The 144,179-nt window shown below is 35.5% G+C and overlaps 8 protein-coding genes and 1 long non-coding RNA gene across 10 annotated transcripts; 3 read left to right on the top strand and 6 right to left on the bottom strand.

Moving 5' to 3' along the window:
- Nucleotides 1-2,612: 2,612 nt before the first annotated feature.
- On the bottom strand, nt 2,613-12,576 carry LOC128993115 (probable proline--tRNA ligase, mitochondrial). 2 transcript variants are annotated; one of them, XM_054416882.1, is made up of 9 exons: nt 12,515-12,576; nt 11,565-11,679; nt 8,221-8,398; nt 7,299-7,372; nt 6,134-6,395; nt 5,178-5,359; nt 4,148-4,366; nt 3,132-3,334; nt 2,613-2,734 (listed from the first exon to the last, which is right to left on the bottom strand). In XM_054416882.1, the coding sequence occupies exons 2-9, from the start codon at nt 11,676-11,678 to the stop codon at nt 2,623-2,625; spliced, it is 1,344 nt and encodes a 447-aa protein (XP_054272857.1). In that variant the 5' UTR covers nt 11,679; nt 12,515-12,576; the 3' UTR covers nt 2,613-2,622. The 2 variants fall into 2 exon arrangements, with proteins under 2 accessions (XP_054272857.1, XP_054272850.1); XM_054416875.1 differs by lacking the exon at nt 12,515-12,576 and adding an exon at nt 12,338-12,395.
- A 199-nt stretch (nt 12,577-12,775) lies between these two features.
- On the top strand, nt 12,776-26,245 carry LOC128993088 (NHL repeat-containing protein 2). The gene is made up of 11 exons (XM_054416848.1): nt 12,776-13,019; nt 14,032-14,198; nt 14,871-15,030; nt 15,944-16,224; nt 16,828-16,965; nt 22,309-22,517; nt 23,353-23,578; nt 24,067-24,249; nt 24,739-24,846; nt 25,330-25,507; nt 25,701-26,245. Exons 1-11 carry the CDS (start codon nt 12,866-12,868, stop codon nt 25,937-25,939), a joined length of 2,043 nt encoding a protein of 680 aa, XP_054272823.1. The 5' UTR covers nt 12,776-12,865; the 3' UTR covers nt 25,940-26,245.
- A 4,775-nt stretch (nt 26,246-31,020) lies between these two features.
- Nucleotides 31,021-36,691, bottom strand: LOC128993107 (tubulin alpha-1 chain). The gene is made up of 4 exons (XM_054416865.1): nt 36,537-36,691; nt 33,443-33,665; nt 32,514-32,815; nt 31,021-31,988 (listed from the first exon to the last, which is right to left on the bottom strand). Exons 1-4 carry the CDS (start codon nt 36,537-36,539, stop codon nt 31,164-31,166), a joined length of 1,353 nt encoding a protein of 450 aa, XP_054272840.1. The 5' UTR covers nt 36,540-36,691; the 3' UTR covers nt 31,021-31,163.
- Nucleotides 36,692-47,986: 11,295 nt separating this feature from the next.
- On the bottom strand, nt 47,987-49,327 carry LOC129003637 (sulfide:quinone oxidoreductase, mitochondrial-like). The gene has a single exon (XM_054431937.1). It carries the CDS (start codon nt 49,325-49,327, stop codon nt 47,987-47,989), a length of 1,341 nt encoding a protein of 446 aa, XP_054287912.1.
- A 930-nt stretch (nt 49,328-50,257) lies between these two features.
- Nucleotides 50,258-61,785, bottom strand: LOC128993128 (sulfide:quinone oxidoreductase, mitochondrial-like). The gene is made up of 2 exons (XM_054416889.1): nt 61,719-61,785; nt 50,258-51,731 (listed from the first exon to the last, which is right to left on the bottom strand). Exon 2 carries the CDS (start codon nt 51,688-51,690, stop codon nt 50,386-50,388), a length of 1,305 nt encoding a protein of 434 aa, XP_054272864.1. The 5' UTR covers nt 51,691-51,731; nt 61,719-61,785; the 3' UTR covers nt 50,258-50,385.
- A 13,317-nt stretch (nt 61,786-75,102) lies between these two features.
- LOC128993189 (ATP synthase subunit e, mitochondrial) lies at nt 75,103-79,432 on the bottom strand. Its single transcript, XM_054416953.1, has 3 exons — nt 79,264-79,432; nt 76,988-77,144; nt 75,103-75,221 (listed from the first exon to the last, which is right to left on the bottom strand). The coding sequence occupies exons 1-3, from the start codon at nt 79,309-79,311 to the stop codon at nt 75,178-75,180; spliced, it is 249 nt and encodes an 82-aa protein (XP_054272928.1). The 5' UTR covers nt 79,312-79,432; the 3' UTR covers nt 75,103-75,177.
- Nucleotides 79,433-80,915: 1,483 nt separating this feature from the next.
- On the top strand, nt 80,916-111,028 carry LOC128993097 (glycerol-3-phosphate acyltransferase 3). Its single transcript, XM_054416857.1, has 9 exons — nt 80,916-81,368; nt 94,382-94,639; nt 97,802-97,945; nt 99,935-100,069; nt 101,420-101,653; nt 102,280-102,395; nt 102,988-103,129; nt 104,630-104,838; nt 108,279-111,028. Exons 1-9 carry the CDS (start codon nt 81,216-81,218, stop codon nt 108,364-108,366), a joined length of 1,479 nt encoding a protein of 492 aa, XP_054272832.1. The 5' UTR covers nt 80,916-81,215; the 3' UTR covers nt 108,367-111,028.
- Nucleotides 111,029-121,775: 10,747 nt separating this feature from the next.
- On the bottom strand, nt 121,776-136,004 carry LOC128993172 (chromobox protein homolog 1-like). The gene is made up of 5 exons (XM_054416934.1): nt 135,731-136,004; nt 131,581-131,696; nt 130,903-131,104; nt 127,208-127,305; nt 121,776-122,796 (listed from the first exon to the last, which is right to left on the bottom strand). The coding sequence occupies exons 2-5, from the start codon at nt 131,670-131,672 to the stop codon at nt 122,670-122,672; spliced, it is 519 nt and encodes a 172-aa protein (XP_054272909.1). The 5' UTR covers nt 131,673-131,696; nt 135,731-136,004; the 3' UTR covers nt 121,776-122,669.
- Nucleotides 136,005-136,989: 985 nt separating this feature from the next.
- Nucleotides 136,990-140,511, top strand: LOC128993209 (uncharacterized). Its single transcript, XR_008490742.1, has 3 exons — nt 136,990-137,093; nt 139,612-139,758; nt 140,297-140,511. It is a non-coding gene; the product is annotated as an uncharacterized LOC128993209 (long non-coding RNA).
- The last annotated feature ends 3,668 nt before the right edge of the window (nt 140,512-144,179 follow it).

Below are 144,179 nucleotides of genomic sequence, written 5' to 3'. Positions count from 1 at the left end.
AACTTTTGCCCTTCAGTTGGCTGGTGCTCCAATGTCAGTTATATTTATTTACACAACTGTACAAATAATTATTCATCTCCAATAAAAAAAAATAAATAAATAAACAGTATCAGCAATCTGACACACACTTTTTCCCATTTTCTTGGTGGGAGTAATTATGACATATAGGGAAAATCACAACAATTGCAATAACTTTTGAACAGTATTTGTTACAGCAATTTTTCTTTGGAATTATAAGGACACATTAAATTGAATAACATATTAATCTTAATCAAAACCGGGTTTTTCTAAAATCTGACTTTTTGTTATTTTATGTTTTTTTTATGGGGAAATAACATAAGTTACAATAACTTTTGAACCGTAATTTTTACAGGAATGGGATTTGTACAATTTTGTTCAAAATTTAAGGGACTATAACATACTAAACTTTTATCATAATCGCTCAGGCCATTTAAAAAAAATCCGATTTTTACGTTATTTTCTGGTTTTTATGGCAAAATTACCAATAATGGCCTAGAGATACACTATGGATTAGTGCCTACATACCAAACATCATCAAAATCAGACAACAGGTGTGGTCTGTAGCTCTGTACACATCCACACAGACATCACTTTTCGGGTCGAGGGGGACCCTAAATAAATATATATCAACTTAAAACTAAAACTCTAAAATTTGGACGAAAACAATACTTTCTCCACATACTATGGGATAGGGGTAGAAAGTAAAAATGATACTAGCTATTTCAAATCAGGCAATCCAGGTTAAAATTAAAATCTATTTAAGATTCATCCATTGCAGAGTATCTTGTATATGGATAAAGAATTATTTATATTGTAAATTCATTTCATACAGTATGTATATGGATTCATGGCATTGCCAAACCAATTAATGTTTGAATTAAAAAATGTATATATATTATCACACTGATTAAAAATCAGGTAATATTAATTTGAAATCTAAAAAATAATTCATGTAACCCCACCTGTTTTTTTTCTGAGTATCTGTTATCATTACATACAGCATTTAGTTTCAAATACAAAAAGATTATCCTTATCGGCCCCTTGAAATACAGGGTGTTTTTAAAAGAATGCCGGGATTTCAAACTGTCGTTGCTCAGGGACTATTCAAGATAATTAAACGATTCAAACGTCAAATTGAAGGGGAAAGAATAAAGTTTTTTTCTCATTCATTCATACAATTCGGAACGATTTAATAACATTCAGATTTTCATCAATCTTATATGAGCGTAAAACTGTCAAAGTGTGTACGCTTAGGGCGATCGGCAACTTTATCTGATGTCTTAACTAAATCTTTTTCGGCACAAAGACTCTATCTTTTATAGATAACAACATAAAGTGACCAATTTAGGTCTTTAAAACTGAATACTTCGTCGGGCAATCGATTTTTTGGGCTTATGATGCAGAAATGTCGGATTTCTTCGACTATGTCATCGTTTGTTTTTAGCCGGCCAGGTGAATGTCTTTTCAAAACACTTCGGTGCCACAAAACTCATTAAACCAGCTTCAAGTTTCTTTATCATCAAGTAGATTTAAATTTACTTTAATTTTGCAATGGATATAACCTCTGCGAACTACAGATTATAATCTGTGCCTTCTTTTGCGCCGTAAACGTCGCACTGGCGACTCCCGTCAGGCATATGAGTCACAATAGCGGCCTATCACGCCAAAACTGTTTTACGCATACCAAGGTCAAAGTTTCCTCCCTTGCTGCATGGGAAACAAAACTTAGTTATTTTAGCTTCAATTTGACGTATAAAACGTTTAGTTACCTTGAATAGTATCCAAGCAATTACCATTTAAAATCCCGGCATTCTTTTAAAAACACCCTGTATATTGATTCTTCTCAGAACCAGGTTATGTGCTCAATGCTCGGGTGTCCACTCTTCTCTTTGTTGTGAACATAGTTCAGCAATTTTAAACTGAACATATTGTTTCCAGACAGAACTTTCATCCATTATGTTTCCATTACGTTGTGCTTACACTTCTCACAATTGACAAATTTCTATGGGTTTTAAGTTTAGGATCAAAAAACTGCTGGTACCTCGCAACTACAAATGTTTTCATGGCAGCACACATTTTATAATTTTATAACATAAATATGAAAATAATTATTGGCAGCACAACGACACTTCCATGGTGACGGCTCAACGGTCGTTGAGTAAGCAAACAGGTCTTTACTTGAAAGTGTTCAATGGTTGCGAAACCAAAGGGGTCAGACGGATACATTCCTAACTTTCTGAATATTCCTTGTATTACCAAACTGTTAAGAAACTAGAAAATAATAGCATTAAGCTGGGGTTCTAGGCTCGGAAGTGTAGAGCGGAGTCTGCTCTCCTCTTGTCTTAATGAAATTTAATTTAATTTAAAATTGTTTTATTTTAGAAGGGAAGTTAGGACAAGTCCTCTACCACTAGGAGAGGAGGAGTCCTCTCTACCGAGTATTCCCTTAGGAAAAGTACTGTTTTCCTAAAAGGGGAGCAGAATGAGACCGGACGAGTGGAAAATCGCTTCTCTGTACTCCACTTCTGCGCCTAGGAAAACCTTGCTATAAAGGGATGGAAAGAGAATCAAGATAAGTATAAATGACTATCACAGAAATATTTATTGGTAAACACAGGCTCTGGCTTTTTGACACGAGTCTACGATGACAGGAATAAGATCAGATGGTGCGTGTAGACTGGACTGTCCACTGTACGTGTTTATTAACTCCACACTGCAACAAATGCAATCATCAGTCAATGTAAATAGTAGATAAATTGCGAACACTGCCTATTCAATGGTTAAATTTATAATAACTTGACTAAAATTAATGTCTCAGTGAATTTGAGAGATAACAACGATTTTTTTGTTATAAGAAATGTTTTTTTATTTCTCAAGCTCAGCTCGAATCGGCCTATTTTCTGTGAAATACCCCAAATTTCTGTAAAAATCCAAATTTTTATATTTTTAATCATCCAAATGTGGTATAGTTGAAAAATTGATTCTGATAATTGGAGTTCTACTCGATTATTAATTGAACAAGTAGGCAGACGAGCCACTCACAGAATATGCTACGGTATAAAATTATACTTTTCTAAACAATTTGATCAAAGATATACTTAAGTGAGTACCGTGGGTCTGATTGAGCAGCTGCTTTCCCAACCACCAGCACTTGAGGGTAGCCTGTCCGTCGGGCGTCTTCCACTCTCCGACCGATCGTCATGTGACAACGATCGTCAATGACAACATTGTCCTTCAACTCTGCAACTTCCTGTAGAATCCAGTAGATCTCTTCTGCTAATCTTCCTGTAGCCATGCTCTCTTTACTTCCATCCTAAAAAGTTGATAAAAAAGGATTAACAACAGCAATCGAATTTAAAATTAGTTGATTGACAACTTAAATGTGAACGTCTGATGTGAAACCTAAAACGTGAAAAATTAATACAAAGTAGACTCCCACCTATACGAACAACTTTTAACCGGACTACACTCGGTAGGAGTGTCATCTCTTTAACTAGATAATTTTTATCAGAACAACTGTTTAACCGAACTGTATCGGAAGGAAGTATGCGGTACTGAAAGGACTTTTCTCATGAGAAAAATTTGAAACCAGTGATCACGTGTATAAATACAGTGCTCTGAAAAATCTAAGTAAAATATTTATGTTGGATTAAGTGATGCAGGAAATGCAATAAATAATATATTGCAGCTGTAAAAAATTTTAATAGTTGTTTCTTACATATAAAAGCTAAAGGACATCTGATGTTTTGTGTTTACAAGTAACTGTCCCAAAGTGTCTATTTTTACTATTTGTACGTAATAATCCTCATTGGCTTCTATAGTATGGATTAGAGGTTACTGATTTAACAAGTTATAGGGGACGTCGGTTAATAAGGTAGTGTTCTGTAATTATTGTTGGGGGATTTGTCTTAGCTTATGCGTCCAGTTACAGTGGAAAGGAGGGTTTAAAATCACAGATTGTTGCGTACGTAATTAAGGGAGGCTCTCTCGTACCCTACACCATGCACTACTACATGTTCCACTCAAATGTTTCTAATTAATAAGCAGTATTCAAATTGATATCCCCAGATTTTACAGTTAAAATGCCTTTCAATCAATTGATTACTAAGTTAAAAACTTGTTGGACCTTTGGAGGTACGATGCAAAGAGTGTACGGTGCGAGGACAGCAGGCCATCTCAGGTGATCCTCGCCACTCATCACCTCCAAAGCAGCAGCCACCAGGCGAGAGAGACCGAGGCCGTAACTCCCCATGACCAGCGGGGCAGAGTCCCCAGCCGTACCAGTCACGTACTTGGCTTGTAGGGCAGCCGAGTACTTGGTGCCCAGTAGGAATGTGTGGCCAACCTACAACAACAAATACACAAGTTGTACTCAATAACTCGTTTATTCAAAAGTGATATCAAACATTGCATGAGCCAAGTCAACCTAGTAAATTTAACTATTGACACAGAGAAATAAGATACAGAGGTCTCGGTCAATGGTCAACTTAAGTGGTGTCTAGCACCAGTCGCTGCTGTCTAGAGCGAATTCTATTCGTCATCCCCTCCCGCTCTCCTTTCCCCCATTGCTGTCACGTACTACAGCGCTCACGCTGTAGGAAGACCCTGTGAGCTACAACTTCTGTACAAAAATAAAAACGCTATGTGGCCATCCCCGTTGGAGCTCTTCCTTGCTCGTTACAAGTACATTTCTAACCCAACCTACCAGAGCTAAAAGCGCATAGATGTCCCAAAAGCTTGTATCCTCTGTATCTTGAATCTTTATGCTATTGACTTACTCATTCATTAAATATAAAATCAAAAGACACTGTCTATCAGTGACAAATGATCAGACACTGTAATACCATTTATCCATCAAAAAAACTATAAGTAACTTTTGAAGAATCCCAAATCTGAGGACTTTTTTAATGGGGAAGAGCATTGAAAAATTGAATGGCACTAAGAGTGAGACGTCTAAGGGGTTTGAATGTGCTGATATTCTTAGGTTAGAGTTATGAAGAAGCAAATATGATTGGGTGGTTATGGTATATAACCGAGTTCCTCTGGAATATAAGTACAGGGAAATGTTAGAACTTTGCAAGCACTATTACCACTCGGCTACCCTGACAATCTATTGTATGTTCTTTTTTAACAAAAATAGGCTACGGCCCACACACCTCAATGCCCTTGGTTTGTGTAACATTATGGCTGCCACATTTGTCACAGTTTGTTTTGCCACTCTCACAGTTCCAGCTGTGACTACATTCGCCACACACTGCGAGTTCATCGTCACCAATGTCTGCTGGGTAATGAAACTCGTGGGACGTCTCTCCGCCCATGATACCACTCACTCCGACCACTGAAACCAACATTTTTAAATTGAAACTGGGATTGTTGGGGGAAAACAATTAGAAGAACAGTATGATGCTTTAATGTAGATCTTTGTTAGCTTGCTGGTCTGGTGTTAGAACAAAGGGGCTTCGTTCCCATGTTCAAATCCTACCAATTACCAATGTATTTTATCCAATTGATGATGATGCTATTTACACCTTTTGAATTATAAATGTTTTTCTGTAAGGTATTGGTTCCAAGTTCATCCATTTGTTAGATGGCATCGATAATTAACAATTATCAGTTAATTTATATGGGCGCCACCTATGTGCGCATTTCAACCCAAATACAAGTTAAGGATGAGTGTAGAATGGTGTGAGATGATCTGTGTAGCTTTGATACTGGCTCAGATCAGCTGTTTCATTAGCCAGGATCATTTATTTAAAGCCCAATGATCAAGAACATCTGGGTCCAGTTTAGAATCGTCAAAACAAAAAGCTACTGTAGACTTTTCTCCAGGTCATTGATAGCCCTATGACAAATGACATCGGTGTCTGGAAACGATCTCGCTTGGAATTAAACCAATGACTCCCAGATTTGAAGGTGAGCTCTTTAACCATTCGGATACCCAGAAAATTGTTCTACGTGTAAAATTGTACTCAATAATATTTACCTGAAATATTTAACCTAAGTTTCCTTGATAATTAACCTGAAACACCGGTATCTTAAAACTAGGTAGCCTACGATCCAAAAGATACAGCATAATATATTTACATTAAAGATTTTTCAATAAAACATTTACCTTTCAAATATTGCACTCCAATAGTCTCGAGTATCTGCTCATAAGCCTGGGAAACCAGCTGATATGAGGCTTTGGCGGTTTCTTCGCTAGTGTCAAAGCTGTAGAGGTCATTCATAACAAACTCTCGCGCACGAATGAGACCGTATCGTGGCCTCATCTCGTCTCGGAACTTTGCAGTCGTTTGGTAGACAAGCAGCGGAAGACGTTTGTGAGAAAAGCCGGGAGCCGAAGCTAGTAGAGCTGCTACGCTCTCTTCATGAGTCTGTGTGTAAAAAAGGGGTCAAACAGCTGAACATATCTTGTCAGACAATCCTTAACATACGAGTAGGGACGTAATAAATTTGCTATAGGCCTATGTTTCAGCAGTTTCGAGTCGCTTATGCGAATTGATCAATGATCAGTGATGTAGGCTAAATAAACCTTACCGTAGTGCTTCACATACACTGTAGTTCATAGAAACGGTTCGTTTCTAATACTTAGGCCCGGTTCACACAAGCGAATTATCTAGCTGACTAGGCTGTGACTAGGTAAGCCCGGCTGGGTAGCGGACCACAGGATACACCGGTTCACCTGAGCGACATGTCCACGAACTAGATGAAAATATTGATATCAAAACCACTCGGATCCATCACTGGTGCACAATGAGAACAAAGGGATGAATACGAGCTGCAACGCGACTACCCGATCGCTCGTGTGAATGCTCCCATAAGGCCAATACTGCTGTGCTAAGGTGTACTGCTACGCCGCTAGAGCGAGTGACTGGGTAGCTGCCATGAGTGACTGGGAAATGGGGCCCGACTATGTTTTGGGACACCAAACTTGAACGCGGCTAGCTAGTCGTCGCCCTACGCTCGTGTGAACAGCTCCATTTGATCCTGTGGTCCGCTACCCAGTCGGGCTTACATAGTCACAGCCTAGTCGGCTAGATAAGTCACTTGTGTGAACCGGGCCATACTTTACTTTGAAATGGTGACCATACGAAAGTAGGTATTTCAAGAATATTTGTGTATATTCTCTAGACTGACTAAGTTAGACTCTCGTGACTAAAAGACTAGATCAAGAACAAAAGACAACAGACAAAAAGTAACTTAAGTATAACAAGATTTAGTTGAAACTGTGGTAACACTATAAACTAAGAACTTGAAAAGTTTTATCTTTTACCTACAGGACTGAGAATAAAGTTTCTCCCATGTCGATCCTTAACATGAAGTATTTCAGGTCCCACAGCTGCCAGTCTATCTAGAACAATACAAGATAATAAATTCGCTTATTTACAACTAATCCAACCCCTTACTTCATAATTGTGTGACAGTTGACCTAATCCATTATATCTATCATCAACATATGCATGACAAGAGGCCTAACAGCATTTCAAGGATTGTATTGAAATAAATATTAATGTTACCTTCTGGCAATTTAAGTTTTTTGTAGATTACTTTGCGTTTTAACAAACAGTGTTATCATCAGGTAGGCCTAACCCACTTTTTCTTCGACTTCAAGGCTTTAAATCTGGTTCTCAGTTCATTATATCTTGGTTTTGTAGTATCCAGAATTAATCATGTGTGTACACGAGATGAATCCACCCCGACAACATTACCGATCGGTTGTTAAATGTAATTTTATGTGTTGTGTAATGACTGTTTTATGATGTTTTATTCAGGACGAAGTGATAGCGGATTACCTAATGATGTTAGGCCTACTGTGTTGCCAAAACGTGTATTAATCTACAACAAACTTGGAACGCCAAAAGGTAACATTAATATTTATTAATATTTGACGTTTCAGTAGTAAATGTAATGAAATCTAGTGTAGGAAATTAATTGTAATTGGTTTGAAAATCCAAACAAATGGATAGTCCAAACTACGTCTGGTCCAGTTTGTTTTGAACTTTGGTTCACTAACTTAACTTACTTTTAAACACTAAAAGTGAATTAGGTACAGTCTAATTTATTCAAATGGCAACAATGTGTAATAAACATTTTTTGGCTGATCAAAATGTCCCAAATTCACAATCTTATTGTCAATAGAATTTTTTGAAATTTTACACTTTTGATGTTTAATGGATAAATTACAACTACAGTGTTTACCTGTCTTTTGCCAAAGTTCCGAAGGCGTCAACGTTGGACAGATAATCTTCTGGGCTCCAATGTTATTCAAACTGTTTTCCACCAGTCTCGTTAGTTTGTCTAAAGCCTTGACTCCCAGAGGCAGCATGTAGAAAAGTCCCGTGTGACTGTGAGCTATGATGCCTCGGTCCATCATCAACTACGGACATCATAACGATTACCACAAGAATCTTTAGGACAAAGTATATTGACATGACCATTAATTCCTCACGTGGAAACTTTATCTAAGTACTTTGCCATGTTATGAGGAGGATAAAACAAAATGGAAAGATGAAGCGAAGGACGCCTATTTCTCCCTTTTTGGATCCCATTAGAGTACAGAGGTCTCGGGAAACCATTGCATTCAACTCAGAACTTGTTCTCATTCAAAAAAGAGGGCATTTAATCAGGGGCGGACTGGCCCGCCGGCCCACCGGCCAGTGGGCCGATACGCCTTCTCAAAATTCCAATATTTGCGCCCTCGTTAAAGGAAAAATTCATAACAATTTTTAAAAAATGAGACGAGACGTATTTTTAGAAAGCAAGAGGAGAAACTTAGAGTAAAAGTTTCAGCAGTGAATAGCAAAACATAAAGTCGGGTGTGATACCTGAATAGACACTATCGACAAGCGAGAGCAAAGCAGCTCTTCTCTCTCGTACGTGTAGGCCTACTCCGAGTGGAAGGCACTTTACTCTGTGGTCTGAGCTACAGCTGTCCTCTTCCCGCGTTATTTTACGCCGAACCCAAAAAAAAACTGCACTGTGACTGCAAAAAACTGCATCCGACCCGACATCGGTCGGTGTCACGATGTCATGTCGTCTGTGGTAAACAACTAGTGAAGATAATTTAATATTATTTCATATTTGTTATAATATTTAATTATTGCTCACACTATAACTATTTCACTTTAAGTCACATTTAATTTTTATCAATGTCAACTCAACTCTCTTGTAAAATGGCGTTTGCCGTGCATGTAATAAATAAATAAAGAGTGTGAGCTGCCAATTAAAATGTGTCTCTCTTTAGTGAGTGTCTGATTTGTGTCTCTCTGTCGTAAGCTTCAATTTATTTTTATATTCTTTACCTACACAGGAAACATGAACGAAAGTAGTATTGTAGTATCAATACTTTTACAAAATTTAAATTAGATTTAGTGACAGTGTATATTTGTTAAATTAACCATTACACAGTAAAGGTTAAACAGTAAACAGTATTTTAATATGTGGCTATCGCCTATTAACTAATTACTAGAGGTCGTCCAGTGGTCGAAACTCGACCAAAAATATGTAATGTACGGACTTCTCTATTTTCACCCCATACTGTAAATAAAACATGTGATTGGAGTTTCTTACATTTGTTTTGATTTTCTGTTTATATTTCGTTGTTATTTCGTCACCAGCATGGCAACTCATAAATATCCATGTTAATTTTTTCAAAATTTTAAACTCATTTTTGTTCTTATTTTGGGCCTATTTTAATTTATAAAGGGATTCTGCACATCTACAGGAAAATATCTTTCCAACAGTATGCGTAGATTTTCCTTGTGATGTACACAAGCTGAGAAAAAAGGTTTTAAAGAAACATGCTTACCTATTAATATATAGATAGATTTCAATATGCACTATGGCACTAATTTGGTCAACTTTCCTATTTTACTTACACATAGACAGCACAAAATACCTTTCTTAGTTTTCTCTAGGCTATGGCTTCCATTTTGTTTGTAGAAATTGGTTAGGTAGGCCTACTTTAGGGTTACAGTTTTGACTTAATGTAATGCTAAAACAGTTTAAGTCAATAAATTGGTTTGTTCACAGTGAAACCGTATTGTTTGTGTTAAAATAATTTCATAGAAATCTAAAATATATAACTTCTGTTAATTACAGTGCCAACAAATACAGCAGTTGCAGGTTCAGGTTGTAAACAGGAAGCACATGATTTATATTGTATGCATGCAGCCAAGTCATGCAAGGGAAAATAGTGAAAATACACAAATATAATACGAAAGAACCTAAGAAATTCATTTGTATTTTTAGTTTTGTTAGGATATTTACTGTCAGAATAGCGCCAAGTCGTGTGGGTAAATAGTCTAAATTTTGTAAACCAAACATTGACCAATAGTGTCAATTATCAGATTTCTGATTTTCCACTGTTAATGCCTCTAGATTGCCTAAAAATGCGAGTTTACAGGTATCATTTTTAAAAAATTTCCCCCGGACCCCCCTCTATACAGGGGGGTATTCCATACCCCCCAGACCCCCCGGTGTGCGCCTTCGGGCTGGTCAAGGTTTACGCCCTAACAGTGTACCCAGTCCGCCCCTGCATTTAATTTGTCACTAGCTCATTTAGGTGCCTATTTGGCAAAAAAGCAGTGGACCTTTCGATGAACTAAAAGTACTGACTCCACATATATCAAAGCCTAGGGCAGATTAACTGTAGATATATCAGATCAACAAACATACCTAGGCTTTCAATGATCTCATTCATTAGTATAGAAAAGTATCATGTTAGCCTCAATGGAATTTTGTTTAAGCCATTGTATCATATTTAAAAGTATTTTGACAGCACAAATAGGGTTTCATTTGCTATCATAACCACCATAAAATAAAATTTGCGCAAATAGGTTACATATTGTTCTCACTTCTTTTATTGAAGTTGAATTGAGAAGAAAATGTAACCTAAACCACTGCTGCTTTTGCTTGATACTATCTAATAAAAGGCCTTTTTGTTTTGTTTAGATATCTCATTATTTTATTGTTTGGTCTCTTAACATGTTGGCTACCACAACAGTACTAACAGTACATGCAACGGCCAGTTTCTATCCATAGACTTCCGTCGCACGTATGCAACGGCTGGTCACATTGAAATAGACTAACGTTGCATATTTGCGTCGGTGTCCCAATATTATTAAAAAGCTTTGTAACTGTCTATTTGAAGGCCCTGAATTCTCCTGCAGTAGTCTAAAGGGATGTCTGTCGCATATGTGCGTCACTTGGTCTGTGGATATAATGCTTAGTAACATCATATTGTACCTAGTTGGCAAAACAGTTTTTTACTTTGCTGCATCACTGGCCCGTGGTCTGCGTGTACTGTTAAACAAGTGACTCCCGTTCTATGTGTAATTGAAATGATACCTCGGTCCGTGGCAATGACTGCAGCGTCACCAATACGTAGCGATCGGTAGCGAAAGTGTTAAACTCCACGCTTCCAAACAAACTAATCTAAGTATAAATGAGAACACAAAAATGACAAAAAATTCAAAATTTAACTTTAACTTTACTAATCTGATTGCAATCAGGTTCATCACTTAATAAACCGTTAAACCTACTTTTAGGCTTTTAGGAAGCAAATCATTCTTCTTCACTTCAGCTCCTCTTGGTACAACAGTTGTTGGTTGAAATAACTTTGAGAGTTTGTGACAAAACGGCATCCGGTTGACCATCCTGAAACACAATTTAAATCTGTTGTACTTAAAATGCCTTCACTGACATAATGTTCAATGGCATGCATCATTAACAAAACTAATTAGGTAAAACTAAACAACAGTTTAACGTTCACTTGTATGATGGTGGCAGATAAAAAGCACTGACCTAGTACAAACGTGTCAAATTGTATCTTAGGATTAAAAACTTGTTAAAAATCCTACTGTAAACCGATAATCACAGCTTCTTGAGGAAAAGAAAATCTCTGGCATAAGTTAAGCATAATATTAGTACAGCTCCGGTGTACCGAAATGCTAAATGCTTGAACGAAATAATATGGAAGTTTTTTTTACAAAAGGGCTGCACTTTACGTCCTACACTCATTCGAATGAAAATATAGATCGATATATCGATTGTTTGATATATATTATTTGATTAGTTAGGTAACTTAAGGTTAACCTAACTAACCAACCGATATATCGAATGAAACAATCGATAAATCGATATTTTCATTCGGTTGAATGAGTGTAGGATATAAAGTAAAGTGTAGCCCAACTTATTAGTAGCCTAGTTTAGACAGTAAACAGCTAAATGCATTATTTTTATCTTTATTTATAAGTATAATGCTTAGTTTGTTTTTTTGTTATTTCTAATTTCTTGTAAGTTACCGTAGCCTTACTTATTTTTGACAAAGCCAAAGTCCCTCCAATTTAAGGTTAACTTAAATTAATCTATTGTCTAATAACATATAAAATTAAGAACTTAGAATTCTTAATTGAGCTATGAAAGTGTAGTGTAATAATAAACGCAACTAAATGAAAGTATTCCTTATTATCTTTTATCGTACTTAGGCGACTTAGGTTATAATCCAGTAAATATACAAGACAAAGACATCAGACTAGGCAGACGACACACGACCACACGACACAACCAAACCAACAACCAACAAACAACAAGCAATGTTACCAATGCAATGAAATGAAAACTAAAAAACCCTGCATAACTTCCAGGCTTTCTTTTCTTCTTCTTCGCGTCATCGTCGTCGCTAAAAGAAATCGTCTGTACGTCTGTTTGTTTTCTGTTTTGTTTTGGTTTGGAGGTTAGGTAGGAGTGTTCTATTAATCTGTAATATTATTATTATTAGTTATTTATTATAAAAAGAACGGCGATACATCCGTTTTCATTTTATTAGGTAAAATATTTTAATATGGAGTTCATTACTGACATATATGAATGCAGTTCTACATTGATAGAAGATTTTAACTCTGTTGAAAAGAAAATTGATGGAGACTTAATAAAAAACTATATTAGAGAAAGAACAAACTCAAATGGGAACAAATTACCAAAGGATTTCCACATAGGTAGGTATATAACGTTTTATAGCTTTCTCTGTAGTATTAGTCGTGCCTTAATTTTCTCACAGATGAAATTGATCATCTCAACCTATCGAAGGTGCTTTATTCAGATTTTTCGGATTTATGCACGCCTTAGTCAGTTATTGTAGACCTATCTAGAGACCTTCAATGAGAGCGTTCTGGGAACACTGACCGGTGCACCGTTACATGTTCCCAGAACGCGCCCAATGTCAATGTTGATCAATACTGATCCGTGTCATTTAAGATTGGCCCATCATTACCATTAACAATTGAGATTAGAACGCCACCTAAGTGCGTGTCAACTTCAGTATCCAATAGGTGTGTATATGTCAAAGTTTGATACATTTTGTTTCAACACTTTTATAGTAGGTAATACAGTAGAGTCTCGCAAACTAGGTGTAATGTGGACTGGAAGGGTGCCGAGTTTGTGAAAAGCCGGGTTATCGGGAACTAGGGTTAAAAATAAGAACAGTAACATTTTTCAGCTTTTAATCCACCTTTTTTATTTGTATTTATATTACAACTCAGTATAAAGTCGTCAGATATAGGCCTAGTACAACAAATCCTTGGTACCTACCTTACAAATCAAAAAAATGTATAGCCTACTGCACATACATATTTAACCCAAAAAATCAATAATTTTCTGAGCGAGGTGATAGCCTAGTTATTCAGACTGCCGGATTATCGAGTGCCGAGTTTGCGGGACTCTACTGTTACTGTTATAGATGAATATTGTTCCGTTAAATTTTGTTTCTTTAGTTGAAATTTTTTTATGAAAACAAACTGCTGTTTAAGTAGGCCTAGATTAACTTATATCCCTAGGCTGAAAGTGATATAGGCCTACTGTAATGTTAGACCCAAGCTATTTTGATCTGTGATTTGTATCTTTTATCTCACTATGAATTCAGATTGTACCACTTTTGCTAGGGATCTATTTTCCAACGAATGATTTTGTTACCGGTAGAAAATCTGTTTAACAAAACTGTTTTTATTTTAGGACTGGATTGGATAAATACCAGCAAAGCTCTATCATTTGAAAAGGAACTGAAAGGAAAGGTCGTCGTTTTAGATTTCTTCACTTATTGTTGCATTAACTGCATGCACGTTTTACCTCAGTTAAAAGAACTGGAACATCAGTTCAAAGTTGAAGATGGTTTAGTAGTGGTAAGTGCATTGGCAAACTTTTGGTACCGGTAGGTGTAAGTTTATATTTGAGTTTTCCTAGGCGGATAGCGGAGTTGGCTCCCTGCTCGTGAGTTGTCAGCTAGCTGAGTTTTGTCTTAAGACGCAGATTTGTCATCTGGCGAAGAGCGGAACGATTATTTGAATACTAGGAGTAGGTAATGAGGTGAAGTCAATATAGACACAGAATATAGACCTTCTTGGAAGATATTTTATTGCACTTGGAAGAGGAGGAGAAGGAAGAAATGGAGTGAATAACAATCACAGCTGCATTTAGTTATGGAGAAAATATACAAAGTGACACACTGAAAACACATGCAAAATTTGGAAATGAGTCTGTGTTTAAAGTTTTAATCAAAAACACTAAATTTTATTTTATGACAAACTTTAATTCTAACAGGTTTCTTTGATTGGCCAAAAACAATAATTTCTTTTAATGTAACTTAGGGTTTTTCAGAAATTTTGACCATTTTATAATGTGACATTCGCTCATAGTTGAAAATAATAAACAAGTTGTTAAAGTGCAAGTTGAGAATAAAAACTGTTTAACATAATGTCAGCAATGTACTAGAGAACAAAGGTTCTTTTTTTCTGGTACGAGTTTTAGATTAGCATTAAGTTAAATTACAAGGTAACTGATTTGATTTTTGACAGATAGGTGTTCACAGTCCCAAGTTTGCCAACGAACACTCGACTGCCAATGTGAGAGCTGCGGTGGAAAGATACGAGATAACTCATCCAGTTGTGAACGACCACAAGGAACACCTTTGGGACAGTTTGGGCATCTGTTGCTGGCCTACGTTGGTCGTGGTCGGTAGGTAGATAATCTGTACAGTACTTATAACTTATGTAGTTCATTTTGTTAGGAACTCATCCCTCAGTTTCCAGCATTTTTGAAACTATTTAGCATCTTTACAGCCATTGACTTTTTAGACATTCTGTATATATGGACTAGCTGTAGCCTAATTTTCATTCAAAACAAACATAGCTGAATAAGTCACTTACAGAATGAGCTACAGTCTAAAATTGATTTTTTTTTCACCTTTTTTGTTACTGAGATAGTTGGGACATAACAATTACTATATATGATGTCAATAGTGTTATGAAAGTAGAATATTGCTTGTTTGAATATTTTAATGATAGCATTGGGCATTGATTATTGATTTGATACTGAAGTAGAAAGATCTATTTGGACCAGCTGTAGCTGATTGTCAGTGGCGATCCCAGGGGGGGTGGGAGGGATATCCCCCCCCCTAAATATTTATTTTTGATTAGCTAACATAAATACTATAAGCGTGAGCATGTTTTAGAGTTCAAATACGTTTTTAGGCTTAAAATTCCAATTTTTTTCTGGAACCCCCTTTTCTCTGGGGGATACATATTCAATACCCCCCAGACCCCCGGTGGTCATCCCCCCCTCCCCCCGAAATGAAATCCTGGGACCGCCACTGCCGATTTTTTATTCAGAAAGAATTTAAATGAGCCCCTCACAGAGCAGGCAATCATATTAACATTTTGTCTTAATTTAAAGTTAGCGTATTCAACCGAAATCAGAAATTGACTCTAGTACACTCTATCTCTATCTTAAATCAATGTCCATTTTGATTTAAAAAACTAGCAACAACTTTAACATGGGATGGAACATCTATCAAAATTCAAAGTTACAGCTCTACAATTTTCACTAACAATTTGTTTGACTTGACATTTCAGCTAACTGTATGTTATAGGTCCCAGAGGTGAACTTCTTCTGTACTTGATGGGCGAGAGTCATGAGAACTTATTGAAAGCTTTTGTACTAGAGGCTATCACACTGTTCAAGGACCAACAGCGTATCTCGGACCATTCAATCAATGAGATTGGAGCGAGCAAAGAATACAAGAAGAATGAAGAAGTTCTCAACTATCCGGGCAAAGTTTGTGTGATCGAGAATGGCTCAGGTAAACTGTTGGCCGTAGCAGACACAGGAAACCACAAGGTGTTGGTCCTGGACCAGTGTGGGAACATACAGGTAAGCCTCCATCACTGTTTATGTTCAGATTAGATATGTATCGTAGCGTCACAAAAATTATTGAAAATGTAAATAAAACTAGACCCTAAACGTAATTAAATTACAAGTATTATTCTGCCAATCACTGCCTTTACTGTCAATCAATAATAAGTCAGAGTCTTCTATATTGCTATATGCTCTTTTCTCCATATTGCCTTTGATTAGGCCTATTGTTTTATTAATGGGAAAGGATATGTCAAAAAAATAGTTAACGGTGGAATCTCATTGAATTTGAGATCAGCATTCTGCTAACCTAGTTTGCCAGTCCTCCAAATTTAATTCATGTGATTGAATCAACCTAGGGCCTGCTGGTAGAGGTTTCGTTTGTAGAGAATGGGCAAGACGATTACACCTAAGATTTGTTAACGATCCAAGGTGGTTTATGAATCCTACAACTTATTAGTTTGGAGACAATTGTGAAAATGTTGGGCTTTTTTCATCCTAGGGGTTTTAACTGTTAGCATCTTTCTTTTTAGAAAAAAGTTCAAGAAAACCAACATACGAGAAATCAAACTTTTCACGTTTCACTAAAGTAAAGATAACGCAATCTGTGTTCTGTTTCAGTACATTATTGGATGTGGAGTTAGTGGTTTGAGAGATGGAAGTTTTGAGGAAACTCAGTTCCATGCACCCCAAGGACTTGTTTCCATCGATGAAAACACTGTATTTGTTGCTGACACAGAAAATCATGCTATAAGGAAGGTGGGTTGCTTATACGTCTTTACTGCACAAATATGTTACAATTTGATTAATTAGAACTAGAAGTTAGGCAGAAATTAGCAGATTAAAAAGTATATGCAAATATGAAGTTGCAGACTTGATTTATAGATGTTAATTATTATCTTTGTACCGTATTGATCAAGGCACATGTAATATTAGATTTAAATTTTAATTAATTTGAGTAATAAATTATTTTCATAATTTTATTACCCACTCAAATGTTTGAGTGTTGTGTTTAATTGTTCATGGTTGATCAATATATTGATATCAACATCAATGTGCGTTTTCGTATGTTCGTGTTCTATGTACTTATTTATTAAATGAGGACCTTCATATACGAAGGTGAATAACGAAGCCTTGTACGGCCTGAAGATGGTTCCCTGTGAATTGAAACTATATTTGCCACAAGCAGCATTTTGGATAACTGAATGCAGGTATTTGAACCATTATAAATATTCAGACGTAATCAGGAGGCTGACAACTATTGAAAATACAATCAGATAACCTAAATATATGTTTATATTTTATCTCCTGCTATTGTGGTGAGATTGTGAATGTCTTCTGCGGTTGTGGTGAAACGTGAACCTGTGATTACGGTGAAATTGTGAACATCTCCTACCATCCTGGCGACATTGTATTTGCTTAGTAATAATAATAATATATCTTTATTGTCGTTTGGTAATATAAACATTACAATAGACAAGGTCAACATGTTTTGTTATGTTACATAAAATACTAAATATTCTACAGAAAATGTTAAAATAAAGTTAAAAGAATCTTAAAAGGATAAAGCATCAGTAATAATAAAAACTTTGAAATTAACAGGGAAAAGACCATAACACGAACAAAGAATCATCAAGACTGCTTGGCCTCACATGTAAGCGTTGAAAAATCTTCATTCTGCAAAAACTCCTCAACTGAATAAAAAGCACGACTTGTAAGCCAATCTGATAATTTTGACCTATACAAATGAATACTTTCCTGATTTCTAAAATATATTGGAAGTTTATTAAATAGTTTTATTTGCAAATATTTATAACTTTTGATAACCTGGCTTGAGGAATATATAAATCTTTTGATTGTCTGGTGATATACCCATGGATTGAGTTGCAAGGAACAAATTTATTCAGATTCTCTTTAACGGAAACTAAATTGTAAAAAATGAAAATATTAGAGTGTCATGATTTTATTTTCAGCAAAAAATGCTTTGCAACTAACCCTATCTGGAATTTCAAACATAATTCTGAGAGCCTTCTTTTGCCATGTAAAGACCCGGTGAGCTCCTGAGCTATTACCCCACAGTATATTGCCATACAGCAAGTGTGAGTGAAATAAACTGTGGTAAACAATTAGAAGTGTTGGTTTAGAAACACAATTTTTAAGTTTTCTTATCAAACAACATACTCTTGACAATTTTGAAATGATATTATTGGTATGTATTTCCCAAGTGAGTTTAGAGTCTATGGATATTCCGAGTAGTTTGACAGAAACTGCATTGTCTGCTTCAAGATTACGCAAAGTAAAACAAATTTTTTCTGTTTTATCATGATTTATTTCCAGAAAATTACTTTCAAACCATAGCTTACCCAATTCAATGGCGTTTTCTATACTTTGGTTTGCAGAGTAAAAGTTGTCAGCTGATGAGATGAAGGTTGTGTCGTCAGCATATAAAATTGTTTTGCAAGGTATGGAGTTTGGCAAATCATTAATATAGAGAATAAACAAAACCGGACCCAGTACCGACCCTTGAGGAACCCCAGCAAGGACCTCCTTAAAATTTGACCTATCTTTTCCTAAATTAACAAATTGTAGTCTTCCACAGAGGTATGATTTAAAAAAATTTAGTTCGTGCTCCATTATTCCATAAAATTCTAATTTCTGCAAAAGAATTGTATGTAAGACCGAATCGAAGGCCTTACTGAGGTCTAAAAGTGCCACACTAAGATAACCACCAGATTCAAAACTATCCAAAATATCAGACACCACCGATTCTATAGCCAAAGTAGTTGAACGACCCGGTCTGAAACCAAATTGGTTATTGTTTAAAATATTATTTAAGTTAAGAAAATCAAAGATCTGGGCTTTAGCACAGGATTCAACTATTTTTGATAACACTGGAACCATTGAAATTGGTCTATAATTTGAATTAAGAAATTTATCTCCCTTCTTATAAAGAGGGATTGTTTTACTGATTTTTAAGCAATTTGGAAAGGTTGAAGTAGAAAACACCAAATTAACAAGATGAATCAGTGGTTCCATAATGTAAGGAGCTATGAATTTTACAATTTTGTTTGAAAAACCGTAAGTATCTTCACTGTTTGATGGATTAAGAGATCTTATTATTTTTTTCATATCATTCTCTGTTACCAATTTCCACGAAAATTTATTTCTAGAACGATTAGCGTTATTTAGAAAATTAGAGAAATCCAAACTCCTACCTTGCTCAACATGAGCCTTCTCTACCACCTTTTTTCCAACATCTATGTAATGGTTATTAAAATCATCTGCTGAAAAAGGTGGAACGGTATTATTATGTTTGAAAAAATCCCCACTTTCTGATTTTACTATTTGCCAAGCAGCCTTACATGTATTCCTTGAACTGCTAACAAATTTCTCATTATAATTAATCTTAGCCGCTTTAATCATAGTCCTATATTTTTTCCTATAAACTGACAGAGTTCTCTTTAAATCATCATGGCTTGCTAAATTAGGCATTTTTGTTAAATCTGCAAGAAAAATAACAGTATCTTGCATTTTCCTTAGAGATTCATCAAACCATTTATTCTTTAATTTACTCTTATAATCATGCCTGATTTTCTTAGATATTCTAGGACAGTTCAAATTGAAATAATAAACAATAGTATTTAAGAAATATTCAAAAGCAGTGTTTACATCTAGAGTATGAAAAATAGGCTCCCAATTCGCATTACACAAGCTCAATGCTAACATGCCAAGGTTCTCCTCATTAAGTTTACGAAAAGAAATTTCTTTGAGTACATTTGGTGCTATATTTTTAATTATAAGTTTAAAAAACAAAATGGGATGATCAGATATTTTATAATCCCACACCTTATGAGTGAATTGATGTTGATCAATATTTGTTGCGATATTATCAATACATTTATCCCCTTTGGTCGGGTATTTAAAAACATGATATAAGTTGAAAGATTTTAAAATACTTTTAAGCGATTCAGTACAATTGTCAGTTTTTAAAAAGTCAATATTAAAATCAGCTCCTAGTACAATTTTGCTAGAAGGTTTTTTTGACAGAACGAATGATAAAAGTTTTTCTAGATGATGAAAAAAAACATTACAATCTGAAACAGGCGTTCTGTATAGAGAAATGAAAACAATATCAAATTCATCAACATAAATACATGCAGCTTCAAAAAGGCTTGTGTACACAAAATGAGAAATATCAATCACATCATACATAAGTCCCTCACTAACCAATATAGACGCACCTCCATGGGGGTCATCCTGCCTGCAAAAAGATGCTGCAAGGGAAAAGCTTTTTGGTATATACAAATCTATTTCTTTTTTAACCAACCAATGTTCGTTTATGAGTACAATATTGCATTTTGATTCCTCCAAAACTATTGCCAATTCAGGTAACTTATTTCTTAAAGACCGAACGTTAATATGAATTACATTTAAATTAATATCTTTTAAATTATTTAAAGCTGCTCCCTTTGCAGAAGAGGATGCCCCATTGGAGTTGCCTCTAAAAAAGAGGTGCTACAGATATTCACATTAGAAGCACTCACACTGGCACTCACACTAATTTTGGCCTTTTCACTATTCTTCCCACACTGTGACACTGCTGCTGGAGGTGGTAGGGGGGCAGATGAAGTTGACAGACTAGTAGTTACATGAGGTACAGGCGAGCTGGACGCCTGTAGTTGGCATACTAGAGCAGGTCCGACTGGAGAGGGAGCGTCTTGTTCGTTGAGAGTAGGAGATTTTGTGCTACTTGGAGCAGTTGAGTGGTGCAGTGGTAGAGGTGGGTATTCTTTTACTGACTGAATATTCGGTGTAGCCAGCTTAGTTGCGAGGTTGTTGGAAGCAAGAGAATGTGATGAGGAAATCAGTTTCTTAATGCAGTCCACAAATCCTTTAAAAGACATTCCATTTCTGAGCGTTTCTGTGGTAATTTCATCGAGGGTAACAATTATGATTGAAGCTGAAGTGTTCTTTTGGAAATTAAGTAAATTTTTCATAAAATGGTGAGGTGAAACTCGGTCTCTAATACATCCCATGGGGGAGCAGATTAGTGTTTCCAGATTGTTTTTCTTAAAATGGTTTGTTAGTTGTTCGAAAGCCGAGTCATAGTAGAGTGTATAGTTCTGTAGGTTTGTAGACTTCTGGTAAAACTTTTCCTTAGTTACCAAGCTGTATATTGTTGCACCTTGTTTGGATTTCTGGAATGTCAAGTTTCCTCCACAATAATCTGATTGGCAGGGTCTACCAAATTTCTCCCTGAATACTGTAGCTACTCCTTTGCTCATATGTTTGGGACAGTTAAAATCAGCAGAAATGCAGTGAGCAAAAGCACAGCTGGCATTACTCGCAAACAAATCAATAACTTCTTTCATATCTGCCTCTATTAGCTGTATGTTGGATTGCTGCTGATTATGTTTAATATCATCGATGGATGTCTTGTTGACTATTTGTTTAGTGTTATCTTTAATACACTGTAACAACAAACGAGCAACCTCCCTTTTACCTCTGTAACTCAAATGCAACCCATGAGCTGTATGGTGAGTTCTTTTTAGTAAATGTGTGTCAAATATGTAGATGTTATTCATACGGGCCGCCAATTCCTGAATGTAGTTATTGAGAATTTTAACCTCTGTATGCACTAGGTCATTAGGTCCAGCATCATGTCTCTGGGGGACTGTGCAAAACAAAATGGTTTTGTTTTTATCAAACTTTTTTAATTTGTCCTCAAGGCTCTTAAATATTTCTTTAGTTGAACCATCAAAAGTGTTGTTTGTTCCTCCCATAATAGCAACAAATTTACTTTTCTGTTTCAATGCCACATCAACAACATGCAAGAGGCCTGTATTTGGCATTACGATTCCTGTTGAACCAATCTAACAGGAATCATACCTTGCTTCCCAAGGTAATGGTAACATTATCATCGTCTAAGACAATTGCAGCAAAATCGGGAATGTTTTTGCACAATTTACACAGACGCTTTCTGCAATTGAAAACCAAGCCTTTCGCACACCAAAATAAATAACCATGCAAAAAACGACCGGGACAACTGTTTGTCCGACTCCTTCTTAATTATCAGACGGATCAAGTGTCAATCCTTTACAGATAGACTTGAAGTCCCGGAGGGTTGAGACCGTGGTGGGGGATGGTATCCAGGGTGAAGACAGACTTGGGGGCAAGGAGGGGAGAGCACAAAGGATATCTTCCCCCTGGGACTTGGTCCGAGTGTCCCCGGACATCCTGCTCATAGCCATGGCCGGGAGTCACCAGCTCTGGGCTTACTACTTGAATGACACTGTGTGGTGGAAGAATAAGTGAGTTTAGCAGTGTATATGATTTTTTTTAAATTTATGCCTCAGAACTTTTCATGTTACTTTAGGCTAGACCTAGAGGGTCGTTATCACTATAAAATTCATTGTTGATTGGCAGGATTTGAACCTATGACCTTGTGCACCACGCTCTACCACTAGACCAGCTCCTTCCCCTACTTGTTGACATTGTATGAGAAATTAGGGTCCTACGTAGCTATAATCATTGACTTTAAAGTCCTCAAAACTACCTTAAAGACCATTCCTTACATGTGAGTAAACATGCGCTTCTTTTTCATACAATCACTCGTATATGCATCCGCTATTTTTAGGTATATTTATAATAATGTGTTAGTATGATTTTAGTTATGGTTTTTAGTTTATGTGAATCAACAGGATTTTTCAACATCATTAATTTAAAGCGATACACACCTATGTACCTTTATTTAAGCTGAACATGAATATTAGGTGAAGTCAGAATGGAGTGAGATGATCTGTGTGCTTTGGTGACTTAAGATCAGCTGTTTGCATAGCAAGGACTATTAGTTTAAAGTCCAATGACGTCCGTTGGCCGTTGGTTTTTAGTTTATGTGAATCACCAGGATTTTTCTATATCATTAATTTAAAGCGATACGCAACTATGTATCTTTTTTAAGCTTAACATGAATATTAGGTGAAGTCAGAATGGAGTGAGATGATCTGTGTGCTTTGGTGACTTAAGATCAGCTGTTTGCATAGCAAGGACTATTAGTTTAAAGTCCAATGGCCAAGTATGCATAATGTTTAATGTTTTTTCAGTTTTTACATAATAACCAACTATTAAGCTACTCTTTGTGAGCAGACAATGCAAGGCCGGTGTGTGCGAAGCGGTTGTTGGCAGCGGCAAAGAAGAGAACCGCAACAACAGTTACCCAATGAGAGCAGGCCTAGCGCAGCCCAGCGGTTTGACAGTGGCGAACTGTCGACAGAGTGCGTACGTGGCGGACAGTGAGAGTTCGACAGTGCGAGCTGTCAACATTGTCGATGGAAAGGTCACCAACGTGGTTGGTGGAAGTGCGGACCCTCAGGTAGCCAACACTTCTTGTCACATTTTTCCCATATAAAAACCTATAACATTTCACAAAAATGTTCAGCTAGAGACTACACCAGTGACCCAATTTTAAGCACTGAGGTTTCTTGGTACTAATCCGAAGTATAACTAATAGACGTTTTACATTTTTTACTCATGAAACTTGTAGGATGTTCTATTTTAATGTCAAGCTGATGGGAAAAATTATGTGTCAGTCTCCTCATATTGTTTATTGATGTTTTTCTTTGGTTGTCACCAAAATTCAACCAACCTTTTGCCGAGTAGCTCTCTTGAACCGGCCGTAGCGTAACAGCCCAAAAATGGATGGGTGCGGAGCACGGTGCATTCATGTATTGAGAAATTGAAGAAACATGGATCAATGATTACGCCCTGCTCAGATGAAGCGTAGTGAGACAAGGAACCTTATTGCAATGACCAACCCCTTACCAACAGTTTATTTCATCTAATAACCTTAATCTGTTGTAGAACTTGTTTGCGTTTGGTGACAAGGAAGGGTGTGGAGTAGACGCTAAGCTACAACACCCGTTGGCCGTTGCGTGGAGTGACCACAAACAGCTGTTGTACGTAGCCGACTCCTACAACCATAAGATCAAAGCGATTGATGTGTCCACGCGAAACTGCACCACACTCACGGGACCCGACCTCACAGTTAGTAATATTTATTTTGCCGGACCATAGTCAACAATCCTTTATTTAGGTTTACTTTTTTTTGCTCCTCCCAGTCATAGCCATTTATTATCAAAAGGATTTTTCCATCTCCCTCAATAATAATATAACAACTGATCTAAGCTAAAGGAACTGACACTAAGGCCACAAAACTTTGACTTAATGACGTAAACGTAAACAAACAAATTTCTTTTAATCCAGCGCTGTCCAGATGTTATTGCTGTAGACATTCATTGTTTGCCGCAGAACTGTAGTTAAACATTTTGCACACATACCACACGACTGTATTATACATCCATTAATTTTATATTGTGGTTCTGACTTTTAAATCAAAGAAGATTTCAATACCCATGTGTCCAAACTATGGAAGTCTATTGCACAAGAGAATATTTCTCATTAAAATGGATCATTCAAAAACTGTTGTGCTAACCGTTCAGTAAAAATTAGTTATTAAAATGTTATCTTCTTTAGTTCAATGAGCCTGGTGGACTGTGCACTTCGGAGAACCTCCTATACGTAGCGGACACCAACAACCACTGTATTAAAGTGATCAATCTGGAGGACAACACGGTTAAAAACGTAAGTTTAGTTTATAATGTATGATACAGCTGATCAATTAAATTAGCAAAGAGTAATCAGACATTCATACTATCATTGGTCGTATTATGGTTCTTTTTAACTATCCTACCTATACATCCTAGGACGCTAGGCTCTACCTTATAACTATTTTATACATTACTTCAGACTAGTCCTAGAGGGTTGTGGCATTATCGCGTAGATAATCCATTGGTGGTTGGCCAATTTTGAACCTGGGACTTTGTGGACCGAAGTCCCGTGCTCTACCTCTACACCAGCTCCCAAAGATGGTTCTGTATAACCTCATTAATAATGACTAATCAAGGACCCAAGTCATCCGAATTGATAAATCTGATTTAAATGAAATAGGGAATGATAATAGATTCCACTTTGGAAACTTACGCACATAATCACTGTGGAAAGTTGGATTTTTCAATTTGAAAAATATTTGTAGGTTAAAACCACTCACACATGTCACTCTTTCAGATGGAGTTGAAGTTTGGCAAAGCTGAACCAAAGGAGAAAGCCTTCTCGCCTTCACATGAGAGTTCTGTGTCTCTGTCTGTTAGCGGAGGGCGATTGCAGCTGTCTGTGGTTGTTGGTGTTGCAGCTGGTATTAAACCTCTGAACGAGACTCCGGCTGCCTGGAGCTTATCACTACCTGGTTTGTATAGCATAGATCCAGCAATCGTAAACAATAATACGAGGGCTATTCATAAATTGTGGAACGTTTTCGTCTGACGCCAATAGGCCCAGCAGTTAAAATTCAATGTTATATTCAAAGATGTTTGTACTAACGAGGTTCGACTGTACTACTATCTGCAGGTGTGATGAAAAATTGATTTTTCATTTTCTAGATGATTGGAGCGAGACAGAGTCCGAAGATGGCAAGGACGAACTCAGCAAACATTGGTCTTTATCTTACCCTCCAACTCCTGCGTCTGGCAACGATCGTGTGATCGTACGGTGCAAGCTGTTCTACTGCCACAAAGACGTCTGCGCCGCTAAACAACTTACGTTTCTTGTCAACGTAGCGTTCCAAAATACTGGTCCAGCTGATACGTCTCACAGTATCAATTATCATTTCAGTATTTAGTTCATTATATCAACCAAGTTCAAGTTCTTTTAAACTGAATATTTAACATTATTGCTGGTGATTATGTTTGTCACTACACTTCCTTATAAGTAGGAGTGTGAAATGAAAGTGCAGTTACATTTTAACCAAAGCTGTTTGTAAAATATCAAAGATTAACTACGCTGATAATCCACATTATTTTTAACTAATTTTAATGGTATGTATTAGATTAGAGTTTTTTTTGCATTTAACACAGTTGTGATAACCCAAATGCCTTTAACGTTTCAGTATTGCTTATTATATTATTGTTGAAAATATATTTTTGTTACCGACTACGTTTCATTATTCTTTGTGATATACCTTGCCAACCTTACCTTTCAGTTATTTTCAAGCAATAAAATTTCAAACAGTGTTTCCTGTAAAAAATTTACATTACTAATTTATAAGTTATATTTACTTTCTTTGTCAGTCTTGTTGTCCAGAGTTATCCGTCCTGTCCTATCTAGCATCTACCACCAGTGGCGTTCTAGGACCTAGCCAGGGGGGGGGGGCATGGGAGGTATGGAGCACCCCCCTAATAAAGGAGGGGGGTCCGGGGGAGGGCGAATGTGGAAATTTCAAAGCCATTTGGTGACTTTCTAAAGCTATTTTTAACACGTTTTTAGCGAATTTCCCATATAGGGAATAAGCTATTTGGACCCGGGACCGATTTACTTTTTCGTTTTGAGGTCCTTAGAGGCCAAAAACACCATCCGTTAAAATTCATATATATATATATATATGTGTCCGTTAGCACGATAACTCCAACAAAAATTATCCGGTTTTGATGAAATTTGGTATAAACTTGTAAACCTACATGTATTCGAACGAATTCTTGAACCAGCATGATCGGACCAAGGGAACAGGGGTTTAAGGGTGGTTTTATGGGTTAAAAAAGGGTTTTTCCCATTTTTGACCCTAAAAACATAAAATTTTGGAATTTCTTTCCCAACCATTTTGTAGAGCTTTAAAAAATAATTTAGTATATTGAAGCATTGTTGTATGCCTAATATTTACGGAGAAAATTCAAAAAATGCAAATTTAAAATTCCCATGTTATTCTTATGGAGAAAATGAAAACTGTTGTAGTTTACTTGTTTATGGATATATGTTGATCAAATTTGGCAAACTTATTTATTTCATCCTATACTATTGACGTTTGGTCAAAAAATACTGTTTACCTTCCCCGTAGCACCAAACCTAAGCACTCGTTAAATCTAAAGTTATTTAAATTGGGAATAAATATGTCTTATTTATGGAAGTATTTGAGTAAACATGTAATCAGACAAGTTGAAATTCGCTTAGTCTGCAGGTTTGCTGCGGCGGGGGTATTTAACCTTACGTTTTTCTCCATTTCATAGATCATGTCACAATATGTATAGTATCAAATTCAGTAATAGCATTGACTATATAAACTTAAACACTAGTGTTTATGTAGTCAATGAGGCTACTGGTGCTACTGCTTATGGGTGATGCCTGTGTAAGTTAGTAGCTTGCAGACAATTTAAAAACTAGGGACATGAAATTAGCAGTTTCCCTGTCCTCGCGTCAGCTGGCTGACCGTTGTAAAAATTGGATGATGCTTGCATAGCGTAATATTGTTTAATTCATCGTGCTATATTGCCCCACAAAGTTTATCTATGTGAAACTTAATACTACTCCTGCCATCGCTTATTTTGTTTAATAAAAACTATATTATCTCTGTTTTATAACATTGCGTGTTTTAAGGACGAAATGTATGTTTAAATTAATTTTTCCAGGGTCCAAGGGGGGGGGGGCTCTAGCCCCTGTAGCCCCCCCCCCTTGGAACCGCCACTGTCTATCAAACTGGTAGGTATAATGTGGAGATTTCCAAGAGCTATCCGATTTCATCCCTATTTATCTGCAAATATTTTCTTACCTAATGAAAATTTTATAATGTATTAAATACGATATTTTTACTTTTTATGCTAACTTGTGTTAACATATGTGCAGATTGGCGGTTAGTTGTGCATGAGAGTAAAACAAGTAGGGTACTTTCTCCCTGACTGGGCCTCTATGTAAAATCTTGTAAAAATAAATTAATTACAAGAAGGGACCCGTGTGCGAATTGTGTGGTTTAATAGGGTCCAAAACTTGTTTCTGAGGCATAATGAATCCAGCGCAATATACCCATTTACCTTTTCAAGATGTTTGTTTGTTTAGGTTTAGAACAGTTACTTAGGTGACTGACTAATACTACTAATCTATACGTTATTATAAAATACTATGGGAAGGGAGAGAAACAGGTCCACGACGTAGGAAGTGGTGAAGGTAAAGGCGAGCTGTGCAGAGTGTAGGAACTGATCAGTGATATTTATATCTAAAAAACAACAAGCCATAAAAACTCAGGAATTGGCATGGAGGTTCCAATCAACCTCTAAGTGTGGACTAAGAAGCGTTTTCTAGAAGTTCTATCAGGGCTCGGCCCCAGTGGCTTTCAAAGTTCCTATGTCATCCTTATGGAGAAAATATTTGTTTACATTTGACCACACGAATACTTTTGAATCTGCACTATTAATTAAGGGAACAGCTGGTTATATTTTATTTGACATAAAAAGAAAATATTTACATTAGTCACCCGACAAAGTTGGCTTCCTTGTATTGCTTATGGTACAGAAAGCTGCTAATTGCTGCATACTTTGTCGTGCAGTTTATACTTTGGCGCACATCAGGATTCCAACAAAACAACACAAAACAGCGTGGTTCTATTATGCACGTAATCCGTGTACGCTTGGAAATAGTTTGGCAACACTTAAAAATATTAATATGTACTATGAGCAGCTGATTGACTATTATAACTACGATGTAACCTGTCATTTCGTGTTTATAGTTTCGGTATTTCTGAACTTTTCTTTTAAACGTTTTTAAAACATTCCTACGATCATAATAAACAAGAAAATACCTTTCAAGGATTTTTTTAGGCGAGGAAACCTCTTCAAATTACAAAAACATAAGGAACTATTTTCTCATGTCATGGAGCACATTGCTTGCCGAGGAAAAAATAGCAGAGTGATACGGACCGGTGACTACTTTCTCTAGGGCACCTATTTGTGTTGCCAGCTGAACCTAAAAACGTGTTGTATATTGTTTGAAAGACTAATTATTTATACGCTTTATAGTGACTGTAGGAAAAATATAATGTGTAACTTGAGTGCAAAAGGCCTTTGCTGCACTCGAGATCATTCCGCATTTGCTCTCGTGTGCAGCAAAGTGCCACTTTGCTCACTAGTTACACAAATAACTATTTCCTGCACAACAGATTTTCAATAGTTAAATAATAAATAAAACATACTCCCTTAGTAGATATCCTATCCTTGTGAAACAGCTGAAGCCAATTTTATTGTTAGTTCTGTCCGTGCACTGCAGATGTCATGTTTGGTTTACAATTTGTTTCTTGTTATTTCAGTAATTTGAAACCTCGTTTAAATACTGTAATCATAAACATTGACTCATCCTCTAGTGATATAACAGTAAACTAACTAGCTATATAATCATGAAATTACCCCTAAAATAAAAGAAACAAAATTTCGTCGACACTAGTAATCAGTGTCACCTGACATGAACTAGACACGAAAAACGAACTTCAAAATTTACAATGGGATGAGAAGTCTAATTGTGTAGGTTAGTCAATGGTTAAATGAATTAAAAAATCAAGAAGTGTATGCCCTACTCAGGTTGGACATTTAACTTTTTAATTTTCGTGAGCGAAGCCACGCCGGGTTCACTAGTTTACAATAAATTTGTTGATTAGAGTGATTTACCTACCTTTTTCATGTCAGAGTAAAAAATTTGCCTATAAGTAGTTTTCATCACTGTGAGCACAAGTGGTTCTTTTTTGGACGCAGTCATGTTTTTTTTTTTTTTATTTGATTTACAGAGTACGTAACAAAGTATGTAAAGGTATTGTGTACTTGCGTACTTGTACAGCATTTTTACTATGGTATTATGTATTATTATTGTACTCTTTAAAACCCTCGCTAATAAATTTAAAATCTAAATACAAGCACTTGTCATTGGGAAAAAATATTTAGTTGATTGTGTAAAAATTTGCACTGATTGTGTGATAACTCACCAATCCTTATATATAATACGTGAAGGTGATTTCTACGAAACACTACTCCTCCGTTAATAATGGACGGATTTTTACAAACGATGTGACAAAATTAAGTATTTCTTGTTTAGATGCCCCCTTTCACCAATTCTTATAATATAAGTAAGTCGACTCTACTAAGTCATCCAAAATTATGACTGTTTTTCGTCTTGAAATAACGCCTGTGATACTGTAATACTTCGCAATTGCTCGAATTCGAGCAACAGATGCACTAGTATCAGTAAATTGAATTGTATCTGATTCTATTTTCCCGCAAGTTTGTTGTGCTATGAGGTTCAGAAAACTGCTTGCGTGTGCATGATTAACTGTTATTACTGTGAATCCTTAGATGTCCCAGGATGCTGAGACTATAAGATCATGTTTCCTCAGCAGTTTGCTGTCAAGTCAATTAATTTAATTTCCATGGCCATACATACATTAAGTTTAAACAGAAGCCAATAAGGCTTCTAATATTTTTTAATTCAGTGATTTGTGTTCCTAATTTTGGCCATTTCAGAGTTTATTGCTGGCTGAAATCTAGTAATTACTGAAATTATCTTCTTAACCAGAAACTTGAAAACTGCTACATGTTTTCTTTTTCATTAATATTTTTAAATAAGGCAATTGATCAAATAATTATAGGCTATTATATATATATATTTTTTTACTTTTGTGGGAATTTAGTTTTGTCAGAAATAAATTTCCAAGCATCTTGTAGACCCAAACCACATTTTTCAAATACCCAGAAGCAAACAAAAACAAATAGGCCTACCGTACAATAAATGAAGTCTGAAACAATATGATCAGAAATAGATGCCTACATTTTATTCTTGACAAGTCAATAGTCAATTGACAATGCTACTTCGTGATAATGGACAAATTACTCACCACAACTACTTGAATTGAAATTACCAACACTTAGTTTTATAAAAGGGTAATAAACAACTACATGCTGCTGCTCAAAACAATTTAATAAATATTGCATATAGGAAATAATTACTTTGGTAAAAAAATGTATAAAAAAAGTAGAAAAAATATGACTAAATGGGCAGAATATAACTTAACGGAGGAGCAGCATCGACAGCGTGTGGAGAGCTTAGTACTCCTCAGCACCCTCGCCTTCTCCCTCGACTGAGTCCATGCCAACTTCCTCGTAGTCCTTCTCAAGGGCAGCCAAGTCCTCACGGGCCTCGCTGAACTCTCCCTCCTCCATACCCTCACCGACGTACCAGTGGACGAAGGCGCGTTTGGCGTACATCAGGTCGAACTTGTGGTCCAGACGAGCCCAGGCCTCGGCGATAGCCGTGGTGTTGGACAACATGCAGACGGCTCTCTGCACCTTGGCCAAGTCACCGCCGGGCACAACGGTGGGAGGCTGGTAGTTGATACCAACCTTGAACCCTGTGGGACACCAGTCCACAAACTGGATGGTCCTCTTGGTCTTGATGGTGGCGATGGCTGCGTTGACGTCCTTGGGCACAACGTCTCCTCGGTACAACATACAACACGCCATGTACTTGCCGTGACGGGGGTCGCACTTCACCATCTGGTTAGCGGGCTCGAAGCAGGCGTTGGTGATCTCGGCTACAGAGAGTTGTTCATGGTAAGCCTTCTCAGCGGAAATGACCGGAGCGTAAGTGACCAGAGGGAAATGGATACGAGGGTAAGGCACCAAGTTGGTTTGGAACTCAGTCAGATCGACGTTGAGGGCTCCGTCGAACCTGAGGGAAGCAGTGATGGAGGAGACGATTTGGCCGATGAGTCGGTTGAGGTTGGTGTAGGTCGGGCGCTCAATGTCCAAGTTACGGCGGCAGATGTCATAGATAGCTTCGTTGTCAACCATGAAGGCGCAGTCAGAGTGTTCCAGAGTCGTGTGAGTGGTCAGGATGGAGTTGTAGGGCTCAACAACAGCGGTGGATACCTGAAATCGCATTATGCCATTAATATAAAGTTAAATGTATAGTCTTTCATTTCATTCTAAGCGGGATTGACTGTAAAAGTTATTACTGTATATATATTTATTATGATAGCAGGCTTTAATGGTAAAGAATCAAATCCAGGACAAGAAAAATTTAGATACTTCGGGAACACTTTCACAAAACATTAGAATATATCACTGTCACTGACAGCATTTTCAACCGAGGAATGTGTGAGTTCAAGAGAGTTCTCCAACTATGTGCTATTAACACAAAGTGTAAAGAATGTGTTTCTCGTGCCATTTAGGACTCGTTCACATTTAGGTTAGCCAACTTTCCTCACAAAAAAATCCTAAGTTAATTTATGGGTTTTCATATTTACAGAGAAACCATCATCAATCAATAGTTCATATTAATTGAATCTGAAAAGTTATCATAAATCAGCATACAAAAAATTTCTAAGGTCCAAGAGTGAAAGAAAATGTAAACACTACAATGTAATCCTTTTTTTAGTTCTTTAAAACACGCACCTGAGGGGCAGGGTAGATGGCGAACTCGAGCTTGCTCTTCTTTCCGTAGTCGACAGACAGTCTTTCCATGAGCAGAGAGGTGAAGCCAGAGCCAGTGCCACCACCGAAGGAGTGGAAGATGAGGAATCCCTGAAGTCCAGTACATTGGTCAGCCAACTTCCTAATCCTGTCCAGAACCAAGTCAACGATTTCCTTTCCAATGGTGTAGTGGCCTCTAGCATAGTTATTGGCAGCGTCTTCCTTTCCAGTGATGAGTTGTTCAGGGTGGAAGAGTTGTCTGTATGTACCAGTTCGCACCTCGTCTGGAAATGACATCATAACATTTTTACTATTCAATTTTAAATAAGTTGTAAACACATAATAGCCTAAAAGACTTTGCTTAGATGTTGACATTGGTACATCGCTCACTTTGCAGAATATATCGATGTATTGATCCATTTAAGTAGTAGCCTATAACAATATTTATCCATCCATGGACACAACAACTCACTTGAAAAGGAATAGGTCAACCAACATATCGAGATCTGTTGAAATTTGTTTTGTATGGAAAGAAATCACCAACATGGAAACCACAGCACTAGCAAATTTAGGGGTTATTCCATTAGACCTACAATTAACAAACAAGTCGATAAAATAAACCGTAGCCTACATTTTGGGACAAGCCATAAAATATATGTATATTGGTTATGACGTTGGTCCTGTGAAATCAGACCACGCATTAACTATAACACCGGTTGTTGACAAAAAATCCTTCCTTAGTCAACCTCAGGTGACACTGGTGGTAAAGGAGTTTTTAATATGTCGGTATCGAACGTATTAATAAACTATCCTACAGTGTGCTTTCCTAAGTTATCCACTAATAGACCTTCAGAACAATCAAAAGCTTAAGAATAGGACTAGTGGTCGAAGAAAGTTTCTTAATCCCTCACCTACTACTGTCGGCTCCAAGTCAACAAAAACTGCCCTAGGAACATGTTTGCCAGCGCCGGTTTCGCTGAAGAAGGTGTTAAAGCTGTCGTCTCCGCCACCGATGGTCTTGTCGGATGGCATCTGACCGTCAGGCTGGATGCCGTGCTCAAGGCAGTAGAGCTCCCAGCAGGCATTTCCAATCTGGACTCCAGCTTGGCCGACGTGGATAGAGATACACTCACGCTGTGGAAAAACAAAACAATCATTATAGCCTGTGACAACAGTTAAAATCAATTTCTATAAATAAGTAGGCCTAAAGCTTAACCCTTTATTGTACAGTTTTAGAATAAATATTTAGGTAAAAATAAAATAAATTAGTCAAAGATAAATTTTTGGTATAGGCCTAACCTTACTTAGGTTAGCCTATAAGTTTATGCGAAAATGGGATATTAAGTTAGAAGGAATTTTAAGCGATCGCACTGTGTAGTTGACAATTGTAGGAGGCCTAGTTGTATTGACAAAGAGTACAGTGTAGGGTATCGATGCAAATAGACTGACTTTGTTGGCCTCCGGAGGATTTTAACTTTAACGACTTCCTCTAGAACAAAATTTGATATCTTGACATCCTGATTAAGTTCCTATAGGGAACGAAACTGCAGTAGCCTAAACTTATAGACTACAAAGGCTCAGTTTGACAGTACAAGGTATTTCAACCATTATTTTTTAAATAGACTGAGTGGACTCAAAAGCTTTAAATATTCAAGAGAAATTTAAGTCACTAATACAGAGGTCGTTTCTGTTCTCAAAAAATCGTCTAGACGTCTGGATTTTTTATTTGTAGGCCTACATCAAGTTAACTTAAACTTACCGGTATTTAGGCTTAATTTGTTTTCTAATTAAGTTATATTTACACAACCAAATAAATATTGTCCTTGGATAAAACATGTAGGATTCCTAACTTACGTTAGTTGGTTTTCACGGTTCTTTCCATTTAATTCTGTTTGATATGGCAAAATATATATATTGGTAAATATTGACATTTGACAAGATTTGAAATGGTTGCCTACAGTAAGTTTGGTAAGTTAATACGTTGGGTTAGTTTATAAAAGTTACATTTCTTAATCCGTATAGGCCTATATTAACTTATTTTTGCCTAAACAAGATCAATTGTCAATTTGTAATTTACAGGTAAATGCGTTTAAAGATTAAAACAGAAGGAATAGCCTATGGATTGTAGAGGAAATCAAATATATCGATAGGCCTACATGAAAAAAATCATCGATAACTTAGTAAGTTATTGAATGTTCCCTTTTTACAGGAAAGTACAAGTAACTTACCATTGTTGCTTAACTTACTAAATGACTTAACCGCAATGTAAGTTTAATATCGAAGTCCTGGAGTATAATTGGCCTAATAAATACTATTATACAAAAAAAAATAAAGCCTTATTAAGTTTACTGGTCATTACAGTCAGAGGCATTTCGGGGGGGGGGGGGGGGGTTGTACCCCATTGACCTTAAAACATATTTTTTACAATTAAAAATGTTTTTCTACGATTAAGTTAAAAAATCTCTTTTAATGCCTATAAATAGCCTAAGCGACGCGAGTTTATTTTAAAAAATTTTCCTCCCAGACAGGTGAGTTACGCCTATGATTCAGTGTTTCCATACGCAGGATTATTATCTCGAAAACGGGAGTTTAAGACTATGAGCGGGATTAAAACAAGATGTAGGATAAAACGGGATTATTGGCTTCAACTTCTGTTTTTAGGCTTTATTTTTATCTTTAATTTATAAGAAAAACTAACTTAACTTACCTAAGTATGTTAAACACGTTCGCGGCGGCATGGGAGCGGTCGCTCCCATGCGGAACCCTAATACCATCCTGGTGGGTGCGATCGCTCCCAAGCTACAATGCAGTACGAAATGATTTATTTTTAAGCCAGGATCAGAGCTAGAAACTTGAAACCTCGCACAGCACTGCTCAATAGTATACTGTATTTTGTTGTGGTGTAGGTTGGTAGTAAATTTTCCCGTAAAATCCCCGTCTGGCAATCTCAAAAATCTACTTTTTGTCCCGTCTTTTTCCCTCCATTTGGCAATACAATTCCAATGGGACCGGCTACGTTCCAGGCAGTGCTACTATCTGTGGGTGTTTAGCAAACTACGTCTACTCTCGATGTAAAGCAGGACATCCTCGCACGTTATTTGCTATTCGTCAGACCGAAATTGGAAACGCGGCAATCGGGTTCATTCGACACTGAGGGCCACGCCGCACTGGGGATACACCCGCCATTTGACGTGCCGCCGCGAACGTGTTAAAAAACTACTTAGACCTGATAGGCTAAGTCAAGTTATGTCAAAAGTAACACTCAGGATTGAACAAAAAAATCAAGCGGGATAAAACGGGACTTCTCGTTTCTCATTACCGGTAACCTACATTACAGTAACTTAAGTCTTACTCAAAAGCAGTATAAAACGAGATTTCTGGACTCAGGCAGGCGTGATATTTTTTTTTTTTTTTTTTGTGGGTAAGTACACTGCTATGATAACAGGTCATTATGAACACAGTTGATAGCCAAGGCCTTCTAGAGAGCCCCCCCACCCCAAACCAAAAGCCTGCGTGAATGGGGCTGTTCAAATTTCTCACTTGAAAACTTGGATTGCAGTTGTAGGTATAGGATTACAAAGGTAACAATGAACAGGTACCAAACCGTGAGTAAAATAAAACCTATAGTAGGCCTAACTTAGGCTTAACCACAATCCTAATTCCTAACCAAACTAATGGCCAGCGCCACGAGGTCTCTGAACAAAGCGACCCACATTGTAAGATGTTACAAAAAAGGTTGAAGGTTGTCTCTACATAAAAAACGAGTAGAGAAGCGTTTTGTCTTCAGCTCACGTCAATTATAAAATAGTCATTACGCTAGAGTTATACTAGGTATACTAGGTATACCTAGTAAAGCTGACCTAAGCCTTAGACTACTCCCAGTGAGGATCGCGAAACACGAGGCCATTATTTTCCATTCTCTTAATAAAACATCTTAGAAAGATTACAACACTACAAAAACCGGGAATTTTCAATTAGAATAATATAATCAAGCAAAACACTTACCATTTTGAGTAATAAGTTATAATACTGCACACAAAAAATAGGTTGAAATCACAAAGTGTTGATGGACAGGCCGAGTAATGGGGCTTCTCCACACAAACTATAACCGTTGCGGCGCTGCAGCGGCTTTTATAACTTCACAACGGGTCGATGGTAGGAGGCTTCCTATTGGCCGAAAGTGGGCGACGCGCCACGTCACGGCGGCGACGGGCGCGGCCCGCACAGGAAACAGACGATCTATGCTATTGGTGCATTTGAAATATTTCCAGTAGTCTGCATAGTAACGTCGGTTGAATTGAATATTTGAATAAAAATTCGGTTTCTATTGATCTGTGTTCTTTATTGCGCAATATTTAATTTGCTACTTTGTTTTTCATTAATTTTAGTCATTCTGTCTAAATAGCGACTAATGTTGCAGTTTTTATTGCTCGAATTAAAAACTGTACGCCTAATTTAAATGTAGTTATACCAGAAAAGTCGTTAGCTTTCAAACAATCCTTCAAATCAACCCCCTCTTATAAACAAACCACAAACCTCACTTGTACCATCAATGGAATAACTGAAAATCAAGACGTTTTCGAAAAGGCTTCCCATAAAAAACATGTTTTTTTTACTAAATAAGTCCTCGTTGTTCTTACAAACCTATAGATTTTTACTTTGTTTCAATAAGCTTAATAATAAAAATTGTGAAAATCTGAGTTTATAGCTATGTGGATAAAGCTAGTGTTCGCATAGAACTAAAAAAAACACCTTATCGGTAGGTTTTTGTCGGTTCGATCTTGAGAAAAGTCCGAATCTTTTGATGGTTCGAAACTGGACCCAGCTGTCATTTTATCTATTGGGTTTTTACAATACAAATGGTCAATGACAATGAACAAGCTGATATTAGTCGGTAACAAATCTGTGATCTCAATCAATCCACTATCATTTAAATATCTTCGTCCTAAAAACAAGCAACCTGGGCCGTCAGCGTGGTAAAAATCTAATTTAAATCTACATACAGTAGGCCTACTTATTCAGCAACAAAATGAAAACGTTATTCATAATGTATCAATACATTTAACATCGTTATATCACAATTAATTGTAAAAAAAAATCAAAGCCTATACGGTATTTTCTTATCATATTAACTTATTATACAATATTTTGTATTTTAATTAAAATAGATAATTTGTAGGATTAGGAAAACGTTGAATAACTGTTCATGGTATACCTTAATCGGTATATACAACTAGGTAAAGTGGGATGTTAAACAGCTGTTATCAACAATGAGTCACCGCAGAATGACGTAACCACCTGAATCATCGACTTGACTCCCCTCCTTTCTTGTATAATCTATAGCTGATAAACCACCACAGCCCTCCTTATCATAAACTTATAGACAGCCACATCCCGTGAGATATCCCAGATAATAGATCAATATGAGAGAGGAATTATTAATGTTAGATATTACTAAATCCCAATTCGTGTCACTAGAGAGATTGTACTGAAAATAAGTGAGTTGAGAATAAATTGTGATTAATGAAACATTTATCAATGGTCAAGGACATCAAGATCCACTTTTGAACCAAACAAATCAACAGACTTTTTCTAAGGATTGAACTGGATAACTTTTGACTACAAGCAGTCGACTATTCCTGATCATTTTTGTTCGCTTAACAGAATTTCTGATATTTTGCCATTTGTCATTAAAAATGATGAACAGTACATGTTTGCGAATTTCTGATATAGGGAATAAGCTATTACCGTAAGGCCGCGGCTCCACTTGCCGTAGATTGCCGCGCTGCAAATTGTAGCTGGTCAGTTGAAGAAATGGGAAGGCTGCGATCAAACGAATGTGGCTCCACTAGCGACAGTCTGCAGCGCGCTACATTTAACGGCGCGCCGTAGAATGTAGCGTCGCGCGGGAATGGAACTCGGACCATTTTCGCGCTACATTTTGCAGCCAACATGTGGCTCCACTAGCTGTAGATTGTAGTGCCGCGCCAAGTCAGTGTACGCACAGCCGACCGGCATATAGGCACAAGACACACGCTACAATCAGTATAGACTTTTTAGTGTCATTAGTTTGTGATTTTTGTAAATTGATTTGTAATCAATGTAGCCTGAACTGGACTGTGAAATTATTATATTATAAGTGGAGAAACACACCGTGCTATACAACAAATCTAAAGAGAATTAAAAAAAATTAATGCCTATATAGAAAAAACCAAATTTGATTAAATGCTAAAAAGCTTAAAACTTTTTTACTGTTCATTAGTCTCAAGTCAACAATAAATAACAAATTAATGTTCAAGTCAACTTACATCACTATAGTAACCATTAAATATCACACTTGACAAAATAGCTCATCCCGTGTCTAACTACAAGGAGTGTCGAACTACCGAGTGTCGAACCTAGTAACCTAGTTAACATTGAGTAGGCCTACACTAAAATTACCTTAATGTCACTGAAAGCCTTTCCTCTACTCCAATTGCTTCTCTTAGTTTGGTATCGTTCTTCTTCAAACGTGTTGATACAGTTTCTATTAAGTAATCAACAGAGTTTTGGGACATTCGATAATATACAAAATACTTGTCTGAATACTTTTGTAGTTTAGTGTTTAATGTGTGGAACATCCCTTCGGACTTTCTGTTGCTTAATATTGGATGGATCCAGCATGATCCTGGCCCACGTCTACCGCGGCGCTACACTAAACTGCTAGTGGAGCCACGGTGCATATGTGAGGACGCTGCAGATTGTAGTTCGTACTCTGCTGCTAGTGGAGCCACCAACTGTAGCGTGTAGCGCGCTACAATTTGCAGCGCGACAGTTTACAGCAAGTGGAGCCGCAGCCTAAGTTTCATGGTAAGACCTAGACCCGGGACCGATTTACTTTTTCGTTTTGAGGTCCCCAGAGGCCAAAAACCATGGTGGAAGTATTTACTTCCACCATGGCCAAAAACACCATCCGTTCAAATTCATATATATGTGTCCGTTAGCGCGATAACTCTAGCAAAATGATCCGATGTTGATTAAATTTTTGTACAAACGTGTAAACCTACGTTTATTCGAACGGGTCCGCGAACCAGCATAATCGGACTATGGGAACGGGGGGTTTATGGGGTGTTTTATAGGGTAAAAACTGATTTTTCCCATTTTTGACCCTAAAAACACAAAATTTCATAATATATCTCCAAACCATTTTGTAGAGCTTAAAAAAGAAATAATTTTGTACATTGAAGCGTTGTTTTATGCCCAACGGTTACACAGATAATAAAATAAATTGTAAATTTAAAATTCACATGTTATTCTTATGGAGAATAAATAAACTGTTGTAGTTTGCTTGTTTATGGATATATTTTATTCAAATTTGGCAATTTTGTTTATTGCATACTAAGCTATCAACATTTCAATAAAAAAAAAACACACCTCAATATCTTCCCCGTAGCAGCAAACCTTACTCACTAAAATTAATGCTATTTAAATAGGAAATAAATATGACAGTTTTAGGGAATATTTTAGTAGAAATTCAGCCGGGTAGATGGAAATTCGCTTAGTCTGCAGGTTTGCTGCGGCGGTGTATTTTTAATTGGATAACGTTTAAAGTGGCTTAAATGCGTTTTCTCAAACAACAAATATATGGTATTTTTGCTAGTGTTTCCTAACTTACACAAAAAAAAAACACCCATCTCCACTGTTAATCGCACTTCCATACTGGCGTAGGGTTTTCTGTGAATTTCAAAGTGGATTAGGAAAAAATCTGTTGTCTATATTGTTGAGCATGTCGATTGTTGTATTGTTAAGCCGCGTTTACACCAAAGTTGACAACCAGGTTTCCGACTAGTTTCGGAAACTTGTTGCTTTTTCTACAAAATGCAGCAACTTTTTCTGTCGTCAACTAGTGGAGCGACAAGTTTTCCACTAAATTTTGGTTTCCCGCGGAGAGTCGGTAAGATCAAAGAGAGTTGACAACAAAAAGTTGAAGACTAGTTGCTGCGCGCTTTGCGCAAGCAACTTGTTGAAAACTAGTGGAGAACTATTCCCCCTCCCATATTGTACACATATTGTAAATGTGTATTATTGAATTATTTTAATTATTATAGGGTAAATGTTAGCTATATTTCTATTTTAATATCTTAATTAGGCCTAATAACTCTGGATGCGTACAGAGCTACAGACCACGCCTGTGGTCTGATTTTGATTAAAATCTGTATGTAGGTACTAATCCATAATATCTCCAGGTATTTCTGAATTTTTTTTGAAATTTTGATTGTTAATGGTGATTTTCCCATAAAAAACGGAAAATTTGATTTTTTCGGAAATGGCCGAAACGACTTTAATTAAGATTTAGTATGTTGTAGCCACCCTTTAAATTCTGAATAAAATAGTATAACTCCCATTCCTGTAAAATTACGGTTCAAATGTTATTGTAACTTAAATCATTTTCCCATAAAACCCCATGAAAAAACCAAATAAATCCGCCGCAGCAAACCTGCAGACTAAGCGAATTTCTATTTGGCTTATTGGATTTCCACTAAAATCTCTCCATAAAAATATCACATTTATGTCCTATTAAGTGCAGCCCCCCTCCAATATTGCTGCAGCCTGATTGCTGTAAAAGTTACGATTCCAAAGTTAATGCGAGTTTGTAATTTTACCTAATAAATATCATACCTACATAGTTACTAAATACCTATTAAATATCATTATTACTCTAAAAAATTATCCATGATAATGGTTGTTTACAAACTAATGGGAGATAGTATGTCTCAGATTGCTGATTCAATAATGTAACTAAAGTGCACATTATTTTCTGTTTATGAATGATTGTGTCTTCTTCTTCCGACGACATCCTTGCCACTACTGTGTAACTGTACTGATCATTTCGCGCCTATTCTTTGGCAACAAGTTTTCCACTAGTTGCTCTAAATTAATGAGGAGCAACATTTAGTTGTCAACTTTTAGTTGTCAACTTTTGGTTGTAAACTTTCGGTTGTCAACTTTTGGTTGTCAACTTTGGTGTAAACGCGGCTTTAAGTGGTCGGCTGCTCGCCGGCATGTTACCGGCGTCGTTCATTTCATTGCATGGTCGGCATGTGAACTATTCACTGATGTGGAATTTGATGGTTGGTAAAAATCAGCTGTCCAAAATCTTGATACGTGAAATAATTCTGCAACTAGCCTAATCGTTCACCCAATAGTTAGCACTTTGGGAATATTGTACGTCGGATGGTGTGTGGAGTGTATCGACCTAGACACAGCTGGCCTCCCATCTGGGCCTCATGACGTCATCCTCGTCCTCGACCACGCATATCACATCTTTCCATCCTTCATCCTTCCATTCACAACAGGCACAGGCAGACGCAGGATCCGCTGTATAGCTTGGTACAATAATGCATGCATACAATCAGCTGATATGCATTGTTGCATAGTTATCTAAGAGTTTTTGTGTTATTGGGAATTTATTGTGATTAGTTTTCGATAGCTCATTGGTTTTTATACCAAGAAAGGTTTGAAATTAAGTTTCAATGTGTGATTTTCAGTGCCTATACAAATTCGTCAACTATTCATAAAATTGTAAAAATCTGTAATGAAACCAATGTTTAGAAGAGGGAAAACGTAGACCAATACATCTATTATAGCTTGAGAAAACACCATGTCTTGTTAAAAAAAATTCTAAATAGTAACACTCTAAACCTCATAGATGCAACAGTAGGCCTACGATGACCGATGTCATCATATGAGCTAGATTTTTCGAAAGTCTCTCACGGCGGTTGTAATTACTGTATTTGGGATTGGGATGCATGAAAAAAACAACCTCTAGTTACTGGAAAAGAGTTCGTGTCGTTTGACGAGAAGGAAGGGAAAACGAAAACATAAATAGAATTCCCATTTCATGCAGTAGCGGCTAGCCCATAAGGACTCTCGGACGCCGCCCTCCCAACAATACAGAAATCAATATTTTTTTTATTTATGTAATAAAAAAATAATATGTTGTAATTAAAATTAAATTACAATTACTTACGACTACTTAATCAATATGATAATAATATGAAATGAAATAGTTTTAAATTTTGAATCCAGTAATGACTGTTTTGCGATAGTCGCTTTCATAATGTGGATTGCGGACGGCGGCAACCTCCGTCCCAAACTCAATGCATGTAGTGTTATGGTAGAAACACCTAACAGCGCTGAGGGTGCCGTGACGTCATTCCAATGCTTTACAATAGGGACTCTGGGGCAGAGTCCAAAGCTGCGCGCGCATCCATAAATCAGGGCAGCCACCCTAAACTGGATAATTCTGCATCACACACGATTAGGATAGGAAGAACCATGTTGGCAGCGCTGGAGCCATCATCCACACTGTCACTACCATAAACATAAACTAACCTCACTTCTTTCCATGTCCATGACCACAGTTCAGTTATAGTTTAGTGCCAAACGACCTGTTGTTTTGTGATCAATAGTGTTTAGTGATAGTGATGGAGGCCTAAGGAAGGCAGCGGTAGTTTTTTGAAGATTGAAAGAGCTAAGTAGAAATTATTAATAGTTATACTTAATTGATTGAGTTAGTTAGTTGGTATTTTTGAGTCAATAAGTTACGTCTGTAGTTTTAGTATAGGCTAACCTAATCAACCCGAAAACGAAGTAAACTAACCATAGGTAAAGTGACTCGGACAACTTTAGTTATAGTTACTTATTATTAGTCTTAATAAGTTATTACGGGTAAATTTGCCGTGGGTTGAAGGCCTAAATCTAAATAATAATGGACGGCGGCATTTCGTTGTCGTCGACGGCTAACGTCACTAATGAAGTTAGCCTGATTATCAATGAAGGGATCAAAAATATTGACCACAGAATTTCTTTGAAAAAATTAGGACCTCCTAGACCTTTCATGAACATAAACCAAATTCAAAACAGTTCAAAGAATAAGAATAGCTTCACACGAAAATTTTCGCCACATATGTACAATCATGCAGATTGGCTATGTGGCTGTTCAATTAAAAATTCATTTTTCTGCTACACTTGTTTGGTCATGGGGGTTCAAGATAGAGCATGGACTGTAGACGGGATTTCAGACCTTAAACATCTACTGGAAAAAGTAAAAAAACACAAAACAAGTGAAAAGCACATAAATGCGTCAATAGAATATGCTGTTTTAGGTAAAGTTGATATTAGATGCCAATTGGACAATGCATATAGGTTAAAAATACAAAAACAAAATGAAGATGTTTCGAAAAATCGATACATTCTAAGTAAGCTAATTGATGCAATTAAATTTTGTGGAGCGTTTGAATTAGCATTACGAGGACATGATGAACGCGAAAATTCAAAAAATCCTGGCATATTTCGTGGTTTGGTTAACCTTATGGCGGAGCTGGATGTAACATTGCAACAGCACATAAATCAAACAAATAACCGAGTGTTTTTGGGTCTGTCTAAAACCATACAGAACGAGTTATTGGACTCAATATATTACGTTTGTCTGCAAATGATTCGTGACGAATTGACACAAACCGACTATGTAGCTATTGAAGCCGACGAAACAACAGACTGTGCCACTTTGTCCCAACTAGTATTTGTTATTAGGTACGAGCTGAATGGCACGATTCACGAGCGATTTATCACTTTTATTAGACCAAAAGGCCATGATGCAGAATCAGTTAGCGAAACAATTTTTGAAGTATTAGAGCAATTAAACCTCGACAAAACTCCTGATAAAGTCATTGCCCAGAGCTACGATGGGGCTTCCGTAATGAGTGGCCAACACACGGGAGTACAAGCGCGTGTAAAATCTAAATATAAGAATGCAAATTTTGTCCACTGTTACGCACATCAATTAAACTTAATCATTGAACGCAGTGCTACACAAAATAAGCAGGTTAAGATATTCTTCAGTAATATCGAGGGGTTTTCATCATTCTTTTCCCAGTCAACAAAGAGAACTGCAGTTCTCGATGAGATAGTAAAACGTCGTATTCCAAAAAGCTCAGGTACTCGGTGGAATTTTAAATCCAGAATTGTAAGCACAATTTTTAATTATCAAAGAGAGTTGGAGGAATGTTTAAGTTACATACTCGACGATGACACCAATGACTATGCCACAATAAATAAAGCTGTTGGCCTAAGAAGTATTCTAAAAGACGAAGACTTCATTTTCTGGCTGGACTTTTTCAATCAAATACTGCCCCACAGTGACATTCTGTACAACCAACTGCAGCAAACAACAATTGATTGCGTCAAGGCGTTTAAGTTTGTAGGCGATTTCAAAACTGTGGTAGATCGCGTAAGAAACTCGACCATGTTAGATCAACCGAGAGATAGTGAACCCGAATCGAGCAAAAAGCGGAGAAGATACGACGATCAAAAACGCGTTGTCGCAAAGGAAGTGTGTGACATAATTACGTCGGGAATTGATGACCGTTTTACGTTTGTAAATCATTTGTCCGCGGCAAAACTGTTTCAGCCAAGTTTGTTTGGGGAGTTTAAAACCAAGTTTCCCGAAAAAGAGTTACACACTGCTGCGGAACTATTTAGCCTAAATAAAACTGAATTGAAACAGGAGTTAAATGTTATTTACAATAGGGATGATTTTTCAACGGCCACAGGGTCATTAAGACTACTCAACTTTGTCTATGACAACAACCTCAAAGATGTGCTTCCAGAGTCAATCAAACTTTTAAAAATCATAAGCACAATACCTATGACTACTTCGGAAAGTGAACGTTGTTTCTCTACTTTGAAACGAATTAAAACGTTTACCAGGAGTACCATGAAACAAGACAGACTAAGTGCGCTTGCTATGTGTTCTATCGAAAAAAAGCTGTTGTCAACTTTAAACTTCAACGAAAAAGTAATAGATCACTTCGCCGGGCAGAAAGAAAGGAGGATGGATTTCACATTCAAACAGTACAATTAAAGTTAGGCCTTATCCTCATGGTATGGTTTTCTACTCATATTACCGTGGATGTTTTAATATAAAATACAATTAGTCAAGCCTTACCCTCATGGTTTGGTTTTCTATTCGTTATTGCCGTGGGTGTTTAAATTATACAATTCAATCATTGTCAGGCCTTACCGTTTGGTTATCTACTCATTATTGCCGTGGATTTTTTACTATTAAATTATCAATTGTTAGTTATATTTTCAATACAGTGTAGTCCCGTTTTACAAGGCCGTAGGCAGGGAGGGGGGTTAGAGTTAGAGAGTCAAACCCCTCCCCCAAAATTCCGAAATTGAGCAGTACAAATTAAAACTAGGTTTAAAAAGTTGAATTATGAAATGGAAACCACAATAGAGGATTAATTGTTATGTTTTGCAATATCTATTCATATTTAATATAGGCCTAGTTCTATTGGGATAATAAATCTGATCTATTAAATAAATTGGTAAAAACTATTTAAAAAATATACTTTACTTTACTCTACTTATGTCTATTTGCTCATGCATGACAAACAACAGGTGAAATGGGAGTTTTTGGACTATTATTGGACACAGTTTTAGGCGTTAAAATTGCTTTAAAAAGTCACCAAACGGCTTTAAAATTTTAAAAATTTTTCCCCCGGACCCCCCTCTTATGTTGGGGGGTGCTCCACACCCCCCAAACCCCCCGGAGTCCCTCCCTAGACAAGGTCCTAGAGCCGCCACTGATTTCATGTCCTCCGCCCTATCCCCATCCACTGCCACGGATTGAGTTGTATTGATAAAACGTTAAAGATTTCTATATCTTTGACATCTGCTTGCTGGTGCACGATATATAAACTAATTTATATATTTTCTTTACAGTAAAGTACAGTTAATATGTTAGTGCATTTATTCGAAAAATAACGGTTGTTACTGTTAACGAATTGTGTATTGTATTTTTGTATAAAATTGAAATTATTGTATTGAAACTATTATTTAGGTTTTGAATTACCGATGTTACAGACTATTGAAAAATAAAAGTAACAATGCGTCTGACAAATTAGCTAAGTCAATCAAAGTAAAATGTACGTAGTCAATCGTAAATTAGTTAGGTACGAGTTGAGTTATTTTGAGTGAATTAGTTGTTGCCACTTCTTACTGTACTCTTTCTGGCGAGAGAAGAAAATTCATATAAACTTCGATACTGTAAAAATCCTCTCACAATGGGGGGGTATCAATATAAAAAAGACGTGTTATCCAGGTTAAATTCTTATCGAGGTTTGCTATTACATGTTATCGAGGACAATATAATATCAATGGGACTATTTGAAAATTACACTTGTTATCAAGGGCGGCTTGTTATCGAGGATGAGGGTCTCGTTATTCCAATATACAGTATAAAAGTAGAATGTAAACACGAATAAATAATCCACTTTTAGATCTTTACTACGATCTTGAAAGATTGACTAAACAAATTAATCCATGTTATTTTGTCCTATCATATTGTATTAATTAAAGTTAATTAACTTCAATATTAATTCTGCACGGCGCTCTCGTACCAAGTACAGCCACTTCCTCGTATGTTTCATAGATGGGCTAACATTCTATATCCGGTATGACAGCCAGTTCCGGTCACGTGACAGCTATTCCGGAAGTCTCGTGTAATCTAATGCCAGACACAGCCACCAATCCCATCATGCACCTGCTAGGGGTGGAAGTGACTGATCAATCTTACTGATCAACTTTACTGACTAACAATGTACATGGTGTTTAATACGCTTCCAAACCATTCAAAGGCTGCGAATAGTGCTCAATAAAACACCAAAACCGTCCAATTTGTCAGAAAATCGATTGAGTATCGGAGTCAAATTTGAAAATACCTGGAAGATGGTTCTTTCCAAGAAGAGGTTCGTCAATCTTTAAAAAAGCTCTGAGGCATTTGGGCTAGTCTGTGGGATGGAACCTGTCTCCGGTTCCTTCGTTTCGCCTTGGACTGGGACCGGCTATAATGGTTTAAGAACCGGACAACTCCCACTTCCAGGTAGACGAGTCAGGTGACAGAGGTTCCATCATACAAACTACAAGTTATGCTAAGTTTGGTTTTGCGAATCATAATGACAAACAAGGTAACATTTACAAAACTAACCTTTTTCTGAACACAAAAGGGTCGAAACGAATACACATTGATGTCTTTGTAAATTTTGTTAGTAACTATTTACAATTACACAATATCACAAGCTGTGTACGTATTTGTAAAGCTTACTTTGATTGTCATCAGGCCTATCAAGTAAAATAAGTGACCAAGCACAACCTAACCTAACCTTTCATAACCTAATCAACCTTACATAACCTTACTTAACAGTCGTAGCGTGTACTGTACTGTAAAAGAATGATGGCCGTCTTCTTGAAAATACCCTGGAATATTTCTATGACACAAAATGCTGGCACAATTTTTATTACTATCTTTATTCACCTATAGATCAATTAGCTAACGTTTCATTCGAGACCATCAACATATTTATGTGTGTTCATTTACAGACGGGCTGACTGTTCAAGTCTGCTAAAGCCTATTTGAACCCCAAATGCAGGATAGTACGCATTGTACCAGGGCCGTTCCATCGTCCTTTCAACAAGCCATGCCAGTATAACATCGGCATTATATCTTTTTTCAGCAGAAATGACATGTAACGCTCTTTCCCTTGGTCGAAAGGAAATGATTCCAAAGGCTGCGAATCGTAGTCAAACTCGGCTAGAATCCCTCTATTCAGACTTGTGACCAAAGGACAAGATGAGTATCCGTTATACTTGGACGTAGGTTCTTTGTTTTTCATAACTGCCGCAAGATTTCTTCCCAAAACACCGACTTGAACACTCACTGCAGCTGCAGTCTTGGCAGTTGGAAGATTCGTGCAATCTCCTACTCCGAAAATATTTTTGAACTTGATGTGTCTTAGAGTTTCTTTATCGATTGAAAGAAATCCCTCCCCATCAGTTAATTGAGGCGTCTTTTTCAAGACTGCAGGAGCGCTCATGGGTGGAACAGCATGAAGCATTTCAAACTCAACTATCTCTACATCTGAGGGATATGGCAAGTCTATGTTTCTAAACACAGCCTCTTTAGAATCAGGTCTGATTTCGATCAGTTCTGACCGAAGTACTATTTCTATATCTCGTCTTTTACACATTTCCTCGAGTTTGTCAGCGTATTTCTTGACACTGAAGAGAGAATCCAGAGATGTGATGTATTTGAGTTTTGCTCGTTCACGTTTTCCATCTTTCCTCAGCAACGCGTCTGTCAAGTAACAAATCTTTTGGGGTGCGCCCCCGCACTTCACGGGGGAGTTGGGGTAGGTGAAAAGAGCGTTGCCGCTTTGAAAGTTCTTCACACATTTGAAAGTCTTTTCAGCATATTTAGGATGGTAGTTTGAGCACACTCCACTTTCTGGGATTTCCAAAGCTGTTTTTAGTCCAGGAATTGCTTCGAAGTGAGTGTCCAAACCCAAAGCGACTACCATGAAGTCGTACTTGATTGTAGTTCCAGAGGATGTTACGATCTTGTTTTCCTCGGGTCGGAAGTAGGCAACGGAGTCTTTGATCCAGGTGGCCTTGGCGGGCAGAACGTTGGCCATGGGTCGGGCACTCTGGTCTAGACTCTTGAGTCCTCCACCCACCAAAGTCCACATGGGCTGGTAGTAATGAGTGTCGCTGGGCTCAACCACCACACACCCCTCGGGGCCCAACTTGGAGGCGAATTTGGCGGCAATGCTGCAACCTCCCGCGCCCCCGCCACAAACCAGCAGCTTGCACGACACCCCTTCATGGATAGACGAGGATACACTCCTCACACCGAGTAACCCCCATACCACCCTTCTGTGTATCATGTTGATGGTCATCTGAGATTGTGTCATTGATCATATCTTGAATGTGATCTGCAGGTGAAATTACTTTGACTACGAATTTTTCATTGTTTTGATCCAAACTTGACGTGACAAACTAAACTTGAATTTGCAAACAAATCGTTTGACACAAACACATGAATCTGTTTTTGTTTATAACACAGACTTTAAGAAAGATATAGCCTTAAATAACAGCATTGACTATGGATACTGCATTAATAGTCAACGCTAACAGTAAGGTTTTGTCTTTAATAATTTAGTTATTTATGATATTATGATTTTGTACGTAGATTAGTGTTATATTTTTGAATCGACTGTTGTAAAAATGTAACATAAAAAGTGGGACCATGATAATAAAGTAGATCCAGAGAAGATTGGATTGTGGATTCAAGGTTTATTTGACATATCTCGTCAACTATGACGTTCTTACCTTGTCACCTTTCGTGGTTCTGTGGACAGCAGGAGCAAAAGTGGTATTTTCTCAATAGAAATAAATCTGTCGATTATTCATCACCAATGAAGAGAGTTGGATAATAGATTAGTCAGTTGAACGAATCAATGTACAGATAAATAGTCTGAATTTTCCTCCGTATTGCAAACGATTTTAATCTGTGGTAATAATTAATAGACGAGAACAAGTTCGGAATGGGCCCTTACAAAAATGTAAATAAATGTGTATTCTTGTACACCTTGAGGTTGAAAGGTAACAGCGATTATACTCTGTTAATTACAGCGACTTTTGGTGTTGCCACTCTCAGTAGCAACTAGAAAATAAGGCAATATTCTAATACAGTACTGAATATTCATAACTACTTAAGCATAGTCTAGGATATTTAATTATGTTCAAGCTTGTGAAAGAGTCCCAGTTTGAATGAGATTCATACACCAATATTTGTTTACTCTTAGTGTTATGGAATTAAATGATAAACGATTAGTCAAACGTATCTTTAACAATAATATATATTTGTAATAACATAAACCATGTATAGTTTTAATTTAATTTTACAATATTTACACATAGCACCATGATCAATTACACTGTACATCAAAATCATCAAGTACGTTTTCGATTACTTAAATCCTAAATGCAACAAGCTTCTGAAGAATCCCGGGCCGTTCCAGTATCCTTTCAGCAGACCGTGCCAGTAAATCAGCGGCATCACTTCCTTCTTGAGCCAAAACGAGGTATACCTCTCCACGCCTTGGTCGATGGGGAAAGTCTCTAAAGGTTGAAGATTGTAGTCAAACTCCGCCAATATACACTTGTTGACGTCAGTCACCAGCGGACAAGAAGTGTATCCATCGTATTTCTTGGTCGGTTCTTTGTTTTCCATGACGTCAGCCAGATTTTTTCCCAAGACACCATTTTGGCCAGCGACTGCAGCGGCTGTTTTGGACGTAGGAAGATTCGTACAATCCCCTATGCCGAAGATATTCTTGTACCTGATATGCTGGAGAGTTTCCTTGTCTACTGCCAGGTACCCCGCGGCGTCTGTCAGTTCAGGCGTCTTCTTCAGCACAGCTGGGGCACTCATGGGAGGAGTGACATGAAGCATTTCAAAACTCTCCGTCTTCACGTCAGAAGGGTTGTCGATGTTTTTGAACACAGCTTCTCTCGAGTTAGGTTTAACTTCGATGAGCTCAGTGCGAAGGCCGACGTCAATGTCTCTCTTTTTGCACACCTCCCACAGTCTGTCCGCGTACTTTTTCACCCCGAAAATATTCGGCAAGGAAGTATTGTATTTCACTTTAGCGTTCTCTCTTTTCCCCAGTTTTCTGAACAACGCGTCAGAAACGTACGCAGCTTTCTGCGGAGCTCCGGCACACTTGATGGGCGTATTGGGGAACGTAAAGATAGCGTTGCCTTTTTGAAAGTCTTGAACACATTTCAATGTCCTGTTCACATACTGGGGACTGTAGTTGGAACACACGCCGCTGTCTTCGATCGATAATGCTTCTTGAAGCCCTGGGATAGCGTCGTACCGTAATTCCAAACCCAACGCGACAACCATAAAGTCGTATTTGATCTCTGTGCCGTTGGACGTGACGACTTTGTTGTCGTCGGGACGGAATTCTGCTACAGAGTCTTTGATCCATGTGGCCTTGGAGGGCAGCACGTTGGCCATGGGTCTGGCACTCTGGTCTAGACTCTTGAGTCCTCCACCCACCAAAGTCCACATGGGCTGGTAGTAGTGAGTGTCGCTGGGCTCAACCACCACACATCCCCCGGGGCCCAACTTGGAGGCGAACTTGGCGGCAATGCTGCAACCTCCAGCGCCCCCGCCACATACCAACAGCTTGCACGACAACGGAGTTGAGGACATCTGCGCCATGTTGAGATGTGTCGAGAAACTGAATATTCTCCGCGCAGCCATCGCTGGATCTTATCACCCTGTTATCTGGTCGAGCTCTCTATCTGAAAATTAACATTCACAATTAATGATATCATAGTTATCTCGAGCGTTTACGTAATGTAATATCTAACACTTAGTTTTGTAAATGGAATATTAGGTTTGTGTTTTAAAAGCGAATGGGTGTCACGATTTAAAACACTTGATATATATATAAAGCATTTCTAAATATTTAGTCGGTTTTATATTGGAAAAGCTTTGGTTCTAAGTGTTAGAATTCTATTTATCGTTGATATTCATGTCGAAATCATCTTAATGCATTTTTCACTAACAATCAAACTGCTTCTAATTAGGGAGTCTTAGAGATACAATTGATTATTCATGACTAACCAACACCCTGTGACGAGATATGATCAATACATTAAAATGATTTCACAAAGCCACACTTCAACAAGTAAATCTATTTCAATAAGGTTTATTTGTTAGTTTACACTATACCATACGATAAACACATAAAATTCAAAGATTACAGTTTCAATCTCTGGGTCAATGTAGGCCTATTTATAATGGAATTTACATACACAATCACCGGAATAAGGGGGGGGGGGCTAACAATTCTTCAGATAAGATAATGAAAATTGTTTATATGAAGACTCTGTAGCAGAACGTATTCTTATACTTAATAATTATTTTTGTGTCAAAACACATACAACTCTAGCTAAGCCCATCACATAAATCTTTAGAAAGTTGCGTGATATAAGAAACAATAGATACTCGTGTGTGAAAGTCACTGATGGGATGAGATTTTAACCGAGAGCATTCAGTTGTGACGGGGAAAGGAGCAAAAGTGGCGCGCAGATGCGAAGGTCAAACGTCTACGGGAGAAATGCAGAGAAGACGCAGAAATCTCTGTCGGATGACGGGAGAAATTACGGAGAGGTTGACTAAAATTACTACAAATCTAGCAAAAGTATCATTGGCACTGAAAGCGCTTAAAATCAGCTTGAACGACAAAATGACAGTCTACTAATTCTAGATTTTCTTTACAGTTTTCGTTGTACTGTATTCGACTATTCGTAAGTTTAGCCACCCCTCTTCGCTCGTCTGAGATGTGACGCTCTCATTTTGCACTTGTCATTTGTGTTTCAACGCTATTGAAATTGTTTACATTTTTTCTGGGAACGGTTCAAACCCTAGTCTTGTAAGTTAAACTTAAACATTTTTTAAGACGTCATTTGTTTGGAGTTGACCTAGCTACCTTTATTTTGAAGGAAAACACTATTGCCACTCGGCTGTATACATCGCCATTTGCCAACAGAAAATGAAACTACAGTAGTATCTCAAGACATATACAGACAGAGTAAACACATATTATCATTGACTATAGTCTGTACAGACTACAGTCTTATACTATAGTATGTGGTAGTATGGTACTATGTTGCCATAGACACGAAATCTACTCATAGTTCATACCCATACATATTTAGAGCATTCCACAGAACTATTCAGGCTCAGAACTCAACAAATTATCTACAAAGATTCACTAAATATCGTCAAATCATTGTTAAACATTTAATTACCTCCCTCACATCTATACTATTCAAATAATTTTGATGGATTTTTGTATTGTAGCAAATTGACCACTGAATATTTATTTGTATAGGCATATTCGTTATCAATTTAAAGCTCTAGATGTACCTTTTGCGGGTTTGGATTATATCCCGTGAAAGCCCTTCGTCCTATAGGGTTTTAAAATTTCAGAGTTTGTGCTGAATACTGTTGTTAATCATCTGAACTTTTTCAAGTTTACAATATTAATTTGGTTTACAAAAAACAAAACGGATGACCATGATGCAATTTTGTTTACATCCATACGAAAATGGGGTTATCGTTACAATTAGTGATGTTTTAGTGAATTCAAGTAAAACTACTATTGTACGTATAAACTCAGGCAGAGACAATAGTTAAGACCTTGAATATGATCACAAATATGATTCATTGGATGCGCTAATTGTGACTAATCGTGGTTTCGAGTTATATTAGTAGGCCTATAACGTGAATCCCGTGAATCAAAATGTCTATTGTGACTATGAGTAGTAAAACTTGAAACTTGTTGTTGTAGGTAGTGTGTTTCTTTTAGGTGTGTACTGAAAAGTAACTCCTAATGTGAGGACTTTCTTGCCAAGCAAACTAGAGTAAATTACCTAAACATAGGGTTTTTAATAATTGAATCTATTAAAATTTGCTTTATACAAATGGAGTTGATATAAATGAGAATTAGTTAGCCTACCGTATATACACGTAATAAAACAAAAATGTATTGTTATACTGTACTTACAATTCGTAAGGGAATGAACCTTACCTTACCAAAACCTGTGTCCCCTCCCATCAGATACCGGTATGAGATATCAAACATACTCTATAAACTGTGTCTGGATCTAGAGCAAGCCCCTTCCCAAAATATATAATATAACCTAAACCTAACCTAATTTTCATCGGTATTTTCGTCGAACAAATTTTAATAGTGACCTCTTGAACAGACCTAAGATCAACTTTTTCTGAAGAAGGCTGTGTGCTTGATTAAACATTATAATTTTCGTTTAATCAATTATCAATCATTGAGTTGGGGACGCGATGATTTATCAATCGCCTGCCTATGTAGTAAGCTATTGAAGCCTCGGTCTGGTAGCGATGGACGATGAACTTGGATAATTAGTCAAGGTTCCGCACTACTTCCGCGGCCAACTTGAACGCTAATTAATATTCGTTTAATTAACAGCATAAATAATTGGGCTGTACACATGGCCTCCGGTATATCAGACATCTCCCCTTCACCCATTGGTAAATTTGCGTTGTACAAATAGTGCAATAAAGGTGGGTATTTTCAAGAAGAGGGCTGCCAATATTAAACTTTGCCCAAAGCAAATTGGGCAAGGTTAGGTTAGGTCAGGTTAGGATAGGTGTGGTTAGGTTAGTTTACCCCTAATCTTTGTTTGCAGTTAAAAATTTTTAACAATGAATGGTGACCCTTTACAAAAGACCTCTCAGGCTCAACAAATTCATTGGTTAGGTTTTTACTGACTGCAAACAAAACTACAATGCCAACTATTGACGTTACGCACAACAATGCCTTCTATATTAACAAGTAAAAGAAAATCTCACAACTAGCTAATACATTTGAAAACCTGTACAGTGCTTTTGGTCACTCTCGCGTTGGTGTTGGAACTAAATCAAAGTGTCCTTCGAAAGGAAGCGGCGTCGCCTACTCGAGTCCTTAGACCCACGCATTTCCTTGCTAGTCTGCGGCCTACAACATAGCCTATCCTCCTACAGTACACCCTCAGATGAAGACAGCCATAGAGGTTACTCAGCTCTACATCGCCAGGTGGGCACACTGATTTTGAGCATTAAACTCATGTGGGAAACGATTTTGAATCTAAAGTTTCGCGGTGATTTTGAGCTTCAAAGCCCCAGTGCAGTGATTTTGAGCCTCAAATACACGAGTACGCGATGATTTTTCTAAAGAAGATTTAGACATTACACTTCCTTATATTAGCATTTAGGTTAGTTTTCTAAGTAGTTAGTTATATTACATAAATTGCCGGACGCTGGCAAGGTGGCAATGGCATGGGATTGTATTCCTTCGAAATCATGCCAGATGTGTTGGCCCTCCCTATCTACGAGGCTTGAGGCTCAAAATCACCTAATGATAAGTTAAACAATTATTGCTGCTTTAGTGCGGGCTGAAATTCCCTGCACTTGCTATAGGTAACCACACACCTACTCCTCCTTCTGCGAGGAGCAAAACTTCATAAATGATACTCCTCCCATTCCCATTGAAATACTGTATTACAACTTTTGTTACTAGATTCTGGGACTTGCTAGGCCTATATATGTGATTGGTGGATTTCGTCAAAACGTCAATTTTTGTCTAAACTTCTGCATATATCATTTACCCAACTTCCTGCGTATAAATTTCACACCAAACAATTCGAATTCTATTTAACCTTGATGCTATTTAACACTGTAACAGTTAACTATAAAATGTCTAATCGTTAATTAAATTACCTCAAATTCCTCTGAGCTAAAGGTTACATAATAACTAAATCACACAGATAAAAGAATAGGTACCGGTAGTCCGTGAGTTTTCGTTCAGTTATTCACTAGAAAGGGTAGTTTATAGTTATTCACTATGATCTCGCCATAAGCAACGTTTTACTCTATCTATACCGAACTTCACAGTTGTAGTTTTTTCGTTACTTGTCAAAAGGTCAACATATAGGTTATCCTGGTTTTGTTTTTATTTACAATCTGTTTAGTTAAACAACGAATAATAATAGTTTGTGTGCATTAACTTAATGGCTGATGTTATAAACAGACTTTGGAAAATTACAGATGACATAAACTTGGTTTGGTATAAAGTTTAACGTTCTAAAAATAGTTAAAGCTCCTAAATGAATTGATTATCTTGCATTTTATACAGTTAGAGTTACGGTTTTGATTAGACATACTTGATTATTTTTAGCGCTTTATTAACAAGTAAATTTCGACAAAACAAGCTTGTATTTTGGTAGGCCTGTTTTCTTTACAATGCTAATCAGCTGATATGCATTGTTGTATAGTCATCAATGAGTTTACTCAACATGGTAAATTTAATAAGATTACTGCGGTGGGGCACACGGAAGATTTCTCAGGTACCGTTTGACGTCACTAACTGCTGACGTCACTAACTGCTGCGTCTGAAGAAACAGACAATTTTATAATTTTTCTATATTAAATTAAACTGTCATAACCTAACCAAACTAACCAAACGTGCCGATAATGGAAAAATCGAATAAAGGTTTACTAATCTAAAAAATAGTTTTGTTCATAAAATAAAATTATAAATGCCTAAAATTGAATTTTATAATTTTTTAATTATAAAATTAAACCGTCATAACCTAACCAAACTAACCAAACTTGCTGATATGAAAAAATTGTTGTCAAAAAGTCAATGCTACCAGCGGGATTCGAACCCGGTAAAATAGGATTATCAGCCCGACACGCTATCCACTACACCACCGAGGCCGATGGCTCATACCGTATCGTTGCGGTATTGGTGTTCCCTCAAAGTGACATCAGCAGTTAGTGACGTCAAACGGCACCTGAGAAATCTTCCGTGTGCCGTTTCGAGATTACTGTAGGTTTACGTTTGATTGGTTTTCTACGGTTCCGATTTCCTTACATTTTTGACAATTCCATCACACCTGGAAACCTAATCTTAAACGTTCCTTGGCACAGAACCAATTATTCACTTTTGATGTACACACATATTCTTCGAGCTTGCAAAAACACCATCAATTATCAATTATTTTAAGATGGGGACGCCACTATGTGCGTATTTTAACCCAAATATGAGTGAAGGATGAGTGTGTAGGATGAGTGGCGCGATCTTGTAGTCTTGTTAGTGACTAAGGCCGACATATTCCTTAGACACAGCTGTTAATTAATAGCCCATTCAGCTAATGGCAACTAAGGGACCTACAGTTTATAGTGGAATCCGAACCACCTTTTTTTCCTTGTAATTAACGAATTGGTCTAACTATCATGTTGAGTCTTATTCACCACAATTAATTTCCAATGGCAATAAAACTCAAAGAAAACTATGCAACAATGCAAATCAGCTGATTGGCAACAAAGAAAACAGGGATACCAACATGTGAGCTTGTTTTTTTCGAGAAAAAGTGTCTCGCAGTACTTGTAATTTTAGGTTGCGTTACACCCTGTATAATTGCACCAAGGTAGAAGTGAAATTTGTCTGAATGTTTTGTCAAAGCTAGATCGACAAGGCTACAGTTTTGGCCTCAGTTGCCAGTGCAAGTCGCAAGAAGGCAGTAGGCAGTGTGCAGTGTTGCCACTTTTAGGGTAATTACCCTTTTTTAGGGTAATTTACTGGTCTTAGGGTAAAGTTTAGGGTAATGGTAGATTTAGGGTAATTTTAGGGTAAAACTAAAAGTTAGCGTAACAATGGAAATTTTACTAAAAAATGAAAAAAACTTCGAAATTTGGCAAAAAACGCTCATTACATACTACGGCCAAACCATCATATTCGATTTAACCGGTTTAAATCGATTGCTATGATGAATTTTTCATACCGGTAATAATAAGTTATCCTAATCGATCTTATCAATAGTTGGGAATTATCTGTTTTAGAATGTATTCGATTCTATAACACGTTATAGCCGTTATGGGCATAATAAAATATGAAATATTATTCATTACTGGGTTTGATATTTAATTATGTGATTGAATTGAATTTAACTGGATTATTTTACAAATTGTGTCAAGAAATTACTACTATGTACAGATTAAAGCTTTGGTTTTGGTGGTACCGTACTATTTTAAAGATATGATTGTCCAAAAACAGTAGTACCGGTAATGGGTCGATACAGTAAAAAAAATACGATAGTTCTTGATTCGATATTTTTCGTTATCGATAGTCGATAGAGCTGATCAATATCAACATTTTGTTCTTCTTTCGGGTGGTTTTTTAGAAGCGAGTATAATTTTACGTAAATTGATTGATATTGGAACTTTATTTAGTATAATTAACCACCTTATGTAAGATTTATATGATTTTAACAATGTTTTATAGCATTAAACGCAAATATTAACATTTAGGGTAATTTTTAGGGTAACTCAAAGTAGATTTAGGGTAATTTAGGGTAATTTTAGCCCGCCTTTAGGGTAAAATCGCAACAACGTGGTGGCAACACTGCAGTGTGTACAAGCTGCCCTACATGGCGTGGAGAAACTCATGAGAGTGGGCCACTGCCTTGAATGGTGATGTGACGGTGCAGCTACAGCTGATCACTGGCGTCAACAAAAATACATTCCAGATGTTAAATGTTTGACTTTAATGAAGCAGACATCATATATGCAGCTGTTCCTGATCATTGGGATTTAAATAAATGATCCTTGCTAACGAAACAGCTGATCATAGTCAGTAACAAAGCTACACAGATCATTTCACACCATTCTACACTCATCCTTCACTCATTTAGGTTTAAATACGCACCTAGAGGGCGCCCCCTTCTCAATAATATTGATATGGATTATCTGTAGCGTGTTTGTTGAAAACTAACATCGTTGAATCAGCCTTTCACACAGTTTAGGACTAAAATTATATTTTCTCTCATCGCATTTTATTGCCGTGTTAGTCGATCTGACAAAAGATGTAAGACGACGACAAAGTCAGTTGTAAATGGATCGATTTTCTAATTAGAGACAGAGAATTATCTAATTATCTAATCTAATTAGAGAACTGTTGTTTTATAAATGTGTTTACTTGAATTTACATAAAAAACGAACACTTAAAAGTGGATAAACTTTAAGGATAAATACCCTCCAACTAACCTTTCCATGGTTATGCAAAGCTGCCTTTTGCGATGTTTACAATCTGATATCTCAAGGAAATATTGATTGCAGATTCGCCCTTTGCGCTATAACCATTAATACGAAGAGCTGTTGTCGTAGCAAATAAACAGTAACGTAGCCAGGATTTCAAAATAGGGGGGGTCGACCGACCGGGGAGTCCGGGTAAAGGGGGGGGGTCCGGGAAAAGTTTTAAAAATATAGACCCTAAAACGGTGTTTTTTGGCTATCTTGGCATTGAAAATAATCAACCCCAACGTCAATACAGTACGATTATATAATTCTACATTTAATTTAACAAAAAATATTATATTTAAGACCAGAAGGGGGGGGTCCGGACCCCCAGGACCCCCCCCCTGGCTACGTCACTGAAATAAATCTGGCAAACAATTAGCTTGTCAATAAATCAGTGAATAAACTTTATCGGAAAACTGATACATACTTTCCCCTTTAGCTTGTCAACAACTATTTTTATGGGTAAGCGGTGGGAGTAACCGATACAAAATAGTTTTGAGAGAAATTGGGAAATTTATTTTGGGAACAGAAAATGAGAAAACCCCATTTTTTACCCTTAAAACAAAACAATGTTCCAATAGTCCGATCCTGCTGGTTTTAGACCAGGACCCACGGCCGATTTAATTGTTGGTTTTGATGTCCCAAGAGGTAAAAAACACCGTCCGTTCAAAATCTTATAATATAGTTTCTGTCCCGGGTCCAGGTCTCACCATGAGACCTACGGTAATAACGTATTCCCTATATAAAGGAAATTCTAAAAAAATGGCTACAGCATTGAATTCAAATGTCAATTGCATATACAGATCAGTTCATCTATTTCTTTACTAAGAAATTGGACACAAACTCTTGACATAGACTGATATTTTCAATTATCTTTTGGTCGGACAAAGATGAATAAGCAGACACGGAGACGAAGTTGTCCTGCGTTCCCAACAATGTGTTTTCCATTGTTTTAAAAGCGAGAGATTAACAGCTGTTAGTGTGAAGGGGATATTTTTAAACGTCGGATGCAAGTGGTATAAATACTCCAGACGTCGGTGCTGCGACATGTTATTTTGACGCGACAGACGACACGTCACGGAAGCGACACGTCACGTGCGACACGTACACATTCTGTTTATGTATTTTGTATTTTCAAGTGGAATGTCTTTGTGTGCGTATTGATTTAGAAACTTCAAAATTAGTCAAATATTTTACGTTATAGTAGTTGTATAAATTAGCTGGATAGCTGGTTTATAATGCAAGCCTCAACATTTGAAGGTCGCTAGTTCGTTTGATAGTAACAATGAAATGATTTGGACCGTTCCCAAACCTAAAAACCCCTGACGGAGTACTGTAAATAAAGTTTTTATCCGAAATATATTTGAATTATCATACGAGCAGCATTGCAAGGGAGTCTGAAGACACAGCCTAAAGAATGAAAGAGATAACGTTGCATAGTCGTGAATCAGTGTTATCTCCTTTAGCAACATTTATATAAATTAGAATGGCAAATCTCTCCAAAATCAACTTGTAGGCTCAAAGAGAGTTCAGTGATTTTGTTTTAGAGATGTTTTTATAAAGTAATACGATTTGAATGAACAAACCAATATTTTTCTATAAGTTACCTATATTTTAAATGGAAGACACAAGGTCCCGGTAAATAGGGTGAAAAAATGTTGGGGGGGGGGGAATTGTATTTCCCAACTATATTACACGGATTTGCCAACTATATTACTTAGATTTTCCAACTATTTTAATATTAAGGTTTTAACATTGAGCTTTTGCAGTGATTACCTATTTATAATAGCTGACATAAACAAATAACAAGAAACGAACGTCTCTCACACATTATTGAGTTGACTGTCACTATACTGTACTGATCCATTGATCAGTTAACAGTTAAGTTAACAGCCTCTTCAAATAATATTTTTAATAAACACTCAGTGCACAGTGGATACGAATCTTCCTGCGCAGTTATGAAAGAAATTTCTCTAAAAGGGTTTAAAACTTCCAAAAATCCCTAGCTTCATATATTTAAAAAAATTCCCAATTCTTACACTTTTCAAGATGATTTGGGGGCTCCCCATACTCTCTTCTTGGGCAACCCCTGCCAGTAAAATTTATTATTTAACAATAAAACTATGTACGAATGTGGACAATGTGGTATAAATAGGAATAGACTTTTACAAATATAAGGAATATTCATTTGAATTTTAAGAATTTCATCAGGATTAATAAGAAGATTATGAACATGAAGAATTCTCCACATTAAAATACGTGCTTAATTTTTTTTCTTATAGTAAAATACTACAAAATACAACAGAAAAAGCGACTATAACTAACAGTAGTGATTTTCTACTTATTATTAATTGTGATACTGTACAACTATTTAAATTTGTATTCATTCCAGAGGAAATATAAATACAATGTGAATGTGAATGGCCCAGCGAGCACAGAATATAAATGGCCGGTCGATTCCATCTGACATAGACCTTGAGCACGACCTAATTATAACTGAATGCACTTGGGTTTGTCCGCCATATTGGATGTTGTGCAAGGTTTAAAAATTTTAAAATATCGATACAAAACTAATTTGATGAGTATACCAAAAGCTGCAAGTATATTAAATACAAAAAAATTACCTGTAAATGATTTAAGTTGGAGAAAATCCCGGAGAAAGCAGAAAAGTTCAGTTACAGGAGAAACGACTGAGAAACTATCAGTGCGCCACTGGTGGCTACTATCTCAACTACTGTACCTAATGCATTGACAACATGTTGACAACTTCGAGTAGTTTAGTTACACTACCAACTATTTTGACTGATGACTTTTAAATCTTATCTTAGACCAGGAATTCACAATGAGTTTGCTTCGCTGCATTAATATACACCTTCTTAGAAAATGTATTTCCCTAAGTTTTTATCACTTTGTCACACTTAAGTAGGATTGAAATTTATCCTAATAATTCTATATTTGAGCGGGGTTTTATTAAAGTATATATGTAGTGTTTCTAGCAAAAAAGATTTTATTGCTTTATTATTTTACGTGTTCACACTCGGCGAATACAATTTTGATGTATTGTCTTGATTTGATTGAGAGCAATAAATTTGGATTACCTATTCCTAAATAATCACTAAATATTGAGAAAATTATTAGTCAGATAAGAAGAAACAATCGAGGTGTAAAAACTAACACGTCATGTTAATAATGAGCTCATAAACACGAAAGACCGGAAAAACGTTGTCCCCATCATACTGTAATAATCACATAAATATTTTCCCAATATGTAGGAACCAATATTATTGGTTCATACATTATAACCACCTCTCTGCAAGTAAATCAGAAACATCATTCGCAGGTATATATGGTATTATATAGATAAAGGTGAAGTCCAACTTTATTGATATGCCCGTCTCATAACATGACTTGTGATTTTCAGTCAGTTTGGCAACACAGCCAACACAACATTTTCTGGGCGTAAAAAAATTATTTAAAAACAGGAATCAGATTTTAAATCTGCAAATTTTACAGACAAAAATTCCCTAATTAAAAATGCAATAAAGTGTCGAAGCAGAATAGCATTGGAATAGCTAAGTAAAAATTACTATTATATTTGCGTGTAAGTTATTGATTGAAATATTAGGCCTACTTAGGTATTTTGATTTAAATAAGTAAAAAAGGTACTATTGATTTGTGATCTAAGATAAACTGTCAATGACGACATAAACTTTGATAAACAGAGAGCCTAGACGGTCAGACTGAGGCGTTGAGATGTAGAGTAGACACACTCACACTACTACACAGACAGTGTAGACGTCGGTCGGTACGGGTACAGGACATCGCCTGTCGAGGCCAAGGAATCCAAGATGGCGGATGTGACGTCACGCGGGATACGGGATAATCGCCCCCATTGTCCATTTATGCCCATCTGCTGACCGCGAGACTAAACGCCGCGTTTTGGAGCAAGGTCAACATGAAATGAACCCTCAACGTTTGTTGGAACGAGCAGAAGAAAACTATAGACTGACGGTCAACTTAGAGCTTTTCGACTACTTTTGTACAGTGATGACCGGCGTCTAATATATTGGAAGGCCACCGGTTCGATCCTGAGAAAGCTGAAAGATTTTCAATAGTTCGAACCTGGGTCCAGCTGTCCTTTATCATTGGGTTTTTCATAATTATCGTGGCTATTGAACTGTCTGATATCAGTCAGGACCAACTATTAAAATAGTTTTGAACTATCATAATAATGTTTCTCCTCATCAAGTTGTATTTACTTCGATGGTTCTCATAGAGAGAACCTTTTGATCATATATTTCATAGATATATCATAGAACATAACTATGGCAATACCGACAGGCCGGCGGCCTAACAAATCTCTATTACGTCATGTATCTCATTCAAATTCAACCAACACTCCCATCCTCACTCCCTTTTTGGTGCCGTAAAACAACAAAAGTAAAATGACTGTTAAATCTTAAAGTACAAAGGGAAGGGATGTATGCAGTTGTAATGCTATTTGTTCGATCATTTACTTTTTTCTATAGGTACCGGTAGGCCTACAGTGTGGTAAAACATTATGGTAGATGTGTAGCCTAGCCATACCATACCGTAAATTTAAAGAACCAAATTTTCCAAAACCACGTCTTCCCCCATTGCAACCCAGAGCTTGATTATAGCTGCAATAAGCATAATATGTTACATTCGCCAACCCCGTACGAAGAGTGGGTATTCTGCTAGAAAATTATAAATACTTGTACTTATACTTGACCGAGATTTCTGATTGTCGTTAAAATAAACAGGGGTGCCCATCCCCCCCTAGACTCATGACGCACCCCCCCCCCCGCAATTGAGCAACAGCCCCCCCCCATAAATGAAATTATAAATAAATTAGAAACATTATTCCCCCGCCCAGCACTATTTGTAAAACTATAAAAGAAGTTTATAATTTTTTTTAGATATTTAAAATTCAAACCCAGTTAATCTATATCAATAAAGTTATAGTTTTGTCTGAACATTGCTCAGAATTATACATATTTTGGGTTATTTATGTTTTATACATTGAAGAAGTTGAAACATGTCTTATCTCAATTTATGTCCGTCTGTCACGGCCCAGAAGGCATTTTATGCAGCCTACTCATGGCCTACTCTAAAGAAAACTAGAGTACCGATTATGATTCCAATGGTTTAATTGTATCCACAGGATTGGCGAGAGTCCTTATAGTTATTAAAATATGGCCTCACTATTTTGAAAATAAAATAACGGACGATCAAAAACACAATTTTGTGTGATTTTTCTAGTTTATTTTCTCCATGTTTACTACATACGTCATTAATTTATGAAATACTAATAATCTGTTAAGAGAACACGTCATGTATGAAATTATGAACAGCTGTTTTGATAAAGATTCCTTTTCCTAGCTGTCACTGATATGTTTACATAATAATGATCTTTAAGAATACTGTGTAGGCCTTAACCATTTCCGATCACGTTTGTAAGCAAATCGAGTGTAGGAGTTTTGCCAACGGGTATCAGGTAGAAAGGGTCCCCATCCGCGAATTCCTCATACTGCGGAGTTTTGCCAACGGTTGGGGGTTGGCGCGAGAGGGGATGGAAGAGAGAGAGATTCCACGTGACCGTGAGGGTGGCTTCCGCTAGGGGTGGACAAACCAGGCAGGATGCTGACTGTGTTCAAAGGAATGCAGTTATGCACCTCTGACTGAGAAAGGAAATGTATTGAATTTTTGAGCCAGGAAGCACTCTTGACACACTGTTTCTTGTGGAAAGGACGTGTGATTGTTAAGTGTATCCGCCTTTTCCGTAAAATGAAAACGTACATATTCCGTAATAACATCTTCCAGGATACGCTATTTAAAATATGTATATGTTTTAATATTTACATACATTTAACTGGGGATTCAAATGGTTAGATTCAGAAAACTAATATAATAGTTGGTACAACCATAGTAGCTGCTGTACTAATTTTGGCCTTGGCCGCATTGCGTAAAATGGTACTTTCCTGTTAAAGGGAACATTCATTATTATCGATGATTTCTTTCCGATAGGCCCCCTACATCGATATTCTATTTTTGATCCGATAATGAACGAGATGTCAGCTGACAACTACGATAAGTAAATATTGTTCAGTATCAACAAACAATTTAAAAATCTATATATTAATTTGAAACTGTTTTTCTTTGTGACAGCTAATTTGAGAGAACGGCTGGGCGTAGAAACTCGGTAGGGGTCTCTAAAGAAAGGTCTTGGTCTGTAGATGAGCCATCAAAAGAGAAATGTGGTAAATTCCCTTGGGGCTCTGCCCCAGTGGCCTTTAAATTCCCATCCCATGTTATTCTTATGGAGGAAAAACGGGGTTTTGTCACTGCTAATTTCAGAGAACGGCTGGGCGTAGAAACTTGGTAGGGGTCTCTAAAGAAAGGTCTTAGTCTGTAGATGAGGCATCAAAAGAGAAACAAGGTAAATTCCCTTGGGGCTCTGCCCCAGAGGCCTTTAAAGTCCCCTCTTTAGATTTGTTTACATCGCGACCATATGCATACATTTACACTACTTTTGAATGAAACAGCTGTTAATATTTAAATTGTGATTTACTAAATTTGTCAAAATGAAGTATTTGCAATGGGTTTTGATTATTTCTAGAAAACACTAAAAAACAAAGTCAGCTTTTGAAAAAAGATAAGATATTTACAAAAAATTTTAATTATATCTAACTGTTGTGTACATCTTTAGTATTTCTATAATCTTTGAGTTGACTCTTATAAAGTCATCGGAAATTATTTTAAAATAACGCCTGTAATGCTTTGCAATTGCTCGAATTCGAGCAACAGGTACACTAGTATTATATTGAAATGAAAATGTTCCAAACTAACCTTACCTAACCAACCAAACTTGCTGTAAAATTTCCAAATTCCGTTTCATATTACTCACATGCCTTTTCTGTTATCAAACGACATTTTAAATGATACAGCAAACCCAGCAAGTTTGGTTAGTTATATTATGTTAGTTTAAAACAGTTTTACTTATTTATGTTTTGCCTAAACAAGATCAGATGACAATTTGTAATTTAAATGTGTTTAAAGATATTAAAACAGAAGGTATGGATCGTAAAGGAAAACAAAATTATCGATATATCGAATGAAATCAGATCGATAATAATGAATGTTCCCTTTAACAGGAAAGTACCCGTAAGATATTTTAAAATAAACATTTAACAGTGGCCACATTAATTAATTATTTTGCATTAGCAAAATACAGTTAATAAATGCGGTTAATAGTAAATACGGTTGGTTTACATAACCGTAACAGAATGCAATCATTTAACGTTGAATGCAAACTTCATTAGTGACGTTTATTTATATTTTCTAAGTCACGTGCGAGACAACTGCTAACTTCAGTAGATAGAGGTTTCCAGATTGTTTATAACTGTTAATTGTTATGTGTGTATATTATACAGGGTGTATAAAAACTCCCTGGAAAAATGTTGTCCACTTGTATTTTATGTTAATAAAAAACATATTTAAAAACATGGGTCTAAAATGGCTACTTTTCTGCATGTCGGTTTGTTTGTTATTTTTATTTAATTCCACTTAACTTTTAAACTATTATTGGAATCAACTTTAAAGTCGATCAATGTATGAATACTAACAGGATCTTACTTTTTGTTGACTACCACATGTATACGTTCAAGCAATTCAAAATGGCAGTCATTGAGAAATCGGAAACAGCATAGTTTTACAAAACATCAACTCTTTACCCTTGTAATATTTGTTTAACTTACACAGTATATGTTCCGTACCTATTTATAATTCTTAATTTTTAATACCAACAAATATTTAATAGTACATTTCTTATAAGCAACATTGTTGTAACCATCTATCTTCTATATATTAATACATAGGCAAGCATGTTTCTTTAAAACCTTTTTTCTTAGCTCGTGTGCATCGCAGAGAAAATCTACTCATACTGTTAGAAAGATATTTTCCTGTAGATGTGCAGAATGCCTTTAAAGATTCAAAATAGACTAAAAAATAAACACGAAAAATGAATTTGAAATAAAAAAAATTAACATGGGCTTTATGGGTTGCCATGCTAACGGCTTTTGCATACTTACAGTTTGGGGTGAAAAATAGAGAAGTCTGTTCAGTTCAATTGGATTTTTTAGCTAGAAGTGGTTAAGCTGTGGTGGAATATTTTTGAAGATGAACCTTTTTAGTGCGATCATGTGTTCATACGTGTCAAATTTTGAGGTTAAATCAAAACAAACAAACTGGCATACATAATACTCAATTGCCAATCGTTAAATGTACTTACTTTACTTTAATAAAATCACTTGGTCATTAGAGAATATTTACAGTGAAATAAAAACGTGATTCCTAATACCAAATCAACTTATGAATAAATTGTTATTTAATTATGGTCTTCAAATTAAGTGATGGTTGATTTAAAAAGTAAATAATTTAACATGAGCAAATATTAAAATATTGAATCTTCTTGCAAAATTAATGTCGATCATTATATTAATAGAATAATGTAGTTGCTGTGACTGGGATACACATGATAAACTGTTGGGATAATTTACGTTTCGTTTGGCTACCTTTTAAGGGTTTCAAGTTAGGGGTCAACAGAATTATATACTCTCGAGATGACGAGATAAGCCTTTATACTTTTAATACTTTTCAATGAAATTATAGCCTAACGTTTTGAGCTTTGACACAGTTAAATTATAATTAACAGCTAAATTGTATTGCTAATAATTCACTTATGGATTCTGATAAGTTTACCAGGTATCAAACAGTGAAACGTTATACGATAGGCCGAGGTATAGCAAGATTTGAGTTTGGTTTATAAAACACAGGAGCCTAAACAAACAATGAATCTATTCTAATGAATCATACAATGACATAGGTAATACTAAATTAATTAATTTGATCTTAAATGAACATTATTTCGTAAGTAATACAACTTTGTCCCTAATTGACAACATGTTTGTTTTGATTTAACCTTAAAATTGACATGTGAACATTTAACACATGATCACACTCCCTACAGCCAAAAAGGTTCATCTTCAAAGATATTCCAACGTACCTCAACCGTTTCTAGCTAAAAAATCTAACTGTAGGCCTACATATTTTTGATCGAGTTTCGACCACTGGACGACCTCTAGAATGGTTTATTTCGTTACTAGTGTCGAAAATGGAGTTTTCCTGGTTTTCCTATAATTGGCCTATTTTCTGTAAAAAAGTGAACATCAGTGACTTTTACCGTGTACGCGAATTTATCTGGACATTGCGTCAATTCGTTTCCGTACTTTAAGAAAGAAATTATTGTTACAAGATTTGAATTTGAATGATTAACGATTGATTGAATTTGACTCTCAACGATCGCAAAATCGGCGTCGTCAGAAGACATCAAAGCAACATTTCATCATTCATCATCCTCCAGCAGTGGCGTAACTAGAACATGGCTTTGGGGGGGGATGGAGGAGCCCCAATACCGGGGGGCCTGGGGGGTATGGAATACCCCTCAGCAAAAAGGGGGGGTCCGGGGGTCCTCCCCCGGAAAATTTTGAAAAATTCGAACTCCAAACTCGCTTTTTCAGGCATTCATGAGGTGTAAAGAACGTTCAAAAGAACTCCAAAAATCTACCCAGTTGAGGCTGTTTCTGGCCGGTCAGTATCAGGAAATAGTAAGTAACTAATAAATCAAAACCACAACACAACAAACGAACAAATTATCGTTAAGTTGTTTTTGTACTGTAGCCTTCTGTGCTGCGCGCGAAGAGCCGTATCTACTGAATTTTTATTTCAAATCGATTTTGACAGGCTGAAAACTTAATGTATTATTGATCAGTAGACCTACAGTTTGTTGAGACATTTGTTAAGACACTTAAAACACAATCAACAATGAAGATTGACAGTCAAAACCAGTATTGTGAGAAAGCCCTTAATTTCTTGTTATTTGTGTATGTCAGCTGTAAAGAGGATTTAAACGTAAAATAATATCCTTCGGCTACTAACTGTTAAAACTTGATATTAATATAGTTGTGAAATTCGTGTAGCCTATTAAAGTTGGGTTAGTTCGAGTAAAATAGTTGGGAAATTCAGTGTCTCCCCCAAAATATTTTTTTTCGTGCGATGACCCTGACTGTAGGTAAAATTATCGGGTGGAAAGAGTGAACCTCCCCAGGCACCAGATACCCCTCCCCTCCCCCACCCGCCCCTACACCACGCGTCTTCGCAAAGTAAGCAAGGCAGAATGTTTTTGTTTGTTATCAGGAACTGTCATCACTTTCAGTATGCTCAATGCTCAGTTTTAGCACAGACAAGGGAAATTTCCTTAGTCAATGGTTTTAGTTACCATACGCTTTCTAAACAAATCTGTTATTAAGCTTTGCTATGATGATGCTTTCCTCTTAGACATTGTGAACAGAACAACAGAACACATCATCACTGAACAACAAGTAACACACAGGCGACAAGCACAGGGAAACGCGCCAGACCCAGAACAGACTGAGCGGGAACTTACAGCGCATGAGCGGCAGTGTTGCCAACCTAAGGCCCCGTTTATGCACCAAGTGCGGGAGCGGTTCGATAGCGGGCCCGCTCCCGCTGTAAATGAGTCTGTTTATGCACGAAGAGCGATAGCGGTAGCGGTTGGTTAAAGGAGAATGGAAGGGGGACACAGTCTTGCCAACTCAAACTCTGCCAAATAATTCACACAACTATTTGTCCTAAGTGCACGTGCGCGTGGGTCAAGTTGGCAACCCTGGCTTCAGCCCAAGCAACCGCTGCGATTCCTAACTACACAGCGGGCGAATTAGAAATCGCAGCGGGAGGTCAACCGCTATCGCTATCGCTCTTGGTGCATAAACAGCCCCATTTAACTCAATGGTGTTAGAAATCGCTCCCGCTGTCGCTACCGCTACCGCACTTGGTGCATAAACGGGGCCTTATATGATGACTTCCCACGTAATTGCCACTGGAAATCCCCGATTTTATTCGCAAAGATTATGAAACTACCCTCAACAATTCCTGATCCACCCTCTGAGAACAATGTTCATTATGGAGTAGGTTATTAAGTTTTTTTTTTTTTTTTTTTTTTTTTTTTTTGCCTTTGGGGGGGGTTCTATCCCCCTCATCCCCCCCCGTAGTTACGCCACTGTCCTCCAGATCGCACTACAATCCTCCTACACTCATCCGCCATTCTTATTCTGGTTTAAATACCAACAATTAGAAGTCCCTTTCTCAAATAATAATATAGTGAAAATATCTCAATAAATTTTGGTACAGTACAAGTTATAACACATAAGTTGTATTATAAACTTTGCAATTCGCTGAGTACGAAGGTTTTTGTGACGCAACGGCGGTAATATTTATTTGCAAACATATTTTTAAGTAATATTTAATTCTTAATTACTAACAGATAATTATTTTATCAATAAAAATAATTCAGCAGTACAAACTTATTAAATATGATTTCTTTTAGGCCTAATTCTCTAAGTTTTCGCTAGTAGGATAGGATTTCTGCTACGAGGACCTTCTAAGTGGGATTTGTAAGCGAATATTGGATAAATCTCAACTAAACGAAGCCATATATATATTTTTATTTAATTTGATTTGATACACAAAATGTTATCAATATATGGGAAAACGCGAGACATAACTGCAAGCCTTAAATAATTATATAAATAATAAAAGCGTTATCTCAGCATGAAAACAGGATTTTAGACACAGCTCTTGTCAAATATAGCAACGTCTTAGAGCTAATTTATTTGTTTAGGTGAACTTAATGGTGCAAATATAAATTGAATTATTTTTATTATTTAAGGCGAAGAACATTTTTGGTGCATCTAATAAATAAGACGCGTAAAGACACGTGTATACTACTATGCTTGAGTATGCTACTATAAAGTTGAAAATTACTGTAAAAGAAAACATTAATTTACAAGGATAAATACTCAACTCATTAGGGGACATATGTACGTTTTCCTGTTATGAGAAAGATGGATGCTCTTTAATAATCACTCGAAGAATCGATGTGTCATGAGTGCTCCTGGCTCAAAAATCTTATACATTTCCTCCCAATGCGACTGCATTCCTATGAACGCAGTGATCACCCTGGTCGTCAACCCCAAGCGTAGACAACCCTGACAATCGCTCTCTCTCCCTCCCTCACACTCTCTTTCTCCCGCCCCCACCGTTGGCAAATCTCCGCACCAAGAGGTGGCCGACGGCATCCCCCCCATCTACCTGACACCCGTTGGCAAAACTCCGGTTCCCAGCAAATCCAAAACCAAGTGAGATTAATAACCGTGTGGCTTTGGCTTACACATCGGGTTTGATTTATCACGAGTACTAATATGTAACTGTAAATTAAATTAAATATTTAGCCATCATCCAGGTCGGGAACCGGAGATTCTGGTTGTATCAAGTTGTACTTGAATTTTGATTACAGGGAAAAGACCGTGAATCAGAGTGTTGTACAGGACTGGAAAACTTATCTTTCTATATAAATAAAATTAGAGTTTTATAAATCACCTCAATTTTAGGAATATTTTATTGCCAGAATATCCATATAGCGTTCGTAACCTGCTTAACGAATTGTCAGCGTCTTTCTCGATAAAACGGATCCCCTCTCCCTCCCTTTAGAAACATCACAGCTCCTTTGATGAAAATGAAATGGAAACAAAAACAACGCTTGCGCCAACAATCGTCTGCTCCGTACACTTCTGTCTGCTGTGCGCTATGTTACAACAGATTTAAGATACAACAGCTGGGGAATGATGACGATATAATGCTTAGTACACTGTGATTGAGTGATAACCATGGTAACTTTAGTAAGGCTGTGATTGGTGGATTGGCCAATGAGTGGGCCTAAATATGGCGACTTGTTGAATTCTTGTATGAATTGAAGAGAACCCTATTAAAGAACAGAAGAACAAAGAAATAGAATAACAAGATTGTTCTCGTTACCTACATTCTTTTTTAAGAGTGTTTTAATTATCTCTAAATATAATTTTACACTTTTTTATTACTTACCTATCAATTCCTATGCTGTGATACAGCACCTATCGGTAGTCTATCTTTCTATCATGAGCAGTACCTGATAACAATTTCTAAAGGTTCCTTTAATATTTACGTTATTTATAGCAATGCAATGTTTGGCTAGTGATTAGTTGAGTTTGAGTTAGCTACAATTTTAAACGTTGCCGTTTGTACAACTGAACCAAGATAAATGATTTGAAATTTACAATAATAATGATTGTGCAATATTGAATTTCGTTTATAAAAATGTAAATCGTGACGGTTATGGCTGTTTACAGCGTTTTAATGAGTTTGTCATCTGTTTTTATATTATATTGGATTAACCATATTTTTCATTCCCCCCTCCCTCTCCCTATTAACTCAGGTAATCGAGTATCTACACAATAGTGTAAAGTATTGTAGCCTATGCTACTTGCTACTTGATTGTATTTTAACGAGCTTTATGTCAACAAAGCGTTCTGCTTAAGTCGCGGTGTAGCTGGACGTGTCTGTACCACGCGTTATCTTTTATCTATCACAGCAGTTGAGCCATCCCGTGCGCTCCCTCTTAGATATCACGTCTTGCTAATCTTAAACAATAACTTTCTACACGAATCCTAAACGATCCTAAAATCCTATTTTAACTAATTTAATACAATAATATAACTATTGTCATTAATTAATCCACTTTCTATCTGGCGACTTCGTAATGTATTTTGGATTGTTGTCACGTTGAACACTGTTGCAATTAACTTTAGCCCCCCCCCCCATTTGAATTTTTTGAGCCCCCCCCCCAAGAATTTCAATGACGCAGTCTGCGTCACGGCCCCCCCTTGAGGGCACCCCTGAAATAAATTATACACAAACATTAAACAATAAAAGATAATTTACTCGTAACAAAATGAGGCTTAAATACGATCGTCATGAGACTCTTTCTAATTAAACGAAAATAAATCACGGAATTCTCGATTTGTACCTACAGTGAACGGCATTCATGTTAAAGATGAGTTAAATTGTAGTGTTTAAGATTTGCCAACGCCTTCACTAAACGTACCGCCAACCGCAACACAGTAGTGTAAGCGTTCAAGTTTTAAACATTTGGAAGGAACCACTAATACCAGTCTAGAATGACAGCATTCCACTGAAACATGCAACACCTTCTCTTTTACCAATTGTAACCATTGTAACTAATGACAGACACTGTAAAACCCATATTAGTCAATACCGTAAACAATATTGCAGGTCCAGAGCTATTGGCATGAATTTCAATAAAAATGGAATACTTAAATATCCACCATGGTCCAAAGATTTCACAAGAAAGGGGCTACAGGGGTCCACCAGGAAAAAAAGTGTAATTTAAAAGCCTAAAAACACTTATATGAGCTCTAAAATATGCTCAAGCTAATAGTATTTATGTTAGCTAATAAAATAAAAAATATTTCGGGGGATTATATCCCTCCCCCCCCTGGGACCACCACTGAATATCCCAATGTCAATGATAATAATTCTCCTGTCATGCCACTAGTTATAAAGTTACAGATCAAACTAGACCCCCATTAAGTGCATAATGAAATACTTTTGTCCAAAATATATATTTTTTCATTAAAATCTTTTTTCTTCTTTTTCTATTAAAATATTCTTAGTACATTGGTTAAAGATATAATTGAATAAAATAACATTTATACGAATGATTAATGATGTTTTAGACAGCCAGCTATAAAAATAACTGTCTTATAATCGGGGGGATATATCCGCCTACCGTCGGCTATGTACAAATGCTAGCGGATATAGCCACATATAGTCCTGGAAGGGTTAAAATGATTCTCATGTCCAGTGGTTGTACCGAGTTTTGTAGCTCTTATCTTTTAAATGTTCAGCCTTTTAGGGACCTTTCATCAACCCTGTATTTTATCAACAGAAACCTTGTTTAGTCAGGATCAGTGATCATGTTTGCAGCTCCAAATACTGACAGTTGCCATCACTGAAACGCTAAATGTCTTCACGGTGAAACATTGTGTTCGTTTATCGTCATGTGTAAATATTTTTCATTTGAGTAAAAATGGGTTTTCTTTTCTCAATTATAAAAAACTAGCAGAGTACCCGTACTTCGTACGGGGTTGACATATAAGTATAAAATGCTTAGTACAGTTATACTCAAGCTTTGCAATTACAATGAGGGAGGACACAGTTTGATAAAATTTGCTTCTTTAAATTTACAGTATGCTATAGTATTACACATCTACCATAGCCATGATCTACCACTTCACCTAAACAATAGAGAAAAATAAATTATGAAAAATTTGTAGAATATCACAAATTAAAAACATAATTATAACTGTAAACAATCCTACTTTGACAGTTCACATTGCTTATCTCAGTTTTTTGTTTCTGCTTAGTTCAAATTAGCCGTTTTTATACATGCAAAAAATATAGTGCTGCACCCTGTTGGTAAATCTTACAACTTTTTAATGCTTTTGCACATCATAGAACCAACTTTTTTATTTGAAACAGCTGACTGACTTCTTCAATTCCCTTTAAATATGAATACTCATAAGGTTAACATGGGGAACTACAGAGCCACTTGGCGGAGCCTGAAAGGATCTTTGAGATAAGAATATGCCCATATGTTAATTGGGAATGTCAGCTATCATCATGCCAAATTTCAGCTCAATCACAATCAAACACACAAACTTTCACATTTATAATATTAGTAGGCTATGATTATAAACTGTAGGAATGTTTTAATTTGTTGCTGTTTTCTGCTAATTTTTCGGCTTAATAGATTTACGTCATGTCGGATCACCTGAAGTCCCACTTAATCCGACTTGAGAAGGTTGTAGTGTAAATATTACAACATATAAATAAATAAACATATAAAATAAATATTATACATTGAACGTGTGTTCAGGATTGTTACTACATACATTTTTATACTCGATATTGACTAAAAATATTGTCATTAAAAGGTTCACACTAACAAATAAATTATAAACACAGAATGACTTTATTAACAACACATTTTATAATTGCTACAATATGGGATGAGATGAATGTAAAAGTTTAGTTGCCGCCTCTACCCATCTTCTCCAACTCTTGTATTTCACCTGAAACACAACATTAACACCACATTCAATACTCACAAAGGTTTATATGGTCATAGATAAATGTAGCCTCTGTTCTGGAAAAATGTGTTTTTCGTTAAGCTTTACATGAAATTTTAATTTTTTAACATTTGTCTTACAGATAGCCAAGCAGTAAAAAAAGTTGTACGAAAATGTAAATAAATGAATTATTTTGTAACACATGCCTAAAACAAATCATCTATAGTAGAGTAGTAAATTACTGTATATTTTGTATTTAAATGTGGATACCTGATTAGTGCAATGTAACAATATATCGTTGTCTGCATTTCATCCAAGCGCTAAGCGACAATATATCGTACCGGAGCGAATTAGAAAAAAATATTTTAGTATCTAAAGGGTTAAACACCTTCACACAGACATCACTGTCAATAGGAAACAGATTAAAAAAAGGTTAGTTGACTTCCCACAAATATCTAATCACAGAACACAATGTACATTGGGTAAATGTAGGCTATGTACAGTCCAATTACCAGGATAGATTGGGACCAGACTCCATTTGGATAGTAAAAAAAGTTAGATAGTTTGATTTTTCTAGATGAAAGTAAACAAGACCAATAGGAAAATGTAGCCAATAGGAAAATAGAAAATGTGACGGGTTGTGTCTTCGTAGAAGGCTGGTTCACATGCCCTCAGTCGCTTGCCAGCAGTCTAAACATAGACAGTTCCTGAGTTAGAGTTTTGATCACGACGCTGGTGGAAGAGGTTGAAGGGGTTTTCGGGGGCTTTTTACTTACATTCCACCGTCAAATTAGTAACAAGAGTTTGAATGGACTCAATATTGTTGATATCAATTCCAAGGCAGCATTGCAGTGGGCTCACTGTGAACCCGTCTGGAACTAAAGTCACACCCCAGCGGGGGCTGCGCTTCAAAACACTCGCTGAATGTAGTATAGTTTCAGATATTAACCACATGTTAATGCACTGTCTTTTCATTGACTATTGATACAACCAGAAATTCCACCACCAATTAAGTTGCCGACAGCTTTTTAGTAAAGGTCGTCGTAGATGATATGAGCAACCGACAGATAGTGCTGATAGATGGGATGTCTACTTCAGTATCCAATAGTCAATGGTCTTTTGTAGCGTCATCATGGCTTACTTTGAAAAGTCTATTTGAATCAATTTTTACAAAATTGAGTAAATATTTGAATGAATTTTATGAAGTTATTTAAAGGAATTTAAGAATAAAGAGATTTTTTAATGGGTTGTGTTGCGGTTAGAAGGTTGATAGAACTTGTGTTTACGAGCAGTTTTAATAACGGCTTAGCCCAACAAGATAAATTAATACTTCAATACTTATCATTGAAATGGCAACCATACAAAGTAGATATTTTAAGCAAAGTATGAATGTACATGAGTGTAGGATGAGTCGCGATCTTGTAGTCTTGTTAGTGACTAAGGCCGACATATTCCTTAGACACAGCTGTTAATCAATAGCCCATACAGCTAATGTCAACTAAGGGACCTACAGTTTATAGTGGAATCCTAACCACATTTTTCCTTGGTATTAATGAATTGTTCTAATTATCAGGATAGTACCGTACTGTGGATAGTCGTAGTACTCACTAGTGACACTAATCCACACCAGAGAGTATCGCATCCAAAGTGCATGCCTATAAATATCCACAATTCGTGACCTCCTAGTAGCTGGATTACAGGACAACGCCACTGTCCCACTATAGACTATTAAACTCATTTCAATCTAGAATAAAACTGAGGCTACTTACGAGCTGCGGCCATTTGCTTTTCGTGGGCGATCCTGGCATCTCTCTCAGCCTTCTCCCTCAGCTTAACGTCCTTAACGCTCAGTTCATACTTTTCATATCTGCTTTGCCAAAATGCACCATAAGCTATGCCGGCTAACAGGAAACTCCATCGTCCGAACTAGAAATAGGTACATAAATTTAGATTTACATTGGAATAAGAATTAAACACAATGAACATAAAAAAAGAGTTCACCAGTTACTTCCAATCATTATTGTAAAATTGATCTAAAATAAATAATTTATAGTGAAAATAAATTTGTATTGCACATCCTATTGAATTTTAGCATTGCACAACCGGTATACATATACATAGGTACCATAGAAAACATGATTTTAAAAAAACAATAGTTTTTTAAAAATACCTAACAAAAATGTTTAAAAAATCACTCACACACTCAGTCAGCAAATATGCAAGTGCCAAAACAGTCCTGAGACACAACAGCCAAGGCCATATGCTCAAAGTACGATTTTTTGAGTGCCGCCACAAACTGGGGACGACTATCAAGCATTTTAATGGATAAAAGTAGATTGTTCCGAAGACGGCAGACAGTTACAACAAAGGTTACACTTGTACTCATGTGTTGTAACTCATATGTTGTAGTATGATGGGGTATGCACAACGTGAAAGATGCAGTGTGTAAACTCACAGAACTACATTTGGCTACAAAGTTGAAGTCAAAATATTTTGGAAATGCTAACAAGGCGATTTTAAGTAGGCCTTTGACTGTTTAACTTAAATATTTTTTATTCAATGTGAAAAGGTGTGATGTTATGTGTAAGAATTTTAAAAGTTAAAATTAGGTAGGTTCCTAGAAACACGAGAGTGAGGTAGCCTACTATGAATCCTCCAACTGACTATCAGCGAAAACACATCTATTTATTTTTAAATTTGCAAGCGCCTGGAGGAAAACTTGGTGAAGTCACCTTTCCAGGATTTTATTTGGGTTGGAAACACGAGTTTTAAGTTTATTTCCTGAGCTACGGGGCCGATGTACCGAATAGGCACGTGCCTAGGGCGCGATGAAATTGGCTTTTTGGGGGGCGCAAGAAAATTGGAAAATAAATAAAATGGTGGTTGTTTGCATGCAATGGCGGTAAACTTCTGGTAATCCCTCACGGCCGTGTGGACATCTTAGTCGTCTCCCGCGATTGTGGAAAGAAGTTAATCATATCCCTACGTCGTGTGAAGATCATCATCGTCTTCCGCGATCGCGGCTGATTTCTGACTATTTCCCGCAGTAAAGTATACATTATCATCGTCTTCTGCGATCGGGGCAAAATTCTGATCATTATTACAACATCTCCTGCAGCCATGTAGACATAATAATCGTCTCCCTCGATTACGTCAAAATGGTAATCATCTCCCAAGGTCGTGTGGGGATCATTATCGTCTTCAGTGAATGAGGCAAAATTCTGATCATCCCTCGCGGCCATGAAGACATCATTATATCGTCTCTCACGGTCGGTCGTGTGGACATTATCATCATTTTCAACATTATCATCATTTTGACGTGATCACGGTAAAATTCTGATCATCCCTCATGGCACTGAAGACATCATTATGCTGTATCTATATCCTCTCCCGCGGTCGTGTAGACATAATTATCGAGTCCCGGGATCGCGGCAGAATGGTTATCACAGATACGTCACTGTTATGCGCGATCGTGGTAAATTGAAAATTCCAGGGAGAAATACAAAATTCACGCATATTTCCCAGTAAAAAAAAAACTCCAGCATAAGTCCCGGTTTTCCCGACCGTTGGACACCCTGAATTAAAGGGGCGCTGCTATTAGTTTTGCCTAGGGCACTGACAGGGTCAAAAACGGGCTTGATATCATCTTAAGTAGCCTAACTGTAAGCCTCCTGGTAGCCCTGAGGATTACACGGATAGGTTAGGCTTCTATAATCTTTTATTTATGGTTTTCCTTGGCTGCACTTTACTTTAGGTCCTACACTCATTCGAATGCAATGAAACAATCGAATAAACGATATTTTCATTCCAATGAGTGTAGGACCTAAAGTAAAGTGCAGCCAAGGATACCCTCAATCAATACAGCTTTTTCGATTGGTTTTAAAATGGGTTTTAATTAAAAATGTGGAATGTTAAAAAAGGAAATGTTCATGTTCATGTTCGTAAAAGTAGTAGGCCCTAACTTAGGTCTAAGCTGTTAAAATGATGTCTGCAAGGGTCTATGTTAATCCCAATTTCTTTTAATGGAATTTAATTATTCACTTACCCTAATGAGCGGAGAAACGTCAACTGCAGGTTTAAACACAGTAGGCATGATTTATTAAATAGTTATAATGAGAAAAATTAATAATATTGATTTGATTTGAAGGACGAATATAAACGAGAAAGGTTACGACAGACTTCTGGGAGCAGTCATGGGCAAAGAAAAAGAGAGTAAGCCCTCTGGTTCACTTTTCACACACAGATGAGAGCAGAAACTTGTTTACAGCTGACTCTGGATTACACCATGCAGCTAAGAAATCCTTAATTTTTTCTATTTTATTTTATTTTATTTCCCAACGGCATAGCCACTTTAACATGAAAAAAAAAACATTCACAGATGACAGAATTAAATAGTAAATAGTTGTAACAAATAGTGAACAGTAACAAATAAATAGTAACAATATAAATATTTGTTATGAAACAGTAATGAAGTGCATGATTGAGATCAAACAATGCAGTGTAAAATTATTCTACAATTAATATGAACATGGATTGATGTAAGTCTGTAGGACTACAATATTTCATTTATAATTATTGTTATTACAACATTCATGAATCAGATTTTGTGTTGAGCATGAAAGCATGCGTGATTTTATTAATTAAGTTATTTTATATTTAATTAGAGTCATTTTATCTATGGGTTTATCCATGGCCGCCTGAGTTAAAGGTGACCGTGGTTTATCTATGCTACAAGATTGGAAATAACATTTTAAATATACCTACTTCATATTACTTTGATATTAATTCATATTTGGGAGAAAGAAAACAGTTGGTTTCCATACCTAATGTTGATGGATCTGGTTATATGGGACAAAGTGCTTCTAAAAAATCCTTGTCCCGAGGGTCCGTCCTGGGGCCAACGCTGTTTCTCATTTTCATTAACAGCCTTCCTCAGTGTGTCAGCTCGTCAAAGACTTGCCTATTTGCCGTTGATACGTCCCTTACCCTTTCCAGCCCACCTATGGAATCATTGGAGCTAATGGCATTTCTAGAATCGAACAGTCTTCTGCAATGGTGCTATGAAAACCAGCTGATTTTGAACGTGTAGAATACTCAAATGTTTAACTTCGATGTAAAGTTTCCACTGCCCACTGGGGTTTTTGTTCTACGAACTCTGAAACAAAAGGCTGGCAATGAGGTGCTTCTGTCCGCATACTATGGCATAGTATTCCCATATCTATCATATGCTGTATCGTCTGGGGAAGTGAAATTCAAAGTAATTGGCCATTGTTTCGTCTAAAAAAAGACCCTAAGAGTAATCTTCTTTCTCTCAAAAACAATCGTGTAGAGAAATCTTTAGGCAGTAAAACATTAACATTTCCTTCTCTGTACATATTGGAGCAAAGCCCGCGGGTACAGCTAGTTATATATATATATATATATATATATATATATCTAACTCCGTGCTCAATCCTTACCCTATATTTATTCTATGCCCTGAGACTACAGTAGCTAATTACCCTGAAACAGAAAGAACTAACTGTCAACAGTCAGTCTGTCAGTTCAGTGTCAGTTTTCAGTTACAGTTACTGTTGGACTGTTGATTGCCGTAATAAAATCAAAATCATATCAGTTCGAGTAACAACGTAGTGATATCAGTTCAGTTGCAGTTCGTTCAGTGTCTCAGTCCGTAGTCCGTTAGTCCGTAAGTGGAGTGTGTCGTGTCTGTCAGTTCAGTTCAGCAGATGCTGTTTAGTGTTTACCGATAAAACAAATGAAACGATCAGTGGTGACTGGTGACTCGTAACGTGAGTGATTATTGAGTGGCTGTGTCAGTGATTCGATAATGTTATTTAAGCTCGTGTATTATTTTGTCACCTACGTTTACTCAGGTTGATCAAAATTTATTTGCAGCCCCTCTTGGATTTTCTCCTGATAAACTTAAGTTACACAACACAAGTTGCACAACTAGGTAGATAGTCGTAAGGTACCCCTGGGGGTGACATTTCATATATTATGACGTCTGTTGGGACGCTAAGTGCTGTGTTATTTTCTGTGTTTTTAACTCCAGTATTTGCATTTCTATGTGCAATCCTAGTGTGTGCATCAGTTACCAAATCATTTGGGATTCGAAGAGCCTACGTAAATGTACTGGTCAGAATCTTTGAGGTTAGTATTTTTTGTGGTAGGTAAGTTAGCCTATAATAGCCTACTAAGAAGTTATATTAAAAGATTTTCTTAGTTAGGTTAGGTTAGCCTTACCTAACTAACCAAACGATATATCGATTGATTTTCATTCGGTTGTTTGTGCTAACAGATACACCCCATTATCCTAAATTTGTGCGAGCCTTATTAACTAATTGATGGTTTTTGCTTGGTTTCCCTAAGTTAGTTTTGTTTACAAAATCGCAGAGGATACGCGTCCGGTAACCAGACGTGGATTAGGCGTCCGGCAGTTAGGTACTGTCATAACCTAACCTAACCAACCAAACTTGCTGATAATAAGAAAAATTAAATGAAGGTTCAATTCTCTTCATAACATAGAATTAGGTATAAATGCCAAAAATTTTAACAAAAGATGTAAACTTACAGCTAAGAAGAAATTACATTCAAAGTAAAATCCGTGACAAAAAGTTAAAGAAACCGATGGGTTTCGAACCAGGGACCTCTTGGATATCAGCCGGGCACTCTATCCACTACACCACGAACAACGCTGGCCGAACATCGTATCGTTGTGGTAATGGCGTTCCGGGACCCCACAACCCGGTGATGTCACTACCGGACGCCTAATCCACGTCTGGTTACCGGACGCGTATCCACTGTGTTATAAAATAGGTACCGGTAGTCCTACTATTGTTTTTGGTTAAATATTGATGGTTCCATTTATCCTACTAAACGTGAATAAAAACGTAGGCCTAAACAAAAGCAATAAATTATATAGTTAAATGTATAATTAAATTTAAAAGTTCAACAAGGCCAATATATAATAAATTATTTTATTTTTTTTTTATTTATTTTTTTTTTTTTCATACCAATGGAAACATAGTTTCTGAAAGCGCTTGTGGATTAAAATAATTTATTATATATTGGCCTTGTTGAACTTTTAAAATTAATTAGGTATACATTTCACTATTCATTGCCAATATCTCCAATATAAGTTATAATAAATTATATATTGATCCGAAACAAAATTGATTTCTATTGATTTTACATCCGGTAACATATTGCAGCTTCTCTGCGGAATTATTTAACTTGCTTTAATTTGTATTACTGTATTTGTCTTTTTCAGCAATTGACCAGCAGAGATTAAAGAATAAGTTAATTGTATGTATCGATGTTGATTCGGTTTTATAGTCTATAGGCTACGGTATTCCTTCTAAAATATTAAGTTAGGCCTAACTTAATTTATTTCAGATGAAAACATGGAATTGAGCCATGATCCATTTTCATTTTTATTCATGTTTAAATGTAAAAAAAAATGAATTAAGTTATGATCTGTTTACATTGTTATTGGTGTTTAATAAATGAGACTATCAATATTTAACTTAGGCCTACCCTAAAAACAAAATGTAGCCTAAGTTATTTTATGAACTTTAACAAAACAAACAATAACTAAAACAGCAATCAATTAAACTTAAGTATGAACAAATCAGAAATAAAAAAGTTAGGTAAACAAAACAACTATACAAATAAAACCTACAATCCAGAGAATTATTTGGTACAAGTTAATTGTCTTTAGAAAATGGAAATAACTTATGGCTCCTGACAAAATTTCAGCTCAACTGGTCCCAGTAGTCTTATTTTATTTATTTATTCCAACGGGAAACCCATTACATTGAAACATTACCAAGAAATAACAATAAAAATCAAAGCAAGATGTGATACAAATAGGTACTACAAATAATCAACAACAACAACAGCAGCAACGTATGAATACAATAGTCTAAGTTCAACAGCAAAAAATGTGTACTATGAACATGTAACAATATAACATCACCATATACCATTTATCAAACCATTAACCTTTCACGTGGCGCATTGGTTTTTAAAACGGGAGAGGGCGCACCCGGAGGTTACTTCCGGGTCAATAAAAACAAACATTTATGAAGTAAAATTTGTATTTTAGTATACAAATTAAGTTTTATTTTTAATTTTTAACATCAAAAATATGTTTAGTGAACTCTTAATTGTACAATAATTTAATTTAGAATTTATAAATATAAAATTAAACTATTATTCTATCAAATTTTCTAACATAAAAGTATATGAAGAAATCTTTTACAAGAATATATTCAACAAGTTAATTTAAATTTTACCACAATGTTCTATAATGTGGTTTTAATTAATAACACTCTCAATACCTGATGTTTTAAGTAATTTAAGACAATGGGTATCTTAATAATAAATGGCTCTGTACATATGTCGTTCGTGAATCTCCCTTTCAGCATGGCTAAGAGTGTTGCAATTCAAAATTTAACTTCTTCTGTCATCTTGTAAAAACTATATATTTACTAAATAATGACATGAATCGTAAAAAACTAATTATTTACAGTAATAGTTTACACGCAATAATCAACGCACACACTAAACTTAGAGGTCGCATCACGGAAGTTGCCTCCAGGCTGTACGAGAATCGGCAGAGCGCACACGGAAGTTACTTCCAGCCTCTTACAAAACTGAACAAAACCAACAAATATAAAATAGTAGGGGTGAGTTTTGACCTTCACTCTATTCTAGGAATGAGGTGCGTGAGGTACAGTGACAGTCAAACTGCCGATACCACTCAAAATAATATAATCACGAAAAATAAAACATCCCCGGAGGTTACTTCCGTGATGCGACCTCTGGAAGGTTTACAACAAATAAATATTTTCAGAATTACAATAACAATGTATATAGTATATAGGTCTTAATGTGGATCACAATGTGACATACCGTACTGTACCATAGTCATAAACATCAAAAATTTCATCTATAGGCCTAACTTATATAAAGCTAATCTATACTTATTTAATACGCAAGCATGTTTTTTGTGACAATTACTCCTCCTAACCTGCTGAACCGATTGACATGTTTTTGGTGTCATTGGAAAGAGCGTAACGTGGAGTTGTGCAGGAAACTTTCTTTTTAGGGAAATAATCAGAGGCCCTGGGGCCCTTTAAAGTTTCGTATTTCTCCATAAGATTAACATGGGGAACAAATATTGTTATGCAACTCCAGCTGTTGTCAGAAATTAAAAGTGAGAAGAAGAACATATGTTAATTGTAAACAGTTAATAAGTTTGCTAATTTAACAGTTTGCTACAAACATTTACTGACTTGGTTGAAATGAAATATTTACTATTTGAATTTGGGTTGGCGTAAATATTACAAAGGAAAGAACGAGAGAGCCTGGATAAATTGATATACTAAAACTAAAACTGAATTAACGCTGTGCTGCATTTTCTTAGTAATAATTGAACGAGCCGATTTGCAAACAATAGAAACATAGGAAAGTCATAGAACACCACCAAGGAGAAGAAATAGAAATAATGTGTTTTTTTATTATGATGGACAACCTAATGCGTAAGTAAGGCTATTTGTAGAAAACGCTAAAAAACAAGATCAGCTTTTGAAAAATGAAAAGATATTTACAAGAAATGTTGATTATATTGATATGTTATGTACCTCTTGAGTATTCCATAATCTTTGAGTCGAATCTTTTAAAGTCATTAAAAATTATGACTGTTATTCGTTTTAAAATAATGCATGTAATACTTAGCAATTGCTCGATTTCGAGCAACAGGGACACTAGTAAGGATACAAACCACAAGCCGCACATCTATCAACCACATAGCCTACTTGAATGAAAGGCCTTTATTTGAAGCCTCCTTGAAAAATATCAGTTTTTCAATTAGACCCTCTCCTAAGGGCAGGAATCTCAATGAAAGGACACAATTAATCACATTTAAAATATTGAAAAGGCATCATCGGTTCAATTTGTTTTCATTTTTAGTTTGTTTACTTTTTGCTTAAGTTAATCTTTTGATTCTCAATAGGCTTAGATAGAACATTACGATAAAGTTATTAGTTTTTTGACTCTGCCACACAGTTTAATGCAAACACAAAGAGATTTTCATCAAAATAAGCAATATGATTGAGATTGCCTATATCCATGATAAGTAGGCTATGTTTAACTGTCCTTTACAGTAGATTATTATAGACCCTCATTTTCTCTTAATTGTTGCCCGGGGGCGAAGCACGGGTAGAACAACTAGTCTAGGCTATATAAAGCTAATTAAGATCACAAACAAGAACTTTTGAGAAAACTAATCAGCACACCTATCAACCGTATAGGGTTACGGTTATGTATAACTAAATAAATAAATCTCTGTGCAACTTCCCCGATAGATAGGTATCAGTTTTTTGATAAAGCCCCTCGTAAGGGCATGAACTCAATCAAAGGGGTGCATTTAATCAAATTTAATACAGCCTGTTGAAGATGCATCAGCTGTTAAATTTATTTTCATTAACCTATAACAAAGAATTATAGACCGTCAGCTGTGCTGCGATTACCATAGGTTCTGGTGGATGGCGTTCCCAGCGGTGTGAGCTAGAACCTATGGTAACCGCAGCACAGCTGACAGTCTATATTTAATTCTTTTTTTCTATGCCTATAGTTTGTTTTTCCCCTAATCTGTTGATTCTCAATATATAGATGTTATACACATACATATACATTACGATGAAGTTATTAGTTTTTAGCAAATTTCCCATAAAGGGAATAAGCTATTTTTATTCTACCACACAATTTAATGCAAATGGACATAGAGGTTTTCATTAAAATAAGCAATAAGTACAATAATAATAATACAATAATAAGCAATTGTATTGCTTGAATAATTTTCAGTACACTAAGTGTGTGTTTAACATTTTGGTAGAATTAGAAACCCACATTCTCTTAGTACAGAACAACTAGTATGTATAATATTAGTAAAGTAAGATAAAATTGACATATCACCAAAGAATGAAAAACTAAGTTTTACAATTTTTTAAATACCTGTACTGGTAAGTTATTTTTGTTATGGATGTAATTGTTATATTGACAAGCTGGGTGGTATCAGTGAAGCATGGGGTGTTTGATTTTGAACTTAAGTTATAGGTACATGTAGCTTGTACAAAATAGTCTAAAAAAAAATGCACATAGCCTACTGCTCAAACAGATTGCCAGTAAAACAAAGTTATATTATAAGGCTTGGATGCTGAAGTAAGCTTGGTGTTCACATTATGATTGTGCCTCGTCATTCTTGTAAGCATCGGTCAAGACAGTCAAGGCCAAGTACAAAGTGCTAATAGATTCTCCTTATCATCTTTTGTTCCTTAAAAGCTTTATTTACAGTTAGAACACTGTGTGTCTTATTATTCATCACGGCCAATGGTCAAATATCTTAAACACTTAAATTTTACACCATAATTGTTTTAACAAATAACTGTCTTTACCATATGACGGGAATTTATGATTTAAAAGCTTGATGGCAGGTACATGTTTTTTTGGGATTCTAATAACTAAGTTCAAAGGCAGGTTATTAAAAGAAAAACTGTAATACTGTTAAGTAAAAAAATGTTCAACCATTTTTCAAAGTGTAAGGAATTGACATTTTGTAACTTACGAATTAATCTTTAATTCATGCTAGTGGTTTCTTATCCCAAAATAACTCAAGCGTTTTCAATGTCCAGTTTATTATTTTACAATAAACCAAAATTCAATGAGAGTCCTACTGTAAGTTACTGCATTATCTATAGTCTAAACAAAGAGTTATGAGCTCTAGAGTCTAGCTAGGCTATTTTATTATTTTTTTCTTTGTCTAAATTATTTAACATTGTTGCAATTAAGCTCAGTTCTTGTTAATACATAGGTAGGGCCTATTGTTTTTTGTTCATATTTGCAAGTTAGGCCTACTTCAAATATAGGCAAACCTAGTTAGTTTTTACATAAAATTCAGTTTTTACAATTATTCAGAAAATAATGTGTTTTTTTCATCACTCTGTAAACTTATACAAAAATACGTAACTTAGCAAATTTCTGTAAAGCTTAACTACCTCTCCGAAAATCATTGATTTCCAAGCTAGCAAAACATCTTCATCTATGATCCTAAACGTGACTTTTCCTCTCCCAAAGAAACATTTTGCCTTTCCCATACAAAGTTTCCGTTTTGCTCAACAGGAAGCTAATGTATATGCATTGTATTTTTAGGAGAAATATCTTTCTAAAGCTGAATTAAGTAAATTGCAAACTTACTAAAGTAAACTTACTTAGTAAAGTGCTATGAAAACTTTGAATAGAATTACTAGACTATGGAAAACTATTTTATTATCCTATTTAAAAGCAAAGGGCTTTGTGTGAATTTTTGCAACGTGATAAAAAAGTATCGTTCACTAGGCCTACTCGTCATTAAAGATCCATTCGCTTTGCTCGTAAACCACTATCTTGCCCCAAAATTGGCCACTTTCGGGACTAGTTATAAAATACTATATACTACTATTTTTGTATGAAAGAAAAATTTATCAATTTACTTTGCATATCATGAACATATTAAAAATAAATAGGCCTACACACTGTAAATCGATAATACTATAAGAAATTTTAAAACTATTGGACTAGAGTCTTCCCTAATGAAATATCTAATGGGATATTCTTAATAGTACCTTTTACATTACTTTTTTATAAGAGAATTAATTATGTTTTACTTTCATAAAAATTAAAATTTTCTGACCAGATTTTTAACAAACTTTGCATTAAATCCTGTGACAGTTTTTTTGTTTACACTTTGTGCTAGAGATGACAATTTCTTATCTACAGTTGATAAAACTTTCTCTAAAAGTGTTATGACTTCTTGACTTGAAGGTCATTATATAACCTTTGCCAATATTGATCATTGTCAGTTAAGGAAGGTTAAGATCATCGTGGCTTGCTTAATCACGAGGTCAACCAGCTGTCTGGTGATACGTTTGTCAAGATAACGAAAATTTCTTGAGTAACTATTTCTGAATGTGAAATAAATAATATCAGCAAACTGACACATACTTTCTCCCATTAGCCTGACATTAAAATTGCACATCCTACTACTTTTCTGGTAAAATTGAACATTGGTAAGCAGCAAGAGTTACCGAAGTTTTTGTAGGAGAACCCAAAGAAAATACAATTATTTGAACCATAAAATTTACTGCAGGGGGTCGTTTTATTTGGTTCAAGGTTAATTGGACTATAAGATGATACTAATTTTCAATCAAAATCGTTAGTTCTGCTTTTGTAAAAGTCTAATGTTTCTGATATTTGATAGGTTTTTGTGGGAAAATCCAATAACAACAAACTTATGCTTGGGATAGGCCTACCATGTATTAATACCACACATAGGCTACTAAATTTCATAAAAATCGGGCTAAAGGTGTCATCTGTTGCTCTGTACCCATCAACTTAGGCATGAGTATGGAATAAGAAGGGCCCATGACCTGGATATGCCTCGCTGCCGCTTGAGCCATACCTTAAGGAGATACCCCCGATCGGCTATCAAAATCTACAACTCCCTTCCAAACCACCTAAGGAACCTTGACGGTACAGCGTTTAAGTCCGAGCTGAAGAACTTGCTCACAAATAGGCCCCTGTATAGTCTTGACGAGTTGTCAAATGATCCTTTGATGCCAGGTTGAGAAATAGACACGCTTACCACAGCCTAAGTTTCAAGTTTTAAGTTTTAAGTTTTATGATACTTTGTAAAACAAGTTTTGTATATAGTAATTTTGTAAATATTAGTATAACGATGCAATCTATCCGATATACTTCGGTCAAAGATTAAGACAGCAAGTATTCAAGTATAAGTAACACAGACAAATAAGTAACAAAAATCACTATTTTTGGATTCAGGGGTACCTAAAACAGACATTTCCACCTAAAACTCTAATAGTCCAGTAAATCTGTCAGAAAATATAGGGGTTGCTGTGCAAAAGGTCGGGTAGTTCTGATTTTTGGATATGTTGTTAGTATTGGGCCCATAACATAAAATCCAAGTTATCCACCTCGAGATACTGCCGCTCGCCGCGGGGCGCGCCACTTGTTATCGAAATATCAAAAAAATGGCAATTCCTATTGTTTTTCACTCGTTCTCGCGAACCGTTGATTTTACCGAAAATTTTATATTATTACATTAAAGAAGAATACATTTGTGACAGTTTAAGCCCAACAGCAAGTATGTAGCGTAAATAATGGTCAAAATACAGACCATCAAAATAAATAAATTTGTCCAAAGACGTATAAAAATTGTGGTTTTTTTCCAATATTTCCACAATATAGTTGTTTGAAGCAAACACCGTATTGATTTAGAGAGTATGCCAGTTTATTTGCTATTATTAGAAAATAAATGAAAGTATGAATAAAAATACCCCCACCTCAGCAAACCTGCAGACTAAGCGAATTTCCATTTTCTTGATTTGATTTTCACAAACCTATTTAAATAACATTAGGTTTAACTGGTACCTAGGTTTGCTGCTACAGGGAGGGTAATACATTATATAAAATGATAATAGTATGATAAGAAACAAATAAATTTACCCAATCTTATAAAAATGTGTCTATAAATAAGGAAAAAACAATAATTAAAAATCTTCGCTTTGGAATAACTTGAGGTTTTTTAATTTACATTTTTTAATTTTCTCCGTAACCAATAACTGTAAAAAACATTTTAATGTTCTAAATTATTTGTTTTTAAGCTCTACAAAATTCTTTAGTGATACAACTGTAAAATTGTAAGTTTTGAGGGTTAAAAATGAAAAAAAAAAATATTCTTACTGGCAAAATACCTATAAGGCAACCGTTCCTATGGCCTTATCATGCCGATCATGCTTCGCGATCTCGTTTTAATAAATAAATGTACGTTTATATGATTCAATGAGTCAATGATTTATTTGGCCATCAAGCAAAACTAATAGGCTAAGTCACTTACAATACAAAGTAAATGATAAATAGTCCATCTCTTGATTCACAAATAAAAGTAATGTTTGTACTAAATTCCACTAAATCGGATGATTTTTGGTAATCATCGTGCTAACGGACGATAATAACTTTTTACAGTTTAGTAACATCTTTAGTTGTTTTTTTTTTCATACAGGGTGTCAAAAAAACTCACCTAGTTTGAAAATTTATTTATTTATTGTACTAGATACAAACTACTGTTCAACGACTGATACCATAAAGAAGGCTATGCTGATACATTAAATGAAAGGTAATAAAATAAAAGTTTCGAATTTGGTCTGATTAGACCATCGAACAGGCCCTCATAAAGACATTGAAAAGCCCTGATGGATTGACTCGAGGACGAGGGATAACAGACAAAATTTTGTAGCTTGATGGGCGCTTGGGATGACCCGTCCTCATCAAATCTGTAGGAAGTTGAGAAATATTATAAAAAATGACGTCAGTTGAACATTTACAGTGAGCAACATGTTGACGTGCGCCATTATCGCATTGCTCGAGACAACGAAATTGATGAAAAGATTAAATAGTGGTTTCCTCAACACACACCATTCAATATAAATGATATGCTGATTATTAGCAAATTTCCTTTATAGGAAATACGCTATTACAGTAGGTCTCATGGTAAGACCTAGACCCGGGACCAATTTACTTTTTCATTTTGGTATTCCTAGAGGCCAAAAATACTGTTGGTTCAAATTGTTATAACATATATATATATATATATATATATATATATATTTATATATATATATATATATATATATATATATGTATAGGCCTATACCAGGTGTCCGAAAAAGACTCCATAGTTTTAAGCATACCTCACGATACTATTGTTCAAATGGATGAGTAATAATAATTTCGTGCTGTGTAGAGTATACTTCAAAGTTTTAGTTTCGTACGTTGGCAATAAGTTGCGTAACCTATTTGACCTTGAACATAGTTTTGTTAATAAATTATAATACAAATAATAAAATATTAATGATAAAAATGAGTAAAAATAGCTTGCATGTCTGCAGGGCTACAAATGGTTCGCATATTGAGGTGTGATAGTGTTAAAATAACTTTTATTTTATTACCTTTCATTTAATGTATCAGCATAGCCTTCTCTATGGTATCAGTCGTTGAACAGTAGTTTGTATCTAGTACAATAAATAAATAAATTTTCAAACTAGGTGAGTTTTTTTGACACCCTGTATGAAAAAAAAAACAACTAAAGATGTTACTAAACTGTAAAAAGTTATTATCGTCCGTTAGCACGATGATTACCAAAAATCATCCGATTTAGTGGAATTTAGTACAAACATTACTTTTATTTGTGAATCAAGAGATGGACTATTTATCATTTACTTTGTATTGTAAGTGACTTAGCCTATTAGTTTTGCTTGATGGCCAAATAAATCATTCAATCATTGAATCATGTAAACGTACATTTATTTATTAAAACGAGATCGCGAAGCATGATCGGCATGATAAGGCCATAGGAACGGTTGCCTTATAGGTATTTTGCCAGTAAGAATTTTTTTTTTTCATTTTTAACCCTCAAAACTTACAATTTTACAGTTGTATCACTAAAGAATTTTGTAGAGCTTAAAAACAAATAATTTAGAACATTAAAATGTTTTTTACAGTTATTGGTTACGGAGAAAATTAAAAAATGTAAATTAAAAAACCTCAAGTTATTCCAAAGCGAAGATTTTTAATTATTGTTTTTCCTTATTTATAGACACATTTTTATAAGATTGGGTAAATTTATTTGTTTCTTATCATACTATTATTATTTTACTAAAAGATATACAGTACTATATTACCCTACCTGTAGCAGCAAACCTAGGTACTAGTTAAACCTAATGTTATTTAATAGGTTTGTTAAAATCAAATCAAGCAAATGGAAATTCGCTTAGTCTGCAGGTTTGCTGAGGTGGGGGTATTTTTATTCATACTTTCATTTATTTTCTAATAATAGCAAATAAACTGGCATACTCTCTAAATCAATACGGTGTTTGCTTCAAACAACTATATTGTGGAAATATTGGAAAAAACCACAATTTTTATACGTCTTTGGAAAAATTTATTTATTTTGATGGTCTGTATTTTGACCATTATTTACGCTACATACTTGTTGTTGGGCTTAAACTGTCACAAATTTATTCTTCTTTAATGTAATAGTATAAAATTTTCGGTAGAATCAACGGTTCGCGAGATTGAGTGAAAAACAATAGGAATTGCCATATTTTTGATATTTCGATAACAAGTGGCGCGCCCCTCGGCGAGCGGCAGTATCTCGAGGTGGATAACTTGGATTTTATGTTATGGGCCCAATACTAACAACATATCCAAAAATCAGAACTACCCGACCTTTTGCATACCAAAATGTCTTATTTTACTGGACTATAACTCAAACATATTAACAAAAACAGTAGGCATACTTTCTCATAAGAATTTCATGTATCGTTCAAAATATTCAGTCAAAACAAATCTTAAAGACTTTCATCACAGCGAAACGTGTTTATCTATTGCTTAACTTCTCATTATCTTGAAACGTGAGCCTGTTATATCAGCTGATAAAAATCACTTGTAATAAACATGTGTTGTGGACCAAAGTGCAACAATATGTAGGATGTGTAGTTTAAAAGGTGATTCATTATCAAAGGTTAACAGTAGATATTGTTTTGCAACTTTTGTAGTTTTCAAATAGTCACGAATATAGTATGTGCCTAAATAAGTGATACCATCCTAATAAGTTACATAAATTCCAAATTCAGTAAGAGAGAGATTTATTTATTCTTAAGACTCCAGTTTACGTTACTGGTTCGGTATTTAAGAAATATGTTTTAGTTTACTTATCGTAATGGAAAATATCCGCAATAATCTTAATATTTGTAATTTGTTTGGATCCCTTAGGTTGCCTGACTCTTTAGACTTAAACGTTCCAAAAATTATCCGCCAATTAATGTTTGCTTTTTATATTCATCTAACAAAGTCTTGTTTCTACTGATTAAAGTTGGACAAATGTTGTAGAACAAAATAAAAACCCATAAGAATTATGGATAAGTTACTCTGAATTGATATGTGTTTAGTGGATTAAGCTGGTCTAGTGGTTGAGCGAGGGACTTCGGTCCAAGAGGTCCAGAGTTCAAATCCTGCCAAATCACCAATGGATCTCATTGATAATGCCGCAACCCTTAGGTCTAGCCACTAGCCTAAAGTAATGTGAAAAACAAACCCGGTCGAGAGCCTAGCTTCTTAGAACAAAAAAAGGTTGATTTACTATATTAACTTGACTCAATCTTTTGAATTTTTTTTTTTTTCAACGCCAGTGGCATTTCACGAGAGAGTTGTACGAGATAAATGTTTAGTGGATGTGCCGGGGATTGAACCCGTCCCTCCTGCACCGAAGTCCGAGACGCTAACCACTAGGCTAGCAACACAACCAAATTTAGCTGAATCATTAAGAATTCTAAAGTATACTTTGTCCTCAACAAGTTACCTTAAGAGGGTTCTACCTGGTCAATTCAAGACGGCGGCTAAACATGCTAATGTTTCTAAACATGCCTCTATGATACAAGCTCTCAACACTCTAGAACTAATTTGTTTTCCAACGATTGTGTGCCTTTTGTGCTCTTAACATATCGGAGCTTGCAATGGATGGAGATTGAATTATTTAGCTAAAATCACATGTGAAAAATACTAAATTTATGGATTTTCAAAATGATTTTGTAAATACTTAAAGAAACAATAACGAAGTTTCAGTTCATCTAGGGCATAGTTAGGATCTTTGTGAATATTTTACAGTTTATTTCAACTCGATAAATATTCAATAATGCCACGAGGTTCTTTTTTGTAGGACCATGTTTACGTGGTAACCAGCCGGTGGGTGGAACCCTCTTCATTTTTGTTGTTATTTTTTGTTCCAGAGTGGTGTAGACAATCAAAATAGGTTAAATTACCACCAACACTCTTAATATTAATGGAAAATGAATGTGTTATAGTGGGTCAGTAGAACGCAGCAACTAGCCTACCAGAGTGTGACTAACTAGCAACCAACTAACTATGCCTTTCCAAACTATAAAAATAAGTTGAGTTATTTAAAAGTCCAGTTACAATTAAATATTGAAACAAAACAAAATTTTACAAGTGTTCACTCTTTCACTGTATTCCATCTGTTTTTGCAGTATGGCAGGAATACAATCGAAAGAAAACATAAAACAAGAGAAAATTCCATGGATGAAGAAGAGGAGAAAGAAAAAGAGAAACCGAAAGTAATAATTACAGTTGGAGAGCAACACGGAGATGTTGAAATGAAGGATAACCATGTGAAGGAGAATAATAAGTTGGAAAACGGACAAGCAGTTTTGATATCTCGGGAGGATCTCATCCTAGCTCCGGACCCGGAGCTGAACTACGTCGGGAACAACAATTTGGAGATCGGGGTGAGTTGAAAGCCAATGATATTTTCTTTGACTGGGTCCAATGTTAATGCTAATAATACCCCCGTTGCAGCAAATCTGCGGACTAAGCGAATTTCCATTTGCCTGATAATGTTTTCACTAAAATATCTCCTTATAAATGTCATATTTTTATCCCTGTTCCCTTCTAATCGTGCTTTAATGAACCCCACACATAGTAAGGACTACCTGTAGTGAAAATAAAAAAAACTCACCATAAATATCATATTTATTGTTTTGTTTCTTTTAACACTATAACCGTATACTTTAGGTAGGCCTACACCCTTTTACTATCTGAATTCTGCCAACCTTCACATTAATATCAGTCAAGTTATTCACTAATTTACAGTACATGACTTGACTACTCTAATGAAGCTGTATTAATACTTTGGCTTTATGTTGGTAAATGATTAGTGCTAATTGATAACCTTAGCACAACATGAATAGTAAAGAAAGTTGTAATTATCATAATGAATGTTGACAAAAATAATAGAGTACTAAACATTATGTAATCGTTAAACGGATGTGAATTTTGAAACTAAAATTTCCAAGCATAACATCCCCGCTACATGGTAATCATCTTCAAAATTTAAATACTAATTTAATGTTTGAAAAATGATAGTAAAATGATTGTAAGATTAAGATCAAAATCTAATTAAAGTGTTGGATGTTTTAGATCATTTAATTATTTTTTGTACCTACATCTACTCATGTTTCACAACCAATTCCATCTCTCCAATTCTTTATATAAGTTTAACGGCATCTCATAATAAGTAATACAAATTTGAAGAGAAAATATGGTTAATGTCTGAAAGCACGCCCTGCACAACGTATGGTGTACGGTTCTGGTTCTGTCATATTAATTGATAATGATAACCCAACAGTTGTTGACTAAGTTTATAATTGTTGTGAAAGTTTACAAACCGAACACGGATAAAGTTTGTACATTTCAAGTAATTTCAAAACTTATGGGTTGTTAATTTGTTTATCTGATTTTTGACTCTCAAAAAGAAAATATCTTTTGAATATATATTTTTACAGCTTTTAAACAACCAAATAGCCTATCATATTGAAGTGTTTTCTTGGTTAGTGACGGAAAATTCCCCAAAAAATCTACCTATATAAGTTCCTGTGTTATTCTTAAAGAACAACAAGCAAGCTGTAGTAATTTATAAGGATGTATTTTGATCACATAATTTGGCAAAAATGTTTTTATTTTGTAAGCGATTGAAATTTAACTAAAATCACTTTAATTACCTTCCCTGCAGTCAGCAAACCTAAGTACTCATTAAATCTCATGTTATTTATTTAATGTTAAAATATGAAAATTTGAAGGAAATATTTTTGTGAGAATCAAATTAGGCAAACGGAAAATTTGCTTATTCTGTGGTCTGCTGCAGCAGGGGTCATATTGTCATCACAGGTGTAAAGTATTTACTGCCTGTCAAGGTAGTTTTTTACGTTAATTACCACACTAGAGAGTCCCCAAGGTCAATACACTGGGCATCCCTGACCTCCTTAGCTCAGCACTCGGATTACCTCATATGTTAAACATTTCATCCCACTGCCTTCTTGATTAAGTGTTTGTAAAAAAAACTGAAAATTGGAAAAAATGGGAGAAACAAAAAAAATATACTGTACATAGTGGTTTTATCCATTGTAGATTTTTCAAATCGAGTTTTTGGTTTTTATAAATATGAATTTTATGGTTAACTTATTTAATACAGTAGAACCTTGATAACAAGACTCTCATGGGGATTATAAAATAAGACTTGTTATCAAGGTTGTCTTCTTATCGAGGTTTGCAATAACATGTATTTAGAGGTGAAATAAATTCTATTGGATTTAAAAATGACACTTGTTATCGAGGATCGAGGGTCTTGTTATATTATATATATTATATATATATCATATATATATAGTATATATATAATATATATAATATATATATTATCGAGGTTCTAATCTTAAATGCAATGTATAGGCCTATTCGGTAACACTCTGTAGATTCCAACCATATTGTCTTTTATGCAAGCACTAACACTGGTAATAAGTTAAACTTTATACGGGTTAAAAACACTTTGGAATTTGTTCAATTTTTGAGATTCAAATTATTTTCTTCTGCTAAAACTCTTTCAAGTTTTTCTCTAGTAAACATATTTAACTATAATGTAGGATGATAGCTTATTCATAAATACTATTGTCAGGGTATCAGGGGTGGTAATAGTGCTCGCATTTAAATCTGAAGGCCGTTGGTTCGATTCCAAACAAGATCCAGATACATGTTTTTTCACATGGCTTTCAATTAATGATGCTATCTAACATAAGGTTGACGTAAAATTGTGACAAGACCAGTTTTTAGATAGTTCCTTTACAACAAAAAAATCCTAATGGCGTGGATTCCATGTTATTTAAGGGAACATGACTTTCTAGAATGCAAGTAAAAAGTCTTAAAATATAGTCTTTAAATGTTTATGGGTGATTTGTAACTATCACAAAAATGGTAAAACAAACCATTGATTGTTGTTAATATGATAAATTTAAAATGTCATTTGTTAACAACTGTACTTTTAAAAAGCTATGCTAAAACCCAAAAGTTCAATAAACTTGTCTGTTTGAGTTAGTCAAAGTTTGTACATAAACAATAAAGCAAAATATCAAAGATGATAACAAAACCAAATAAAAGTCATTGTCAGTAGGCTAGATGATTTGGGACTTCGTACTCCTAAAACGTCATGATTTTTCTTTAAACTATTAAAACTTTATAAGCAATTTAAATGTTTTCTAGTGCTTTCTATGTGTGAATTGTTTTTAAAACATCATTATCAAAGGTACTTTTAAGATAACAACCAGACTTTAATTTAAAATAAAATGAATTAATGCAAAAATTTGTAGGCCTAATGAGAATGATTATTTGTTAGTTAAAAAAAAAAAATAGTCCTGTTTAACCTATTTGTTTTATTAAATTTTGTTAGTTTTGTGAATTTGACTTTGTTGCATTTCAAAAAAGAAATAAGATAAGTTTTTATTTCATCATCCCACATGTCTTCCCTTGGAAGTGGATTTAAAAAATTATTTCCAAACAAAAAACTCTAATATTAAATTTAAGTTTTTAACTTACGTAATTTTTGTTTGTAATATTTTTAGAAAACCACATTGCCCCGTAGTCGGTCGTACGAAACGCTAAGACGAGAGTTTCAGTTGTCTGATTGTTTGAACTACATCAAGGCTGGCGTGGAGGCCATCATCGAAGACCAAGTCACTTCTAGGTTCGAGGCTGAGGAACTAAAGGTAACAGTTCGATCCCCTCTGAACACAACACAGTTCCACCATAGACTAACCAACATGAATAGACTTCTCATTCCATTGTAAATTTTTTCGTGTCTAGTTAAGGCGCTAGTGTTGACAAAATGTTTTATCTATTATTTTAGGTTTGATTTCTTGATTTGTGCTTTACTGTTTGGTTATAAAACTAGGGAACGAGTTATTGCTTATGATTGGATCGAATTATTTGGCTAAACGTGGTTCTAAATACTGAAATAACAAGAAAAAACTTTAAACAAAACACAACCTCTGCAGTACACCGTACAGAAGTAACAATAAAATTGTTTTCATCTGTTTCATAAGGATGAGAAATCTACTAAGGGAGTAAAGTTTTATCTAGGGTTCTACCTTCACATAATAGAACACTAGGCTTGGTATGGCAAAGGGATCATTTCTATGCATTGGTAGGAAAAAAGTATTTCAGTTCAAGAGAGTCTACTTTACTTCTTACACTGATCTTCTAAAACTCATTTGAGCTTAGCTACAGGTTTAAACAATCTTCTTTTTGTGTTAACTCCCATAGATTAACAAAGATTGAGATATTTATTGATTATAAATTTGTAAACTGTATTTGTTTAATATCGTATTTTCTACATAGTAGTCGTATCTGTGGACGATAGGCAATTTCAAACTAGTTAACATATTCTCTACTATTACACTCTTATCAAGTCCCATTAATGATAAGAATTATTAATATTGTCTCTGATGGTTATGGGTTAAAAATGCATATAGCACATTTGAAAATATTTACTCCACAATACAAAATTATAGTTGATTTAACTTAAAAATTGTACGTAATTTCCCCGTATATAAAGTGTGCATGATTTGCATGGATGTGCTCCTACTCTTTTACAATGTTTAGTCGTGTGCAATATTGACATTCACAAATCCTTACGTAACCTGAAACCAAATTAAGCTGTCCGTTGAAATTCAAATAAGTAAAATAACAGATATATAGCTATTATGATTCTAAATATTTTCTACTCAATTGGTCATATACAATTTTTTCCATGATTTTAAATGAACAGTTTTGCTTCAACCATATGATAAAATCTAATTCATGTTTAGTAGCATTTTTTAAGGAAGTGGAAATGAGGATTGATGTGATGCAAGAGATTATTGGAAGCAGGAAGATGCTTGTTGGGAACACTTCCATGCTTGATTGGTAGCATATGCATTTATCATTGCTCCCCCCCCCCCCCCCCCGATTCAATATAATACTGTAATTGCTTTCTAGTGTTAGGTAATAATGATTGAGACTCCTTAAGGGGATCGTTGAGGCTCCATATAAAAATACAGGCCTACTGATAAATAAACTTTTTTGTTGATTTGCACAAAATGAAATAGTTTTAAAAATTTGGGAAAGTCTTTAACTTTTCCCTTTTTCAGCTAGGTAAGGGTCTACCAACACAACAATCATTTAAGGCGTTTGTGCTGCTAATTGCATGCTTGTTACTATCACAGAGAAGTAAGGTTACTGAGGAAACTTGGTTAGGGACCGTGCGCTTTCAGCTCTAGTATGTTGTACCGAAAATATACTTTTGACGAGCAAGGAAGAACCTGAGTTGTGAGCACTGTGTGAATATTCCTATCGTACAGGGTACATAGTCTTCCTTCACCGTGAGTGTTGTACATTTGGGGAGGGTAACTAAACTAAACAGTATTAAGATACATAGAAGTTTCAAGTTTCACAAGTGTGATCATCAATGTAAACCTCACATTTGAAGAGTTTTTACATCAATGGGCGAAAAATTTTCGTAACGTTACACAAACGGAACAAAAACAGAATGTGTGGCTGATGTATGTTTGTAGTTGTGGTGAGTAGGCGGGCGAGTGGTACGCCTTTATACGCTATAGAACTCACAGGATACATGAAAATTTCAAGTTGTCTGTTGTTATGCTGCAATTTATTAAATCTACTAAGCCTAGCATAATTATTATTATTTTTTGTCACAGAGTTGGAACCTACTTACAAGAACTAACCGCAGTTACGAGTTCATCAGCTGGAGGTTAACGTTTATCTGGTTCATTGGCTTCATCGTCAGATACGGCTTTCTACTACCAACCAGGATTTGCATCTGCTTCTTTGGTGTAAGTTGCAATTTAGTAACATATTGTTGGATTTTGTTTTATAAAAAACATTAATTTTAAATGGAATTTTAGCGCAGATCTTCAATCCAATGGGCGTCAAAGAATACGTCAACAAAATTAATACCCCTATCAAAATTATTGTTTCATGCCGGTAAGGGTTTTAGGTTTGTTGGGGGTGCAAGAAAAAGGAAAATTCATCTCCGAGGTAGGTGACGCAATTATTTCTTGGGCGCATAGCATGTTAGAAGCTAACTGCAGTCCTAGCTAGACCTCGTGCTTCTTGCGACTTTCTTTTTATTTTGATAAAAACTTGACAAATTTAATGCAGTTCATAGCTAAGATTATAAACTTAAATAAAAAGAAATTACAGGGTGTTTGTTTAAAAAATTATAACCAATTATAAATATAACACTAGATAAATTAGGGTGTCTCTGGGTGTTAAGCCAACCGGGAAACAAAAAATTGTACATGAATCTTGTGGGAAACCTTGACATTTTGTATGATTTTATTTAAAAATACCCCGCCGCAGCAAACCTGCAGACTTAGCGAATTTCCATTTGCCTGATTGGATTTAAACTAAAATGTCTCCTTAAAAATATCACACTTATTCCCTATTTAAACAGAATTAGTTTAGTGAGTACTTAGGTTTGCTGCAACAGGGAGGGTAAAAATTTTTTTTAATGTAAAATGTTAAAAAGTACTGTGGTTTAGTACAAAATGTATTTTCCAAATTTGATCAAAATATGTTCATAAACAAGCAAACTACAACAGTTGACTTATTCTCCATAAGAATAACATGGGAATTAAAAATTACAATTTTTTTGAATTTTCTCCGTAACAGTTAGGCGCATTATAACGCATCAATATACTAAATTATTTGTTTTTTTAAGCTCTACAAAATGGTTTAAAAAGAAATTGTGAAATTTTGTGTTTTTATGGTCAAAAATGGGAAAAACCTATTTTTACCCCATAAAACCCCCCATAAACACCCGTTCCCATAGTCCGATCATGCTGGTTCGCGAACTCATTCAAGTTTATCCCGCCTTACACCTTTAAACCGAATTTTATGAAAATCGGACAAAAATTACTCAAGTTATCGTGCGGATGGACACATATATATATATATATATATATATATATATATCTATATATAGATATATAAAAATTTGAACGAATGGTGTTTTTGGCCTCTGGGGACATCAAAATGAAAAAGTAAATCGGTCCCGGGCTTAGGTCTTACCATGAGACCTACGGTAATAGCTACTTCCCTATAGGGAAATTCGCTAAAATTACAGTTTTGTAAACTCTGCAAGACGAATAAAACCTTAACCAAATGTTACTGTATCACAGGTGCTATGGCTGACATTCTGCACTGCCGTGGTGGGCTACGTTCCAGAGGGAAGGTTCAAGAGGTGGCTCAACTTCCACGTGTCCATCTTGTGTTTCGAAGTGTTGTCCTCGGCCCTCTCGTCCGTAGTCAAGTATCACAACACGGAGAACAGACCAAGGCGAGGGATCTGTGTTGCAAACCACACGTCTCCGATAGATGTGCTCGTACTCATGTGCGACAACTGCTATTCACTGGTTAGTCAACGATCTGAAATGAAAATTCTGTTATTTATGTTTTAAGGGAGCTTATTGTTGGTAGGCTATTTTCATTGTGTTTTGGAATATCACGAAAAATTGTCGGGTTCATGACGGTTGGCTAGGTACTGTCTCGAGTCAGATGATAAACCGAAATCGAACCACACTTTCCAGCTTTTGTGTATATTTCACGAGCTTTGATTCTTGCCACTTTATAATAATGTGTGAACAAAAAACTCACCATGTCATTGCAAATGCTGAAAATCTTAATGATAGCAAAAGTGCAGGTAATGTGAACGGTGGTTATGTGCAGGTGTAACGTAATGGTGAAAGATTTTCACTATTTTGTCGTAATTGCACATTGTATCCGCAGACACCACAGATGTTCACTAATACCGAGATCTTGGATGATGTTCACATTGTCACCATGATTGAGCCAGGCAATCTTTTTGTTGCCGTGATCATGTGAGAGGCGTTCAAGATTTCTCTATAATCGCATGTGATGATTACTTGTAATGAAATGTCTATTCCTTCGTCTAATCCTCTCCAGTTTTCTCAACACTATCAAGAATTTGTTCAATGGGCTTTTAGTATTTTTAATTCTACGTATTTATTATTTGTCACAGATCGGGCAGAGACACGGAGGCTTCCTGGGGGTGTTACAGAGGGCGTTGGCTCGAGCTTCTCCTCATATCTGGTTCGAACGGGGAGAAGTCAAGGACAGGGAGGCTGTTGCACAAAGGTTCGTAAATCGTTACACTTTACAAATACGATTTTTAACCAGGTTTACTGGTTGTTATACTAAAACCGTGCTGTAATCGCGGTAGGGAATGGTGTTGTGGGGGGATTTTACTACAAAGGCTGGAGACGATGATGTCTTTGCCTTTACGGGGATGTTCAAAATTTGTATAGAGCTCCAATAATTACAGATTATAGTCATCCATTATGATAAATGAACACTAAAGCAAATTTGTATTTTTGCTTGAAAGATTATTGCATATTTTCCATCAGTTATTTATTAGTCCAGCCAAAGTTTTTCCTGCAATAATGTCTATTACAATAAACATCTTGAAATTTTGTATGTAACAAAATCAGTGTGACTGAATTCACAAATTCAACAGAATCATTTAAAAAGTCTAAGTTGCTTATAAATAAAGCCTTTCTATAGTGTATGATTTTTACCTATTCGTATTTCTCTTGTAAACCTTGTTTTATTTAGTTTAAGTTGTTTTGTTAATTGAAATCGACAATTTCACCTGTTTACCCAGCTTTGCTGGTTCAATTGGAAACGTTTATGTCAAAATAAATCCTTGAATAAGACAGCTTGTTTGCAGATTGAGGCAACACGTGTCAGACCCGAAAAATCCTCCGATCCTGATCTTCCCCGAAGGTACCTGCATCAACAACACTTCCGTGATGCAGTTCAAGAAAGGCAGTTTCGAGGTCGGCAGCATCATCTACCCTGTTGCCATCAAGGTAGATTCAAGCTTGAGATTTATTGTTAACTAAACTCTTGTACTTGGTATTTTAAAGGAACGCCAAGTGGTTTATGGAGTTGTTTGGAAAGGTTCAGCTAACATGAAAACATTAGAATGCAATTAATGAACATAAATTGTCATATATAGTAAAACTCAGGTTAGAGTCAGGTGGAACGAGTCGACCGTTTAATGGAATCATCCCTCGAGACTATTGAGCTGCTCAGGTAGATGGTGGCATTGACTATTGGATACTGAAGTTGTATTGATGTCCAGTATCCAGTATCCAGTTGTATTGTAAAGATGGTGGCCTAGTCAGTGAGTCATTTTTCTAGCTCTATCTCTGGAAGATATTTTTTAATTGAAAAAAATATACAAATCTTATGTTACAAATGTATTTTGACATTAAGTTTGAGGTCATCCAGTGGTTTTTTTTATTGTTACTATCTAATACTATCATACTACAGTTTTTCCACTGCCAGTGCTGGGAAAGGCCCCCCCTGGAGGCTCAACAGTTAGTAGGACTGCTGTCAGTGGACACGGTCATACCGATTATGACGGAGGGTGGGGACAATTGGACCTGTGTGTCACATTACATCCAGGGTATTCTCCGCGCCAAGAAGCTCGACCTTGACCGGAATGCGGTGTAGGTCATAAAGAATCTAAATGCCAGAAACGGTGCGAGCCCTGACGGCTTAGGTCACATGTTGGCCTGACTTGAAGTAATGTGACAAACAATTCCAGGTCTGTGTCCAACAGAGTAGAGGGGGTTTTTTAGTAAAAGCATATTCCCTCCTCTCTCTAAAAAAAAAAAAAAAAAAAAAAAAAACTACAGTAGAACCCCTCACATCCGACCTCGGAATAACCGACTATTCGGGATATCCAGCCTAATGCCCAACCATCTTCTTCTTTCCTGTCTGGGGCAATAACGCCGATCGTGGATGTTGCTGTAATTGTGGCAGACAATCACCATTGTCGCCAATAACGGGTGTTGTTGTTCGGGAGACGATTACTGAAGTCGCAAAGACTACAAGTTATGCTCACAGATGTTGTCGCGGCTGCAGGAGATGATTACCAATGTCGCGGAGACTGTATGTTATGCTCCTCCCGATATCCGACCGTTAAGCCATCTGACCATGGCTCTGTCCTGTCATGGTCGGACATGAGGGGTTCTACTGTAATACCTAATTTCATAACTCCTTAAAAATGGATAGTGAACCACCAAAATATTGCGCTGATGTAAATTACTGATTTCTGTAGAATATGCAGACTTTTTAACCAATTAAAACTGATATGACAACATAATATGTAAGCAAAATACCTCTTTTGGCAAATCAATCTGCGACTGGCTTACATAACTATGTTTTTTTTAATAGAAATTGGCCAAAGCTGGTCCGTATAGATGGGATGTCTTGGTATCTAAAAGTCAGTGGTCTATTTAAATGTGTCGCATAACTTCTTGACCCAATTTGTGGTGTTGACATTTTCCTCTTTCAAACAGTATGACCCGAGGTTTGGTGATGCGTTCTGGAATAGTTCCCGGTTCTCTATGATGCAGTACCTCTACATGATGATGTCATCGTGGGCGATCGTCTGTGATGTGTGGTATCTGCCGCCCATGTACCAGAAGGAAGGAGAGTCGGCCATAGACTTTGCCAACAGAGTCAAGAGGGTCATAGCCAAACAGGGCGGTCTCGTCGACCTCATGTGGTAAGTTATGCACCTTATTATAAAAATATAAGGTGCATACCTTTACCACAACAGTTCAAATGTGGTATTCAAACTCATTACATGTTTCACCTATTTATTCAGGCATCTCTGGTGGTGAACTCCTAACAAGAATGCTTCATCCATTAGTTGTCAAAAAACATTCAAACAAAAGCATATAACCGGTAGCGGTACGGACGCAGACTGCTCCGTACCGCTACCGGTTATTATTAGGCCTACGTTAAATTTTCATTTTTGATGTTTTTGCCTCCTGATCACAATATATAAATTATTACTAGAGGTTAAAATACCTTATAATCCGTCAGTGTGATCAAAAAGTCACCGATGAAAGGCGACCGGTTTCAACCCATCAAAGGGGTCATCATCAGGCGTTGAATGGACACATAATTACTCCGAAGAGGTCGTCATAAAGTCAATAAATACAAAACGAAGAACACTTAAACACATTTTTACAAAAACACGTGTGGCCACAAATTGACTGCGCGGCGGACGGTATGTGCACATTGAGTTACAAGTCCAGACTGTCGTCACTGCCGTCTTGTCCATCTGTCATCCCCCTCCCCTTCTTCCAGCTCTTATCAGGTCCTTTCCGTTTTGTTATCATTCTTTCAATGCCGACTGCTGTTTCATATAATAATAATATGGCACTAGTCTAAACAACACTTTAAAAAATGAGCTGTCGGGAAACAATGTTAAGTTATCTTTTAGGACCTCTAACAAACTGTCATCCATCCTAAAAGAAAAAAGAAACCCCTCTTCTGACAAAACTGAGCTAACAGGTGTTTACAAAATTAATTGTGACACCTGTCCTAGTTTTTATATAGGTCAAACTGCGCGCTCTTTCAAAGCCCGTTTCAAAGAACACCTTCCGAAGAAATCCACCCAGAAAAATAATTCTGCTTTTGCTGAGCACCTAGTAACGAACAACCATTCATATACATCAATAGAAAATAATTTAGAAATTTTACAAGTTCACAGAACTAAAGGCAAACACTTAAACGTAATAGAAGAATTTGAGATCTACAAAGCTGGCAAGAAAAATCCCCAACACATTTTGAACGAAAAAGCATCTTTCGAAAGTAATTTATTATATGAAACAGCAGTCGGTATTGAAAGAATGATAACAACACGGAAAGGACCTGATAAGAGCTGGAAGAAGGGGAGGGGGATGACAGATGGACAAGACGGCAGTGACGACAGTCTGGACTTGTAACTCAATGTGCACATACCGTCCGCCGTGCAGTCAATTTGTGGCCACACGTGTTTTTGTAAAAATGTGTTTAAGTGTTCTTCGTTTTGTATTTATTGACTTTATGACGACCTCTTCGGAGTAATTATGTGTCCATTCAACGCCTGATGATGACCCCTTTGATGGGTTGAAACCGGTCGCCTTTCATCGGTGACTTTTTGATCACACTGACGGATTATAAGGTATTTCTACGTTAAATGTTTATTCGGTTGTTATGTCTTTTGTGTATTTGTTTGAATGTTTTTTGACAACTATAGTAGTAGGACTACTTTAAATGTTAAAATGTTTCTTGACGACTCTATCATGGATGAAGCATTCTTATTAGGAGTTCACCTGACAACTCCTGAACAAATAGGCGAAACATGTACGGAGTTTTACTACCACATTTAAACTGTTGACGTAAAGGTAAATGTACCTTATATTTGTCTAATTAAACAGTTCAGCGGTTACATAATGAATTCTAACATTATATACTCCATTCAAGATATTTAGGAGGCTTTAGGGGAATAAATCCATCCCCTCCACTTCAACCTCCTTTTAAAACAATATAAAATCACTCTGTATTTTATAACTATTTCAGGATTCAAATACAATTTTAAAACTTTTTAATGATATTTTTTCTTCAAGCCTACTAGTGTGCCTTATTAGCTGTAGCATAAACAGTGGAAAAGGTGGGTCTTGATCTTAACAAATGTTTATCTATCATACATAATTACAGTGTGATGTTTTATGGTCACGCTGTATATTGGGTAAACAAAAATTCTAGGAACAGAATTTTATTTCTTGAATTATTGCAGTTGATTAAACAAAGTTAAGCACACAATTGGGCCTACTATAGCTAAAATCTATTTTTAAAGTGAATATAATTCTTTTGTTTCTTCTGGAGCCGGCCCACGAGGAGTTCGTGGGTTGAATCTAAATAAGAGTTCAAGTATAGTAGTACATTAAATTAAAGGTCTTTTTGGAAGTGCCTCAAACCTAACCTCAAAAGGTTCATAGGGTTGGATGTTTAAGATTACCACTTGAAGTTGTTGATGGTGCTAAGTTGCCGTTGCTTGTAATTTTACATGGAGTTTTGGGAACTACGAGCTCTTTTTTCAGTTGTAGAATCTTTGTTCTTCAAATTTTACTGATAATTTGAGTCACTACCTATCAATCAATCTTTATTTGCCATAAGGATACATTTACATATCATTGACAAAGTCTATTTGCAGTTATATCAAACCAAGTCTTAACATAAGCAACAAAATACTCTTACAGGCCAAATATTACAATTAACATTCAACTCCATTCACATTCTTAACTGAAATGAAAACCAAACTAAAAGACAATTTCTCCCAGTTTAAAATAATCATCCAGACTATAAAAAGGGTTTTGAAGTAGATAATTATAAAACATAGCCTTAAATTTGTTAATTGAATGAAAATTTATATTATTTTTTACTGAATTATACACTTAAATTGATAAAATTATGTGGCAATTACTAGTTTTACTAATACGATGGGATTCTAACAGCGCAGTATTTTTAAAACGAGTGTTGTGACTGTGATTATTAAATTAAAGATATTCAGGGTTTTTTAATATATAAACAATCAGATCATAAATGAACAAATTTACTGCAGTTTGAATTTGTAGATCTATAAAAAGAGGTTTGCAATGATCAGGGCTTTTTTTGGAGAATCAAAATTTCTTTTATTCTACCACTACCACCCCAAAGCACCAATCCGTATCTCATGATTGACTGGAAGTACGCAAAATAGGCCGTCCTTACATATTTCTTAGGAACCTGATTTACAAGACAATCTAAAAGATGCACCACACGAGACAATCTTGAAGATTAATAATCAATATGAGCATTCCATGTGAGGTGATTATCAATATGAAGGCCCAAAAATTTGACAGCTGTGCTATTATTTAGATCACTCTTAGTGGGGATCTGTTTTAGTGTAATTACATGTTTTGGGTTTTTTCTTCATTAAGCAAAAATCCATTAGCATTAAACCAATTTGATGCTTTTAGCTTTGTTTCATGGACAAGATTTTTTAGTTCTGTTAGGTTGGGGTTTACATGAAAAAATGTTGTATCGTCAGCATAAAGAATAGTTTGACTCTTTACTGCCAATGGAAGGTCATTAAAATAAATTAAGAATAAAAGTGTATTTCTTGTGCTGCAGGGACGGACAACTAAAACGAATGAAGCCAAAGAAGGAATGGAAAGAGAAGCAACAAGAAGAATTCAGCAAAAGATTAAAAGTCGAATAAGATACTTCTGTGCTATTGTGATATGTGCCTAAATGTTGTATCATCCGATCTATAAGTAATGTACATATTTTTTGTGTAAAATAGCACTGTTAAGTTTTGCACAAATTGGTTGTAGTTTTACGTCCTAAGTTATTTTTCATAATTTATTATAGGTGTATCGAGTTAAAGAAAGGATCTGCTCGTTTGCGACTTGTGAGACTGTATCAAACGAACAATGACGTTAACAGCGACAAAAAATATTTTGTACTTAAACCACTAGCTGGTCTGAATCTCTTTAGCCGAGAAAGTTTCATTAATTTTTTTGTAATAATGAAGACTATAACTACTATATTGTGTGCAAAACATTGTTGCTGGAATACTTAAAGCTGTATGTAAAAACAATTGAATGCGTTTAGCGCAAATAGCTTAGTTATGGTGATAGAAACGATTGCAGCTAGACTGAGAAAGTGCACTTGGAAAGTTTCATTTTGTAAGTTGTATAAAGCATTGTTAGCATTAGATTTAATTATTTTTTGCCAAAGTATACAACCTATGAAGTTAGTTCAGTGTTGTTCTCTATGTCTCTTTAATACTCTTAAATTATATTATACAATATTATATTTTTTATGTTAATTCAGCTTTAAAAACTAACCAACAGTTGAACCATGATACCACTTTATATTTATTTATGAAAAGAGAAACATTAGATTCAATGTTGATTATGTTCCTCAGCCTTTGTAATTTATCTAGTTTATTTTATGTATTTATAAAAAAAACCACTCTGTTTACAAATATTGTAAATCACCTTTAAGCTTAATTGCACATATTTTGTTACCGGTACTTGGTTGTTAAATTAATTATAATAACCAATTCATATTTAAGTCTATACTAGATTTAAGTGTTTGTTTAGATAAGTATATGCAAACTGTTAACAATTACTAGGCCATCTATTGATGATACTATTTAATAAAAGGTCAGCGTTAGATAATGATAAAAACCAGGGTTTGGACGACCCACGATCCCCTTTTTAAAAAAATTGGAAAGACCATGGGTTTGAAAACAAAGTAAAAAAAAACCAAAAGGTACATTTTAAATAATTAATCGTATTCATATTTTAATAATGTTTTTAAGCGTGGCAGTACAAAAACTAAAAAAAAACCACCGCCACAGCGAACCTGCAGACTAAGCGAATTTCAGTGTATATGATCAGATTTTTACTTAAGTATTTCCATAAATGTAATATTCATTCCTCATTTAAATAACTTAAGATTTAACGAGTGGTTAGGTTTGCTGCTATGGGAAAGGTAAAAGTGTTTTTTGACAAAATGTCAATAGTATAGGCTGAAATAAATTTGCAAAATTTGATCAACATTTATACATAAACAATGAACTACAACAGTTTTCTTTTTCTCCATAAGAATAACATCAGAATTAAAATGTTCAGTTTTTTTTAATTTTTCCTATTACTTTTAATTGCGCAACAAAACTTCAATATACAAAATATTTGTTTTTAAGCTCTACACGATGGGTGCAATGGAAACTGAGCATTTCCATGTTGTAAAAAAAAATAATAAAAATAAATTATTTTTTAAAATTTCAAACCCCCATAATACCCTGTTTCTATGACCTGATCTTGTGGGAACTCATTTAAGTTTATTTAGCCCTACACCTTAAAACCAAATTAAAATTTGATCAAAATCGGACCAAAATTACTCAATTTATAATGTTCCTGGGGACATATTTATTTATAACAATTGAACAATGAGTGTTTTTGGCCTCTAGAGACATCAAAACTAAACAGTATATTGGTCCCGGGTCTATTTCTTACCATCAATAGCTACTTCTCTATAGCAGAAATTCACTGAAATTGCAGTTTATTCTATTTCCAAAGTTTTAACAAATCTATCAAATTATTCTTGAGGAATAGAAAATGAGGGTTAGTTTAGGTTTAACTTAATTAGGCTTTAAAAAAAATGTTCTATTAAATCCTAAATCGATCCAAAATTCAGTATTTCCCTGTACCTTTTAAAATGATTTACAAAAACAACTTTTTTTTAAATAAAAAGTTATCATAGTGACCGATTAATTAGACAGTAGGATGAAAGATGTAACAGTTGTATTCATTGATTTTAGTTCAACACTGTTTTTTTGTAAAGTATACCATTGCGATCTTTTAACTTTGTGTTGTGATTGAAAATACCGTAAAGTTAAGTTTGTTGCCAAGTTTTAAAATTGGTTTTAAAAGACTGCTTTAAGGATCCAGTAGCCTAATTTATGTAGCTTTTAGTACATCGGTGTACGATAATTTGTAAATGTAAACTCGAGAACAGCTGATCATCGGTGGAATAAACATGTTCATGTATGATTTTCAAATGTAAAAGATTACGATTGCAATTGAATTTTGGCAAGTCACAAGAGCTATTATCAGGGCCATTAATGACAAGTCATTATTATTTGAGTCCTCGATTAGGTCTGATGATTCTGTATGACTTGACAAAATAGATTGCCATCTTTTCTTCACATTTACTCTCACAACGTTTACAGTATAAGTGTAAACATATCGAATAGTATTGGAATACGTATCTAATCACATCCTTATGATTTTCATTCAGATTTAAGTTTAATTCTGCAAAACGTTCTAGTTTTTGTTGTCAACATTATGTTATATTGCAATTTCGGCTAAAGCAAAACTAATAATTTTTATAAGGTTATTTTGTTAATGTAGCCTTAATTTTGCATCATTAACAAACTTTACTTATCAGAAAATTTCACATTAATATACTTTATTCAGCAGTTCTTGGGATACAGAAATAAATGTACAGTTGTCTAATTGTAAACAAATCAATTTGTTTGGTAACTCTTGTGTGGTTTGATTTTTGTTTGCAAATATTTAGTTAAAAATCCAATGGATAAGGGATTTGGTTTTGAATTAAGAGATGCATTTAGCGTAGGACTTCAGTCTCTGGTTCGAATTCTGCCAATCACCAATGGATTTTATCTAAGTGATGGCCGCAACCCGAAATAATGACTTGTGATAAACAATCCTGGGGATAGAGCCTAGCGTCCTATGACAAGTAAAGTTATTACCTTAAGACTTGTACATCTACACAAAACAACTTGCTTTGATTGTTTGAATCCTGCACAGATTTTTCGGCAAAAACAAGATCCCTTTTCCATGTATGTCAGTAGTACTTTGTGTGTCTTTTTCACATTCTGTTGGGCAATTTAGAGAGAAGAATCCATCTCCTTGTGTACCTGCTCAGAATTTTGAATTTGTAAAGCTATAATGGAAAACCATTGGCTCCAATGGCTCAGACGTAAACGTGAGACTTGCCTCATCCTAAGTACTGGCCAAAGGTGTATACGGTACACCGATGAAAGAATAAAGAATTTAAAAATTACCGTAATGTTTGGTACTCCCAAAAGTGGTTTATGTACGATAATGATTCCCATCTAAGTCTCGAACATATGTAAGGTAATGGTACAGAAAATTAATCTTTCTCTAAATTGTCCAAAATTCGTATAGCAACACTTTTTCCAATAATTTTTAAAGGTAGTTCATTCTTCCAATGTCTTGTTTGTTTTTTGTACAAAATAATTGCATTTCAAGATCTACTTTTGTTGAATAAATATTTTGATAGTAAAATTCAACAGCTGTATTTAATGGTGAACCTTGCTTTGTTTTAAGTGCCGCAGATGTTGATCCAGCTGTTTTGAAAGGTGATCAAAGATTAAACGAACCCCAACAGTGAGAGTATTGGAATGATCATGAGAATCAGGTGCTAGGGTAAGTAGTGTGAGAGCAGAGACAGAAATCTTTCCCTACTTTTCCTCCAAAACTCTAAGAGAGATACAACCACAATTTTTTATAGATAACTATAGTTCGGCCGCTTAGAAAACGACCTGCGCGCTAATGCTAAACCAATGCTGGAGGAGGTCACTTTCTAAGCGGCCGAACTATACAACAAGCTATGGATAAATAGCATTCCACTTGCCACTCTAAATAATTCAGTCCATACTCATAACAAAAAGTGTGTGGCTAGAGCTGGCCTTGGGTGATAGGGCCAGGTGCAAACATTCAGAGCGGTCCCCATATACAAAAAAGTAGTATTTTAACAATACTAACGGAAATCGCAATGTAGAGTATTATTAGTTATCACTCCCTTTTTCTTGTTTGCATCATCAATGAATTGCCGCACTCTAAATTAATGAAAAACTAAAGGTCTTGGAGGTTGGACACTATTTAAAACTTTGGTTTTGGACACTATGATACCTAAGGGCAAGAACTATTTGTGCTGTTTTAAGAACAACAAGCATGTGCCTGAGACGATCAAATATGACGGTCAGCAATAGAATTTTAGGATGGAGCTGGTATTTCAATTTTGTTTATGTCAAAATTACGTTAAATTAAAATGTTCATAAATCTTACCATGTTTCATACATAATATTCACCACTTAATTTAGTTTTGTACATTCATCATGAATTTGTTTCTACAATATTATTTTGGATACAATGAAACGCCACCCCCATTCAAACTGTCCTAACAAGGGTCATAGATGCAAAGGACTAAAGACTAAGTATAGCGCAAGTAGTGAAGAAATAATTAATACATCTCACCCATCATATTCTCATCAATACTGTACCAGAAACAGAATAACTATGCAACACCTTCCCATAGATTAGATTTTTTGAAAAAACCGATGTATATTGGGTATAAAATGTTACAATGCTCATCCAACAAAATTAAAGGCCTATACAAAAACGACCAAATTTAAAAATACTCTAAAAATGTACTTTTTAGCTTAACCCCTGTACTCAAAGAATGTATATTTCCTTCTACATACAGGGTGCGGCAGAAAGAACTCCCCTATTAGGAAAGCTAATAAAAACAAAACCAAGTAAGATATGACATTTTTATTGCTATTAACCAAAAACACACATTATGCCATTTTAAAAAATATAAAATTATAGTGCTTTACATAAAATGTCGTTTTAATAATCGATGATTTAAAATTATCGTGTTTTAAATAAAATGTATTTAAATGGCGGCCTCCATTGTTTCAAACGTTCATTGGTTCAAACGTTCCCGGTAGTTGTCCATTACCTTTCAGGTCATGTAGGGTGAGATGGCTGCAACTTCATGCCTTATTCTTTCCTTCAGGGCTTCCAAACTTTGAGGGCGATGTTCGTATACCTTAGACTTTCCATTTAAATGACATTTAATTTAAAACAGGATAATTTTAAATTATTGATTATTAAAACAATTTTTTATTTAAAGCACTATAATTTTATATTTTTTTAAATGGCATAATGTGTGTTTTTGGTTAATAGCAATAAAAATGTCATATCTTACTTGGTTTTGTTTTTATTAGCTTTCCTAATAGGGGAGTTCTTTCTGCCGCACCCTTTATTAGAATAAGAACATTTTCAAAAGTGATTATATCTTGTACTTTTTAGGATTAAGCATTATGATTTTGATCTAATGTAATGAAACCATTCGTGCACATGTTTGCAAATTATGAATAAAGTTGATTTCATTTCATAAGTTCAGCGGGTGTCAGCCGATAAATTTCGCCTGCATGAAAGAATTTCCGACCGCTGTGCTTAGATGAATAAATTCTCAACTGCTATGCCGTTTTCAGTATTACTAAGGCCGCTCCTACATTTGAAGCAAACTGTTCTGGTCAGCCAACCATACCTGAACTGACCCAGTGCTCCTTCACTGCAGCCAATCTCAGTATCCGGTGAAAAATTTCATTTCTACAAAGACTAGTTCATTGGCTCTGGAAGTGTTTTGTGTCAGAAAAAAATTAATGGTGTTCAACTTAATAAATAAATTTTGTTTAGTGACGGTTTTCACTATTTGATAGATTTAAAAGCCACAAACGTTTCTATAAAGGCCGATAAGGTTGAATTTAGTGACTAAAAGCCTTGGTGGATGTGTAAGTATTTTATACAACAGATGTAAAGAACAAAATGGTTCTATTTCCGGTCCTCTTCCCGTTGCAATTTACATGTACAACACCTTGTAAAAAATGAAAATATACAGAAATATGATTTATTTGTAACTTACAGTGAACTAATTTACTTACATGCAATTATTTAAGTTTAATATTTTGTATTTTACTTATGAGTTGAAATGTAAAAATTAAAATACACCTATTAAGGGTGTTTGATCGAAAATAAAATACTATTATTTTTTAAAGTATAATTTTTAAGGTCATTATAAGGGTAAGAAAAAATGTCATCTGAAATTTTTAAGTGGCCTAATAAGAGAGTTATGGGGCTTTGAAGTGCTAACTCCGTTTGCTTTCCAGCTCAAAAACGGTTTCGACTATATTCACCAAACTAGTCTTAAAAATTCAAAAAAATATATCTTTACAAGCTTAAACATTTTATTTCCCATATCGTTTATAAATAAAAAAGTACCTTTTTTTGTAAATTCGATAACTGAAAATAATAAATAACTGTAAATTTTTAAATGAACCGAGAAAAGACGCATATCAGAACAAAGCCAATGATGTACAGAATGTTTAAAAAAGTACTCCAATGGAAAATTCTTAAGCGTTTTGAAACTGGAAAGAAAACAAAAATCACGTAAAACCAGCGTGGCGTGCGATGTGAGTGTGTACAGTGCTCATATGCGCACTCACGGTGCGCGGGCGCACGCCCCTGTCTCCTCATCCCCCGCACCGGCCGCTCCTACCCTGGTTCCCGCGCGCTCTACCTGCTCTCAGCTACCTGCTGCCAACCTGTCACCGGTCACGTGTTTTGTATTTTGGAGTTATATTTTGTGATTGTGTTTTAGCATTGACTAAGGAAATAAAATTTTGTTTCTCTTGTCTGTGGTTATTGTTAGTATTGTAAAGGTGCAATGGGAACCAAAAAACCGCATAGTAAATACAAACCACGTAAACGCAGTAAACGCTCGAAAGTGCTTAGAAGAATCCATGAACGGAAACGCGAGGGCGAGGATGTAAACACAACTAACAATAGTTCAAATCTCTCCGAAGAAACTAGCGATGAAGTTTTTGATCGTCTTGTGGCATCCAGGTAAGTTGTATTTGAATTAAATCATATTTAAATGTTGTTTTTTTTATGTATTTGGAAAATTTACATTTTTAATTTCTTCCCCGTATATGTAGTGTATGGAGAAAGTATTGTTTTCGTCAAAGTTTTCAGTGTATTTCTATTTTGGGTCCCCCAAAAAAGTGGTACAGTATTCGAAGTGATGTGTGATGTGTGTCTTTATGTGTACAGAGCCACAGACCACACATGTAGTCCGATTTTGATGAAAATTGCTATGTAGGTACTAAAAGGTTTCAACATTGTTTATGTAGGTACTAACTCATGGTATTTCCAGACATGTTTTTTTATATTTTTTTATTGTGATTTTAATGATGATTTTTTTCCATAAAATACAGTAACGGGATATCAGATTTTCTCGAAATTTACCCGAAAGATGTTTTTTTATTAAGTATGTAATAGTCCTTTACATTCTGAACAAAATGGTACAAATCCCATTACCGTAAAAATTACAGTTTAACAGTTATTGTGACTTTTGTGATTTTTTACTATAAAATGTCATATTTAAATTTATTCTCACTGCTTACCCATGATAAAGGTTGTTTACAACCTTATGGGAGAAAGTATGTGTCGGAATGCTGATATCGTTTGTTATTGTCACGCTAACCACTAAAACACCGAGGCCGATGGCTGCAATTCGTATTGTTAAGGTAATGGTGTTCCCTCAGCTAATGAGAAGCCCACAGCTGTCATCGTAAGCTCATCTATACCTCCCCTGAATAAATACCTAACAGGGTCCGGTTTTAATTTTATATGTTGAAGTTCTCGTTTCTTTGTTACACATATTACGGTTTGGTACGGTGAACTATAGGCATAGTTGTATAGGTATGGTAATATGTATATATGGTTATTTAAAAACTGAGCTAATACAAAGTTTTTTTATTGTCGGAGAGACAACCTCAAGGTCGAAACAAACAATAAATAACATATGGGTATAAGAATAAATTTAGCTAATTTATGTATTATATTTCTCTTTGCTTATATATGAATAATATTACCTTTAATAACCTTCATGCTAGCCGTTTTAATATATCCGGGTTTTATCCGTTATATTAAAGTCATTTTATTTTTCTATGTGCAACAGTTCTGTTTCATTGCTTCAATATATGGATACACATAATACCATGTCAGGTGTTATACCACGTCTAACTAGCTACTGTTCTTGACTGTTCAATTTTTCTTTTTATATTTTGTAGGTTTGGGAAGAGGAAATGATCAAGAAAATGAAAGAAAACACTGAGCAAGAAAAGCAAATCGCTATAGAGAAGGGAAACTATTTAAATGGCCGTTCATTACTGTGATTGGTGATGGCGTTTGGGCCAAACGGTCATATGGACACGGAATGAACTCTTCATCAGGCGTGGTATGTTAAAACTGCAAAACAAAAATAAACAATTTCCTATCTCTATCACCTATAAGTTTGTCATAAACTTTCAAACCCATTTTGGGCCACTTTAACGGTCGGTAACCATTCAAACTAAAAATAAATTGGATAAAGGCCAAAAACCAGTGAACGTATAAACGTTATATTAACAGTGATATTTTAATCTGTTGTCAAACTTCTACTGTAATTTGAAATTTACCACAGAGATGAACGTTACTTCCAGAACCAAAAACATTAGTGATTTGAAGTATATACTCACTGTAATTTTCTTAAAATTGAAGCTGAAATAACAACCAAAACTAGAGTACTGCATAATTTGTAACTGTAAATTAAAAAATTTACAATTACATTTTACAAACTTCCGTCTAATTTATTTTCTAAGCATTTCATTTAAATTTAGAATCTGCTGCTAAGGTTGTATTATACTTGTTATATTTTCATTTTAGTACTTTGTTGTATTCTGAGTTTTGGGTTTATTGCTTTGTATAATGTTAACTAATATTTTCCTTATATTTCAGGGAATTGTTATTGGTGCTGAAACAAAGAAAATATTGTTTTTAGGGGGTAGAAACAAATTTTGTTATGTATGCACCAAAGCAAAAACTGCTAAAAAAGAAACGCCGCCTCATGAATGGTTTTTAAATTACAATGATCCATCAACAGGCATGGAGAGAATTGTAATTGTAGAGGCATTTAGACAAAGTGAGGCTGAATATGGTTTGGTGTATAAACATTATATCGGAGATGGCGATAGCAGTGTATTTGCCAGGATACAAGAGAAGTGTAGAAATGGGCGATTTCTAACGAAAGTGGAATGCGCCAATCACATGACAAGATGTCTAAGTGACGGTCTTCATAAATTATGTACAAACACGAAATTCCCTCTGGAATCGCGGAAGATGTTAACCTCGGTTCCTGAAGGGAAAACGATCACTCGGCTGGAGCGATTAGTGAAAGGGATCAGAGCGGCAATCAAACATTCTGGCGCCACGAGAAGTTGCAGGACATCGCCTTATTAAGGCAAGATTTGAAGAATGCTCCGAACCATGTGTTTGGAGATCATAGTGTCTGCAGACAAACATATTGTGTTAATCAGTCAGATGAAGAGGAAAACATATTAAATAAACTAGACCCTGACTTTATTACAGAAATAAGGAAGCTGGTCGACAAACTTGAAAGAAAAGCAGAGACCTTAGTACTGAATGAAACGACCAATGCTGCGGAACGATATATGGGGTTGGTCTCTAAGTTTATCAGAGGCAAAAGGATTAATTTCACCGCAAGAGGCTCATACAAGCGCAGGTGTTTTGCCGCTGGCCTTAGCCATGCTCCCAGTTGGCATCTCAGTCCCTGGAAGAGGTTTCAAGGCCGAAGCCCGGGTGGGAATTTCAAGAGGAAGATCCTAGCTAGAGAACGCAAACGTGCCAGAAGGGCATTAAGGTATGTTCAAAATATATACGTAAAATGTATCTCATGTGTTCGATTATCTTTTAATACTTTCAACATGCAATATATATTTTTTCAACAATTCATTGTGCAACATAAATTTTCAATTGAATACAAAAATAACCAATTCAAAAGCATTTTTAAAATACATTATACTTTGTTAAACCATCAAAATTTTATCTAGTAAATTTTATTGCAATCAAAACCAGTATTTGTATTGTATAGTACCCTGTTTATGACAATATAACTTTGTTGTAATTAATAATAAAAAAAAAAACTAACGTATACGTCTAATAATGCTGTAGCTATAAATATACAGGGTGATCAACTCAAGGAGGCCACCATTGGGATATCGAAAACGGTAAGAATTAGAGAAAACTTTGAATGGGGCACATTCCTTTATTTTTTGTGGCAGTTAAAAATATGATTTTATTTTTTTGAAATTCAGCCGCCATTTTCCAAAATGGCGGCTAACTTTGAAATTTCTTATGGAACACCCTATATTTTATCATGTTTTCGGATAGAACAGGCAATTTAAAAACTTTTTTATTCTTGACATTTTTTCGATAAACCTACTCGTTTAGGAGTTACAGCCTATGGAAAAATGACTTCCGGTGTACATTTTACATCATGTAGCTCCTAAACAAGTAGGTTTATAGCGAAAATTCGAAAAGTAAATAGTCAAAAAAGTCTTAAAACTGCATCCACATTCCAAAAAGATCATAAAATTCGTTATCACTATTAATTCTATTATTTTAAAATGGCGGCCATTTTCCAAAATGGCGGCAAACTTGAAAAGTGGAAAACTGTGTATTTTATGGTCTTTATGGAATGTGGATTCAATATTAAGACTTCTTTGACTTATTTACTCGTCGCATTTTCGCTATAAACCTACTTGTTTAGGAGCTACATGATGTAAAATGTACACCGGAAGTCATTTTTCCATAGGCTGTAACTCCTAAACGAGTGGGTTTATCGAAAAAATGTCAAGAATAAAAAAGTTTTTAAATTGCCTGTTCTATCCGAAAACATGATAAAATATAGGGTGTTCCATAAGAAATTTCAAAGTTGGCCGCCATTTTGGAAAATGGCGGCTGAATTTCAAAAAAATAAAATCATATTTTTAACTGCCACAAAAAATAAAGGAATGTGCCCCATTCAAAGTTTTCTCTAATTCTTACCGTTTTCGATATCCCAATGGTGGCCTCCTTGAGTTGATCACCCTGTATATTTAATCTGTTTCAGGTACTCAGTTGAGAAGCCAAAAAAAAGGAAATCATCCCAAATAAACTCCTATGATAAGAACTACGGACCGAGTGCTACGGAGCCAGATGTGTCTGAAGAGGAACTAGAGATAAAAAAGAAAAGTGTTCTAGAACTGCTGGAGCTGGATGCTAGAGAAAGTGAAAAACTTGAACAGGATACAATTGGACAACACAACAACAGCCTTTGGGAGGAAAAAAAATAGGTTAACTGCTTCGAAATTTGGGCAAATCGTAAAACGGAAAGACCATACACCGTGCCACAACCTGGTCAAGAACCTGCTATATCCCAAAAACCTGAACAGTGCAGCAGTTGTTTTTGGAAGACTCCATGAAAAAGAAGCCATCTAAATACGAGGAAGAGCACAATGTTGTTATCAAAGAATGCGGCCTATTTATTGATAACGCATATCCATTTTTGGGCGCTTCGCCGGACGGTTTAGTTGGCGACGAAGGGCTTGTTGAGGCAAATGTTTACCTTCAGTTAAGGCTCCTTTGTTAGAATGTGTAAAAGAAAAGAAAACCCTCTGCTTCGAAATAAACAAGGAGGAAGAAATAAGTCTTAAGAAAAGGCACAATTTTTTTTTCAAATTCAAGGACAACTAAATGTGACTGGGAGGAAGTGGTGTGATCTGATTGTGTATAGTTGAATGATACAATCTGATGTAATAGCTGAATTTTCTTGACTTTTGTCTATTGCATTTGTTGTAAATGTTGAAGGACAATAAAACGTTTCTGATTTCTGATTATACGGCGATTAAACAATTGTTTATCGAAAGGATCTATATTGATAGTGAGTTATAGCGTCAAGTAATGCTTCCTAAACTGAAAAGATTTTAGATGGACTGCATGTTGCCTGAAATTGCGAACAGCAGAATTGCAAGGGAAATGAGAGTTAGAGACCCTGACTACATAATCATGGCCCAGGAAAAACGAAAAAAAAGTTAATTAGGCCTTCAAGTTTGTGACTTTTTTAAAGTTTTCATTATAAAAAATATCACCATTCTTATTGTTTATTTTTAAAATTATTTGGGTGGCGATATAAGTATTTAATTAGAATTTCCTATCAAGTTCCCAAACTTTTAAAAATGTAAACTAACACTTATTTAGCGAATTTCCCTATTTTTATTTAAAAAACTCAAGCAGTTTTAAAACTAATGATTGTTCTGTGACACTTGATTGTTTTAAACAAATTTGCTTATCGAAAAACTTCAAGTAATTAACTATACAGTCACTGAAAATAATAAAATAATTTATTTTTGTAAAATACAATAACCGACTACAAACGCTCTAAAAAGAATTAAATAATTTCAATAAAGTAAACTTTTGTATTAGAGCTGCAAGATATTCTTACTTTTTATGCTAGCTAAAACTTTATTTTTTGGTCTAGCTAATTTCAGTTGCGATTTTAAGATTACTACTTCAGTTTGTAGTTTTTCATTTATTTCTGTTTTACTTTTACAGTCTTTGCAATTGATCAAATCGGGTATTCTATCGCGATTCATCTTTGTGCCAGTGCCACATTCTCCGGGATTTAACAAACAATAATTCCATAGGAAACAGATAAAAATCATAAACAAACTATCAGTCAGTCACTTATTATTTGACTTCAGAACACTTCTAACCACAGCTAACATTAAAACTGAACTACATACTTAGCGCATTGAATGCAAACAAACAAGGGGTTTATTGCAGAAGTGCTGGGCGAGGCAAAAACGTGACGTCATGTGGCCACCGACCCACCCCCCCCCCCCCACTACCTGGCGCGGCGGCTTCTGCCAAACATGAAAAGAGCGGTCTAGCCCTTACTAGCTGCTATCCCCGGCCCTGGTTTTTACAGCATAATAAAGCAGTATTATAACAGTAATACGACACCAGATATAGCAGCAATATCTGTAAGCACATTTTACGGTTTAACAGCGGTTACAGCGACACCGATAGTAATTTCTTGCGATCGCGGCAATACCCGTGAACATATTTTGTGGTTTCGGCAACACCGATAATCGTTTTCTGCGATCGCGACAATACCCGTGAGCATATTTTGCGGTTTCGGCTACACCGATAATCGTTTCCCGCGATGTTGTTAACACCAGCAGTAGTTTTTCGGTTCACCGACGTTTCCAATCACGGATTCCCAGAGGTTTGGGTTAATTCCTGGAGTTTTCCGGGATATTTCAAGCTAACATAAAATTCCAGAAGTTTTCCCGAATTTCCCCGAGAGTAGGCACCATGGAAAGACATAAAAATCATAGACAGTAACATTTAACATTTGTATTTGGAAAATGTATAATATTACAGCACAACACAGTTTGATGAATTTATAAAAAGTGGCGTACAAAACACAGAAGTTTAGTAACTTTCTTTTTCTTAAATGTCCATTATTAAAACCCAACAAAATCCAATGGATTTACAAAACTAACCTAAATTTATAAATAGAAAATCGCATGTAGATGTTTTAAAATTAATTTTGTATTCAAAATTGTCTAATATTACAACCCAACAATCTCTGATGGATTAAAAAAACAGAGGTTTGGTAACATTTAACTTTTTTTTCCTATATGTCCATCATTACAACCCAACAAAATCCTGATGGATTTACAAAACTAACCTAAATTTATAAATACAAAATCACATGTAGAGTTTGTAAAATTAATTTTGTATTCAAAATCGTCTAATATTATATTACAACCCAACAATCTCCGATGGATTGTACAAAACATAAAAGTTTAATAACATTTAACATTAACCCAACAGAATACGATGGATTTGCAAAACTAACCTAAATTTAGAAATACAAAATCAAATGTAGAAATTGTAAAATTAATTTTGTATATAAAATTGACTAATACTACAACCCAACAATCTCCGATGGATTTACAAAACTAACCAAAATAAGGAAGTAAAAAAGCAAAATTATAACAAAAAATTACCTTGTAAAAAACCCTTTGTATATAAAATCTCTTACAACTAAATAATAGTGTAGTCCTAAGTTATGGTTACCTACAATCTTCTATAAGGTAACAATATTTTCATTTTTCACTCATTAAAAATACAAAACACTTGTTTCCCCGATCTGCATTCAGAGAGCATCGATTGGTTAGGTCCCTGGTGCAGTAGAATTGGTTATGTACCATGTGTGTATGAACTAGACTGACTCATCGGTAGAAGATCTGTGCCAGGTCAATCTCTCCTCGTAGAAGCTAATGACAATCTGCGGACATCTCACGTTTGCCTGTCTGGCTGGAACTAAGTCCGCATCTTGCGTTTCTTTCCTACAACATGACAAATATACAAGGTAAGTGAAAACACTTTTACGTAACTTGTTTATCAGCAGTTAATATCAGTAAGTTTGCTCTGAATCTTTTAACAAATGTTCTTCCTTTCACTAGAGATATGCGAGCGGTCTCATTTCTGATGCAAGCCGAGTCTATCCTAAAAACCTGTGAGAAATTCAAGCTCGAGCCGAGCTTTGGCGATCATTGTTAGTGCGATCGCAGGAATGAGTCTGCAAAGATTTTGCTAGGGAAAAATTCATGCTTAAGCTGCAATCATGGATGGAGACTAGTGATGTGACGAGTCGGGTACTTTCCTGACTCGAGTGACTCGACTCGCCAACTGCCGTGAACTCGAGTTACGAGTCGAGTCAGACTCAACTCGAGACGTTCCGAGTTCGTGTGAGTTCGGCATTCTCCGTACGAGTTCGTTAGTTTTGCGAGTCGGCCGACTCGGTACCGGCTTTACGAGTCGAGTTGACTCGAAACGTTCCGAGTTCGTGTAGGTTCGGCTTTCTCCGTATGAGTTTGGTTTCGTTTTGCGAGTCGGACTCGTTACGTTACAAGTTCGTACCAACTCGAGTTGTAATTGAGATGACTCGAGTTGACTCGACTCGGGTCTTGACTTGAGTCAACTCGACTCGCCAACTCAACTCTTCACATCACTAATGGAGACAAGGTTTCTGTGATCACATGAGAGAATTACGATGTCTAACCTATTGGCACCGACTTGTCACATGTCACGGCGAGGCAGCCATACTGCTAATCCACTGGCGCTTATATATAGTTTGTCAAATCTAACCAGCGAGCGCTAGTGTCGTTTATCGCAGTACCAATCAACCCACTCGGCTTGGTAGCTCAGTTAGCTAAGGCGTTTCACTGACTGAGGTAAGGTTAACATCTTTCTGGATGTGCTTTCTAAATCCTGTACATGTGCACTCCATATTAAGATACAGTAACTAAATAAACGGTGTCCGGCTCGAGTGGAAGTTGAAGGCATAAGCGGGTTTAAAAAGGTTTGATACCCTGCAAACCAAAGGTTCTCGTAACTGTGGAAGAGTACAATTTGTTAATTTAGGAAAAGATAGGTCAAATTTTAAGGAGGTCCTTGCTGGGGTTCCTCAAGGGTCGGTACTGGGTCCGGTTTTGTTTATCCTCTATATTAATGATTTGCCAAACTCCATACCTTGCAAAACAATTTTATATGCTGACGACACAACCTTCATCTCATCAGCTGACAACTTTTACTCTGCAAACCAAAGTTTAGAAAACGCCATTGAATTGGGTAAACTATGGTTTGAAAGTAATTTTCTGGAAATAAATCATGACAAAACAGAAAAAATTTGTTTTACTTTGCGTAATCTTGAAGCAGACAATGCAGTTTCTGTCCAACTACTCGGAATATCCATAGACTCTAAACTCACTTGGGAAATACATACCAATAATATCATTTCAAAATTGTCAAGAGTATGTTGTTTGATAAGAAAACTTAAAAATTGTGTTTCTAAACCAACACTTCTAATTGTTTACCACAGTTTATTTCACTCACACTTGCTGTATGGCAATATACTGTGGGGTAATAGCTCAGGAGCTCACCGGGTTTTTACATGGCAAAAGAAAGCTCTCAGAATTATGTTTGAAATTCCGGATAGGGTTAGTTGCAAAGCATTTTTTGCTGAAAATAAAATCATGACACTCTCTAATATTTTCATTTTTTACAATTTAGTTTCCGTTAAAGAGAATCTGAATAAATTTGTTCCTTGCAACTCAATCCATGGGTATATCACCAGACAATCAAAAGATTTATATATTCCTCAAGCCAGGCTATCAAAATTTATCAAAAGTTATAAATATTTGCAAATAAAACTATTTAATAAACTTCCAATATATTTTAGAAATCAGGAAAGTATTCATTTGTATAGGTCAAAATTATCAGATTGGCTTACAAGTCGTGCTTTTTATTCAGTTGAGGAGTTTTTGCAGAATGTAGATTTTTCAACGCTTAAATGTGAGGCCAAGCAGTCTTGATGATTCTTTGTTCGTGTTATGGTATTTTCCCTGTTAATTTCAAAGTTTTTATTATTACTGATGCTTTTATCCTTTTAAGATTCTTTTAACTTTATTTTAACATTTACTGTAGAATATTTAATATTTTATATAACATATGTAACAAAACATGTTGACCTTGTCTATTGTAATGTGTATATTACCAAACGACAATAAAGATATATTATTATTATTATTATTATTATTGATTATGGCGATATAATTTGCCGAAATGCATCTCCTGTGAAGGAAACAATAGGATCGACCGGCAGACACAGGTAATTTAACCTTTTTTTAGGGTTTAATAAGGATTACACCAAATACCTTTTTTGATTCTTTTAACATTTAGTAAAGAAAGGAACACTGATTTGTTTGCTTTTACTATGACAAAAAATTTGCATATTAGTCACCCCTAATCTCAAAATCTTTAGGCTTCAATTTACAACCTTATTTGAGTCACAACCACTCTGTGTGTTTTGAGGTGAAGCTAAGAATTTTATGTTTGCTTGCTTAAATTAGTAGGCCTATGCAAATAGAAATAATAGAAGGAAATCAAGTTAGAAAAAAACAAAAAACTCACCATGACACAAAAAAAAGTGCAATAAAAATAATTCAATTACTCATTTTCACTCCCTAAGGGTAGTACTAAAATTATTAAACTTCACTTTAAAATTATTAAAATCATTAATTCAACCATGGTAGATTTATTTAAGTTAATCCTTGTAAACTTGATGACAATACAGTAGAACTTTAATTATCCAAATCAATTTTTGAGACAAATCCACATACCACATTCGAATGGTCAAAACTTCAATTAATTGGATACCGGTAATTTATGTAATTTCAGGGTATTTTATAGGTCACGTTGAGCTTTCACCATAAAGACTGCAGAACGTGTCTACAAAGATTTTGTGGTGAAATATCCTCACGACCGCGGGAGATGTTCAGGATTTTGCCACAATCACAGCTTCTACCTTTTTTAGTAACAGTGTTCTTATTACTGTAGTTTAGGGTTTTTAAAATTCTTTGTGTAAGTGATTTGGATAGTTGGATCTTTGCTTTATCTCTTATTGACTTTCTTTACCTATAGAGTTTGTTTGAAAAAACTCAGTAAGGAAAGAGTCTTTTACCTACAACCGTTTTTTAAAGTAGCCGTTTCAGTTCAGTTCTAAAAATTGAAAAGATTCACTTAACAGCATTGTTATTTTACTTATCAACACGGGTAATGGGCCAATAAGGTTCAAGGATTGAGAGAGAAGAAGTAAAATTGTATTTGTAATTAGTTGACTTTTGAAAACTTATCAGCAATTTAGACCAATTAAATTGTTAATGAGCAGTGCAATTAGTGTTTGTTACAATGATTTGTTGCATCAGTGATACTGAGAGGTTATAAACAAAAACATAACCTCTCCTAGAAGTTATGAGTAGTGATTGTTAGTAATTAAAAAACTGTCATAGGTAATGTAGTGTAGGTACGCAACTCGCATAAATAGTTTTATTGACACTCGTAGAAGTTTTTAGAGCACTTGCCAAGGTTTGAACCCTAACCCTTTGCGGTCGAATGGCGAGTGTAGGTCGCCGCTTGCTATTTTCTCTCTGAAAAATGAAAAAAAATTCTACCTCAAAGGGTTAAATTTTCTTCTTGTATCTTTAACACTATCTTTATGCAATATTTGCGTAAACTACTATGTAGCGTCACCGCTACAAGATACAAACGGAGCGTGCGTAGGGTACACGTGGCGTCACCGTGACGACTCGCGACAGCCACAATGACTAGGCGCACGGACCCCAAATTTGTCGGAAGACGCGGCAACGAGGAGTGAGTCAGTCAGTAGTGTGTGTTAGCGGCCTGCGGTTGACATCTTCCATCAGTTTGAAGTAGCCTTAGCATGAGCAGATAATTTAATAGGGGTCGGGGAAGGGTGTAGACTAGGGCAATGAAATAATATGTAATTACAGTCGACCCCCTCTTAACCGACCCTAAAATGATAATTCTAAAGTCGGTCGTGGTCTTGTGGTCAAATTTCCAGTTAATTATAATTAATATGAATTCACGTTAGCTACTTGTAGATACCTTCATGAAATCAGATTAGTCCATTTATATAGTTAAATCTCTGTTCACTATTTATTAATTAGATGTATTAAATCACATCAATCCTGGCTGTGATATGCAGCTGAGGTATTATTGTGCACTTTGCCGAGGTTGTTAGGTTAATTTGAATATGGTTTGAGCAGCGACAGGAAATGTGGATGATTTAGCAGTGGTTGGTGGAAGATATATCGGGCCCAGGTATCTTAATTAACACTTACACAACTGCATTTTGTCACAACTCTAAAACAATATAAAGTAAATGTAGTTGGTTACCATGTCATGAGAAACATCAGTTCCCCGCAGATATCAGTCGCACCAATGATTTTGTCGGGCTCCAATCCTCTCTCAAATCCCCGAGGTTTACCGTCCTCCTGTAAAAGTATTTTGTTTAAACTTTTTGGTCAAGCAGTGCCATGGGAAGGTCAACTGATAATTAACTCAACAATCACAAGTGACATTTGTTATTTATTCAGTACCAGCTTTGACTATTAATACAACTTCAGTATTTAGTAATCAATGGTACAAGACAATGTATGCATCCAAATCACAAGTTATTGTAGCGATCCGCTACAAGAGACAAGTCTAATGCGTAAGGTCACCTGAGGCAACTAGTCTAGGTGCGCGCGCAGCCAAGGATTCACCCGCGCAAATAGACAACGAAATAGTAGAGAGTAGTGTTGCGTGTGCCGCCAGCAGGACATCTACATTTTGGATGAGTACTATTAGAATGAGTAGATAATATAGTAGGAGTTGGGGAAGGGTGTAGGCTAGGGCAACGAATTAGTAATCAATTATGTAACTTGTTGGGTTTACCAAATGGTCGTGATCTGGTGATCAATATTCCAAATCTATATAAATTATATCTGAATTCACGTTAGCTGCATCTAGTTATTATTACAAATCAGAATAAGTCCATTCACATAATTATTTCTCTATTCACTATGTATTAACTGGATATATTAAATAACATAAAAGCTGGCTGTGGTATGCAGCTAAGGTATTATTGTGCACTTTGACGAAGTAGTTGGCTTGTTTGCAATAGAGTTTGAACTACGGCAGGAAATTTGTGTGATTTAGTAGTGGTTAGTGGAAGATATATTGGGCCCAGGTAACTTTATTAACACTCATACTACTGTATTTTACCACATATTGGTTGCAGAGTGTCAAGATCCAGACAAAAATGCAATTTTAATAGAAATAGAATAGATCAAAACGTGTCTCAAACCGGCAAGCACTGATTTGGATTGATCTATAACTGGCAACTGGAATTGACAGGCATAGCAACGTATGATTTTCAAAGTCACTTTAAAGTGGGTTTAAAATTGTTTTGGTTCAGATAAATAATAAAAGTGCTTCTTAATAGTAGGCCTACTCCAAAATAGTTTATACAGATACATTAAAAAAATGTGTTTTTAATATCTGTTTAAAAACCGTCTTGTAAGTCAACAGTGTAAGTGTAATAGCTATTTACCTTAAGTGTAGTAAGAGCGTTTTTACATCACGCAGGTGAATGTTGTGCAACGAGCGGAAGCGAGTTGCATAATTACAGAAGTGATGTAAACACGCTCTTGCGTAACGTGTAACGTACAAGATTTTACCTGACCCGACAATATACAGCAGGTTACGAACAATATTTTTCATTATCCATTTCACTCATCTTCTAACAGTTACGTTTATTTACAAACAAAAGCTAGGTTAGGAAAATTCTTCAAAACATTACAATATAATTCAAGCGCACAGCTGATTTCTAGCGTTGAACGTCCATAGAGGTACATTTTTTAAGTTAAGCACTCGATGTTATTTAAATGGGTTTCATTACATCACCGAGTGAGTTTTTTTCAACTTTACATCACTCGAGAAGTAACGAAGTTATATACATCACGCTTGGGATAGGGAAGTTTAACATGGCGGGTTAGGTAAATATATTATTACAAGTGTTAGGCCTATTAGATATATATTATATATTTGCTTTTTTCAGGTTAAAAAAACTCTTTTAAGGTACTGACCAAAAGTTAACCTACATTTTGATTTCAAACATTATGGAAAATGATTATTTCTATTAAGTGTTTAAAAACATTTTACAGTGAAGAATTTGAAAACTAAAAATCTGTTAAAGGACTTGTTCACTACAGTAATACAGTGCAGGCAAGTAACATAAACATAATTCAACTAGCTGATGAGCATAGTGGTCTTACCATTACATTTAACACACTAATAAATTATATAAAAGAAGAGTTTTTGGTAATTGCAATACATTATGAACGCCACAAATAAACTGCAATCTAGGTACCAGCGATAACCACACAATTGCAAAGGAGGTGTATCATTAACTGATAAGCCTGTAGCGCTCAGCCTAGGTCAAAGGGCTAGAACGCTTATCAGTCACACACTGGTTATCAGACACTGGTTTTCCTTTGAAACCTAGTATTTATATTATATTTATACTTAAATATTTTATATTTGTAGCTTATACATTCAAAACAAATAACTTGGCCAAAATAAATCATCCTTTCGATCAACAGTGTAATTATTAAATTTATTCATTAACAAAATTGTGAATAAAAATCAATATCCCTGTGGAAATTGTTGTAGAAATGTTGGAAAGTGTAAAGCTATGTAAAGGTATTTGTTGTAAAAGGTTCCACTTTAAATGTATCACACTTACAGTAGATGAATTTAATAAAATTTCTACTGGTCATAAAAAATGGGTGTGTGATCTATGCAAGTCCAAGGATGTTACCTTAGGAATTGATCACGAAACAGAATAGTTAAATGTGGATATAAGTCAAGAATTGGTAAATCAAATTGAAATTATTAAGACTTTGAAAGAGGATCCAAATCAGGCAAATAAGGAAATACAGGAGCTAAAGTCTCAAAAAGCATCGCTTGAAACTTAAGTAAAAAAAGGCGATAACACTTGAGGAGAAAATCAAGGATTTGAATACTATCTTTAAAAAACCAGATATGGCCAACATTAAAAAATAAAAATAATGTTACCAAATCAGAACAGAATATTCCGGTAAATTAATCTACATCTAGAAGTAGGAATAAACCAAATGTAGTTCAACCACCAATTAGTTTTATAATAACTCAATTGTACATGAAGATGTTGAAACCCGTAATCGCTTTGAAGGACTTGCCGTGGAAGATGAGACTATTGAAGATGAAGTTGATGTTGTAAATACTATAATTTGCCAACTGCCCTCAACTAAAAAAAAAACTTGTATTCGCTGGGAGCCATGGGAGAGATTTAGCATGGCACCTAAGAAAATCCCAAAATCAGTATGAAACACTAGGATTTGTTAGACCGGGTGGTCGAACAAGTCAGACTTTAAATTTAAATCTAAAAAATATAGAGGGTGAAAATCTCAAAGAAGAAGATGCTCTAGTGATCATTTGAGGTACAAACGATGTGGCTAAAAATGAAGCAGATGAATGTGTTGAGGGTATTGACTTTCTTGGACAAAGTGAAACAAAAAAATGCGTGTCTAGTAGTTTTACCAATGAGGTATGACTTACCAAATTGGTCATGCGTTAATAATGAAGTACAAAGATCCAACCTACGCCTGAAAGAACTATGTCAAAAACACAGCAATGCCTTTATTGTGGAGGCTAGCGAGGCCGAAAGACATTTGCATTCACACCAAGGTCTTCATCGTAACAACAAGGGAAAGAAGTGGCTTGCCGATAGGATAGCTGAAGCCGATGCTGCTAATGAGTGCACATGATGTACAACCTCCCCCACCAGGCACTGAATCTCTATCGGGAAACGTCTCTCCACCAACACAAGACAATGTACCCTAGGCCAATCTAAATGATGATATGCAACCGTTCAACCTAATATGAATTGAACCGTTTTAAGTCACTAAAAGGAAGCAGCTAGGTTACTACTTATACCAAAAAATTCAAGAAATAAAAATACCTCATCAAAACAAACTAGAACTAAAAAGCGAAATAGGAGGGTTTACCTCGATAATTTTCATTTTTGGCTGAACTACAGACTTGTTTTCTTTGTCTTTTACATTTTTAGTTTTCTCTTTCTTGGCCATCTTAGGGGTGCTTGAATCATCTTTCCGCCCCACAAATTCTTTCTTTTTCCTCGCATCCAGGAATTCTTGAATTAATTCAGGACAGTCTAAGTTTTCCTCTGGCTCCCACGTATTATCTTCACTAAAAAATGATGAAAACAACTTAAGTCCAATTGCACCTTAGTCCTAGCAGAGATATTCATACCAAATAGCAATGATACCAAAAGTAGATTTTATGTAATCTATCAGTATTTTCTGACAATTTATTTTTAAATAGGCCTAGTTGTATAGCAAGAACTTGGGACATTAAATTTAATTGTAACGATTTATTTGCCCAAATTTTAACTTAGGCATAACACTAAAACTTGAATTTTAAAGTGGTCTAGTTTTTTTAGAAGCACTGGGTAGGTACATTGTTGTTATTCATATAAGAGTTATTTGAAAAATCAAAAAAATAGGCCTGCATAACACGGATAAACAAAAATATTCCGACAATTTAAACAGAAACTTTGATCAAACCTCTACTTTTATTCAATTCTAAATTGAAAAAATCGATTAGTTTTCTATCAATCTACTTTATTGTTTCACAAGTTCCGAGCCAATAAAACTTGAACTTACTCAGTATAGCCCTTCCATTTCAGATAGTACTCTGTTTTACCATTCCTCACTCTTACATCAAGAACTTTCTCTACGGAGAACTCTTCCTCCATTGTGTCAAGAGTTGTTTTTCGTTCCTAGAACATAAAACACTAAATTACCACTCAATTCTGATCTGAGTTCGATTAAATCTTAAGTTAAACCCAACTATCATAATCATGTTAAATTATAATAAATCATAACTGTCTCTAGGTGGTTATAGTGCTCATGTTAAAATTTGAGGTCGCTAATTCGATTCCAAGCAACATCAATACCAGACCCAGACTCCATTTGTCATTTGACAATTAATAATGCTTTCAAACAATAGGTCAATTTTATGTTTTGTTGGTATTTAGGTGAAGTATAAAATAACCCATAGACATTCCAAAGAAATTTTATACCTGAGCTAGGTCATAAAAAAGTCCAAATGTTTGAAAAAGGATAGTAAGCAAGTATTGAAACATTCCAAAGACAAGACACCAGACTCAATAAGCAAAAATGGTCCTGTCCTGGTGTAGAGGTAGACTAGGTAGACATTGTGTACTAGTATAGACTAATTTTTTTTTGCATTTATGAAAACATCTAATTTGAACCAACTAGCAACAAAAAGCTGTGCAAAATTAGAATTTCACTTTTTAATGTTTAGGTTCAACGGTAGAACATTATACCTATTGTAGATGTGCTATAGCCTACTATAGAATAAAGTAAATTAAAAGAACCAAATTTTTTAAACCAAATCCACTCCCATTGCACCATCTTAACGCATAGCACAAGTAGCCTATAACTGCAATAAGCATTCAATTTATACTTAGGCCTACACGCCAACCCCGTACGAAGCTAGTACTCTGCTAGTTAAAAATAATTCCAGAAATAAACAGCAGATAGTTCTGTAGGCATATCTGCTTATATTATTTTGCCTTTTATGATATTAAATTGTTTAATAGTCTTTTCCTTATTGTCTTGTGAAAGCATACGGTTTATGTTGTTGTGATGATTTGTTTTAGTGTTGAGATGACAATAAATGGTTCATAATTATGTAATTGATAAATCGCTATATGTATTGTTAAACTTTTTAAAACTCCCAACGGTAAGCCTGTTCCAGTATATCCGGTCCGGTAGACTGCACAATCATGTCACAGTATCATTATTTATTTTGTCACTGAGAAAGGTTACTGTAAACGATTTACTTGTTAGGCCTACAGCTTCCAACTACAGTACAGTAGGGTCCAGTATGGTCAATACTGTACTATTGAGCCACATGGGACTGTTGTGTGGTTGTTTTGTCACAGACTGTCCAGGAGGTCAATTGGTCGATCATCTCAATGTTTCTGTGTCAATTATTGTGTCTCTATAGAAGCTCTGTCTTTTTACAATGTAGGTTATACTTTGGTATACATTTGGTAGCTTTTTGTTTATAAATTCGAACTACTTAACAAGTGTTTGGATTAGGCGTTATGCCTACATCTTTCCATTCACGGGCACAGCAGCTAGTTAAAGATAAAATAGTATAAAATAAATGTAAGACAAATCTTGTACAAAATTCCATTATATTTAATGAAACTGTGTTTAAAACATATTCGGTTCTAGTTATTTTCTCAACCTTATTATGTAACAAAAAAAAACTTTTTTTATGCTATTAAGTAGTTTGTGTCACACTTTGCATTTTGCCAGCTTGTGTGGCATCTTCAGGGGTCTTCTTTAAGATGTCATATTTTCTTACCGATAACACTACGTTATATCTAGTGTATTTATTCTTTACAAAAATATTTAAGTTACAAACATGCAGGCTCTAGGGTAATATTGCGGCCAGGTCACACTTTAGAATCAGCAGGTCATTCTTTATTCCTTTTATTTCTTGGACTGTGGACATTTTTTTCTGTTGGAATTTGAATTCAGGCCAGTTAAACACTCTTAGTCCAAGAAATGAAACGGAGGAAGAAAGACCTGCCATGACTCATCCGCCTTATCCGATTGACCTGACTTCGATAGTACGGTACTAAGTTATTTAGCCTATAGACCATATCACAAACATTAACTCACACTAACTTAAGTTTAAGCAGCTAGAACGTTCACAGTAAGTTAACTTAATGGCATAGATGTACTGGGCACTAGGGTTAACCTGTAGCCAAAGCAAATAAGTGTTTTGAGATACGGGGATTTTAATAGGCCTAGTTAAAAAAGCTATTAACTTAATTAGAGTAAAAAAACTATGGCAAAATATAGGCTGAGGCATAAGTTAGCCTACTTGGCTACATGTAGGCTATTTTAAATGCAAGCTAGTCAAACCAGATCTCTACCGATTAACTTAAAGCATTTAATTTTGATAGCCTAACTAATTTGTTGTTCCATAGCAAGATGCTAACCTAGGAGGATTAAACATTAAGGAGAGGACACGCTGTAGTTTCGTTGAAGCCAGCGTACTGTGGAGGGGGGGGGAGGCAGCGCTACTCTCCCGCCCCCCTCTCATACTGCGTTGTATGCGTTACTGGAAGATTTGGTAACAGAAATATCAATTGACTATTTAAAAATTAGACTTCATCATGCTACGAAAATTAAAAAGTTAAATTCTAACCGTAATATTAGGAACCTATTAAGAGGAAAGTCATATTTATTTACCAATAGTACGTTCAAAGGTGGGTAATTTACACAAGGACGACTTGTATTTTAGAATTCGTTTGTCCTTGTTTTTATTTGTTGCCATACTTGTATTGTGTATTATTTTATAATACTCTAACCAGAGCGCGGGACTCCGGTTCATGGGGCCCGGGTTCAAATCCCGCCATATCACCAATGGATTTCACTGTTCATAAATTAAAACTCAAATCATGAGTAGTACTGTATGTGTATTTGAAAATTTTCTTAAAGAGAAATAAAATAAGTTTTAATCCTTTAAAAGAATGATAAACGCACTTTGGCGTCAGAAGACGCGATGATTGTTGAACATTTACCCTTTTTACTCGAAGTTTCTTTGGGCAAACAGATCAAATATAGTTCAATATGATATTAAAAAATCAAGAATTTGATTGCCAAGAAATTGTTTTACTTTTTATGATTGTAATTTAATTGTAACGGCTGTTGGTGTAAGAAAAGTTAGAGCGGCTTTGCATTTTTTCTTAACTTTGGCTATTTAAAATCACCTGCCTAGCACATAAATGACTTAAAACTAGTAAAATATGATATTAACAAATCGAGAAAACTATGAAAAATGCAAATTTAAAATGTATTTCACCACCCGAATTAAAATTTTCATTTTAACCTATTATTAGTAAGATTGTTTTATAAACTGGAAAAATAAAAATAAAACTTTATTGTAATTATTTTTCTAAATACCACTTTTAAATATAGGTAAGTATATATTTTTTATTTCGAGAAACTCTTAAGGAACACGAATAAATTGTTAATTTGTGTAGATACATCATATTTTTTTCGAAAACGTAATTATAGTAATCATATGTTTAAAGTCCAGGTCAATTCTTTCAACTTTGATCTTCAATAATAAATAATAAATTATAGTTTTTATAGGAATGATTGACACCGTTCGATAGGAAATTTAATTTACTTTAAGAATGCCATCGCTGAATAACACAGGTGTTTTAGTTTAGCGGCAATTTTAATTCGAAACAGCGCGCGTCGCGTTTTTCCCTATCTCTCCCATGTTATAGCCGAGGCTTTTTGCCACTCTACGGCTCCGCGTGCCCCTCTAGTGTTCTGCTAAAGCTGGCTTCACCGCAACACGTGTATTCCTATTCGCGTGCCCTCTCCTTTATGTTTAATCCTCCTAGATGCTAACTAAGCCTAACTTAGACTAGGCCTATGTTCAGATTCTCTAGCTGTGTCTCATTTAGAACACACATCATAAGGTTAAATAGTGTTGTAGGCAAATTTAAGTTACATTTCTTTACTCTACAAGTGAGCCAGTTTATGATAGAACAAAGAATAGGCTATCGAATACTTTACTAGGGTTCAAACAGGTTAACTTATGTTGGTAAATAATGTTAAAGTTATGCCTGTCACCAAGTTACCAGATCTACTAACTTATAAATTGTAAAGATTCTTCAAACCTAGGCTAACAGAAAGGAAAAATTCTTCTTCGATCTAGGGTCTACAATAATAGCCTATCATAATAAATTACCTAGTTGTAGTACGTCAAAGTAGGCCTAGGTTGTAGTTGTTTATGCCGTGCCGGGTTCGAATTCGACTACACAAAATACCGGCACTCGGCAGACAGTTAGGTGAGGTACCCTATATTATAATTCGGAGGATGCGTGGTGCACTAAATGCAACGGCAGCTTTATGATGAAATTAAAAGAGAATGAATACCAAAGCGGTTTGACTTGAGAAATGCAACGCAACGCAAGCAACTTTGGTTAGGTAGGTAGGTTAGTTTGGACGTTCGCGGTTCGCGTTCGCGTCTCGCGTACTCGCGATTTTTGATCTGGCATCTGGCTTGATAATGGATTGGATTGGATCGATTTTAGATTGACTGTCGTCAGTTTGGCATGGCCACCAAGGTGGTTTTGCAGTTGGTCAGCTCCAGCCACGGCCGCCTTTAACTCCAGGCCGCGGCCTTCGAACCGGCAACGTCGCAAGGGGTGTTGTAACAGCTGTTTTTGTTTGGAAGTAGCTAAAATGGTATTTGTGTATTTACGAAATATTGGTTACTGGACTATGACAATATTGACTCCACTTAAAAATGTACAGATATAGATTTTAATTCATATTGTTTCGGTTTTCAATTCTGTATGTTTCATTTTCAATATTTTTATAAATTTAAATAAATAAAGTTGCGAGTTAATGAGCTGATGTCACCTGTCTGCCATGTTATCTTATGGGACGTCTGTTACTGAACAACACCACTTGCAACGTTGCCAATTCTTTTACCTTTTACCTAGGTCCATAGTTGTGAGACCAGGGAATCGTCAAAATTCTTGTTTTTTCTTTTTCATTTATTCTTTGGATACTGTTATGTCCTGTTGTAGGGTGTGTGGTCTTCGAAATATTCATTTAGACTATAGTAAGGTTTGTTGATTAAGTATTGTTTCAGTTTTTTTTTATGAAAAGAGTGTTTTAATCTATTGATTTCTACCAGTTCTATTATTTGACATGACCAATGCAAATTTTGTATCTGTTATTTTGGTTCAATAAATGAGTTATGAGGCCGTGGCCTATAGTTAAAGGTGGCCGTCATAAAACCCGACCAAACTTCCTGGCATGGCTAGAAAATAGTTTATTAGTTTACAATAATCAACGCTCTGTTGTGAAAATCGTTTTATCGCTTTGTAGTCTTTGCATATTAAGAGTTTGTCTGGTTTCTTCTTCTTCTCCTCCTACACCATCCATCCACATCCATTCGATTCTGTATTATCATTGTTTAGATATTTAGTTGGTGACAGACGACAGATAGATAAGCAGAAAAGAATTACAACGAAATTCTAACGAGTGTAGTTTATCTAGAATTTTTCTCTGCAGAGAAACATTTGCACCATTATTTTAAGGTAAAATCTAGTGTCTGGCGATATACGAATTACTTAATTACTATTGGTTAATACTATAATTTTCATACTGTACGTTTGTACCATGACTTACCATGACAATACCATGTAATGTGTATTGTCAATTTTAGCTCAATAAAATGATTTGATTTGATTTGAATACATTAATCATAGTTCTTAGAGTTAGTTCATAGAGAGGACTAGGTTCTTGTTTAGGCTTCAGAGAAGGGCTATTCGAATTGTGTTTTCTATTTCCAAACAACAATCATGCAGAGATTATTTCAGAGAATTTAAAATTTTAACTTTCCCATCTATTTACATCCTCGAAACTCTATCTTTCCATAGCAAAAATACTTCCTTTTTTTTCATCTGCTAAAAATTCCAGGTATCTATGGCGCAATACTTTAAATCTACCAATTCCCCGGCATTCCACTTCTTTCTTTCAAAGAAACTTCCATTACAATTCTGTAAAACTATTTAATAGACTTCCACCTCAATTGAAGGCCGAACAAGATCCAAAAAAGTTTAGAACAGGTCTAAAGTCCATGTTGTTAGATAGATCATTTTACAGCGTCCGTGAATTTCTACTTTAGTGGTCATTCACAAAGGCATGTGCGCATGTTTAGTTATTTAGTTATAGAATTTTTTACAGTAAGGAATTTTTGTTATTAAGATGTAATAAATTTATTTTTCTTGTACTGACTTGGCTAATGCAAGTTTTGTCAATTTGGCCCAATAAATGACTTATTGACTTGACTTATATAGTACTTTCAGTTTCTCTGGAGTTATTTCCCCGATTTGTCCTTCCTAGTATATGCTAGTACGGTATCCAATTCCAATAGACAATTTGATTAGATTAGAGACTGTGATAGACTGAATCTTTTTGTTGTAGTTGGTACCATTTTTACCACACTGTACCTGACTCGCCATATAATTTCTTATTTTATGTAGCCAAATTATGTAGGCCTATTTTAAAATTGACAAGACCTATTGTATTTTGTAGTTACTTAGGCTACTTAAAATGTCTTATGTCTTAATATAAGCTTGCCTACTCTCATGTTTAGGCTATAGGCCTATATTTTATATCGGTAGGTGTATGGCTCTGTTTTAAATTTTTTATCATCATCTCTAAATCTCTCTCAAACTCACAAATGAGCCGCTGTACTCTTTTGAGGAAGTGTCTGGCGAGTACGGTACTTCTCGAATATATAATATGCACCGCCATCACTAGTTTTCTATTTAAATATTGGTTAAATAAGAATTGTTATTTTTTTTATTAGTTTTATTACTGTAATTTTATTTGACGCAGTCTATCCAACAAGTGTTGGGCAACGACATAGGAGTTGGTAATGGTAATGGCTAAATATTTTTGGTCATTCCTTAACTTATTTAGGCCTATCTAAAACTAGAGTAACAGTGCTTTTTAAATTATGATGGGTACCTATTTTTATAAGGAGGGCTTTGAAGAATTGTCCTATTGTAATGATCCGTTAATTTATACCTAGTATCTAGGTACTGGAAACAAAACCAGTTAATGTTCCCTATTTACCTATCAAACTTCATTTTTGTAGCCGTCACGGTCCAGATGATTATACAAATGGCTGACCCTCTTATCGGTAGCCTAATACCTAACTGAGTATTTTTTGTAGGCCTAGTGACAAAAGCCATAATTTACGTTGCTACCCTTCTTGCATTTGAGCGAGTATGGTATTTAACTTAAATTAAAATAGGTTCTAGACTGTTCATACCAACATACAGTAACATGTATCAAATCACCGTTTACATGATACAATTGGCTTTAAATACGGAAATGAAATAAATAAGACATCTCTTGTGTTAGTTAACAGTGTTATTTTATTGGATGAAAATAGTTGAATGAGTCTTTTACAGAGTGCACTACTGGTAAAACGATATTTTCCCTTTAATGTTTTTGATGTTTTAATCATTAATGCGATTTAAAAGTTCCTCTAAATTTTTGTAAGATATTAGATTGTTAAGAGGATAGGTAAGTTAGTGAATGTATAGGTACCCATGGTACCACAGAAATCAGTTATTGACACACTGTCGTTGGTTCCATTCAACAACGATCATTTTTATTTTTTAAAACTTAACAACATTACCTAACATTTGTGTCTAGTACAGTAGAGTCCCGCAAACTCGGCACTCGATAACCCGGCAGTCTGGATAACTCGGCCATCACCTAGCTCAGAAAATTATTGATTTTTTTAGTCCGAGTTCAACATGGACTCAAGCCAGCTCAAGTCAAATCATTTGTAACTCGTAAAAAGGATTTGTTGTACTATATCTGATGACTTAATACTGACTTGTATTATGAATATAAATAAAGAAGGCAGGTAAAAGGCTTAAAAATGTTATTGTTTTTATTTTTAACCCTAGTTCCCGATAACCTGGCATTTCACAAACTCGGCACCCTTCCAATCCACATTACACCGAGTTTGCGAGACTCTACTGTACTATCAATAGTCAAAGATGATACTAACCAACTTGTGTCATGTTTCAGGTGTGGTGGACGGTGTTGGTTGGAGGAGATATGACATCGACCTTGGAAAGTTCTCTAGTTTCCTGATGAGGACTTATGATTGTCTAGAGTCCACATGGCGTTTCATACTTCATACTTACTTACTTCAAGTATGAAGTAAGTAATGAAGTAAGTATGAAGAAAAGAAGTATCTTTTCTTCATCTTTGACCAGCAGTTGCTGGATAGATTGAGTCGATACTAACTGAACTAATAATTAGATTTATGCAGTCCATCGTCACAAAGAAAAATAAAAACTAAAACTTGAATTTACTGTTTGAATATTTACAGATTAGCGGCAGGATTTATAGTTTTTTGACCTCTTAAAAAAATTTTTCAATAGAGAAGAGAGGTGTTTTTTTCAGCCATTTTTCAATTGTTCGCTTAAACTTGCGAGGATCAAGATCCTTGGTACTAGCTGGCAATGCATTATAGGCCCTATAGTTTCATTGCTAGTTTTGGGAAACAGTTTTTCTTATTACTTAGCCTACAGAATGGCACATCGTGTTGGTCTTTACCTTTGGTGTTGTAGGAGTGTTGTTCTGCTCGTTTTGTAAGGGAGAAGCTGTTCTCTTTAATGTAGGTCAAACTGAGCACGATATACTGACTATAAATAGTCAGTATAGTCAGTATATCCAGTTTGCTGATAATAGGCCTACTATGTTCTAGGTACTCAGCAGAATCGATCAGCCTTACAGTTTTTTTCTGCAGGAGGAGAATGTTCTGACATCCAGAGGAATGCCCCCACAAGAAGAGGCCATACACAATGTGGGTGTGAAAGAGTGCATAGTATACCTCGATTATATGCTTCTTGGACAGTAAGCACCACAGTACCTGCTTGTCTACTCTTTTGTATACTACTACGAGCCTTTAGAGAAAAAGCAGCCCCGTTATTGGGTGAGTGAATATTTGATCTATTTGGCTATTTTGGTCTGAAACTAGTAATTAGACAATGGATATACTTTATGCTCATTAAGAACAGTAAACTGGAAACTTTCTTGTCATTTTGTTGACGTTCATGCAAAAAGTTGTACTAAAAAAACTGTACTTTTTAGGAGACAAAACAAAAACTAAAATTGCCTACAGGCTTGGCTTTGTTTTGACGTTCTAAAAAAGCAAAACGGGTGTTTAGTGGCAGTTCAAAATAACATATTATAATACCTGACCTTACCTATTAAAAAGGCATAGGGTCGCCTCACCTAAGCCTTTCTTGGGATTCTTGGCAGCTTAAGTGCCCAGAGCCTATTCCGAGGATGACTGTGCACCAACACCAACTCCCTAGGACCTCAGGCGCGCCCCCTGATTCACTGGCGCGCCGAGGCTGCTTCGCATTTCCGACCGTTCCGGTACTGCCAAAGGGATTCTCACAGCGAACGTGTTAAGTGCCCAGAGCCTATCCGGAGGATGCCAATATCATATGCCTGTGCACTGACACCTACTCCCTAGGAGAATCATGGCGGGATTCGAACTCGTGAACTGTGTTAAGTGCTGTGCTGCTGCAGTGCAGCGGACAGGCCTGGAACCATTACAACCACTGACAAAAGGTACTAAGACTTAAGCTTTTTTAGAACGTCAAAACAAATCATAACTTATAAACGATTTTAGTGTTTTATCCTCCTGGTAAGTAGGCGTACACCTAGGAGGATTAAACATTAAGGAGAGGACTTGCTGTAGTTTCGTTGAAGCCAGCGTAATGGTGAGGGGGGGAGGCAGCGCTACTCTCTCGCCCCCTCTCATACTGCGTTTTATGCATTACTTTAATATTTGGTAACAGAAATATCAATTAACTAGGCTATTTAAAAGTTAGACTTCATTATGCTACAAAAATTAAAAAGTTAAATTCTAGCCGTAATATTAGGAACCTATTAAGAGGAAAGTCATATTTATGAACCAATAGTACGTTCAAAGGTGGGTAATTTAACAAGGATGACTTAGTTTTTTAGAATTAGTTGTACTTGTTTTTATTTTTTGCCATAGTTATATTGTGTATTATTTATAATACTCTAAAAAAGTGCGTGGGACTCCGGTTCCTGGGGTCCCGGGTTCAAATCCCGCCATATCACCAATGGATTTTACTGTTCATAAATTAAAACTCAAATCATGAGTAGTACTGTATGTGTATTTGAACATTTTCTTAAAGAGAAATAAAATAAGTTTTAATCCTTTAAAAGAAAGATAAACGCTCTTTGGTAGTCAGAAGACGTGATGATTGTTGGACATTTACAATTTTTATTCGAAGTTTCATTGGGCAAACAGATCGAATATAGTTCAATATGATATTAAAATACCCCCGCCACAGCAAACCTGCAGACTAAGTGAATTTCAACTTGACTATGATTACATTTTTAAGTACTAACATATTTCCATACATAAGACATATTTATTCCCTATTTAAATAGCATTAGAATTAAAGAGTGCTTAGGTTTGTTGCTACGGGGAAGGTAAAAAATGTTTTTTGACCATACGTCAATAGTATGGGATGAAATAAATAAATTTGCCAAATTTTATCAAATAATTAAGTAAACTACAACAATTTTCATTTTCTCCATAAGAATAACATCGGGAATTTTACATCACACTTATTTTGAATTTTCTCCGTGACCGTTAGGCATGCAACAGCACTTCAATATGCTAAATTATTTATTTTGTTAAGCTCTACAAAACAGTTTAAAAAGAAATTGCAAGATTATTTGTTTTTAGGGTCAAAAATGGGAAAACCCCATTTTTACCCCATAAAACCCCCCATAAACCCCTGTTCCCATGATCCGATTATTCTGGATCGCAAATTCGTTAGAATAAATGTAGGTTTACACGTTTGTACCAAATTTCATCAAAATCGGAACATTTTTGCTCGAGTTATCGCGCTAACGGACACACACACACATATATATATCTTACTAATATTATAAATGTGAAAGTTTGTGTGTTTGTTTGTTTGTTTGAAGTTCTATCACACATAAACTACTGGACGGATTGGGCTGAAATTTGGCATGATTATAACTCATATTCCCGATTAAAATATAGACATATTCTTATCTCAATGCTTTTGGGCTCCGCCCCAGTAGCTCTGTAATTCTCCATGTTAACCTTATGAGTATTCATATTTAAAGGGAATTAAAGAATTTAGTCAGCTGTTTCAACTAAAAAAGTTGGCTCTATGATATCACGATTACTAGAAAAATACCGGTATGGATCATAAACATAAACAAATGACGTTTTTGGCCCGAAAATAAACATTATTTAACATTGCTTAAATGGAACTGCCAAAACATATGTTCAATGCTATTAGTATAGGATTCGGGCCATCAACGTCATTTGTTTATGTTTATGATCCATACCGGTATTTTTCTAGTAATCGTGTATGATATGCAAAAGTATTAAAAAGTTATAAGATTTACCAACAGGGTGCACTATTTTATTTTTTGCATTTATATATGAAAACAGCTAATTTGAACTAAGCAGTAACAAAAAAATGTTATAGGCAATGAGAACTGTCAAAGTAGGATTGTTTACAGTTATATTTATGTTCTACATGAATAATTTGTGATATTTTGCAAATTTTTAATAATTTATTTTTCTCTATTGTTTAATGGTAGAACATTATGGCTATGGTAGATGTGTAATACTATAGTATACCGTGAATTCAAAGAAGCAAATTTTATCAAACTGTGTTCTCCCACATTGCAAACGCTAAGTTAGAGTATAACTGTAATAAGCATAACATGCTGTAACTTATATGTAATAATAAGTATAACTTATATGCCAACCCCGTACGAAGGATGGGTACTCTGCTAGTATGAATTTGAACGGATGGTGTTTTTGGCTTCTAGGGACCTCAAAATGAAAAATTAAATCGGTCCCGGGTCTAGGTCTTACCATGAGTACGGTACTATGGTAATAGCTATTTCCCTATAGGGAAATTCGCTAAAATCAAGAATTTGATTGCCAAGAAATTGTTTTACTTTTTATGTTTGTAATTTAATTGTAACGGCTGTTGGTGTAAAAAAAGTTAGAGTGGCTTTGCATTTTTTTCTGAACTTTGGATATTTAAAATCACCTGCCTAGCACATAAATGCCTTAAAACTAGTAAAAAATGATATTAACAAATAGCAAAAACTATGAAAATGCCAATTTAAAATGTATTTCACCACCCGAATTAAAATTTTCATTTTAACCTATAATTAGTAAGATAGTTTTATAAGCTGGAAAAATAAAAATAAACTTTATTGTAATTATTTTTCTAAATACCAATTTTAAATATAGGTAAATATATTTTTTTTATATCGAGAAATTCTTAAGGAACACGAACAAATTGTTAATTTGTGTAGTAGATACATCATATTTTTTTCAAAAACGTAATTCAAGTAATCATGTTCAAATTCCAGGCCAATTCTTACAACTTTGATCTTCAATAATAAATAATAAAAAATAGTTTCTATAGGAATGATTGACACCGTTTGATAGGAAATTTAATTTACTTTAAGAATGCCATCTATGAATAACACAGGTGTTTTAGTTTAGCGGCAATTTTAAATCGAAACAGCGCGCGTCA

The sequence above is a fragment of the Macrosteles quadrilineatus genome, unplaced genomic scaffold (assembly GCF_028750875.1).
Source record: "Macrosteles quadrilineatus isolate MER2022 unplaced genomic scaffold, UCM_ALF_1.0 Scaffold_1__1_contigs__length_201487025, whole genome shotgun sequence".
NCBI lineage: Eukaryota > Metazoa > Arthropoda > Insecta > Hemiptera > Cicadellidae > Macrosteles > Macrosteles quadrilineatus.
Note: the sequence above shows the minus strand (reverse complement) of the source record. Positions and strands in the feature narration are given on the sequence as shown.

Excerpts from the sequence above, each read along its gene's own strand:
- LOC128993115 (XM_054416882.1), bottom strand. The coding sequence starts at position 11,678 with ATGGTCAACCGGATGCCGTTTTGTCACAAACTCTCAAAGTTATTTCAA. Across the intron at positions 7,373-8,220 it reads GGAACTTTGGCAAAAGACAG|ATAGACTGGCAGCTGTGGGA; the intron begins GTAAACACTGTA and ends GTATTGTTCTAG. Across the intron at positions 5,360-6,133 it reads TGGAGTGCAATATTTGAAAG|TGGTCGGAGTGAGTGGTATC; the intron begins GTAAATGTTTTA and ends TGTTGGTTTCAG.
- LOC128993088 (XM_054416848.1), top strand. The coding sequence starts at position 12,866 with ATGGAGTTCATTACTGACATATATGAATGCAGTTCTACATTGATAGAA. Across the intron at positions 13,020-14,031 it reads ACCAAAGGATTTCCACATAG|GACTGGATTGGATAAATACC; the intron begins GTAGGTATATAA and ends TTTTTATTTTAG. Across the intron at positions 25,508-25,700 it reads CTGGAGCTTATCACTACCTG|ATGATTGGAGCGAGACAGAG; the intron begins GTTTGTATAGCA and ends TTCATTTTCTAG.
- LOC128993107 (XM_054416865.1), bottom strand. Across the intron at positions 32,816-33,442 it reads CTTGGAGCCGACAGTAGTAG|ACGAGGTGCGAACTGGTACA; the intron begins GTGAGGGATTAA and ends TGTCATTTCCAG. Across the intron at positions 31,989-32,513 it reads CCATCTACCCTGCCCCTCAG|GTATCCACCGCTGTTGTTGA; the intron begins GTGCGTGTTTTA and ends ATGCGATTTCAG.
- LOC129003637 (XM_054431937.1), bottom strand. The coding sequence starts at position 49,327 with ATGACACAATCTCAGATGACCATCAACATGATACACAGAAGGGTGGTA.
- LOC128993128 (XM_054416889.1), bottom strand. The coding sequence starts at position 51,690 with ATGGCTGCGCGGAGAATATTCAGTTTCTCGACACATCTCAACATGGCG.
- LOC128993189 (XM_054416953.1), bottom strand. The coding sequence starts at position 79,311 with ATGCCTACTGTGTTTAAACCTGCAGTTGACGTTTCTCCGCTCATTAGG. Across the intron at positions 77,145-79,263 it reads ACGTTTCTCCGCTCATTAGG|TTCGGACGATGGAGTTTCCT; the intron begins GTAAGTGAATAA and ends ACCTATTTCTAG. Across the intron at positions 75,222-76,987 it reads AAAGCAAATGGCCGCAGCTC|GTGAAATACAAGAGTTGGAG; the intron begins GTAAGTAGCCTC and ends GTTGTGTTTCAG.
- LOC128993097 (XM_054416857.1), top strand. The coding sequence starts at position 81,216 with ATGACGTCTGTTGGGACGCTAAGTGCTGTGTTATTTTCTGTGTTTTTA. Across the intron at positions 97,946-99,934 it reads TCGAGGCTGAGGAACTAAAG|AGTTGGAACCTACTTACAAG; the intron begins GTAACAGTTCGA and ends TTTTTGTCACAG. Across the intron at positions 101,654-102,279 it reads GCGACAACTGCTATTCACTG|ATCGGGCAGAGACACGGAGG; the intron begins GTTAGTCAACGA and ends TATTTGTCACAG.
- LOC128993172 (XM_054416934.1), bottom strand. The coding sequence starts at position 131,672 with ATGGAGGAAGAGTTCTCCGTAGAGAAAGTTCTTGATGTAAGAGTGAGG. Across the intron at positions 127,306-130,902 it reads CAAAAATGAAAATTATCGAG|GAGGACGGTAAACCTCGGGG; the intron begins GTAAACCCTCCT and ends ATACTTTTACAG. Across the intron at positions 122,797-127,207 it reads CTGATGTTTCTCATGACATG|GAAAGAAACGCAAGATGCGG; the intron begins GTAACCAACTAC and ends GTCATGTTGTAG.